General features: G+C 40.4%; 2 long non-coding RNA genes and 5 pseudogenes across 11 annotated transcripts; 4 read left to right on the top strand and 3 right to left on the bottom strand.

The window, feature by feature from the left end:
* Window positions 1–40530: 40530 nt before the first annotated feature.
* On the top strand, window positions 40531–41909 carry LOC306642716 (SREBP regulating gene protein-like; annotated as a pseudogene). The gene has a single exon. The product of its transcript is annotated as an SREBP regulating gene protein-like (transcript).
* Window positions 41910–45268: 3359 nt separating this feature from the next.
* Window positions 45269–83279, bottom strand: LOC306642739. 2 transcript variants are annotated; one of them, XR_013758649.1, is made up of 5 exons: window positions 76109–76536; window positions 74718–74826; window positions 53110–53259; window positions 47464–47564; window positions 45269–45351 (listed from the first exon to the last, which is right to left on the bottom strand). It is a non-coding gene; the product is annotated as an uncharacterized lncRNA (long non-coding RNA). The 2 variants fall into 2 exon arrangements; XR_013758648.1 differs by lacking the exons at window positions 74718–74826; window positions 76109–76536 and adding an exon at window positions 83159–83279.
* LOC306642618 (large ribosomal subunit protein eL8-like) lies at window positions 49077–51884 on the top strand (annotated as a pseudogene). The gene is made up of 2 exons: window positions 49077–49088; window positions 51192–51884. The product of its transcript is annotated as a large ribosomal subunit protein eL8-like (transcript).
* Window positions 54679–58837, bottom strand: LOC306642617 (cardiolipin synthase (CMP-forming)-like; annotated as a pseudogene). The gene is made up of 2 exons: window positions 58784–58837; window positions 54679–57115 (listed from the first exon to the last, which is right to left on the bottom strand). The product of its transcript is annotated as a cardiolipin synthase (CMP-forming)-like (transcript).
* On the top strand, window positions 78291–118748 carry LOC306642702 (olfactory receptor 2T27-like; annotated as a pseudogene). The gene is made up of 2 exons (XR_013766864.1): window positions 78291–79288; window positions 116567–118748. The product of XR_013766864.1 is annotated as an olfactory receptor 2T27-like (transcript).
* Window positions 79321–80545, top strand: LOC306642477 (olfactory receptor 2T27-like; annotated as a pseudogene). Its single transcript has one exon. The product of its transcript is annotated as an olfactory receptor 2T27-like (transcript).
* Window positions 112008–142943, bottom strand: LOC306642741. 4 transcript variants are annotated; one of them, XR_013758651.1, is made up of 5 exons: window positions 142787–142943; window positions 140650–140751; window positions 120437–120555; window positions 113390–113551; window positions 112008–112114 (listed from the first exon to the last, which is right to left on the bottom strand). It is a non-coding gene; the product is annotated as an uncharacterized lncRNA (long non-coding RNA). The 4 variants fall into 4 exon arrangements; XR_013758652.1 differs by lacking the exon at window positions 113390–113551 and having other exon boundaries at window positions 112013–112114; XR_013758653.1 differs by lacking the exon at window positions 112008–112114 and having other exon boundaries at window positions 113081–113551.
* Window positions 142944–144179: the final 1236 nt, after the last annotated feature.

The following is a 144179-nucleotide window of genomic DNA, read 5'->3' as shown; positions in this document are numbered from 1 at the left end:
AAGACTGAAGCTGATTGAAATAGCTCTCAGCTTCCCTTCTCATCAGCACAAGATAGGATGGAATGAGAAATACAGCTAGTTGGAGTTTGGTCTCCATAAAAGAGATGGATGCACTCCCAGGGTGGGGCCATAGCAGAGTCCTATGAGGAGAGTTCCTGTGACTAGGGCTTACATCTAATCAGGGTTTAGGGCCTTTGTTGGGTGGTATCTGCTCTGGAGAGATTAGATCAACACACCCCTATGGGCCAAGAGCTGCCAATTTCTGTCAGCAGTCTGGATCTCAGGAGTCTCCCAATAATTCTATTCATGGGGCAGGGGAGCCAACTCTCCACACACTGTGCTATCCAGGAGCTCAGCCTCCCTGAGACTATTCCCTGAGTGTGTTCACACCCACCTGTTCAAAATCCCATCCCACTCCAGTTGGTCTCATAAGCCTCCAGACTCAGAGGAAGTTGGACTCCTCTTCACCTTTCTGACTTGAATTCCCCTGGGTACAATCTTCTCTGGCCTGTTCCACTCATGTTCTGCTAGGTACATTCTAGGCCACAATTTAAGCACTTTCCAAGACAGTATGGCAATGTGTGCTGTGATCTTCTGGCTACACTGCAGCAGCTGCAGTGTAGCCGCAAGATGGCTCCCCCTTCAACTCTCCACTGCCAGTTGAGAAACACAAAGCACTTTTCAGACACCAGTTCACAGTGCAGTCTCTGGACCCCTAAGTTAAGGTTGCTTTTCTTTTTAAAACATTTATTTTTTCTTTTTAGTGATACATGACAGCAGAATGTATTTCAACATATTACATACATGGAGTGTAACTTCCCATTCTTTGGTTATACATGATGTGGAGTTACACTGTTTGTGTATTCATATATGAACATAGGAAAATTATGTCCAAATCATTCTACTATCTTTCCTATTCTCATACTCCCTCCCTTTTCTTCTTTCTCCTTTGTCTAATCCACTGAAATTCTAAAAGATCATTTCAATAAAGAGTTAGAGACACTGAAAAAAAACAGACAGGAATCCTTGAAATGAAGAAAACAATAAACCAAATTAAGAAATCCATAGATAGCATAATGAATAGAATAGAACACCTGGAAGATAGAACCTCAGACATTGAAGACAAAATATTTAACCTTGAAAACAAAGTTAACCAAACAGAGGAGATCGTAAGAAATCATGAACAGAATCTATAAGAATTATGGGATATCATGAAAAGGCCAAATTTAAGAATTATCGGGATTTAGGAAGGCACAGAGAAACAAACCAAAGGAATGAACAATCTCTTCAATGAAATAATATCAGAAAATTTCCCAAATCTGAAGAATGAAATGAAAAATCAAGTTCAAGAGGCTTATAGGACTCCCAAATACAAAATTACAAAAGACCCACATCAAGGCACATTATAATGACAATACCTAACATAGAAAATAAAGACAGAATTTTAAAGGCTGTGAGAGAAAAGAACCAAATTAAATTCAGAGGGAAACCAATACAGATGTCAGCAGACTTTTCAATCCAGACCCTAAAAGCTAGAAGTGCCTGCAAAACATTTCTCAAACTCTGAAAGAAAATGGATTCCAACCAAGAATCTTATACCCAACAAAAGTTACCTTCAGATTTGACAATGAAATAAAATCCTTCCATGATAAACAAAAGCTAAAATAATTTACAAAAAGAAAGGTGGCACTACAGAACATCCTCAGCAAAATACTCCATGAGGAAGAGATGAAAACAACGATGTAAATTAGCAAAGGGAGGAACTACCCTAAAGGAACAACAAAATAAAGGAGAAAACAAGTGGTGTGAAAAAATAAAAATGAGCCAAATGACTGGGAATACAAATCATATCTTAAAATAACCCTGAATGTTAATGGTCTGAACTCATCAAAGGACATAGACTGGCAGATTGGATTAAAAAGAAAGATCCAACAATTTGCTGCCTGCAAAAGACTCATCTTATAGAAAGAGATACCCACAGACTAAAGGGGAAAGGATGGGAAAAAACATACCATGAACATGGACACAGTGAAAAAGCCAAAGTATCCATCGTCATATCAGATAATGTGGACTTCAAGCCAAAGTTAGTCAGATGGGATAAAAAAGGACATTTCATACTGCTTAATGGAAGCATCAATCAGCAAGATATAACAATCATAAATATCTATGCCCCAAACAGTGGCTCATCCATGTATGTCAAACAAATTCTTCTCAATTCCAGAAACCAAATAGACCATAACACAATTATACTAGGTGATTTTAACACAAATATCTAACCACTGCACAGATCCTCCAAACAAAAATTGAACATAGAAAACATAGATCTCAATAACACAATCAACAATTTAGACTTAATGGACATTTATAGAATATACCATCCAACAAAGAGTGAATACATTTTCTTCTCAGCAGCATTTGGATCCTTCTCCAAAATAGACCACATTTTGTGCCACAAAGCTAATGTTAGCAAATACAAGTAGATAGAGATACTACCTTGTATTCCATTAGATCATAATGGATTGAAATTAGAAATAAATGACAGAGTAAAAAACAGAAAATACTCCAACACCTGGCGATTAAATAATGCACTATTATATGATGAATGGATAACAGAAGACATCAAGAAGGAAATTTAAAAATTCTTAGAGGTAAGTGAGAACAAAGAAACATCATATCAAAATCTCTGGGATGATATGAAAGCAGTACACAGAGGATATTTTATTTCACGGAGTGCATTCAATAAAAGAAGAAAATATCAATAAATAAATGTCCTAACACTACAGCTCAAAGCCCTAGAGGAAGAACAGAGCAACACCAAAAGTAGTAGAAGTCAGGAAATAGTTAAAATCAGAGCTGAAATCAGCAAAATTGAAACAAAAGAAACAATCAAAAAATCGAGAAAATAAATAGTTGGTTCTTTGAAAAATAAACAAAATTGATAAACCCTTACACACACTAACAAAGAGAAGAAGAGAGAAAACTCGAATTACTAAAATTCAGAATGAACAAGGAAATACCACAACAGACATGAGTGAAATACAAAACATAATTAGAAGCTATTTTGAAAATCTATACTCCAACAAAACAGAAAACCTCGACGACATCAAAAGGTTTCTAGGGACATATGAATTACCTAAAGTGAACCAGGAGGACATACACAATTTAAGTAGATCAATTTCAAATAATGAAATAGAAGAAGTCATCAAAAGCCTACCAAGAAAGAAAAGTCCAGGATCAGATGGGTTGTCCATCGAGTTCTACAAAACCTTTAAAGAAGACCTCAGTCCAATACTCCTCAAACTGGAAATCCATATGTAGCAGAATAAAATTAAATTCCTATCTCCCACCCTGCACAAAAATCAACTCAAAATGGATCAAGGACCTTGGAATCAGACCAGAGACCCTGCATCTTATAGAAGAAAAAGTAGGTCCAAATCTTAGGATGTCAGCTTAGGATCAGACTTCCTTAAAAGGGCTCCCATAGCACAAGAAATAAAAGCAATAATCAATAACTGGGACAGATTCAAACTAAAAAGTTTTCTCTCCGCAAAGGAAACTATCAGAAATGTGAATAGAGAGCCTACAGAGTGGGAGAATATCTTTGCCACTCATACTTCAGATAGAGCACTAATTTCCAGAATCTATAAAGAACTCAAAAAACTCTACACCAAGAATACAAATAACCCAATCAACAAATGGGCTAAAGAAATGAACAGACACTTCACAGAAGAAGATCTACAAGCAATCAACAGATATATGAAAAAATATTCAACATCTCTAGTAATAAGAGAAATGCAAATCAAAACTACCCTAAGATACCATCGCTCCCCAATTAGAATGGTGATTATCAAGAATACAAGCAAAAACAGGTGTTGGTGAGGATGTGGGCAAAAAGGTACACGCATACATTGCTGGTGGGGTTGCAAATTAGTGCAGCCACTCTGAAAAGCAGTGTGGAGATTCCTTAGAAAACTTGGAATGGAATCACCATTTGACCCAGTTATCCCACTCCTTGGTCTAGACCCAAAGGACTTAAAATGAGCATACTACAAAGATGCAGCCACATCAGTGTTCATAACTGCTCAATTCACAATAGCCAGACCTTGGAACCAAACTAGTTGCCCTTCAATTGATGAATGGATAAAGAAACTGTGGTATATATATGCAATGGAGTATTACTCAGCTATAAAGAATAGTAAAATTATGGCATTTGTAGGCAAATGGATGAAATTGGAGAATATCATGGTAAGTGAGATAAGCCAATCTCAAAAAACCAAAGGGCAAATGATCTTGCTGATAAGCAGATGATGACACATAATGGGGGGTTGGAGGGGGGCAACAATCAAGGAAGGACGGACTGTATAGAGGAAAAAGAGGGGTGAGAGGGGTGGGGGAAAGGAAAAAAATAACAGAATGAATCAAATCTATTACACTAGGTAAATGTATGATTACACAAACGGTATGCCTCTACTTCATGTACAAACAGAGAAACAAGATGTATCCCATTTGTTTAAAATAAAAATAAATTTAAAAATAATATCATTGCTTCATTTTTCTTCAAATAATTTCTTAATCCCTTTGGTGTTTTCATGTGCACTTTAGCACATTCAATTTTTGCTACTGATTATAGGTGTACTCCTGAAATCCCAGTAGCTGGTGATGCTGAGGCAGGAGAATTACAAGTTCAAAGTCAGCATGTGCAATTTAGTAAGGCCCTCGGCATCTGAGCAAGAACCTGTCTCAAAATAAAAAAAATAAAAAGAGCTGGGGATGTTACTCAGTGGGTACCCCCCCTCAAAAAAAGGAAGAAAAAATTGTTAGAGAATTATTTTCTACTTAAAACCTGATTCCAAATTATTACTGAGCACATACATTTCAAAGTACATATCCAAAAATGATATCTTTGGCCTGCATTCTAGAATGTGTCTTAATGTATATTTCCCAAATAGGTTAATTTGAGGCCTGATAGCACTAGTCTTACCCTCCCAATGAGATTCAACCACAATTTTAATTGAATACTTGACAGATATATTCTTAATACATTTTAATATTTACTGAAGCAGCAACGTAACTATCATTCTAGGATATGAACAAAAAGTTCAGTGTCATCAAAAGTGTTTTCTCTTCAGTGTTCACTAGCATATTTGAAAATACAAAACAAGGAAGATAGGATGCCCTAGACTTTTTTTTTTTTTTGTTCTGTTCTTGTAGCCTATTCTATTTCCTAGGCATATATATATAATGACTCGTCAGATATTTTCTGTCTAAATTCTGTTTCGGTATTATTCTGTTAAAAATGTGCATAGATTCTCTTTATTCACATTGTCTTCAGGGCCAAATTCCACTAAATACTCATATATAAAGTATTTGAATCTTGAAAATCTAGAAATCCAACAATAATTATCTGTTTTATGTGACTCTATTTGGAATTTTATCTAAAACTGTGACAGGTTGACATATTTGACTCCATGGAAATGTTATAGGTCAGGCTAAATGGGCAATGACTAAACAGACTCCATTTTACCTTGAGACTCCATGTTAGGTAGGAAATACTTCTCCCATGGGAACGCCCCTCCTCTGTACCCATCAACAGTTGCTTAGCATGACTTGTTTGGCAATACAAAATGACAAAATGGCAATTCTTGTATAATGAAAAATTGTTCTCTTTTTGATTCCTAGTTTCCTAAATGATGTACCATGTTAATGGTGATGTCAACAGTGATCATTTAGATGTTAGTAACCATTCTTTAGTTTGTACCAAAGTAAGGTCATTTTGACCCACTTCCCCCTCTGCTAATGATTTCAGATCCCATGACGTTAGTTTGTAATTTTAAATCATAGCAACAGACACTTATGATTGATGTACTGAATTATAATATAAAAACCCCTGCAACCCTATGGTTGGGGCTGTTCTCCCAATAGCCATTTTTGGGACATTGTGAGACAGTCAGCCGGCCGGCTTAATAAATACTTAAATTTTGACTTCTCAGTGTTGATCAGTCTGTTCTTAAGTTGTGCCCCATAACAAAACAAGCACATAGTATTCTGCATTTCTTACTTATTCAAAGTTATTTCAGTCATTATTTTTATTACACCCTCATATGGTTTTGTTTCACTCCTTACATAATGTGAACATTTCACATTGATTCTTGTCTTCTGTGAAAGTGTTCCATTGTGATGTTATTACATTTTACTATTGTTTCTGCCAAATGGAGAAAATCTTTTCATTTTCATAGTTTTTTAGCTATTGCTCTGTACACTAGACATTGTCCATGGAACATATTATGAACTCAGTGTGCCAGGATATTTTTATGCAGTGTCTACCCTATTGCCTTTCACATCCTTTTCACATTTTTACTTTTAAATTTTTACTATTGCTGAAAACATGCACTTCACTAAGTTCATGCTTACCAAGCATGTGTGACAATTGCTGACAATCTTTGTGTACACTCTCATTCTTCAGTGGGTTTATATTTATCCTAGAGAACACATAATGTGAATAGACACGTTTTTGAGGTCAAATAAATTAATGAGCACATGTTGATTTTTTTCTCTCCACTTGGGGAGAAATTGTGTACAGCAAGTTTCTAAATCTTTTTACCTGTGGTACTTTTAGAATGGTTCCAGCCAGGGTTTTCAATGAAAGAAACTGGTTTTTAACGTTCAGGTCATAAGACCATGTCCTTGGTTGTACAGAAAATGTATTTGGTTTAATGCATTCTTGAAAAATACTTCCAGTGTTCCCAGAAATTCATCAGTTATGGTTGACAGAGAATCAAATCATTTGAACACATGCTGCTTGTCTGAGACAGTTGCATCTTCTCTGGTGTGGCTTTATTTTACTCTCATGTCTTATTTTCTCCAAAGATGTACTTAATGATAAAAATAATTTTAATTATCTGTGGTTTTGTTTCTGATCCTGATGATGTAAATTTTTTTTTTTCTGACGTCTGAGGAGAAACCATCTGCAGATGGTCCCTGACTTACAATGGTATGACTTTGAATTTTTGGTTGTACAAAAGTGATATTTATTCAGGAGCTATACTTCAAATTTAGAATTTTGATCTTTTCCTGGACTAGTAATAAGTGGTCTGATCCTCTCATGGTGCTGTGAGCCTTGGGTCCCAGGCAGATCTGTGATCCCTCACCAGGGGAAACAAACATTATTCGGAGTGCTGGGTTGCTAAGCTAGAATGTTCAGTGGGTTAGGTTTATTAAATGCATTCTCAGTTTAGGATATTTCCAATTTATGATGGGTTTATGGGGACATTACCCCATGATAAGTTAGAGAATACCTGCCACATTTAGTGTTTTTCTTAGAAATTTTAACATTAAAATATAACAAGTATTTAACAAACCTCTTGATTTTAACAGCGCTTTTTACTGACAAATATTTTATAACAGCAAATTAAACAATTGCAGTACAATAAGACAGATTATTTGTGGATTACTAATTGAAAGTGAAAATTTTTTTCTTAGAGATTTGACTTTTATCTTTTAAAATATTTTATTTGTTCTACTAAGCTATACATGACAAGTGTATTAGAAATGTATTATATTCCATTTATGTATATCAAAGTACATAAATGTATTCTACTGTCATGTATAACTGGTATATTAATAGAACTATTATAGATTTTAATTGGAAGCTCAGTTATTCAATTCTGATATAATAAATAATCTGGATGACAGAAATTTTAATATAAACTATAAACTTTAGTCAGTGCTTGATTAGTATCAATGGTGGATTTAATTTTTTCTAAGATGCTTACTGATTAGTATATCACAGAAAAATAGGTTCTTTACTAAAATAAGAATTATTTAGATAAGTAAGATCAAGGATCTGTGATTATTGACTGATTCCTTTTTCATAAGTTAATGAAGAATCATATTCTACACTATTGGGATAAGTCACTTCTCTGTTGAAAATTGTTAGTGTATACTGATTTTGCTAAGGAAAGATACATTACTGCCATCTCCTGGAAAATTGTCATAATAATTATACAATTGCCTGTCTTTGAAATGGATGAAGATATAATAAAGACCCCAAAATCCACAATAATTAATGTGTCTCTCATGTGAATAATTTCCCTCTTATATGTGTTGTACTTATATAGTGCACAGCCTGAACAAGTGTATATCCTGCTCTTAGTTACCTTTTAGGTCCAATCATAGAGATTTTTCTGGACATTTTCTTTGTTACAGAGACACTCTGGGAAGAAACTTGAGTTTCCCTTTGTCTAACAATAATAGAAGGAATGGAGGTGCTAGGGAAGAATAGAGGAGAAGGAAGGGAGGAAAGAGGGTGTGGGGATAGGAAGAAGAATGAATCAGACATTATTACCATATCTGCCTATGTAACTCTAAGACCGCTGGGACTCTATATCATGTGCAACCAGAAGAATGAGAAATTATACTCCTTCTATGAATTATATATCAAAGTGGATTCTATGGTCATGTATAACTAATTAGAACAAATAAAATATAGTGATTTCAGAGACAATCTGGGGCTTCTCTTAAATAATATCAAGAGAAATAAAACATTTAAAAAAATAAAAAGAAGGAATGGTCAGGTTGCTGCCTAGAGAGCCATTTTGTTACAGTAATGGAAAACTGCTGAATATATGGGCCACTCTGATTTATTTCTTCACCAGAAAATCATGGGAATTTTTTTTTTATTGTAAACAAATGGGATACATGTTGTTTCTCTGTTTGTACATGGCGTAAAGGCATACCATTTGTGTAATCATAAATTTACATAGAACAATGTTGTTTGATTCATTCTGTTATTTTTTCCCTTCCCCCCACCCCTCCTCCCACCCCTCTTTCCCTCTATACAGTACTTCCTTCCTCCATACTTGCCCCCCTCACTAACCCTAACTCTAACCCTAACACTAACCCTTCCCTCCCCCCCATTATGTGTCATCCTCCACTTATTAGCGATATCATTCGTCCTTTGGCTTTTTGAGATTGGCTTATCTCACTTAGCATGATATTCTCCAATTTCATCCATTTGCCTGCAAATACCATAATTTTATCATTCTTTATGGCTGAGTAATATTCCATTGTATATATATACCACAGTTTCTTTATCCACTCATCAATGGAAGGGCATCTAGGTTGGATCCACAGTCTGGCTATTGTGAATTGAGCAACTATGAACATTGATGTGGCTGTATCTCTGTAGTATGCTGATTTTAAGTCCTTTGGGTATAGGCCAAAAAGTGGGATAGCTGGGTCAAATGGAGGGTCCATTCCAAGATTTCTAAGGAATCTCCACACTGCTTTCCAGAGTGGCTGCACTAATTTGCAGCCCCACCAGCAATGTATGAGTGTACCTTTCTTCCCACATCCTCGCCCACACCTGTTGTTGCTCTTATTCTTGATAATCACCATTCTAATTGGGGTGAGATGGAATCTTAGGGTGGTTTTGATTTGCACTTCTCTTATTACTAGAGATGTTGAACATTTTTCCATATGTTTGTTGATTGCTTGTAGAGCTTCTTCTGTGAAGTGTCTATTCATTTCCTTAGCCCATTTGTCGACTGGATTATTTGAATTCTGGGAGTAGAGTTTTTTGAGTTCTTCATAGATTCTGGAGATTAGTGCTCTATCTCAAGTATGGTTGGCAAAGATATTCTCCCACTCTGTAGGCTCTTTCTTCGCATTGCTGATAGTTTCCTTTCGGGAGAGAAAGCTTTTTAGTTTGAATCTATCCCAGTGGTTGATTCTAGCTTTTATTTCTTGTTCTATGGGAGTCCTGTTAAGGAAGTCTGATCCTAGACCAACAAGGTAAAGATTGGACCTACTTTTTCTTCTATAATCTGCAGGGACTCTGGTCTGATTCCGAGGTCCTTAATCCATTTTGAGTTTAGTTTCATGCATGGTGAGAGATATGGGTTTAGTTTCATTCTGTTGCATATGGATTTCCAATTCTCCCAGCACCATTTGTTGAAGAGGCTATCTTTTCTCCATTGCATATTTTTGGCACCTTTGTCTAGTATGAGAAAATTGTATTTATTTGGGTTTGTGTCCGTGTCCTCTATTCTATACCATTGATCTACCTTTCTATTTTGGTACCAATACCAGGCCGTTTTTGTTACTATTGCTTTGTAGTAGAGTTGAAGATCTGGTATTGCAATACCCCCTGTTTCACTCGTCCTGCTAAGGATTGCTTTAGGTATTCTGGGTTTCTTATTCTTCCAGATGAATTTCATAATTGCTTGCTCTATTTCTGTAAGGTACGTCATTGGGATTTTAATTGGAATTGCATTGAATTTGTATAGCACTTTAGGTAGTATGGCCATTTTGACAATATTAATTCTTCCTATCCAAGAACATGGAAGATCTTTCCATCTTCTAAGGTGTTCTTTAATTTCTTTCTTTAGTGTTGTATAGTTCTCATTGTAGAGGTCTTTCACCTCTTTTGTGAGATTGATTCCCAAGTATTTTATTTTTTTCGAGGCTATTGTGAATGGGGTAGTTTTCCTAATTTCTCTTTCTGAAGATTCATCACTTATGTATAAAAATGCGTTGGATTTATGGGCATTGATCTTGTAACCTGCTACTTTACTGAAATCACTTATGAGTTCTAAGAGTTTTCTGGTGGAATTTCCAGGTTCCTCTAAATATATAATCATGTCATCAGCGAACAGGGATAGTTTGAGTTCTTCTTTCCAATTCGTATCCCTTTAATTTCTTTGGTTTGTCTAATTGCTCTGGCCAGAGTCTCAAGAACGATGTTGAATAGAAGTGGTGAAAGAGGGCATCCCTGCCTTGTTCCAGTTTTTAGGGGGAATGCTTTCAGGTTTTCACCATTTAGAATGATATTAGCCATGGGCTTAGCATAAATGGCCTTTACAATGTTAACGAATGTTCCCACTATCCCTATTTTTTCTAGTGTTTTGAGCATGAAGAGGTGCTATATTTTATCAAATGCTTTTTCTGCATCTATTGAAATAATCATGTGATTCTTGACTTTAAGTCTATTAATATGGTGAATTACGTTTATTGATTTCCTGATGTTGAACCAACCTTGCATCCCTGGGATGAAACCCACTTGATCATGGTGTACTATCTTTTTAATATGTTTTTGTATGCGATTTGCTAAAATTTTGTTGAGAATTTTTGTGTCGATGTTCATTAAGGATATTGGTCTGAAATTTTCTTTCCTTGATGAGTCTCTGTCTGGTTTAGGTATCAGTGTGATATTGGCTTCATAGAATGAGTTTGGGAGGGTTCCCTCCTCTTCTATTTTATGGAATACTTTGAGAAGTATTGGAATGAGCTCTTCTTTAAAGGTTTTGTAGAACTCGGCTGAGAACCCATCTGGTCCCGGACTTTTCTTTGTTGGTAGGCTTTTGATGACTTCTTCTCTTTCAGTACTTGAAATTGGTCTATTTAAATTGTGTATGTCCTCCTCATTCAGTTTAGGCAATTCATATGTCTCTAGAAACCTGTTGACGTCTTCGAAATTTTCTATTTTGTTGGAGTATTGATTTTCAAAATAGCTTCTAATTATGTTTTGTATTTCAATCCTGTCTGTTGTGATATTTCCTTGTTCATTCCGAATTTTAGTGATTTGGGTTTTCTCTCGTCTTCTCTTTGTTAGTGTGGCTAAAGGTTTATCAATTTTGTTTATTTTTTCGAAGAACCAACTATTTATTTTGTCAATTTTTTGTATTGTTTCTTTTGTTTCAATTTCATTGATTTCAGCTCTGAGTTTAACTATTCCCTGTCTTCTACTACTTTTGGTGCTGGTCTGTTCTTCTTTTTCTAGGGCTTTGAGCTGTAGTGTTAGGTCGTTTATTTGTTGAGTTTTACTTCTTTTATTAAATGCGCTCCATGAAATAAATTTCCCTCTAAGTACTGCTTTCATAGTGTCCCAGAGATTTTGATATGATGTTTCTTTGTTCTCATTTACCTCTAAGAATTTTTTAATTTCCTTCCTAATATCTTCTGTTATCCATTCATCATATAATAGCATATTGTTTAATCTCCAGATGTTGGAATAGTTTCTGTGTTTTACTCTTTCATTTATTTCTAACTTTAATCCATTATGATCTGATAGAATACATGGTAGGGTCTATCTTCTTGTATTTGCTAACATTAGCTTTGTGGCATAATATATGGTCTATTTTAGAGAAGGATCCATGTGCTGCTGAGAAGAAAGTGTATTCACTCTTGGTTGGATGGTATATTCTATAAATGTCCGTTAAGTCTAAATTATTGATTGTGTTATTGAGATCTATGGTTTCTTTGTTCAATTTTTGTCTGGAAGATCTGTCCAGTGGTGAGAGAGGCGTGTTAAAATCACCTAGTATTATTGTGTTACGGTCTATTTGGTTTCTGAAATTGACAAGGATTTGTTTGACATACATGGATGAGCCACTGTTTGGGGCATAGATGTTTATGATTGTTATATCTTGTTGATTTATGCTCCCCTTAAGCAGTATGAAATGACCTTCTTTATCCCTTCTGACTAACTTTGGCTTCAAGTCCACATTATCTGAAATGAGGATGGATACTCCAGCTTATTTGCTGAGTCCATGTGCATGGTATGTTTTTCCCCATCTTCCACCTTTAGTCTATGGGTATCTTTTTCTATGAGGTGAGTCTCTTGCAGGCAACATATTGTTGGATCTTTCTTTTTAATCCAATCTGTCAGCCTATGTCTTTTGATAGATGAATTCAGGCCATTAACATTCAGGATTATTATTGAGATATGATTTGGTTTCCTGGTCATTTGGTTCTTTTTTTAAATTTTATTTATTTATTTCTTTGACACAACTTGTTTCCTCCTTTATTTGACAATTCCTTTAGGATAATTCCTCCCTTTGCTGATTTGCTTCTTTGTTTTTCATCTCTTCCTCATGGAATATTTTGCTGAGAATGTTCTGCAATTCTGGCTTTCTTTTTGTGAATTCTTTTAGCTTTTGTTTATCATGGAAGGATTTTATTTCATCGTCAAATTTGAAGGTAAGTTTTGCTGGGTATAAGATTCTTGGTTGGCATCCATTTTCTTTCAGGGCTTGAAAAATGTTCCAGGCCCTTCTAGCTTTTAGGGTCTGGATTGAAAAATCTGCTGATATGCGTATTGGTTTCCCCCTGAATATAATTTGGTTCTTTTCTCTCACAGCCTTTAAAATTCTGTCTTTATTTTGTATGTTAGGTATTTTCATTATAATGTGCCTTGGTGTGGGTCTGTTGTAATTTTGTTTATTTGGAGTCCTATAAGCCTCTTGAACTTGATTTTCCATTTCATTCTTCAGATTTGGGAAATTTTCTGATATTATTTCATTGAATAAATTGTTCATTCCTTTGGCTTGTTTCTCTAGGCCTTCCTCAATCCCAATGATTTTTAAATTTGGCCTTTTCATGATATTCCATAGTTCTTGTAGATTCTGTTCATGAGTTCTTACCATCTTCTCTGTTTGTTCAACTTTGTTTTCAAGATTAAATATTTTGTCTTCAATGTCTGAGGTTCTGTCTTCCAGGTGTTCTATCCTATTGGATATGCTCTCTATGGAGTTCTTAATTTGGTTTATTGTTTCCTTCATGTCAAGGATTTCTGTTTGGTTTTTTTCAATATCTCTAACTCTTTATTGAAATGATCTTTTGCTTCCTGTATTTGCTCTTTTAACTGTCGATTGGTGCGATCATCCAATGCTTGCATTTGCTCTTTCATCTCATCATTCAGTGCGTGCATTTGCTCTTTCATCTCATCGTTTGCTTCTCTGATCATTTTAATTATGTACATTCTGAATTCCTTTTCTGTCATTTCTTCTGCCATGCTGTCATTGGGTTTTATTGATGTAACATCTAGATTTGTTTGCAGCATTTTCTTTTCTTGTTTTCTTATATTGTTCAGGTATGAGTGGACCGCTGAGATATTGCAGATTTCCTCTATTGACTTACAATGTCCCTGAAGATTTCTATATATATCCCCCCTTAACCTTCAGTAGGCTGAAGTCTTGGAGGAAATTGATAATGCGGTGCTCCACAAGGAAGCTGCTTCTCTAGGAGTGGTGGCCTTCAGGTGGGGTATAATCCCTGCTAGTGGGCAGAGGTGCCTCCACTTGTTGACCAATGGTCATCCAAAGGGGACCTAGGCTGCGGACTGAGGCAAGGCCTGTTTGGGCCTGAGTCTCTGGTTTTACAGTCCTTGTGGGGAAACCTCACCCGGCGGGGAAGACTCACTCGGTGGGGAGGTGTCGCTGGTCAGTTCCCTCCTAGAGGTTCCCCTCAATTTACAGCTACCGCCTGGGCTGGGCTGCCTTCCTCTGCAATGTTCCCAGGGGCCCAGCCCTACCTCCTGGGCCTGGGAGCCTCACCCTTCGCAGATGAATCTCCTTAGGCTGCCCCTCCTCAGAGAATCTGCCCGCAGGCCTGGAACCTTCGCTCTGCCCTAAGCCAGTCTCTGTGCGGCTCTTCCACCAAGAAGCTTCCTAGGTCCTGGGACCCTGCTCTGCACCTAATCACCTGGCTATGCGGCCCCTCCTCTTAGCAGCCACCTGGGGCCCGTACAATCGCTCTGAGTCCCAGAGACTCGCCACACACCTCTTCCTCCAGACAGCCACCCAGTATTCCTGTGCGGTCACTAGGAGTCCAAGAAACTCACTGCGTGCCTCCTCCTCCCACCAACCACCCATAGCCCTGGGCAATCAATCACTCCGCGTCGAATTGACCCTCCCCGTTCCTCCTCCTTCTCCAGATAAACCCCCGGGTGTTCAGGAGTGGTCACTCTGAGTGGCTCTGAATCCACGTGACCCGCTGCACAGGTCCTCTGGGCAACCGCCCGGAGCTCTGGTGTGGCCACTCAAGACCAAGCGACCCACCACGCTTCTCGTCCAGGCAGTCCCCCTGTGTTCAGGAGCTGTCACTTTAAGTCCAAACAACTCACCACTCGCCTTCTCCCCTGAGCAGCCGCCTGGAGCGCTAATGCAGTCACTGCAAGTCCAAACAACCCCCCGAGCTCCTCCTCCTCCTCCTCCTAGTCCTCCAGGCAGGCCCCGGTGTTCAGAAGTGGTCTGAGTCCAAACGGCTCGCCACGCAGCCCCTCCTCTTGCAACTGCCTGGAGCTCTGGTGTAGTCACTCTGAATCCAAGCGGCCGCACTCCTCTTCCTCCTCCTCGACCTCAGGGCAGACCCCGGTGTTCAGAAGCAGTCGTTCTGAGTCCAAACAGCTCACCGCGGAGCTTCTCCTCTGGCAACCGCCTGTAGCTCTGGTGCAGTCACTCCGAATCCAAGCGGCCACGTTCCTCCTCCTCCTCCTCAGGTCAGATCCCGGTGTTCTGAGTCCACACAGCTCTCCTCGCCACTCCTCCCCTGGGCAGCCGCCGGAGCCCCAGTGGTTGCTCCGAGTCCCAGCGCTGTGCTGAGCGGCCTCCTTTACAGCGCTCCCAGTTGTCCGAGTTCACTGCTCCAGCAGGAGGAGGGGTGTCTTGCCGGCAGCTCTACTTCACAACGTTCCCTGTGTTCCGGGACCACCGTCCCATCCAGGATGTCTTCCCAACGGGTGAGAGTCACCCGGCTGCTTTGAGTTGGTTCCAAGTGTCTCAATATCTCCTCTTTTGAATCCTGAGTCCTGGAGCAACATCCATGGGAAGTTTTGAACCAGAGGGTGCTCATCAAATCTGAAAACATGGATAACATTGTTTCATTATATAGCATAGGATAATAATAAACAATTTTTTATATATTTGACTATTATATTAGTTTTCTACTGCTACTGTAAACAAATTACCATGAACTTAGTGACTTGAGACAACATAAATTTATTATCACACTGTCATGAACGTGAGAACTCCAAAATGGATTTACAGGGCTAAAAGTGTTGGCAGAGTTGTGTTCCCTCTGGAGTCTCCAGGGGAGAATCCATTTCCCTATTTTCCACCTTTTAGAGCCTGCCTTCTTTCTTGGCCTCCTTCCTTGGCCTGTGGCTCCTGTCTCCACCCTCACACCATGTCACTCTCACCTCTGTGTCTGTCATTACACCCCCCCCTCTCTAATGTAGAGCTTTTAACCTATACATAACAATCCCTGTGATAAGGACATCCACTCAGTTCTTCCAGGGATAATTTCAGCATCTCAGGATCCTGTAATCAAATATATCTGCCAAGTCCTCTTTGATATGTAGGATCACAGCGTCCCTGTAGTTTCCAAGGATTATGACATGGACAAGTGGGGGACTGTGATTCTATCAGAGTGCTGCTTTCACATTCAATGGTCCCCACACTTTTAAATAAAATTGGTGCATTAGGGAAACCTAGGCTTGTCCACAGAAGCTGAATTGGCAATAAAATGGTAGCAGAGCTTTTCAGGGTCTGTTGGCTTTTGCTCCTTGAAGTTGCAATTGCAGGGACCCAATGGACACTGAGGGAGGAAAATCCAAGAATAGACAACAGTAACCCACTCCAAGCAGCTGGGCTCCCACTCCATGTGTCTGTTGTCCACAGTCAAGCTGCATATGGGTACTTCCTCAAGAATCAGGAGGTACCTGGTGATTCCTGCCACTCTGGAGATGAAGCTAGCACTCCCTGTAAACCCCAAATGACCAACTGTCTCATTTATGAATTTATTTATATATAGCATCTACTTTTCCTTCCTTTCATTTTCCTTCCCCTTCCTTCCCTTCCCTTCTCTTCCCTTCCCTTCCCTTCCCTTCCCTTCCCTTCCCTTCCCTTCCCTTCCCTTCTCTCAGACACTAGAGATTGAACCCAGGGCCTATTCTTGCTACACACGTATGGTATTACCAGGCTACGCCCTCAGTCCTACACCCCACCTCTAGGATATTTGGCTCCTAATACCCATCAATTGGCCCTACTTCAACAGGCTGCCTTTGGGCAGACCCCAGAGAGCCTGGGAATTTACACACTCCCTGGACAACCTTTGATTCCTGGCCAAGAGAAAGATGGATATGAAACCCAGCTCACCCGCTTGAGCAGAACCTGAGACTCTGGGTCTGGGCTCATGCAGGATTTGCCTCTGTTCCTGCCTGCAAGTCTGTCCCTGGTACCTCACTTGAATATGAAGCATCCTCTCAGAGTCTACCTAGTGAAACCTTAAAGACAACAGGTCAGAACAGACACTTGTGTCTCAGAGAGACAGAGTGGTGCTCGGGCCAGCGAACATGACTGTTGTCTAATGAATGGTACATAATCATGTAACCAGAGCGAGGCTGTCCAGGAGAGCAGAAAGCAAGTCTCATGTGTCATTTCCACTTCCCTAATAAAAGCTTTAAGAAATTTAGAAAGAAGCAGGTGAAACTTATTTTAGCAATATATTTCCTCTAATATCATATATTCAAAATAGCATTGGTTCAAATGAATATTTCATGTTTGATTTTTCTCCTACAAAGTCTTTGAAATCCAGTGTGTTTTTGTACTCATAGCACATCTCACTTCAAACTGACCACATGTCAAGTGTTCAACAGCCACACAGGACTCGTGGCTACTATATGGAACAGTGCAGCTCAAAAGCCTGATTGTGTTAATTAGAAGAGAGTGCATAAAATTTAGAGAGGCAAGAAGGGCTTCCAGGTGCCTCCTTGAGTGCTGCCTGAAGAGGGGTGTGCCTTGGGCACCAGCCTCCCAGGCTCTTCACATCCCACTGGGATGTATAGAGCTACTAGAATCCCTGCTCCTAGCAACCTTCCGATTCCTGATGGGTTTCCTGTTCAGGTGTGCCCCAGGAGAGACTGAGAGGCTGGCCTGATCATGACAGATTCAGGTATAGGTCCCTGCCACTATTTCCATGATAGTGAGTAAACAGCATTTTGGTTTTATATCAGTTTCATTTTTTAAATTAAAAAGTTATTAAACAAATAATAATTATACATATATATGTTTATGGGTTATCATGTGATATTTTGATAAATGTTTACAATATGAAATGATTAATTCAGGCTAATTAACAATTTCTTCATCTCTCATAGATTTTTCTGTGGTGAAAATGTTTAAAATCTATTCTTTTAGCAATTTTGAAATATGTACTAAATTGTTCATTATAGTCACCTTGCCATGCAAGAGATCACTTAGATTTATTTCTCTGACTGAAACTTTGTACCCTTTTATCAGTATCACCCCTTTCTTTGTCCTCCCCCAGTCTCTGGTAAGCAACAAGTGTTTGGTTTTATCCATGGTTCATCTGAGCCTTCTCTTAAGAATTCATCCACAAAGTCAGGCTTCTGATGCTGCATAGAATCAGAATTAGCACAGACAGAAGCTAATCTAAATTATTAAGTATCTTTTCCCTATATAGAAATAAAATCAAAGCACAGTCAGTTCTTCCTCTCTGTAGGCTCTGCAGCCAGCACCTGTCCTAGGAGGGGAGGTATAAGGAGGGTTGCCGCCCATGCTCCTGGGCTAACATGGCTCCTCAACCAGACTTGGATCCTAGTTTGCTCTGCATGCACATTGGCTTATCTAATCTCTGCTGTAGCTTTACAGGCTAATGTCCTGCCTGTCCTTGGCCCTTCAGGATCTGGTCTCTGTTTGGTCCTTCAGCCTTTTCTTTCTTCTTCCCATTCTTACCTCTGAGCCTTTGCATGTGCTAATTCCTTTGCCTGGAAAACTCTTCTCCCTTTCTCCTGCCCCATGACGCCAAGCCTTTTACTTTCTAAGCATAGATATAAAATTATCTAAATTCTTAAGTGGTCTTCGCACTATTAGAAATAAAAGTAGTCAGCTCTTCATACCAGCAGGTTCTGCAGCCATGGATTTAACCAACCAGGGATCCATCTTAAATAGCCAGAAAATATCTTATATGTACTGAACCTGGAATGTTTTCTTCTCCTATTCACTAAATAATGCTGAATAACTATTTACATAGCATTTACATTGTACTAGGGATCATAATGAGATCAAGGCAAAATCCAAATACAGCCTCAAGCTTCACTTGCTTTGTTATTATGCTTTCAGTTGACTTTTAAAAATCACTAGTTCTGGAGGTCTTGCAACTGAGCTATACACTATGGGTCTCCCACTAGCTTTGTTGCAGGTGACATGTGAGCTGTGATCATAGCAGTTGTCTAGGTTATTTTTCAAGGATTTGAAGGCCACTTTTGTTGAAACTATTGCTTCTTCACTTGGACCTCTGCAGGTATTCTATTCTTATTGACTTGGAAGGTTTTAATCTCTATCAGATGAATATTAAAATAAAGGCACAACTGTGAGAGAAATAAGACTTTTTACTGGGACATCCTGCTTGGGCAAAAGGGAGATAAAGCATTGACCAGAACAGTATGAGGCTGGCTCAAAAAAAGGACAAAGGTGTACTGCTTTTAAGGCATCTTTGGGGTAGGCAGGGACCTAGTCTCTTAATGTCATCGACTGTGGAGGGGATCTTAGTTGTGTCTGAGCTCTTCATCATGCTGCTTCCTGTGTCCCATGGCTCATTACTATCTTAATTCTCCACCTAGGGCTGTGCATTTCACTATGCTGATAAGGTCAATTCAAGTGTGGGTCACTTCAGTGATTGTCGTGCCTATGCCTTTGCTCCTCACCACCTGAATTTTGCTTCTTACCATTGGGGAAAGTTCCTAATTGGACTTTGGAGTCAGACAAATCATTGTTCTGCCTCAGCAGGTGTGACTTAATTACCTTGCTTTCCTTGATTCTGGCCTCTTGATATCTCTGCTATTGGTCTTTGAAGGTCACACTGACTATCCAGCCTCCCATATCCTGACATATAATGTTAGTTTAGAGCTTCGAAGACAGGTGCATATTTTAGCTTTAATATGGGGTATGTTTTTCATGGGGGTCCCTAACTGTGTCACCATGGGTGACCTTTACATGCCAGAGGGCCAAAATATCCTCTCTCAGATCATGTCAACACTGCTATTATCTGAACAGGTGTTACACGAAGAGCCATGAAGATTGATTGTGCATACAGAGAACATGGATTTATTTACCTCTGATTACATTTCCCCATGCCACAGACTACTCTTCTTTATTACCTAATTAATATGCCCAAACCAAACTTTCTCCTCAGTGAGGTGATTTTGAGACTTGGGTCTCTTTCTCTGCTTGGCCACCTTTGAAATAAACTCTTCTGCAGAACTCATTTCAGTGATTGGCATATCAGTGGAGGGAACAACAGGCCTGGTTTGATAACAGTAAGTAAACTAGAGATGGTTTAAAGTATATAGAAAGATGTGAACTGGTTATAGAAACATAATGAAGAGAACTTGTGGAAATATTCTTGTTAATTCTGAAACATAGAAAAATCTGTTAGCTGTATCAAGTAGTTTGAAGACCAAAACATGAAACAACAGACTATAGCACACATTGTGAAACACTGATATCAGAGGTCTTTGGGTGGCCAAGCTAATTAGCAGAGGGCAATGGGCTGGAGACCCAGAAGAAATTAGGCCAGGGGAAGCCCTGTTCTGGGAAAGCAAAAACAATGATGAAGAACTAATTACATCCTCTGAATGGGCCATAATTAAGCTGTTAGTACCGCCTTTGGAGCCAGCTTCCCCATCCCTGAGCTGGGATCTGCACAGTGCAGGGGAAACTTTTTCAACAAACTTACAGTGTGACCTGAAGGTTATCTTTTCTAAAAAGAAAATATTTAAAGACCAGGATATAGAAATGAGGTCTCATATTTCCAGAACTATTACCAAACTAAGAGTAATTCTCTTTTAAAAAATAGATATATGTTTCTATGTATCCATCTTTGTATCTATCATCTATCTAATCAGGTGGTTTGTATTGGTTGATTTAGAACTATGACTATCCCACTGTTTCTGCATAAGTTTTGAGGTAGCCATAATGCTTTAGCTAAAGAAGTTTCCTAAGATTTTGAAGAGAACCTCAGGTCCTCCTAGATTATAGGGACATGTGGTTGGGCCTGGGGTCATAACTCAGTGGTAGAGAGCTGCCTTATGCATGCAAGGACCTGGGTTCAATTCCCAGCACACACAGACACACAGACATACATGTGCACGCTCATACACACATGAAGACTTATGATTACCTAGGCAATTTGCAGAGCTCTTATCTCATGACAATCTAAGGAAGAATGAAGTCGAGGAAGTCGGAGACCCTACAAAACCCCTATAAACACTGCACTGTGCCTGAGTGCCCAGGACTACAGTGAACAGTTGCTGAATAAATTAGAAAAAGAGAGATGAAAGGGGACAAAGACATTTTCTCTAGAGAACATGATTTTGGGCTACATCGACTAACAAATGAGTAAGAAAATGAACCAGCAGAACCCTTGGAAAGGGGAGAGAAATTTGATGCTCCAGTGGCCTCAAGGACTCCACCAACCTCTGAGACCTCAGGAACCTCATCTGTAGGTGGGGCTGTGCATTTGAATGGTTTCTGCTCCCCATTGTTTCCTTTATCCTTTAGATACTTTCATTCTTGTTAATCAATGTAAATATTTTTTGTAAACCATATTCAAAATTGCAAATACTCAAATTATACTTTTACGTTTTTGGTTAATGTAACAAATACTTAAAGAGACAATGGTTAAAATGAGAAGGAAGAGTGAGGGAGAGATATATATAAAGGGAAAAATGTAGAGTGAGGAGGAGAGTGAGACAGAGGAGAAAATATAGACAGGGACTAGGAAAGATGTAGAAAGGGAGAAAATGAAGGGTTGGTTTGTCATTTAGAATTTCTGAATTCACTGGCTATACACAAACCAGTATGGTCAGGCATCCAGTCCTCCTGAGCCCTCTGAAGGATTTTGTCTGCATTTCTCTGCTGCTGACTATTTGGGATTCTGATTAGGTTCGTGAATGGAAGGGAGTTATCAATGGGGAGGAAGGGTGAAATCAGAAAGAGATGTGAAAGGCAGGAGGCAGCTGGGAAGTGGGAGGGGACATGGAATAAGGGAATTAGTAGGTTCTGTGAATTTGGGATAAGATGGAAAGAAGTCTCTGGCAGTTGCCTTGAAGTTTGCGACTTCAGGGATATGAATGGGTAAAAGGGTTTCTAGGAAATGTTCCTGGCATGTTTTCTACTTTAAAATCTTCCTTTGGGGGTTAGGCTTATGTTTCTTTTGGATGTGGCATTGTGCAGAGATAGGCATGTTGGTAGATTGCAAACTTTGTAATAGATTATTTCATTCATATTGAAACCCTTTGAAACCTAAGTTTTGCAACTTTCCTATCAAGAAATGAAATCTATGCTTTTTTCCTCTCTTCAATCTGGTCATGGCCATGGGACTTGTCCAATGTGGTGTTGTTACATGTGAGGCAAATAGAGGCTTGGGAAGTAAGTGGACATTGGCATTTGCCCTCTTGCTGCTCATAAAATCTCTGGAACCATCACAATGAAGGAGCCCACCTACCTACTAGATGAGAGTGACATGACCTGGTTTTCCCCATTGACTCTGCTACTTACCAGACATGAATGAGGCCACTAACTGCTGATTGCAAGTATACAAGCAAGTGCCCCTATCATCACATGGAATAGAGACCAGCTGCCTCTGTGAGCTTAACTCAGAATAGGAATCCATGGACTGGTAAAGAAATACATTTTTTTCTTTCGTATTGGGGATTGAACCCAGAAGCACTTAACCACTAGGTTCAACTCCAGTCCTTAAATTTTATTTTGAGACAGTGCTAAGTTGCTTAGGGCCTCACTAAGATGCTGAGGCAGGTTTGAACTTGCATCCCCTGCCTCAGCCTCCTGAGCCACTGGGATTATAGGCATGTGACACTGGTAGTGCCTGTCAGGGTTGTTGTTTTAAGCTACTAAATTCTGGGATGGTTACTTGTGCAGCAAAATATAGCCAAAAGAGGCAGGAAATAGTTTGTTATTATATAATGATGGATCTTTGTTAGTGCTCAACAATTAGTAGCCTATAAAATAGCAGCTGCAGTCAGTTTCCCAGAGAGCTAACACTGGTGCATTTTAGCAATGTGAGTGCCTCTGGAGTTTGTGCTTTGCCACTTGCCTGACGCAGGAATCCCTTGACACCTCTCTGCCTCATGGATTTCTGGGGCAGAGAATCCCCCAGCTTTCATTGGCGGTACATCTCACTCAGAGAGTTTGGGTTAGTGACATGTTCTTTCTTACACTTAACCAAAGGCATTGCAAGTGAGAAAGGTATTTTATTTTTAGAGAAAACTTGGGTCCAGGGGAGATGAGAAGTGAAGGAGAGAGACAATAGTCCTTTACGCTCCTCTCTCTCCTTCCAATGCTCTGTTCTGACTTCTCCCTGAAGACATCTGCTAGGTTCTAAAATGTTACAGCCCATTCCTGTGGGATGACCCAATTACCTGGTTGGGGTGATTCATCTAGCACCTATCAAAGGGTGTAAAGCCTGAGAATCTGGGTTGTTAGGAAGTGCAGAGGGCTGAGGAAGAAAGGACAAAGTCACAGCACAGGACAAGAAAGGGAAGAGGCATTATGCTGCTTGTACAAGATGGGATGCATGTGGTACGTATAAGGGATAGAGTGGTATACAATGTTGGGTGCAGAGGAGGGGTGTCATTCTCAGTGAAACTGTTATGACATGATTTTCTATGTTTAAAGGACAATTTGCACAAGTTTTGTTGTAACAAGGAGTTGACCTGGTAGAGTCCATTACTGTTCTTGAAATCAAATCAAGAGGTTTATCATTCATTCATTCATTCATCAAATACTTTCCAAATACTCAGTCTGGGGGTACAGTAACTAAAATATAAAGAGTATGTGAATTCATGGAGCTTTTCTTCAGAGGGGAAAATGCCAAGTGAACAATTTGTTATATAACATAATTTTGGATGCATCAAGATGGTGAGATGTGTTGTCCTGAAATAAAGGGGTCAGCAAAGGCCTTGTTGAAGAGGTGATGTTTGAACAGAATTGTGAATTTGTGAGGGAAGGAGGCTGTGACTTCTGGAGGAAACCACGCCAGGCAGAGTGGACAGGAAGTGCACAGGCCCTGGGGTCAAAATGCTGGATGGAGGATGCAGTCAGGATATGATGAGGTCTGTTGAGGGCTGGAGCTGGGGAGGAGGTTGGAAACCTGCATATTGTATCTGAGTCTCAGTGTTCTTGTCCATGAACTGGTGATAGCAACCACATATACATACATATAAACATACACAATTTATCACATCATGGATTAACTTAACAACTACTTTTTTAAAAATATTTTTAGTTGTAGATGGATGCAGTAGCTTTATTTTGCTTATTTAGCTTTTTACGTGGTGCTGGGGCTCGAACCCAGTGCCTTGAGTGTTCTAGGTAAGCACTTTACCACTGAACCACAACCCCAGCCCCAACAACTACTTTTTGAGGATCTGTTCTGTGCCGCTCTGTGAGGTACTGAACTGTATTAAGGACTAAGCAGTCTGAGGGGATCCAGGTGCCCCTAACCCACAGTGAAGTTTGAGGATTGGTGACCATTCTATACCTTTATTATTAGTCAGTTGGTGTTTTGGCCTGATGGACCTTATTTCAAGGGCTACAAACAAACCTTCTCCCAAGACAGAAATCCATCTAAGAGGTCTCAATCACCCCTGGAGACTGAAGCCAAGTACTATAGAAACCCAGGAAAATTCCATGCCTGCTTTATCCTCTTCTGGCTACCTGCCATTTAGCTTTTATCATTGTAGGATTTCTTAAGTGTCTTGCCTTTATTTGCTCTGTTCTGACATATCTTATCCTGGGTTCCATTAAACTTTGTGTGTTGATTTAGACTTTGGTTTTGATATATTAATGATTCCATTGAGTCAAAAATCTGCTTCAAATGTGCAGGAATATAAAACTTAGAGTTGTTCTGCCTTAGTCTCCTTAATTCAATGGGTTACAATGGGAGAATTGGGAGTCACATTATTGTTTGGTTCTGTTATTTACAATGACCTCTGGTAAAACCATGTTAAGGAAACCTCGCTTAAAAGGAATATAATTTTATTTTAATTTTTAATGTGGTCAAATACACAAAACATAAAATTTACCATTTTAATCATTTTTATTTATATAGTTCAGTGGCATTAAGAACTTTGACATGGTACAACCATAACTCCTGTTCAATTCTAGAACTTTTTTATTATCCCAAACTCAACCTACTGTGTCCATTAAACAATAACTCTCCCTTCTCCACTTTCTGATTCCCTGAATTTGACTATTCTAGATACCTCATCTCATAGGGGGAGAACCATCTAGTATATGTCCATTTGAATCTGGCTTCTTTTACTTAGCATAATGTCTTCAAGGCCTTTACATATTGCAGCATATCAGAATTTCCTTCCTTTTGAAGATTGAATAACATTCCATTGTATACATGTGCCACATGTTGCCTATCCAATCATCTGTTGATGGACATTTGTGTTGCTTCCACATTTTGCCTATTGTAAATAATGCTGTTATGAGCATAGGGGTTCAAATATCTCTTTCAGACCCTACTTTCAATTATTTTGGGTATTTATCCAGAGGTAGAATTTCTTAATCATGTAATAATTGTAATTTTAATTTTTTGAGGACCCACCATACTGTTTCCATAGGGACTGTGCCATTTTACATTCCCATTCACAGTGCCTAAGACTCCCAATTCTCCATAACTTCACCAGCACTGATTACGTTCTGCATTTTTTTAGTGTCATTCTAATTTATTTGAGGTAGAATCTCTTCATGTGTTTGTTGGTGGTTCATGTATATTCTTTGGAGAAATGCTTACTCAAGTTCTTTGCCTAATAGGGTTAGTTTTTGTTGTTGTTGCAGAAAGTCTTATAAATATTCTGGATATTAATCCCTTATCATATCTATGATTTACAAATATTTCCTCTCTTTATGTGGGATGATTTTTCTTCTGCTTATTGTGTCCTTTGATGCACAGAAGTTTTAAATTTTAATATAACACAGTTCACCTATTTTTTTCTGTGATGCTTGTGTTTTCAGTGTCATGTTAAAAAATAGTTGTTAAGGACCCCGCCTGACCCCAGCACCAAAGACAGGCATCATCCCTTGTCAGTTGCAGTCACGGAGTGAGCTGGCAAGTGAGTCAAGCCACCTGCATTTTGGACGTAGCTGGCAGGCACCCAACAAACTGCCTTGTGGAGATAGGCAGCGGGCAACCAACCCGCCCAAACACCAGGCTCAAGACAGATGTCATCACTGAGCCACCCCACCCGAGCACCACACTGAGGTCTGTTGCCATCGTGGAGCAAGCCAGCAAATGAGCCAGCCTGCCTGTATCACAGAGCTAGCCAGAGGCTTCTTTATAGGCTGGCGCCGGCATTTTGAATTATTTCTGAGGGCGTGGCCATCATCATTGGAAGGGCAGCACCCTTCCTGAGACACCTACAGGAGGCTAGAGGACATTTGACAAGACCCAGGAGTCAAGAAGAGGAGGTATTGAGAGACTCAGGACCAACTCAGAGTAACTGAGTGAGTCTCTCCCACTGGTCAGGCTCCCCAGATGGGGCAGTAGTGCCAAATCACAGGGAATTTCATGGAGTAGAGTGGCCCAGTGAGACTCCCCTGCTGGAGCCAAAAACCCAGTCAGCTGGAAGCATTGCAGAGGAGGGCCACAAAGTGAGAAGCTTTGACGCAGAGTGATGATCTGAGGCCCAGGTGGTAGCTCTGGTCCCCAGGGAACATAGCAGAGGAGGGCCGCAGCAAGGGAGTCCCTCGCAGGGACAGGATCCCCAGCCCAGGCAGTAGGTCATGACCCCTGGAAACATCGCAAGGACGGCTTCCCAGTCCAGGTGGTAGTTCTGGACTGAAGGGAACTTCTTGGAGGAGAGCTGCCCAGCAAAACTTCACCACTGGGTGAGTCTTCCCTGCTGGGTGAGGCTTTCAGACAAGGGCAGTAAAATCAGAGACACAGGCCCAGATCAGACATGCCCCAGTCTACACTCTAGTCGCCTTTTGGCTGACCATCAGTCAACAAGTGGAGGCGCCTCTGCCCACTAACAGGGAATATACCCCACCTGAAGGACACCACCCATAGAAGGCCAGCTTCCTAGTAGAGCACCACATCATCAAGATCATCCAAGACTTCAGGCTACTGAAGGCTAAGAGGTGAGGTATTGGAAATCTACAGATAAAATATTGGTCAATAGAGGAAATCTGCAATATCCCAGAGTTTCACTACTAGAGGGGTAGATACCTGAACAATATGAGAAAACAAGGGAAGAAATGTCCCAAACAAACCTAGATGGTATAGCAATAAAATCCAATAACAGCATGGCAGAAGAAAGGTCAGAAAGGGAAGTCAGAATGTACATAATCAAAACAATCAGGGAAGCAAACAAGGAGATGAAAGAGCAAATGCAGGCATTGAATAATTGCACCAATCAACAGTTAAAAGAGGAAATACAGGAAGAAAAAGATCATTTCAATAAAAAGTTAGATATATTGAAAAAAAACAAACAGAAATCCTTGACATGAAGGAAACAATAAACCAAATTAAATGCTCCATAGAAAGCATAACCAAAAGTGTACAACACCTGGAAGACAGAACCTCAGATATTGAAGACAAAATATTTAATCTTGAAAACAAAGTTGACCAAACAGAGAATATGGTAAGAAATCATGAACAGAATCTATAAGAACTATGGGATATCAATAAAAGGCCAAATTTAAGAATTATTGGGATTGAGGAAGGCTTAGAGAAACAAACCAAAGGAATGAACAATCTATTCAATTAAATAATATCAGAAAATTTCCCAAATCTGAAGAATGAAATGGAAAATCAAGTACAAGAGAGTTATAGGACTCCAAATACACAAAATAACTATAGACCCACACCAAGGCACAATATAATGAAAATACCTAACATACAATATAAAGACAGAATTTTAAAGGCTGCGAGAGAAAAGAACCAAATTGCATTCAGGGGGAAACCAATGAGAATATCAGCAGATTTTTCAATCTGGACCCTAAAAGCTAGAAGGGCCTGGAACAACATTTTTCAAGCTCTAAAAGAAAATGGATGCCAACCAAAAATCTTATACCCAGCAAAACTTACCTTAGGATTTCACGACAAAATAAAACCCTTCCATGATAAACAAAAGCTAAAATAATTTACAAAAAGAAAGACAGCATTACAGAACATTCTCAGCAAAATATTCCAAGAGGAAGAAATGAAAAAAAAAAATGATGTAAATCAACAAAGGGAGGAACTACCCTAAAGGAACAACCAACTAAAGGAGAAATCAAGTTATGTAAAAAAAAAAAAAAAATGAGCCAAATGACCGGGAATACAATAATATCTCAATAATAACCCTGAATGTTAATGGCCTGAACTCATCAATCAAAAGACATAGACTGGCAGATTGGATTAAAAAGAAAGATCCAACAATTTGCTGCCTGCAAGAGACTCATCAAATAGAAAGAGATACCCACAGAGTAAATGGGAAAGGATGGGGAAAATTATACCATAAACATAGACACAGTGAAAAAATCAGGGTATCCATCCTCATATCAGATAATGTGATCCGAAGCCGAAGTTAGTCAGATGGGATAAAAAAGGACATTTCATACTGCTTAATGGAAGCAAAAATCAGCAAGACATAACAATCATAAATATCTATGCCCCAAACAATGGCTCATCCATGTATGTCAAACAAAACCTTCTCAATTCCAGGAATCAAATAGACCACAACACAATAATACTAGGCGATTTTAATACAAATCTCTAACCACTGCACAGATCCTCAAAACAAAAATTGAACAAAGAAAACATAGATCTTAATAACACAATCAATAATTGAGACTTAACAGACATTTATAGAATATACCATCCAACAAAGAGTGCATATGTTTTCTTCTCAGCAGCACATGGATCCTTCTCCAAAATAGACCACATTTTATGCCACAAAGCTAATGTTAGCAAATACAAGAAGATAGAGATACTACCTTGTATTCCATCAGATCATAATGGATTGAAATTAGAAATAAATGACAGAGTGAAAAACAGAAACTACTCCAACACCTGTAGATTAAATAACATGCTGTTATATGATGAATGGATAACAGAAGACATTGGGAAGGAAATTAAAAAATTCTTGAGGTAAATGAGAACAAAGAAACATCATATCAAAATCTCTGGGACACTATGAAAGCAGAACACAGAGGAAATTTTAATTCATGGGTTGCATTCAATAAAAGAAGAAAAAAATCAACAAATAAAAAACTTAACACTACAGTTCAAAGCCCTAGAAGAAGAAGAACAGAGCAACACCAAAAGTAGTAGAAGTCAGGAAATAGTTAAAATTAGAGCTGAAATCAACAAAATTGAAGCAAAAGAAAGAATCAAAAAATTGACAAAATAAATAGTTTGTTCTTTGAAAAATGAACAAAATTGATAAATGCTTAGCCACACTAACAAGGAGAAGAACAGACAAAACCCAAATTACTAAAATTTGGAATGAACAAGGAAATATCACAACAGACATGAGTGAAATACAAAAAATTAGAAGCTATTTTGAAAATCTATACTCCAACAAAATAGAAAATCTCAAAGGCATCAACAGGTTTCTAGAGACATATGAATTACCTAAACTGAACCAGGAGGACATACATTATTTAAATAGATTAATTTCAAGTAATGAAATAGAAGAAGTCATCAAAAGTCTGCCAACAAAGAAAAGTCCGGGACCAGATGGGTTCTCAGCTAAGTTCTACAAAACCTTTAAAAATGAGCTCATTCCAATACTTCTCAAAGTATTCCATAAAATAGAAGAGGAGGGAACCCTCCCAAACTCATTCTATGAAGCCAATATCACACTGATACCTAAACCAGACCGAGACTCAACAAGGAAAGAAAATTTCAGACCAATATCCTTATTGACCATCGACACAAAAATTCTCAACAAAATCTTAGCAAATCACATACAAAAATATATTAAAAAGATAGTGCACCATGATCAAGTGGGTTTCATCCCAGGGATGCAATGTTGGTTCAACATCAGGAAATCAATAAATGTCATTCACCATATCAATAGACTTAAAGTCAAGAATCACATGATTATTGCAATAGATGCAAAAAAAAAAAGCATTTGATAAAATACAGCATTCGTTCATGCTCAAAACACTGGAAAACATGGGGATAGTGGGAACATTCCTTAACATTGTAAAAGCCAACTATGCTAAGCCCATGGCCAATATCATTCTACATGGTGAAAAACTGAAAGCATTCCCCCTAAAAACTGGAACAAGGCAGAGATGCCCTCTTTCTCCACTTCTATTCAACATTGTCCTTGAAACTCTAGCCAGAGCAATTAGACACCAAGGAAATTAAAGGGATATGAATAGGAAAAGAAGAACTCAAAGTATCCCTATTTGCTGATGACATGATTATATATTTAGAGGAACCAGAAAATTCCACCAGAAAACTTTTAGAACTCATAAGTGAATTCAGTAGAGTAGCAGGAAAGAGATTAATGCTCATAAATCCAATGCATTTTTATACATAAGTGATGAATCTTCAGAAAGAGATGTTAGGAAAATTACCCCATTCACAGTAGCTTTGAAAAAAATAAAATACATCAGAATCAATCTAACAAACGAGGTGAAAGACCTCTACAATGAGGACTACAGAACACTAAAGCAAGAAATTAAAGAAAACCTTAGAAGATGGAAAGATCTCTCATGTTTTTGGATAGGCAGAACTAATATTGTCAAAATGGCCATACTACCAAAAGTGCTATACAGATTCAATGCAATTCCAATTAAAATCCCAATGATGTACCTTACACAAATAGAGCAAGCAATCATGAAATTCATTTGGAAGAATAAGAAACCCAGAATAGCTAAAGCAATCCTTAGCAGGAAGAGCGAAGCAGGGCATATAGCAATACCAGACCTTCAACTATACTACAAAGCAATAGTAACAAAAATGGTATGGTATTGGCACCAAAATAGACAGGGAGATCAATGGTACAGAATAGAGGACATGGACACAAACCCAGATGAATACATTTTTCTCATACTAGACAAAGGGGCCAAAAATATGCAATGGAGAAATGATAGCCTCTTCAACAAATGGTGCTGGGAAAACTGGAAATCCATATGCAGCAAAATGAAACTAAACCTCTATCTCTCGCCCTGCACAAAATCCAACTCAAAATGGTACACAAACCTCAGAATCATACCAGAGACCCTTCATCTTACAGAAGAAAATGTAGGTCCAAATCTTCAAAATTCGGTTTAGGTTCAGACTTCCTTAACAGGGCTCCCATAGCGCAAGAAATAAAAGCAAGAATCAATAACTGGGATAGATTCAAACTAAAAAGCTTTCTCTCAGCAAAGGAAACTATCAGAAATGTGAAGAGAGAACATCCAGAGTGGGAGAAAATCTTTGCCACTCATACTTCAGATAGAGCACTAATTTAGATGTTGGAGAGGATATGGGGAAAAAGGCACACTCATACATTGCTGGTGGGGTTGCAAATTAGTGCACTGAAAAGCAGTGTGGAGATTCCTTAGAAAACTTGGAATGGAACCACCATTTGACCCAGCTATCCCACTCCTTGTTCTAGACCTAAAGGTCTTAAAATCTGCATACTACAGAGCTACCGCCACAACAATGTTCATAGCTGCTGAGTTCATAATAGCCAGATTGTGGAACCATCCTAGATGCCCTTCAATTGATGAATGGATAAAAAAGTTGTGGTATATATTTACAATGAAATATTACTCAGCCACAAAGAAGAATAAAATTACAGCATTTGCCAGCAAATAGTTAAAATTGGAGAATATCATGCTAAGTGAGATAAACCAATCTTAAAAAACCAAAGGATGAATGATCTCACTGATAAGCAGATGATGACACATAATGGGGGGTGGGAGGGGGCAAGAATGAAGGAAGGAGGGCCTGTATAGAAGGAAAATAGGGTGTGAGAGGTAAGGGGAAGAAAAAAATGACAGAATGAATCTAAAACTATTACCCTAGGTAAATGTATGATTACACAAATGGTATGCCTCTACTTCATGTACAAAGAGAGAAACAAGGTGTACCCCATTTGTTTACAATAAACATACATTTTAAAAAAGGAAATTGTTCCTATACAGAATTAAGAATAGGCATGAGAAAATACAGTAAAATCAGGCAATTATGAGTAAGGTGAAGATTAATTGATTTTCTAATACTAAAGTTTTAATTTCAGCAGATAATGCAGTTGGGACCCTATTATCCTTAGGGCCATGGTTCCTCCTCAGATTTAGGGAGCACTCTCCATGATTCCAGGAGTGTGGGTCCTTCAGAGCACAATAAGCATGATTAGACTTGAAATCATAGTTTCCTGGTGCTTTAATCATTTCCATACTTCTTGACAAATTATGCAAGGTAAGAACAAATAAAATTAACAGTATAATTATAACTAATAACCCAGCTACATGTGTAGAAAACTATTTAGAACGGTTCAGAGAAGAAATTCCTTCAGCTAAACTGTCCCAAACGTCTTTATTATTAAAAGTAGCCACTTTTGCATGGGCCATGGTCAGAACCTGAGATTGTAATTTTAATACATCTAAAGAGGCATTATGAAAAGGATCTAGTCCCATTATGTGATTGCATAATTTTTCCACTGAACTTCAGTATCATTGTATGGAACCCTAGTAACACAAAATTGGGTAATGTTATAATGACACTGGGGTTTCTAAGCCCATTGTAAATCTTGTACTTGTTCACCTACCCATATAACAGAATCTTTCAATTGTTAAATTTCACCTAAAATTTCCTGATCAATATGTACTTGAGTTTGCCAGGTCTCAGTAAAATTCTTTAGAAATTTTGAAGGAAATGAGCTGTTCGTGCCTGCTGGTGCAATGCCACCACTGCAGTAGATGCAGAGGCGATATCCCAGCCAAGATAACAATGCCAGCTGTCAGTCACCAGTCACCAGATAAAACATTTAGTACAGCCTTTTAGGTGTCGTAGCAACACTTGCATGAATGCTACTGAAGGTGTTTCTTGCCATGGTTCTTTTAATTTTACAGGGAGCCAAGAGGCTACTGGTCTTTTGAGTATCATAACAGTTTGTCCTGAACTTTGCCATGTAGTCTGATCAATGCATTGTTGTAACATGCAGTTTTCACATTTAACATGATATATATTTTGTGAGGCATCATGTCATATTTTAATGGGTCTGGACAATAAAACAGATTTAATACACATGCTGTGAGATAGGATTCCATAAGAAAGGAAATATTGAAATGGGTAACATTTTCAGGATTACAAAATCAAAAATCACCATTCCAAATACCTGAGTTAGAACGATTTTCCAGATACTATTCTAAATTGGCCCAAAGTCCATTCTCAAGGCGGTAGATGATAATTCTCCTTTGGACCAATAAATAGTGGAGTTGAAATATAAAACAACTCTACAGACATGATCTAAGTTGCCCCATGAGATAATCTCCATCCCAAAACTCTAGTTTTGGCATCAATCAGTTCCCTGTGGAGACTCCAGTCTATAACCTGCTTTCCTGCAACAGAAAGATTTTGGGGATGGGATATAACACATTCAGACCACTGTAACAATTCATGGGAAGGATCCCAGTATTCTTGGTAAGAGTAGAGGGGCCTATTGAATGAATAAGTAACCTTAGCTTTCTGCCACACAGGAAAGTCTCTGCCAGTGAGGAAAATAAGCCCGGCCTTTTGATCCTGTTTCTCAGGGACATAAGCTGTAAGTCATGTTTGAGGCCCAGTGTGATGAGAATATGAGTTATTGAGGGAGATGCAAAGTGGGTGTTGGGATTATAACCCTGAATAATTGAACAAAAATTGTTGGGAAGACCTAGTAGTTATCAAAGGACCAGGTGGGAAGGAGGTGGAATTGATGTAAACTGAAGGGGGAACGTCAATCCAGGTTACTGGGTGAGCAATGGCCGGCTGTGAAATGTAGGACCAGTAAGTTTCTGTGCCATTTATCATGCTCACAGTTGTACATATTATGAAGATCAGCATGAGGAATCTATTAGTATGAATAATGACCCATTTTTCTCAATTTTTCCTTGATTATTTCTGTTGCTATCTTAACCTATCCCCATGGCATGGGGTGTGTCTTCCAGATTCAAGGCATTAACTTTTTCACCTACAGGGACAGGGTTCTCATTCAGCCATTTTTGTCTCCACTGTTTTGGATCCAGAGTGGCTGCTTGTGAAGTAAAGACAATATGCAGAAAACCCAGATGAAAGAAATTTGAGTAGGGGTTAAGTCAATAAATGTCCCTTGAAACCAAAGATCCCAAATGAGGTCTAATGCTTGAGGAGAAAGATGAAGGGGGAGTGAATATAATAAATTTAATTCACCTCTGAGTGCTTTAGGAAAATGTGAGAGGGGGCTAGAGAAAAGGACATTAGGAATTTTGAATGTGTGGCTCAGCAGCTTCCTCAGGAGTGGCAGGATGGTGGGTGATGTGGAGTTGGGTGGGGCCTGTAGAAACAGAATGATAAGAGGCAGTATCAGGAACAAGTTTCAAGTTGCTTAGATGGATCCAGGAGGGGTGGTCTTCTAACTTGGCTGTAGTGGGAGTGGTTAAAATTACTTTGAAGGGGCCTGTCTATTTTTCTTTTAAGGTGGCTACAGGTTGGGAAGGGAGGGGTAAACTAAATCTTCTGTGGGAATAGGAGAGGCCCCTGAAGATTGGGACTAGGGAAGATGGATGTATGCATACTTCCAGAGGGCAGCCCTGGGGTGAGCTAGGAGGGGTTTCAGAACATCAGGAGGAAAACTAGGTAATTGAGTTGAATGGTGGGTAGGAGAGGGGTCACCTATAAAGAAGTTCAAAGGGACTGAGCATAAGGGTTTCTTGGGGTAGTGCTTGGATCCAGAGGAGGGCCAAAAGGAGGAGCTTAATCCAATCTAAGTGAGTATCTATAGATAATTTGGTAAAACTTGCCTTCAGTGTTCTATTTATCCTCTCAACTTTTCCTGAAGATTGTGGATGGTAGGAAATGTGGAAGTTTCACTTTATATTTAAAATTTTAGCCAATTCTTGGGTAATAGATGAAGTAAACTTGGGACCATTATCAGACTGGAGGGAGGCAGGCAAGCCAAAGTATGGAATTATTTCCTGGGAAGGTAAGGCTGCAACTGTAGAGGCCCTGATTGTTAGTTGGAAATATTTCAATCCATCCAGTAAAGGTGTCTACCAAGACTAGAAGATATTTTGTCCTTCAGACAGAAGGCATGTGGGTGAAGTCATGTCACCAGTTCATGGTTGGAAGGGCTCCTCTAGCCTGATGTGTAGGAAATGGTGATGGTCTCACATTAGAGTTGGAGTTAGCCTGAGACCAGCTGTGAATGATTGGAATAATTGTTGGTTTGTCCCAACAGGTGGGGGTGGACTGAGGTGCTGTGTACAGTTCAGCAGGGATAGGAAATGGCAATGGAAGTCAGGCAGTAAACAGGAATTCTAATGCAGGGGTCAAGGACAGGTTGGAGGTGGACCAAAGTCAAGGGCAAATCCTGGGGAAGGTACAGGGGCTGTGGTTCCTGGAGGAACTTCAATTCCCCCTTCTCCCAGCATTTGATTTCCCACCAGGTCATCTGGCTTTGTACTTGAGGGGTTGAAGTGACGTAGGATGTCCCGTGAAATGTCCCTGCCTCCCTTTGCTGTTAGTCAGGAGGAGCCTCTGGGCTGTTCTGAGAGCTCCTGGTCTTCAGCTAGCATTTATGAACCTTGGAAAATGGATATCACCATTCCACTTTCAGCAAGGAGCCTGCTGTTCATCGGGTGCCTCTCTGCAGCACAGCAGCATGGTGAGGGCAGGGCTGGGCCTGCAGCAGCCCAGGCCAAGCTCCTGCCAGGTGCTGGGCAGTTGCCTGAAGAATGTGTGAGGTGTGCACTTCTGACCTGATGCTCCTGGAGGGATCTTGGGGGCAGTGGCATGGCCTGGCCTTTGAGCATCCATGTGGGGCATTGCTGGGCCTTTCTCAGCTTACAGCACACAAACCTTCACTGAGGGTGTGGGGCACAACAAACCTGGCCTATAGCCTCAGGGAGAGTTCAGAACAAAACAGCTTTGTTTAAACACATACTTCTTCTGAACGTCATTTATTTCATGTGTTCTCTTTGGAATTAGAATCCAAAAATTGAAGTTTCTAGGTTTTTTAGACAGATTTTTTTTTCTGCTGAGACTTAAGGGCCCAACCAGAACAATTGCAGCGGAAGAAAAGTTTATTTGAGGGCTCACATTTTCAGAGGTCTTAGTCCATAAAAGGTTGACTCTGTTCCTTGGGGCTTAAGGTGAGGCAGAGCATCATGGAAGAAGGGTGTGGCAGAAGGAAGCAGCTCACATGATGATCAGAAAGCAGAAAGAGATCTCCACTTGCCAGATACAAACATATACCCCAAAGCCATGTCCCAATTTCCACCTCCTCCTGCCACACCCTACCACTTCAGTTACCACTCAGTTAATCCCTATAAGGAGAATAATTCAGTGCTTGGGTTAAGACTCTCACAACCCCATCATTTTTCCTCTGAACCGTCTTGCATTGTCTCACACTTGAGCTTTTGGGGAACAACTCACATCCAAACCATAACACTGGCTTTCATTTTTTAGTTTGATATTTTGGTTGAAGATGAATAATTGAATTATCTTTGAATCTGTTAAATCAGGAATTTGTGTTATTACACTCTCAAAGAGCAAAGGATGCCTTTGCAGGGTAGAGAGTCTCATTTTCTTCCCCCTTCCTACTTGGTTAACATCAGATCCAGGACAGAATGGGGATAGTCAGTGTGGCACAGGAACTGAATGACTGGAACTGGAAGCTGAGTGAGACCCTGAGAAGTGGCAGGCATCGCGCTGGGTTAGGCTAGCCCAGAGCTTGCAGTGAACTCCAGAGGGCTGGAAACTGAGGCTGTCGGTAAAACAATGGCAGTAGCAGCAGGCGAGGAATGCCAGCCTCTGACCCTCCAGGTGCAGGGGCGCCTGGCTCTCCTTGCAGTGCTTGACAGAGTTCCACTGAAGGATGATTGCAGAGACTCATCCTAAAAGGATTGCATGCCAGATGTATGCCTCCCTAGCTTGGGTGTTATTCTGTGGAGTTTTCCTAATAATATATTACTCACTTCAGTCTGGGGATCTTGCTAGAGGTGATGGGAATAATTCTATAAATTTCCAGAAAAACATCATGGAGACAAAACACATGTTGAAACCCTGTGATGTTAACCTCACTACAGAAGCATATTTTTATTATGTTAAAAATCAAACACTGCATTTACGCACAGCCAGAACCTGTTGGGCACAGAAATTTATATATAACAATGTTTCCCCAAGTTCTAAGCACAAACCACCTCCCACAGTAGCTACTAGATATGGACCAGTTTATTTTATCAATGGCAAGCCCTGGTACCCCCCTAAAGGCAAGCCCTTAGAGAAGGTAGATATAGATCTCCCCCTGTCTCCTACAGGGTGGTTTAATCCAGATGATGGTTTTGGTTATGTGTGGTGGTAAGGTACAAAAATAAGGTTTCACAACATTCCTTCCTTCCTACAAAGAATAGGTCACCTCTATAATAAACGTTGGCACACAATGCCCTGTTCTGGGAAAAAGTGCTACATAAGACAATGTAACTTATTCAGTAAAAGAAACTTGGCCTCGAGAACCACTGCGACCACTGCCCTCCTATAGTCCTTAACTCAGCAATTTAGATATTAACCAGATGGACCTAGTACAGATGGTCACGTGACATGATTTGTCTATTGCTTTACTGCAAAAATAATAAGAATAGTCTTAGGTCATATAGAGTTTAGATATTAAGGAAATAAACATTGTATTAGCTCATTGACATAGTTAGATATTCTTAAAACAATTGTGATTAGGTAAGGATAATCTGTAAGGTTACTGTTTTCTCATATTCTTTTGGTAAAAATAATTTCTGCCTATGCTTTGGAAACTTCTTTGATTTTATTAATCACAAGTCTGTCATCAAAGCCTGAAGAAAAATGTATATAAACCCAGCCTTCCCCAGAATAAAGTGGGATTGATTGCACCAGAACTAGAGTCTGTGTCTTTCCATCCATTGCAGACGCTGTCTCCCCATGCCCCGTTTACCAGTGTGGAACCCATGGGCTCCTGCTAGGGCTGGACCCTGGCATCCAGGGACCCATTATGCTTTGCAGTTTTATGCACACATGACAGACTTCACACCCCAAGATCAGTGGTTATCACTGCTTGGAAAGGAAGATTTAGAATAGGGGTGGGGATGGGTGGTAAGAAAGTTGCCTGAGATGTGGAGCCTGTGCTTACAGCAAGGAACACTCCCAAGTGTACAGAGGGTACCATTGTGAGAGGTAGCAGAGCTTCAGGGCACATTCTGAGGAGAAGGGACTCAGTCCTGTGTCCTCCTAGCCTTTCTGGGATATGGGTAGACTTGGGGATCAACTAACTCAGCCTGAACTTCACCATAAGTTTTGTAGGCTGCAGATAGGGGACAAAGAGGTCCCACTGGTCTGTGCTTAGTTTATGCACAAGCCATGTGACATAAGGGAATGAAGTTGCTCAACTGCCTGTCATGGAGTCACTATGTGAGGATATACTGAGAGTTGATTCTTTGGAACTATTTGTGGGAAAAGTAGGTGTAACTCACTGGATAAAACACTTGAAAAATGAAGATCACAAGGCATTTTGTTGTTTGTGCCTCTGAACTCTCAGGAAATCCTCAGTCCCTCCTCTTCATGTGGAATAGGAATCCCAGCTCCCAACAAATTTGGGCTCTGGGCAGATGTTCTGAAGTTCCCTTGTGTGCTGAGATGAAGAATGGCGAAGAATAAAGGCACAATTCTCCACCTCAAAACCTATTATTTTAGAATGTTTTATTGTGTGACAGCAGAGTCCACTCAAGGTGACCAGGGTGGGATGGACTGCAGGGGAAGACTCCACAGAGGAGAGGCATTGTATGGAGCTCAGGCTTATCAGTTCCAGATAAGTGTGTTACTTACCTGGCCATAAGTCCCAGGAGGGGAGTATCAGTTTGTTCAGCATTAAGTCCCTGTGCTTCACATACCCTTGGTACACAGCAGGTGTTTATTGAGTATTCATCAGTGGTAGGAAGGTGTTGCTGGACCCTCAGAGTTTTAGAGTTAGGAAAGTTTCAGTAGGGAACAGGTCAGCTGGCAGTGCTGACAGAAGCATCTCAGTTTCAGATCCTGGAACTGTGAAGGACCTTTGAAGATTCATCTAAGCCTCTCTCCTTCCCTCTTTGCACAAAAAAGATGAGGAAATAGCCAGCAAGATGTAGGATCTTGCCAAGTGATGGCCAAGAGCTTGCTGATGGGGAAGAGTCCTGGCCTGCAGTGCATGGGCACAGTGTATATGAACTTACATGCTCTGTTTCAGTCCCCACCTTACATCTGAAAGGACAGAAATGTGCAGATAAGAGACTTGTATGAGGTCCCACATATTTGGTTCAGGGTCATTTCTGTGAATCTCCCCTTGTGAGAGTCAGTGGTGGCAGCCACATGGGGATGGCATGCCCCATGGATTTGAATGAGATATCGGAATCTCATTTAGCCCATTTCATTGCATCTGCAGGACTGTAATTAAGGTATCTAAAAAGGGTCATCTTTCATCCTTGTCTTCGAAGCTGATAGAGAGGGTGACAGAGCTTCTTGGAGTCCTTTATCAACTTTGGATTAAAAACACTCAGTTGAGACGGTGGGCTTGCCAGGAAGGACACTGCCAGGAACTGTTCCTTCTGCTGGCTGGTGTGGCATGCTGGCTTACTCTGAACCTTTCTCAGGAAGGCATAAAAGGGCAGGTGTGAGTTTTTGCCTTCAGGCTGAAGGGTAACGGGTTTGGCCATTTCAAGGACCAAATCAAGGGCATCATGGCAAGTGATTCCAGTAGTGAACACATCTGGGGTTCCTGGGATGGACCTGGTCAGCATACAGCAGAAAGAGAAATGGAGCCTGGGCACTGTTTTAGCTCTACAACCTCTTTGATCTTGGCCTGAAGGGGCCAAACCAGGTAGGCTCTGATTCTTTCTGGCTGAAGAGTCATTGGTAACTGTACATTTTCAAACCTGTTGCCTTTTGTGTAAAATAAAGACACTCATGTTACTCACTGGCTGGGATTGTCACAATATGATATGGGGTGACAGGTGGGAGCAACTGGACCTCCACATGCTGTCCCAAGGTTAATTGGGAGACTCTATTAAGTACCAAAGGAGTCTTGGCTATTGCTTTTAAACAGTTTGGTACTCTCTGACTCACAGGATCTAGCTGTTTGGAGAAATGGGTTACTGGACTTGAATGGGCCCCAATTTTGGGGGTTTAAACCCCTATAGTTAAACCCAGTCTTTTTGCAAATGATTTCTTTTGTACCCATAAGATGGCACGATTGTCTTTGGGTACACTTTCCTCTTGGGCATTCAAGACTAAGAATATAGTCCATTTCTACTGTTAAGGTCAGTCAAGGCTCCTCAGGTGTTACTTTTTAGGATCTTGAATTACATGTGAATTGGTTTTAATTCTTAGTAATTTGAAAGAACACCCAGGAAGAAGGTCAACATTTTTACTTTTTCACATATAATTTTTTTTACTGTGTTTTACATACAAATTATAAAAACACATTTATAAAAACACATACAATTTATAAAAACACATTTATATTTAAGACAAATATATTGTCTTTTATAGATCTTAAGCCCAGAATACTTGAATTTATGATTAGCAATGGATGTTTCAATATTTTTAACTTACAAAATGGGCTGTGGACTGTGGGGCCAGGGTTGCAGCAAGTGGTAGGGCTGCCAGCCATGAAGGGGCCATGCCACTGGGCCTCAGGCTCTGACTTTGCTCTGCTCCCCAGTGTAGCCCCCAATCACCACGAGGATGGTGAACCTGGCTGCCATGGTGTGGTGCTGTCTGCTGCAGAAGAGGTTGGTGCTGACCCTGGTCTTCAGGCTCTGACTGGTTTATGTCCTCAGCAGCTCTTGAAGCAGGAGAACAGGGCAGTGATAGGTCAGAATCTCCTCCAGGCTCAAGAACAAGATCAATCCATTCCATGGAAAGTGTAATTTAACTTGGGCAATAGCAGCCAGCCAAGAATTCAGTGCCAGAACTCCTTTCAAGGGAAACACCTCGTCATGGATGACCAAGGGTATGTCTGTGAAAGGAAGAATCTACTGACCAAGGGCTGCTGTGATGTCAAGCATCCCCAGCACAAAGCAGTACTGCTGCAATAGCTGCCTGGCCAATGGCTGCTGCAGCACCTGCAGTACTACATGTCCTGGGCCAGCAACCCAACAAGCAACTCCTCTTGGAGTACTTCCTCAACAGGGCAGCTGTGGAATTCAAGAGCCTCTTTATGGCTGTGGAAGATCACTTCCAATTGTGCTTGGCTAAGTGCAGGATCTCTTCCCAGAATGTGCAGCATGAGAACCCCTACCAGGACCCTATAGCCAAGTTCTGCTAGGGAGAGAGCCCGCCCAATCTCTTCCCCATGTGATGGCTCTCTGTAGCCTGGGCACTGAGACACTGCCAGAGAATGCACTGCACAGAGTCAGACTTAAGTGTCCAGGTCAATCCAGTGCACGAAGACAAGGTGGTATGGGGATACTCTGACTGTGACCACTCCCTGTGCTGTCCACTGGCTTTACCACCTGGGCTGCACCTGGTATAGCTCTTCTATAAAGCAGACTGGAACCTCTGGCTGGGCCCAGGCAGGAAAGAACTGCAAGCTGAGCTGGGAGTGGTGTTGGCCTTCCTGGGAGATTCTGCCTTAACACCCACACAGCAATATGGAACTTGTGTTTATCAGACACCAGGTGTTCACTTCTATATTGATCTGAGCTCCTCCCTGTAAAATTATTTCTTAGATTCCTTTGGAATAATGGGAAACACATGATGTTGTATGTAGGAAAATGTCTTACCATTCTAGTTGAATATATTCAAGGAAATTTTAAGAACATATTTTAACTTACAAATGACTCAACTCTTTTACCTCTGTCATATAATTTTCAGATTTTAAATTATATGATTAGCTTTACAAATATTTATCTTAATTACATTAATGTATAGTTGGTTGTATATTACCCATGAAAATCAAGATGTCAGTCATTTTCACTTGCTTCTTTGAGAAAAAGAAAGCACTAACAGAGAAAACACTAAGAGTCATCATGCCTGAAATACAGAAAACAATAGACATTGCATTCCTCAAACATCCAACAAAGATAAATACAGCTTTGGCTGGCCAGCCACCCAGGCAAAAATGTGTGCTAACAATTCTGAAAACACCTTTATTTTTAGTACAAGCAGAGATTGAGAAGAAAGGAAATCACTAAAATCTGTAGGTGATCCCTGTCATTGCAAGTGGAGGACTATTTTTAAATTGTTTATAAGAAATGTTTTAAAGTAGGCATGTCAATCACTTGCCATGCCAAACAAGACTCACAGCTCCTTTGATGTGATAACAATCTGGATTTCTGGACCCCTCTGGGCATTTGCTCCCTGTCACTTCATGGAAGAATTATTTTCCAGTAAGAACAAGAGGGGCCAGGTCTTCCCAAGTGGGGACAATCAGGCTATTAACCTTGCCAGTGTGGCCATAGAAGTCTTACTTGCATATTTTTGCAATCTTTCTGTATCTTGACTGGGGGCCATAAAAACCTGCACATAAGGGACTTCTGTCTGTTTTCTTTGTCTTTTGCAGTAGAGATCTAGTTGTTAATGGTGTTAAAACTAGGAGCTCATCCTTCTTGATTATCAAGCACATATGGAGGCCAAGCAGTGTTGCAGAAGTATATTTTTCTTTAGATCACCTAGTTTGAATTTTTTTCCAATTATACATTAGATATCCTAGAAGGAACCCATTGGACTACTGTCAGTGTTCCCTATATCTAAGACTTCTGTAAATTTGGTGTCCCACAATGAGTGGTCCTAGGGAGGGGTCAATCCCTGGAACAAATGTCCGCATAAATAGAGTGGTAACATTCATTCTATGGGCTCTGATAATGGACATGTCACAGGAGGGCAAGAGCAGCCTGTGATACCAGAGATTGGACTCCAGAGGGATCTGTTCAGGGTGTCAGGTTTGAAAGAAATCAATCAAGTTACCCTTTGGGCATGAAAACAATGGTTTTATGGTGTCTTATATTTTAGAGACACTATTAAAATTTTTATTTTCTTGTTTCAAATGAATCTATGTGTTAACTTGTAAATAGTACATTCTAGCTATGATTGTTTGAGATAACAAAAATATAAAATGACCCTGAACAAGAAATTACCTTAGTAAAGGTAGAAGAAAGAGAGAGGAAAACAAAACAAAATGAACAAAACAAAACAAACAAACAAACAAAAAAAAAAAAACAAAAACCAGAGGTGGAGAGCTACTAATAGCTTCTACAATTAACCCTATGATTATAGTCTAAGAATTATTCAGAAACTGTTTACAACAAATGCTGAATTAAATATGCCAAACAAAAAAAATATCAACTTACATATGCAGGGCCAGAAGGAAAGGTGATAAGATGAAATGGATGAGCCTATTGGAGTAAAGAGCCTGGATGACACATGCCAAGTGCAAGGAAATGACAAAAAAGACAGGGCTCCAACTAAGTACTCCTGATCCAGTGGTTCAGCTACAGGAATTCTCTCAATTTCCCAGATGCTGGAATCACAGCAGTAGAGCTGCTGGAAATGACTGCTAGTGGGCTATGAGAGTTTCTCTCAACTCCCCAGAAGCCAGAACCAGGGTCAGGCATCCCTGGATAGCTGCTGAAGAGATGAGAGTTCTCACACATGAAGCAGGTTTTGGTGACCCAACTATAGAAATTTCTTTCACTTCTCCAGAAGCTGTAGCCACTGTGGGTGGACTATTGTAGTTTCAACTTTCAGAAGCCAGAACTGGCTTTCTGACACCTGAGCCACGGATGCTACTTTCAACTCCCCAGAACCTGGAGTCAAATCTCAGTCTCCTTTTAAACCTCTAAAGCACAGAGAAAGCTGCATGGGCCAGAACCAAAGAGGAGAAAGAGAAGATGAGTATATTTCAAGGAAGAGGGGACCTATTTGCTTGTATGGTGAAGAATTCAAATTCATCAGGTGCTATGTGAATGTGCATGGTTCAGAAATTTCCCAGCAAACTGAGAGGGAACAAGTTGGTGAACTGAGCTTCTGCCTCTTGTCCTTGACAGTGAGGGAGGTTAAGTGGGTAAGTAAAGTTTAGGATGCATTGCCAGCAGTGTGCGTAAAACTAGTGTGGACTGGGTAGACCAGAGGCTACCTGTCCCCAGTGACTCTGGAGGAAAGAATTGTGTGGGGGGTGGAAGGAAATAATCACTCATGGGGATCATGTCTAGAGACACTGACCCTGTCATTTTGTCTACCTGCCTGGTCCCTGTCTCACCAGAAGGGACACCAGGTTTACAGCCACCTTGAACCTTCAGTGATTCACTCAAGTCTCCATGAGAAAAACCCGAATGAAGATGTAGGTCTTGAGGGAAGGCCTCTTCTCGTCATCCTCCATAGGGGGAATAAAGAGTAGTGAGAAAGAGGCTGGAATGCGTAGAAGCTGGGAGAAGTATTCTCTACTATGAGAGGCCCTTTATATAGCTCCCCAACCCCCAATAAGGCACTGGCTCCTTGTGACACATTCAACCCCTTTCATTCTGCCTACATTCTGGGTCTGTTTCCCAAGGGAGGAGAGATGACTACCTCCCCAGTTGGAGGGTTAGGGCAAGGGACAAGTGCACACGTGCTCAGAAGACAATCACTCTCATGATTATGAGGGACACCTGGGCCAGAGGCAGGGACCTTCTGCTATCCTTGGCTGTCTCTCCACAGTCTCCATGCTGGACCACCACATAATCTTGGCTCCACCTTCCTCCATCTCCCATAGTCATTGTGTTGAATCACTGTTGCCACCAACCCTTCTTGGGGGTCCCCTGAGTCCCTTAACTGATTCTAAGGGGAGTGTCAGTGGGTCCTGGGAAGTGTTAGTGAGTCTGAGGAAGAGCTCTGCCAGGATATCAGGGAGATATTTCATCATCCCTCTCCAAGTGCTCCTCCCTGCAAAACACAAGCTGACCTAGTAACCTAGGCTGCCATCTGGCTCTGCCACAGTTAGGTCTCCAGAGGTCCCTGCAGACAGATGACAGGGCTGCCTCTGCAGCCCTACCTTTGCTGCCAAGCCTGAGTCTGGAACATACAAGGCCTCTCTTCACCTGGCCTGGCCTTCCCTGGGCAACTTCAGGTTTCCTGTCCAATAGTGGCCTTTGCAATAGCTTCTAGCTTTTTTCTGTTACTAAGAGTGGGGTAGGTCTGGAGGGGACATGCTCACAACCTATGTTGATAGAGATGATGAAGGCTGAGAAAGGCCCTGTGAACACCTACCTCACCCAAATTCATGAGAAAACTGTACTCATCACTGCTGGTTTGCCTACCTCCAGGAACTCATTCTCTGAGATTGGACCAAAAGGCCCAATCTTTGTGGCTCCAGTTTTCCTAGGACAAAGCCGAAAAGAAACAATGAGATAAATTTGGGCCCATCCTATGAAACCAGATTATACATTTTAGGCCTCTTCAAATCCTTTTTAGAAAGGGCTAGGAAAAGAAGGAAGAAATGAACAAAGGAACTAAATAAGTAGCTTAACTCTTTCTGAGAAAAGTTACCTAACACAAACTGTCAGTGGGCCAATACTGGAATGTTTGCCACCCTCATGAGAAGGCTGTGAGATGTCCTTGTGAAGCAGGACACAGGTGGAACTGTTGGACCAAGTGACGTGCACTTGGAAGCCGCATTCCTTAGAGAGGTGTTAAGAGACATTAATGCTCAATATTTTTCACCTCCATGAGGACTGATATTCTGCATAGAAAACCCAATCTTGACTTGGATTAGGGATTGCATATGAAACCACAGTGCAGTCCCTACTCTGAAAACACAGTGTCATGCTCAGAGAGGAGAATCCAGGCAACATTGTGAGAGCCATACCTATTTTTCTATGCTTCCTGTGGACCTGCACAGGCCCCAGTCCACTCTATAAACTCTTCACCTCCTGTGCTTGTCCTGAGAGTAAGTGCCTACTTTGTGCAAGGCTCAGTGCTAAGCTCAGAGGAGCAACATGAGCATGGTCCTGGAACCTCTGCCTCTACACTCTAGCAATGCCTCAGCTTTCTTGCTGGGTCAGGGGATGCTGAATCTTCCCTGTTGGAAACACACTGCTGCCTTCTGGTGGCAGACTTGCTACCACTTCTGAGGTGATTCTCAAACTTGCCTGCTCCAGGCTGTACACACCCAATCTCTGCTGTTACCTCTTTTAACAGGGCCATTTTTTGCAGTCTTTCACCACTCATTGCTTTTTTAGGCCCTGTTCTTCAGATTCCAAATGCCTCTTTGACCCCATCTAGGAAAACTTTGCACCCCATCCTTATTGTCTAAGATCCGATCACATGACTCATTGTCTTGCTGGCTACATCATGGGCTCCAAGTGGGTATATTTGTCTTGATCCACCTCTGAATGTCCACTTTGTGTGTTCCAGGGACAGTGTTGGATACCCAGTGCACAGCATCTGTCAGTTGAGTGAGTATGTGAGGGGTCACAGTCAGCCTCTGAAGGAAATGCTTCTTTCACTGGTCAGTTACACTGTTCAGTGTCCCACAGAAGAGGCTCCTTACTCAAATGGCTGTGACCTCAGGATGGTTTTGCATCCATGTCTGTTTCTCCCACTGCATAGTGAGCTCTGCAAATACCAGCACAGCGCCTGGCAGGAAACAGGCTTAGTGTGTCTGTGGAATTTGTCATGATATCTGCTCCTCTGTATCTCAGCACCTGTCAGGGCATTTGGCACACAGCAGGCAGGCAGTAGACACTGAAGTGAATTGATTAGATGCTTTCCATGCCTGTAGTCACTACACAAATACACACACACACACACGACCATCAGTTAAGCATCTCAGAGTGACAGGCTTTAGAAATGTCACTCATGTTTTCTCTCATACTGCCCTCAAAAGGACAGAAGCCAGATCTTTCTTGATGATCTTTGGACAACATTTGCTTAGGTGACTCTGCCTTACAAAGTATATAAAAATTTGTATATTTTTTGAAAAGATGAGAAAGAGTTCTCATTGCAGAATTCCAACAGTAGTTGTTCTGATTTTAGTTAATTATAAATATTAATTTCCATGACAAAAACTGTGTATTTTAAAGTACTTTTATGCTCAGATTATCAGCTGAAGAATGTTTGATCAGTGTCATATTGAAGTGGTGAGTGATAATTTTGAACTGGCAATAAGTTTTGTAGGTTGTTTACTTGATCAACAAATACCTACTGAGTAGGGAAGAAACCAAAATATCCAGATCTACTAAACAAACACTTATTGAACACTTACAAAGGGCAGGCACTGTGCTAGTAGAAAAATAAAGCCTGGTGACAGAGAAAGACCCCAGACTCAGAGACCTTGGTGGGCAGAGGACACATTTTTGGTTATGAACTGTGTGTCTGAGTGTTCTCAAAGTGACCTGGACAGAGTGGAGAAGGCACAGGGAGGGAAGGGCAGAGCCTTTTACAGATGAACAGCACTCTGTATTAGTTATCTATTTCTATGTGTCAACTTACCTCCCAACCTAGCTGCTTAGGACAAGGTTTCAGTCAGCTGGCTCTGAAGCAGAAAAATCATCACAGTAAAGCATGTTAGAGGACAGCTGCTGAGTTCATGGCTGCCAGGAAGCAGAAAGAGACAGGAAGGAGCAGGGGACAAGAAATACCTTCTAGGACTCACCCCCAGCGAGTCCCACCAACTACCAGTAATTTTTTCATCTGAGGATGGAATCAATCCATTGATGAGAGGGGAGCCTTCATGATTCAATCTCTTTCCAAAAGTCCCACCTCTGAACATTGCTGCACTGGGGACAAGCCTTCAACACAAAAGACTTTGGGGACTTTCCAGATACAAACCACATGTTCTCTGACGCAGGCTCTGAGGGTCAGCAATAGGGGTGTACACCACCCTGGCTGATTTGGCCACAAGGTTTCTCATGAGGCTGCAGTCAACTGAGCCCTCCCTTGAGTGGTGTGGGCAGGTCTCCACTGCCCACTGGCCTCTCCGAAGGGCTGGCTGAGTGTCCTCAAGACATTGTAACTGGTTAAACACAGAGCTAATGACCCAATTGCAGAACGAGGGAGTGGGTCACAGTGTCCTTCATAACCTGATCTGGAAAGTGACATCGTCACTTCTACCATATGCTATATTGTATTGGTCACACTGACCACCTTATTAAAGTGAGGGTGGAGATTACACAAAGGTGACATAGATACCAGGAGATGGGAAACATTGAATCATGTGTCCATCTGGCTATCATACCCTCTGACTGAGGAGAGAAGAAAATGCAGAAAAGCCCAGCATGTGGGATATAGTCACTGCCCCTGTGACAGTAAAAGCTGGGCATATCCCTGGGCAGTGCTTATATACATGACTATAAGATCCTCACCAAGTGGATAACTAATAATTAAGATGAATTACTGACATTTGAATGCCTATTTACTTATTTGTTTTGTTTGAAGAAAAATTTGAAACTTTTGTTATCCTTCCAACTTCAAAAAAGCTTTAACAAAACTTTTTAAAAACATTCTGAAAAAGTTTTATTCCAAGGGAAAAAAGAGAAACAATCAAGAATTCTTTTCTTACCCTTTATCTCATTCCTGTTTGGTAATGGAATGAATTGGCATGGAGAGGAACATTGATATAAGTGAATTTTGAAATGCATAAAAAAGCAAAAGGTTACATTGTTTTTGCCCAGTTTGGCAAAAAAGTAAATGCATATGGCATTAAATAGATTCTGCACAACCCACGTGGTTATGGAATATTTTCCCTTAACATTTGATTACATATGATTTATGGGACTAAAAGATATTTTGTTCTCAGTGTAAGAATTTTTACCCCTAGGTCAGTCTAGCTTTTCACTGTACAGATCTGTGAAATTATTTGTGAGAACTAAATAAAATCTCTATGTTATTGTACTGTTTAATAGTCTGATACAATTGTGTGACACTCACAGGGTGTTTCCCCCTTTATTAGGTTGGCATTTTAGGCCATAAACATTGTAAAGTCATCATCTCACTATATAATCCAATACTGACTGCTTGCACTCCTCCTTATGCTTCTTGGTTTTGTGCTCAATTTCTTGAAATACTATGACCTACTCTTAATTACTTGTGCTGATAAAGGGGTAATGTTAACACAGGTAAGTTAAATCTTGGCAAATGAACCACAGAGTAAAGATGTGTCTTGCAGTGGCCCACTGGAAGCCTTCCCAGCTCTATCCACAGCTAGTAAAGTATTTAAAGCAGAAATGTCTGGAATGGCAAATATGAGCTAACTGCCTGTTGCAGTCCTTTATCTGCCCATACTCCTTGAACACTGAAGGCTCACCCATATATCCTAAGGTCTCTTCCCTAACGTGTTAGAAAACCAATCCTGGGAGAGATGCAGGTATATTCACTGGGTCTGTGACTCACATTTCAAAATTGGCTTCTGTTGAAGAAGTGGCCAAAATATGGATAAAAATGTCTAATATTAGAGGCCTGAAAAATTTGAATTCATAATCCTCATATTTCATTTTTGTCACATACACTTAATAGGCATTGTATCTAAATACATTAGCCTTTTCTATATAAATCTTCTATTAAGTTAGTAATAGAAGTTCTTTGTGAAATATTTAGTCCTGGTTTTGTTATGGGCAAGGCTATATGGACAATGACCAAACAGATTCCATTTTACCCTAAGACTCCATGTCATGTAGGAAATGCTTCTCCCATGAGAGAACTTCACCTCTGTACCCCCAAAGTTGCCTAGCATAGCATGTTTGGCAACACAAAATGGCAATTCTTTTTTTGTTGTTGTTGTTGGATGGTACTGGGGATTGAACCCAGGACCTTGTGCTTCCAAGGCAAACACTCTACCAACTGAGTTGTATCCCCAGTCCACAAAATGGCAGTTCTTATACAATGTAATAATGTTCTCCCTCTGGGGTTCCATTTTTCTTGGGCAGTGTACCCTAACATTAGTTTAAATGCTGGTAACCATTTTCTGATTTTCATAGCAGCAACTACTTATGATTAATGTTCTGACATTAATTTAGTTATGGTATTAGAGGTGTACTCTAACCCTTGGTGGGGGTCAAAAGGTGCAGACTCGCAACCTGCCCCTCTGCCCCAACAGCTGGTGTTTTTGCTTTTAAACTTCTCTGCACTCCTGAAAAGTGAATGTACTGCACATAAAGCATTCTTGTTAACCTAACTAGTGATTTATATTATTTTATTTAATTCTTAAACCTTCAACATGTGACCTTTAAATTGAGCATATTTTCAAATCATTACTTATCTTGTAAATAGTCACTTGAATTATGGCTATAATCCTTTTATAATAATCTGCATAAAAAAGATGAAGCTTACATTTTTATTACTTTGGACTCTTAAACAATCTTCAAATACTATTAAGAGTTTATTTTGAGGGTTGGGGAAGTAACTCAGTGGTAGAATGCTTGCCAAGCATGTACAAGGCCCTGGGTTTAATCCTCAGCACCATCAAAAGAAAAAAAAAGTGTATTGTGTTTTAGAGTCATTTAATGTTCTTAAAATAATGATCATTTTGACTTTGATTTTCATGTAGAAAAGGTTAACACTGGAACTGTTTATAGTAAAAGATTTTATCATGTATCTATCTAAGCAGTGCCCCCATGGTCAGTGAGTCATATTTTACAACTTGAAGAGACTTTCTATAATATAACCATGGAATAAATATACTCCATGATTACTGTTAGTACCTCTGTGTTATGTGATATGATACTGTATATGGAATTATCAACATTTTAAAATTTCAAAGAAACATTGAAAATCTATTGCTCTGAATGAAAGTCTGTCATTCTAATGGATATGTGCTCAAATTTGACCAGTTCAGTTTAAGACAGGGAACAGCAACTTGAAGAAGGAAAAAGGAAGATAGTTTACAATTAATGGGTTAAACTTTGTTATTGTAATTTTAGGGTAATTCTTATTTCTAAATGAAAAATTATATGTTTTTGATACCATGTCTGATTATTATTTTGTTAAAAGCAAAAGTAGTCATGTGATGTGCTAAATATAAATTGTTTTTAAATGTTTAAATCATGCCAAAATATTATGTATGTGCCATCCAGGGTTTATTGTTAATCTTTTACTGAGTACGTGGACTGGGATAAAGGGCTTGTACTGTGCACTTTTTATTAATGAACAAATAGAAAACGTTAGTCATGTACACACACACACACACACACACACACACGGTATAGAACATCTGCGTTGGACAGGACATTTAGCCGCGAAGGGACCTTACCCACTTTGTAAAATGGCCCCACTATATCTGGCTGCAGCAACAAACAGCTATTCTCCATAAGCAGCTGAAAGTGCTTCACAATTAACTAGTTCACTCAGCCCTTTGACCCAAACAGTCACCCAGGTGCTTAAGCTTGCCAACAAGTACAGACCAGAGATGAGCAGAAGAAGCAGAGGCTGTTGGCCTGGGCTGAGAAGAAGGCTGCTGGCAAAGGGGATGTCCCCATGAAGAGACTGTCCTTTAAGCAGAGGTCAATACTGTCGCCACTTTGGTGGAGAACAAGAAGTCTCAGCTGGTGGTGACTGAACATAACATGGATCCAGTCAAGCTGGTTGTCTTCCTGCCTGCCCTGTGTCACAAGATGGGAGTCCCTTTACTGCATCATCAAGGAGAAGGCCAGGCTGGGATGTATGGTTCACTGGGAGACATATATCACGGTTGCCTTCACACAGGGTAACTCAGAAGACAAAGGGGCTCTGGCTAAGCTCGTGGAAGCTATCAGATGACTCCAGACACTCCAATGACATGTGATGAGAGCCTTCACCACTGGGAAGGCAGCATCCTGGGTCCAAAATCCATGGTTCACATTGCCGAGATGGAAAAGGCAAAGGCTAAAGAACTCACATGTATGCTGTTGGGTTTCTGTATGTAAAATGAACAAATTGCCCTTCATGCAGTGGGTGAGGGAAGCTGAGATATTTCCTAATAACTGAATTTTAAATTATTAAGGTTATGCATCATTTGAGTTAGTCGTGTGTTGTATCCTATTGGATGACACACTTGATTAGTAAATTAACAAATAACTGAATTTAACATTTTTCTTTTCAAGTGTGCTTTGATTGTGGTGGGGAACAATAACCTATGGGGTGTTTTTTTCCATTAAGTCCTCAGACTCATGCTGGCCACTTGGTGTTTGCTTGCTTTCATCTGTAAATGAATCTTCCTTCACTTGGTAAGGGAGAATCCACTATTACACAGGGTCCTTCTCCTTTGTGTTGGCTTTGCATCACATCAAATGATCAGATAATTGTAAATTGTGGCGGCAGAAATATTAGACCTCTAAGTAAACAAGGAAGATGAGTTATTTCTCTTCAGATACTATCTACAGTAAGAGAGCTCATCAGAGATGAGAGGCAGTGACGTTGAGGACAGAGTCAGAGTGGAGGTTGTAAAGTGGTGTTTCCTTCCCTTCAGCATCTTCTTATCAGCACAAAGTACATAGTCACAGGAGAAAGTGGTTCAGGTATTATGGGCCCCTCCTTCACCCCATGGAAGGTGGAGAATTCATGTAAATGGAAGGGAAAATATGTTCATTAGCTGTTCATTGTGGTGACCAAAATACCTCACAAGAACACCTTAGAGGAGGAAAAGTTTATTTTGGGTCATGATTTTAGAGGTTTTAGTCCCTGGTCAGTTGACTCCATGGCTCTGGGCCCAAGGTGAGATGGCACATTATGGGAGAAGGGTGTAGCAGAGAAAAGTGCCTTAGCTTATGGCAGCCAGAAAGCAGGGTGGCACAAAATACTAACTCTAAAGGCATCCACCAGTGACCTAATTTCTCCAGCCACACCCTACCCTGTCTACAGTTACCACCCAGTAGAGCAATCTTTTTGAACTATTTATCTATCAAAAGGATTAATCCATGGGTGAGGTTATAACTGTTATAATCTAATCATTTCCCCTCTGAACACTCCTGCATTGCATCACATGAGTTTATTGGGGACACCTCATATACAAATCCTAACAGAAGCCTTTCTTGTATCAGGGTGTCACTTCCCACATAAACCTCCACCTCTGGTTCCCAAGGACAGTACTATCTCAAAGCCCCAGTAAAAGATTTGTTTGATCTTTAGTGGCAATTGCAAATATTTATAAAGTAAAGGTCTGTTTACCTGGGACTTGGGCTCTGCTAGTGCCTCTGGCCACTAAACCATCTTCTACTTCTCACATCATGGCAGTAGCCTCTTGGGGCCTTTGTCTGCTCCAAAGAAAGACGCCCCTTCTGACCAGACAGCCCATGGTGGGAGGTGGAAAGGGCCTTTCTGGGAAGTAAAATTCAAATAATAAATAATTAAAGGATCCCCAGGCAGACTCAGGACTTGGAAGTAAGCAAGATCTAAATGTCACCTGCCACAGCCCTCACCAGACCCCCTCTGCAGGGTCCACTGTGTAGCCATGGCTCAAATCTCTAGTGTTGCTGCCTCCTCAACCCAGCTCACCTATTTCACTGCCACTTGTTTTTCCAGGGAAGGAAAACTATTTGATATTTAGGAGTTCTATATATTTTCTGGATATTAACCCCTTGATCACATATATGATTTGCAAATATTTTCCCTGTTATTTGTGTTGCCTGTTGACTTTGTTGACAGGTTTTGTTTTGTTTTGGTGCCAGGGATTCAACCCAGGGGCCTTTGATTAACTATGTTTTTAACCAGCAAGCTAGGGGAAGGCAGGTTAGGAGAGTACAGAAATGGTCAGCTGCTTTGGGTGTTGATCACTTCAAAGTGGACCTAATTGGACTGGCCCCTGGCCCACCAGCTTCAAGGTCTGGAACTCTTCACCTGCATTGCTGGGAGGCCCATGAGAGAGTCAGCTGAAGAAGTGATGTGACCAGCCTAACTCACAGCAAAGTGAAGCCCCTCTTCACTACATGACACACACTTGCATGCACAGAGCTCCCAAAAACCTTTTTAGAGACTCACCCTTAACAAAGGTAGCCAAGGACCCCCAGACACTTGAGGAAGTCTGCCTTAACCTGAAAGACAGAAACCAGACAAATAAATTTAGTGACTCAGAAAAGACAGGAACTAGAATACAAGTTTTTTAAAATCATATCTTCGGTGTTTCATGAGACAAGAACACGCTACATTTATCTTTCACTAATAGACATTAAAACTGAGAACAGAAATTAAATAGTTGAATGGAAGAGTTAGACAATAAAGTGATGATATCCCAAAATGTACAACAATGACAAAAGATGTAGGAGAAAAATAATAAGAAAATTCAATGATTATTCCAGAGTGTCCAATAAGAAAATAATACACATTTAAGAAATTTAGAGTAGAGAAAATATAGGGGAGAAAATGATAAGAAAATTTAAGATTTAACAGGACTGAAAGTTTCCAGTTGGAAAGGACTCATTCAGTGTTCAAGCCAATAAGTGAAAAAAGGCTCTGGGAAGGCACATGAGCATGAACTTTCAGAAAACAAAGAACAGGCATTGGTTTTGTTTTTGAGTGCTGGGAATAAATCCAGGGACTGCATATCAGTAAATATGCCACCACTGAGCTGCACCACAAATTCAAGAATAGATTTTTAAATCCCTCAAATAAATAACAGGTAACATAAAGGATGTTAAAAAATTAGCAACAACAGATGTTACAAAAACAATGGCACAGTCCTTTAAAATTGAGATGGAAAATAATGTCCAAAGTAAATGCTATCATTTTTTCTAAGCATTATATTCCCTCCAACTTCTAATGTTTCCTTCATCCCCAAGGTGATAATGTTAGGAGGTGAGGACTTTGGAACATGGTTAGGTCATGAGGGTGGAATTTTCTTCTCATAACCCTGGTTCTTTGCAGAAGATACATGATTCACTACTGTTTGTCATAATCCTTAACAACATCCAGCTTTTAAAAGTATTTACAAATGTAGGGATGCCAGGCTAGCTGAGGCATAGGTAAGGTCTGTGGAGTCAAGACCCCCACACTCCAGGAGTTGGGTGGAAGCAGGTTTGTAGTGAGCAGCCTACAAACTCGTTTATTGAGGGAACAGGTATACATTTTATAAGTTTCTTGCCCAATTACAATGTGCCACGGGGGATTAGACCACCAGGCTTCTACTCAGGTTCCCTTGGTAACCCTAGGTCAACTTGGGGCAGTTGTTTACATTCCTAGGTGGTCTGAGTGGAACGCTTCTCTCTGCAGATTTATACACTTGAGACATTAACTGCTGTGAGCAAAGAACTAGGATTTCTCCCAACACTAATCTAATCTGGTCTTTGTTGGTTGTGATTCATCCTCCAGTCCCAGCTTCTTCCTCAACCTTATTTCTCAGCATTCTACAAACTATTCTCCACTCCAGGCATGAAGATTATTTCCCCTACATACACCAAGCTTTCTAGACTACTTACCTCCAAGAAGAAAGGAAGGAAGGAAGACAAGCAAATGCCCCTTTTATCAATTTATTGAAATTTTATCAACTTGCTGAATTTTTTTTTTGTTTTATTTTCAAAGGTAGTTTTTTCCCAGCTTTTATTCTTTTAACATCTTAACAAAAGAAGATTTCCCAAAGTTCAAAAACTATTTGAAAACCATAGTTTCCTATTATTTACATAATATATGAGTACAGGTTCCAATATCATACAAATATTGTGTTAGAAACACAGTTGGAAGGCATGATGTAACTCACTGCTTTTAGATGAAAGGGCTAATGGACTACTTCTCATATTTCAACAGTCTTTGTTACTTGTTATCCTGATATATTAACTATTAGGTGCCTGAGAGGCTGGAAGACTACTGAACATGAGCTTCAACACCTCCTATTTTGTTTGATCTGATTTATTTTCAAAACTTACCATATTTACATCTCTTCACAACTTTGCTTCATTCACAGCTAAGCTAACTTTATTCTCACTGTCCTAAATGATCAAATATTAACCACATGAACTGTTAATGTCTATATAGATTTAAAAATCAAACATAAAAACAAATAGCCAAGTCGTATAAGATATATATTTAATTCTTGGGAGCTCACTATGGCTTTGTAAGCAATCTAGGTTTTAGAGACAGGTGTCAGCACTTCAGTTTCCATGCTCTGAACTATATTTTTAAAAAACATAAAAAAGGACTGACAATACTTGGAGTAATACATCTCTTATAATCAAGAAACCTAAGATTAAGAATTCTAAATTCTAGTTTTATTTTTATTTAAAAATACATGCATATGCCCATGATCAAGCTTATTTTCAATGCATATTACTTCAATTTTGATGACCTGGTTTGTTCTGACAAATCCTTTTAGAAGCTGAACACCAAAATAGGAAAACTCCTGTAGATTTTCACTGGTATTATCACCAATTATGTATATTGCTTCCTTTCTAATGGTGATGGGTGACTCTCATCTGCCTTTTATCACCTGAACAGTTTTCCCCGACGATAATGATAATAACCAAGCTGATGCAGTTGTGTTGAAAGCTGTAAAATACCAAAGCATCTGAAGATAAATGCTATCAACATAATTGAAAATCGGAGCTGCCAAAGAAGCTGACAAGATTAACTGAACTGCCGAGTTTACCTTGCTGACGAAAGTTGTTTTCACCTAGCAGAAGCATAACAAGGATTGAAGTACTTAGCTAGTGTTCGCAGTGTTGGAAGGGTTCAGTGTCTGACATAAAAAACAGCAGCAATCAACATTACATTTCTTGAAATTATCATATAAGTAAGTGGAACAAATCGATTAGCCCAGCTAAAGCAAAAACTCCTAGTACAACATTAAAATCTTCTATAATCAAATATCCCAAAACTGGGTCCAAGACAATTCTTGTCATTGACAACATATTTGGGATTGTCATGGATTTTCATATGTACAGGCTGCGCTCGCTGGGACCCACTCTCCGCCTTGGACCCCCGGAGCTGCGTCTCCTCCTGCCCCAGACCCAGGGGGCCGCCTTGCCCGCCCAGGCGCAATGGGTCCCTGGACCAGCTCTGGACAGTGGCAGGGCAAGCGCGACCAGGCGCAGCAACCAGCCCTCGGCCTGGCAGGTCAGGCAGCAGGGCGCCAGCGGTACCAACCCCTACCCGGGGGCACCCCAGCACCCAGATGGCCGCTCGCAGGGTCCCCTCACGGACCATGCGCCAAGCGTGAGGCGAGGCCACCATGGCCCTGCGGCAGTGCCTCACGGACAGAAGCGGTGAGAGATCAGCAGCCCGGGTCACCAGCCAACCGCTTCTCCATCCAGACCCCGCAATCCTGGGGAAGCATGGCCACTGCTGCCTTCAACCTAGTGTCAAATCCCAGCACGCTCCGCTAGCTGAAAATTTTCAAGACTGAATGATATTTCAATGAAATTTTGGCATTTAGTCAATAATACCATTAGGGATTTGTGTGTGTGTGTGTGTGTGTGTGTGTGTGTGTAAGAGGGAATCAAAAAGGCCCTAATTTATATATCAACTATTGAACTAGTTAAAATTTGTTCCTGCAGAAATCAATTTATATTTTCAACAAAGCCATTCCTTACTTAATACTAAGATATCAAGTCATTCGTATTTTAACAGTTTATTAACCACAAAATTCATCCACAAAGGATGTTCAGTTCCATGGTTTGTAATATATCCAAATAGTTGTGTAAAAACCACACAATTTAATTTTAGGCTTGATTCCATGCATAAACATTTTATATGTATATAATTTAATGTTTTTACTTAATATAATATTCCTTAATATAATAATTTAAATACAGTTCAGTGTATCTTTATTTTTTCTGTTTCATTTTGTCTTTCTGAATGAAGATCTCTGGTTACTACATTTAAAATGCATGTTTGGGCAACTCAAGAAATTAAACTGGTTTAAATAAGTAACACATCAACCAAATATCTGTAATTGTTATAAAAATTGAAACAATATTTTGGTCTATATAATTAAATATTGCACCATCAGCTAAGGTACAGCCCTCTGGTCTACCACCAAGTACATACACACACACACATACACAGACACAACTACACATATTTTTATACTTATTATAAGACTAAGAACTGTAGAATATATCCTCTATGCAGTATGTAAAGCAACTACCAAACAAGAACAAATAATGCAGACAATGTTCCATAACACAATAATGCACAATGTCTGTGGACACTCTGGGTTCTGTCAGATATTTTGAATAGAAAAGCTGCCTGCTTGTCTACAGACACTCCCAGAGAGAACACTCACTGCTTCATTTGATCAGGAGGATCCCAATTCTCACAGAAATCTCTATAGGAAACGGGCAGGAAAAGCCAAATTTTTCTGAAAGTTGTTGACAGATGCAGTGCACATATTAGTCAACTTGACTCAGAGATTTTTAAAAAACAAAACAGGGGTTGCATGATGGGAAGTCCATGAGACGAATGAGGACAGGAGCCCTTGGGGTGTGCCGAGGATGGTGGGGAAGGACAGCAGTGCCATCGGGGCAAGTGGAGTGGACATTTGCTGACAGAGGGAAGGAGGTCTGTGTGACATCGGGGAGAGTCCCAAGGTGGGTCCTAGGAGGCAGCTATTGGGGGGCCACCAGAAGACATAGGACTTCACTTCCTGCCACCAAGGGTCTCAGGAGAGATAGGCATAAAGGCCTCTGATGAGGAAGCAGAGAGCAAGGTGGGTGCTCAATGCTGGGTACCCAGGGTCATTCCAGCAGTGCTCCGGTAGGCTGCACAGCTGCTCCATCAATACTGGGACAGAGTATTTACAGACTTAATTGTTCACCACCAAAACAGCAGCCTGGTCGCCCCTCTTCAGTTAATCAGCAGTAACTGATCACGAGGGCTTGACCAGAGAAGCGAGGCTGTTCTTGGCAGAGCTGACCTGGAATGCCCTGCATTCTGAGAGTTGGACAGCCAGGGAGGCAGTGGTGACCATGGTGCTCAGCTGGTCATAGGGAACAGCTGATGTTGTGAACTTGCTGGAGAGAGATGATCCCAAGTTTAAACCTACCTTAGTCCTTCAGAAGGACTTGAGGTAAACTGCTTCCCATGTGGGGGGTCAGAGAAAAGGAAGGTTGGTCATGGTCTGAGCCCTTCTCATGATCCTGCCACCTCTTACAGGAAAGCTGCTCTCTCTGCACAAGCATTGCTTAGGCTGTTTGAGGGAGTGAGGGGAGCTCCTGCTTCAGTGGTCCAGGGTATAAATCAGGGTGCACAGGTTTTCAGGGGTATCTGGTGCCAGGGAAGCGACTACTTTCCTGATCCTAGGAGTGGAACTCTGGCACATCACTCATTTTCTCTAAATGTCAGTGTCCTCCACTGATGTGGTTGAACATGTCCCCCAAAGACTCATGGGATGGAGCCTTGGTCCCTAGCATGGCAGTGCTGAGGTGGAGGGCCTTGCAAGACCTGGGGCCCACTGCTGGCTCCTTACGACACAGGGCGCCACCCTGCAAGTGGGTAGATAATGGGCTTACAGAGCCAGGTGCTTCCCACAGGAGAGGTTTGGTGTACAGTGAGGCCCCCTTGCCACAGTATGCACCTCTCTGTGTGTGGATGGCTCCCTTTCTGATTCTCTTCCATGTGGTGAGACCATCTGTTGCCAGAGGGCAAACAGATGAGGCTGCCTGATACTGGGTTTCGAGACAAAAAAAAAAAAGACTTAAATTAACATTTTTCTCTGCAAAGCATCCAGATTCAGACTCAGGTATTTTATTATAGTCCCTCTTCTTTGAAACCCTGCTTTTTCCCATCAAGGCTGCCTGGAGTGTTTAAGAGTACCAAAGGCTGGTGCAGATAGTTCTGAGGGTGGTCTGGACCTCAGAGCATTTTCCTCCCTCTAACTGCAGATGCCCTCAAGAAAATCAGAAAACTGTATTCTGGAACCAAAGGCTGTCTGAAGTCTCACTCCATGTAAGTCCTGGGGAGTTACTGCCTGCTGTCATCTGGAGGACCACCATGAGGCCAGTCAGCTGTGGGAACCAGGATATGGAGCTCACTACAGAAACACGCCTGCCAAGTCACAAGCCTGGTCACGTGCCCCATGTCCCCAGAGTCAGCGCGGTGTTATACATAGGTGCTGGGAGCCAGTGTGCCTCAGTGGGTGTGTGTGGTAATCCTCCAGGTACCTAGCACAATTCTCAGTAGCAACTTCCACAATAAAAATCAGAACACATTCCCTCCCTGCATGGACTGGGGCCAGCATCATCCCAGCAGTATGTGGTAGGCTTTTTTATCTGCTGTGCCCACTCCACGACTGGATAGACCGTGACAGAGAAGAGTGATGCAGGCTGAGGCAAGCTGTTGAGTGAAAGAGCCAGATGTGTGCCTGTGCCCGAAGTCCAGAGTAGATGCTCTAAACTAGAACCTGGAGTTGACATTCAGTCAATATGTCAGGGGAATTCAGCATTGCCAGATCTGCTTGGAATGTCCCAGGCTAGAGATGGCCCAAACACTACCCCATCTGAGAGTTTCAGAGGTCTCGTAACCCAAGGCAGCTCATGCACATAGGTCTGTGGACATTGCAAAGTACTAGTGTGAAAAGACATTTGAAACCCATGTGCTTCTGGTCAGATCACATACTCTGAGGCTGGGAGACACCACTTAGGAAGAATTTTCAGCTGGTGGAAGTCTGACATAGTTCGGCCTCTCCAGCACACCACAAATCACCAAATCCCAGTAAGAACTGGGGAGATGCTTCTTGTATTCTGGACATTTAGATGTGAGCCATATTAGCTACACACTACAGACAGGACTCCTAAGACTACTAAGACTAAGGCTAAGACTAAGAAGACTGAACTGTTCACTTGACTACTAGCCTGGGGTCTGTCACATTGGTTGCAACACACCCTCAAAGGTGTTGCAGAGAGCCTCCGTGTTCAAGAGTGTCTCTCCTTATGACTCACTCCCTTTGTGCTGGTTGGCAAGTGCACGCAGAGGAAACTGACTCACTCAACAACTTCACACACAAGACTGAGAATAGAACAAGAGTTCATTATTTCTCATTTTCAGCAATTTCAAGTTTTTGGCTAAGGAGGGGTCTATCTAAGAGGAGGTAAGACTCTCCATGACCCTCACAGTGCTAGATGAAGAGTTTGTGGCAGGGAAGGAAGAGGCTCAGTGCTACTGCAGCATCACCCCTTCTCACCAGGCTAGTCCTGATGCCGAGCCAAGCAGACCCCAAGACCACAGAGCCACAGACTTAGCTCCTCAGACAACCAAGCACCACTTCAATGGACACATCTCTGGTCAACTCACATAGGCCCTGTGCAGGATGCATCAGTGAAGGGAAGTTCCTTCTCTACAGGACAAATCCTGTGACAGTTGGTTTGGAATGTCCTGAGCTCTGAGCCACTTGGGAGACAAGGGGACCCAGGTCCCCAAGTGTGGTCACCTGGTCTCCCAAACACACTGAGAGACCACTGACAGTGTGAAGATGGTGGGAATGGAAGGTCGCAGGCTTTCCCTTTTCAAAGATCCTCTGAGCACTTCCTTGGTAGGAAACTGTATCAGGTTTGGTGTTTGATTGAAGTCAGAGCCAAAGGAAGGATTTGTGATTTGGGACCTGCTTGCCCTTACCTCCTCCACAGCATGTCTTCCCATGAAGTTTGGGCAGGAGGATTTGAGAAAGGGCATGAGGGGGTCCTAGGGCCAGGGGTCAGGATGTGATCTGGAGGCCTCAGTTACTCAGGAGCCTTGTCCTCAGGGTACTGAACACATCCACCCTTCAAGGGCCATCACTCAACTGAGCTGCAATTCTGCAAGTCAATCATTATCTGTCAAAGTCAATACCCTCAGGAGAAAAACAGGAAGGCACAGCCCTTCCCCAGGTCACCTCACTGGACTGCTGTCAAATCTCAGGGAATGAAGTCTGATGTTCTACATAAGCTGTGAAGCATTAGACTTGGGTAAAGACTGAAAAGCAAACTCCATTCTCCACCTCCCTGGAGCTGTCCATGCCTGCCTCTTGGTTCAAAACTCCCAAAGGTCTCCCTCAGTCCTTTTACACTTGCTGAACAGGTAGAGTGCCTCTGAAGTATCTGTTCTTTCTCTTAAGGCATCTCCTGCACTTGGTTAGTTTTGGTCATACAAATTCAACCTAATTTGTGTAAGCAGTCAACAGTCAAAATGTAACACAGAAGTAGGGAAAGATCCTTAGTCTCCATTGCAGAATTGACACCTCTTCTCTCCTCTCACTACCTCTATTTGGGCAGTGATTTAAATGATGAGAAAGGACTCTGGGAAATGTAGTGAGTTAATTTACTGGGACACTGATTCTACTTTCCCTTCCCACTTCTGAACTGCATGCCTAGACCCCAGGCACGGAGCTGTCCCCTAGCCCTCTGATAAGTCTCTGCCTGCTGAGGCAAACTGCATGTCACCCCAAGGACATGGACTGCTATTATAGCACTTTTCTCTGCCATTTTCTGTGACCACTCTTAAACCTAGACATGGGTCCAGTCCCCTGGTTGTGGGGTGTACTCAGGGGACCTACAGGGTGAGGCATGCACACATCGTAATGGGCCTTCCATCATGGAATCTGAGGAGAGAATTGTGGGAGGCCTTAGGTCACAGGCTCAGTCACTGGTTTGCCAGTGAATATCTAGAAGTGCCTTCTGTATTGGAATGACATGACCAGGAAGCTTCCCTGAATTGTTATACCCCAGCCCTGGTGCCCTCCTCCTGTGCCTCTGTCCTCCCCTGCTATCACCCATCTCCCTCCCCTGACCTGCCAGGCTGCCAGCCCTCCACCTGCTTCCCAGGGCAAGCCCACCCTTTCTGCCCCACTACTTTCCCTGCTCTCCCTAATAAGATCCCACCCCAACACCCTGCCTTGACGGGCTCCCTGCCCAGCTTTTCCCCTCCTACTCCCAGACCACCCACTCACCACCGCCCTGTTCATCTGGGTCTCCTTTCCTGTCACTCCTCCCTTCACCCCCTTTCCTCCTCCTAGTCCTCCTTTCTAGTTCCCCATTCTCCAGTCCCACCTACAATCCAGCCTCCCCAGCCAGGCAGCCTGGTGGACAAACCTCACCCAGAGGAGACCGTCTCCTTACTATGGGTGCAGGTCACAGTCCCTGGGACTGTCTTCCCAGGAGCCTGAGCAGGTGGACACAGGGAACACAGGGGGATGGTGCCCCGATACTCAACCTGAAGCATTTTTGAGGTCAGTTCCAAGACCCCTGGTTCCACAACCAGATCCTGTTTGTCCTACTACTGTCTGTGCTTTCCCTTCATTATATCTTAGTAATTTGGCAGAAATAGCTTCAGCATTTCCAGAGAGTCAGTTACTCCCCTGTCTTGCTGATCAGCCAGCTGCAGGAGCCTGCAGGAGCAGCAGGCACTGAGGCAAGGAGCCCTGGAACAGCTGGCTGCACCCAGAAACCTGCAGAAGCATCCACACAACCAATGTGTTCAAACTGTGTGTCCCTGACCTAAACACTCCTGGGACACCAAGTGTCACAAATGCATGAGTGGACCAAGGAAAAAGGTCTGCAGTGGGGAGAATTCAGGCTTTAGAGTCAGGGAGAGGTGCTCACTGGGTCAGGGGACTTCTCTCTGGGCAAGACCACTTTGGTCTCTTTTAAAGTGAACTCTTTTATATAAGGCATCCAGTGGGGTGAATCCAGAAACAGGAAGTGGAGAGCTGGTGGCCAGGGACTGGAGGAGGGGTCAGGGAGAGCAGCACAGGGGTTTGAAGCAGCTCTGGATATGTGCTTCACAGGGTGTTAACACAGCATCACTCAACTGTGTGCTAAGGAAGGGCCAAGATGGGAAATTTCCTTCCATGTGTATCTTACCACAGTTAAAAATCTGAAGTCCCAGGTACTTCAATAGGGAAAGGGTGGTTATATAATCACACAGGATAGAACATTGAACGTTTTCTTTCTTTTTTTTTCTTTTGTGTGTGTGTGTGTGTATGTGTGTGTGTGTGTGTGTGTGTGTGTGTGTGTGTGCACGTGTGTATGTGTGTTTACCACAGGTTGAATTCAGGGGCACTCAGCCACATCCCTCGCCCTTTTTATTTTCCATTTTGAGACAGGGCCTTGCCATGTTGCTGAGGCTGGCTTTGAACTTAATGATCCTCCTGCCTCAGCCTCCCAAACCACTGGAATTATAGGTAAGCACCACCCCACTTAGCTATGAGTGGCTTTGAATAATTTTGCTTTTGAAGTAATTACATTTTGCAGGGTTTTTAGGTCTTGTTTCTGTTTATATTTTGGTTTCATTTTTCATACACTAAAGGGTATTTAGGCTTTTAACATTGTGCACTGAGAGGGAGGTGTGAGGAAAGGGAACCCAGTGAGGACAGCCAACCCAGGGGAGGGTGGGTGACTTAGCCAAGCACCACTGAGCTCAGGCTTCTCCACCAACCCCTCCTCCCTAGTTGACAGCCGGCCCCTGGTGCAGTGAGCTGTGGGAAGATTGCTCCCTGCACCTTAGGGTGTCTCCTGCAATCAGCACATGCAACACAAAGGAGGAGTGTGGGGCCCAGACAGGCCTGCCCTGCTCAGTCCCTTCCAGGTCTCAAGGATAGAATGCTGTGTCTGAGGTCTGCTAGCACTCAGCATCTGTCCATCACACACTAGGACAGTGTCGTCAAGAGGTACAGGTAGCAAAGTAGGAAGCAAGTCCTCCTAATTAGGTCCAGGTGTTGTGGGAATGTCAAAGGTAAATGAACTGGGGTTTCAGAGTGATGTGCTTGGGGCAGAGGACATGAATGACGTGCTCCATAGGCCCCAATGTGGGGACCCCTGTCCTTGGAAGGACCTCACTGTTCAGACAGAGCATGCAACCTCAGCACAGGGACCCCTGGGAAGCAAGTCTCAGTGGGAACCTCTCAGCCTCATGTCCACAGGTAACATTTACTGAAATTATATCCTCACATGGGGTATTTATCCACACACACACTCACTCTGGCAGTTCTGAGGATGGAATGAAAAGGTATGTGAGTTACTCTTAGTGCAGCTTCTATAAGGTGAATGAGGTGAAGTGCTCACTGTCCCTTGGCTCCCTGTGACTGTGTCACCACACTCACCGTTTCATTCAGCAATCGTGGTGAACACCTAGTATGTGTGGATGCTGTTCTGGGACAGACATGGCACCGCCCCCCAGATGTCCCTAGCACCCCAGCACAGAGGCCCTGCTGACTTCTGGCAGCTGGACTTGGTTGCCTGCCTGCATCAGAAGGAAGAGAAGATGATATAGAAAGAGAAATGAACTTAATTGCAAATTGACTATAATCGTGAAAGCAGCTATGTCTCCTCCATTAGCCCTGCAGGATTGTATAATTTACAGAACAAAAGCCAGGAAGTCAGCTTTCCATATGTAGCCTTAGCCCAGTGCACTAGCCAGAGATGTGCTGCAATCTGGCTTCCTTGGGCTCATGGGGTGGGGTTGAGGGGCCACTTCTTAGTTTCCATTTTCCCTGAAGGAAGCTGGGATGGACAAAAAGCAGTTACCAGGAAATGAGAGGGAAAAAAATGGGGGTCATGGGCAAAGGTGCCCATGACCTAGGACTTCTCATGGGGAGAACCCAAAGTCATGTCTTCCACGTGGGCAGCAGGCAGGGCAGAGTCCCAGCTCCATGAAGGTGATGCACCTTGCTCTCATGACCCTCTAAGTGCTGGCATCACAGTTTCACAAGCAGCATTAAGCAGGAGAGCCTTGTGGCCACTCGTCTGAGAGGCCTGATTGAGTCCCAGGTCTTTCCCGTCCTGCCCAGCCTCTAGTGCCCCTGCCTCCTCCTCTCAGGTCAACCTGGAGTGCCAGGACCACAGGCTGAACCACTTCAGGGTCTACAAGGACATTACTCTGTACAAGGCCAAACTGTGGCTCCTGGGGGAGAAGGATCACCACAAGTAGTGCTCCGTGGTGAAGTTAGCCTTTGCACTGAGTGCCGGAGTGTGCACTGTCCAGAGAAATAAACATGGTTTTGCTAAGAAACAAACTTGTAGCAAACCTTAGTTTACAGATCACAATCAGCTTTATTTACAATGCTAGGCTAGGCAGCCATCTGGAACAAGAATGGCTCAGAAGGCCCTGCTCCACCTCCTGGGTGGTGGTGTTTCCTGCCAGGGAGGGCAGTGCCCACAGGAAAGGGAAGTGAGGCCCGAGGCAGCTGCTTGGGTTCAGTTGCTGCCCATTTGATTTGAACATGGGTGGAATTGTGGCTACTGGGATAGTGGCCTGGTGGATAATTATCCCAGTTCCTGTTCTGAGAGGTGCTCCAGAGAAGGGATGTAATGATTTCTGCTTGCTGCTCAGGAACAGGACAGGGCTCAGAACTTCCAGGCACCGCCCCAGGGGTCTGATCCTCTCATTGCTGCCACTAGGATGTTCCAGCAGATCTTGCCTCAGTCTTGAAGGAGAATGAGATAGGTCAGGAAAGTAGGACTAATAAACCTGGCATTACAGGTTTCTGATGAGTTCTCCTTAGATAATTAATAACTCTGCAGAGCAAGCTAAAGGGATAGAGGAGACATATTCGACTAGAAGGCCAAGATGCCCAGTCTCATCCTGCTTCCAGTCACCCATCAGTTGTTTGTTGGCCTAAGGACCAGTGCCTTGAGCACACACAGCTTCTTAAAGTCTCTGTCACTCCACTGAGTTGCAGATCTGAGCCTAGCTCTGTGCTCTTAATCCTTGCTCTGTGTGTTGGGGTCCCACAGCAATTCAGATTCACTCAGAGCGAGTCAAGTACCTTATTCCATCTTCCAAAAGGCTGGGTTTGGATTAGCTCACCTGGCAACCTGCTCCCTACAGCACAACCTCCCGACAGCCCTGACATTTCTCAGTGCCATTTGTCACAAATGCTCAGCCCTTGGCCTCTTCTGAGGGTGCTATCTGTACCTGTGATGAGGACCCAGGACAAGTACACATATTGCAAATCACTACTCCACCTGTTCACATTCTTTCACCAATAACATTGTGATTAACAACCAAACATACATTCATGATTTGTGACTAACACCAATACCATTTGACATTTACATGGATGTGCCAAAAACCATGCTAAGGGCTAGATATATATTCTCAGATCATCCTCATAACAATTCAGAGAAGTTCAAATTTTTAACATCTGCTAAAATGAAGCAAAGAGAGGTTAGATACATTCTCAAGTTCACAGAAGTGCAGAGCTGAGACTCACACCCAGGCAATGGACTCCAAATCCCTCACTTTTACCCCACCATGCAATCCTGCCTGGAAAAGCTGCAGAAAATCATGCATCTTAACACGGACATTGCAGATACCATCCCAAGTAAGTGTTTTGCAATGCTGATGGCCTCCTAATTACAGGAAATGCAGATCACATGTGAAGTGAATTCTTTTTTTTTCATTGTAAACAAATGGAATACATGTTGCTTCTCTGTACATGGCATAAAGGCATACCATTTGTGTAATCATAAATTTACATAGAGTAATGTTGTTTGATTCATTCTGTTATTTTTCCCTTCCCCCCACCCCTCCCACCCCTCTTTTCCCTCTATACACTGCTTCCTTCCTCCATACTTGCCCCCCTCCCTAACCCTAACTCTAACCCTAACACTAACGCTTCCCTCCCCCCATTATGTGTCATCATCCACTTATTAGCAATATCATTCGTCCTTTGGCTTTTTGAGATTGGCTTATCTCACTTAGCATGATATTCTCCAATTTCATCCATTTGCCTGCAAATGCCATAATTTTATCATTCTTTATGGCTGAGTAATATTCCATTGTATATATATACCACAGTTTCTTTATCCATTCATCAATTGAAGGGCATCTAGGTTGGTTCCACAGTCTGGCTATTGTGAATTGAGCAGCTATGAACATTGATGTGGCTGTATCTCTGTAGTATGCTGATTTTAAGTTCTTTGGGTATAGGCCAAGGTGTGGGATAGCTGGGTCAAATGGAGGGTCCATTCCAAGTTTTCTAAGGAATCTCCACACTGCTTTCCAGAGTGGCTGCACTAATTTGCAGCCCCACCAGCAATGTATGAGTGTACCTTTTTCCCCACATCCTCACCAACACCTGTTGTTGATTGTATTCTTGATAATCGCCATTCTAATTGGGGTGAGATGGTATCTTAGGGTGGTTTTGATTTGCATTTCTCTTATTACTAGAGATGTTGAACATTTTTCCATGTGTTTGTTGATTGCTTGTAGATCTTCTTCTGTGAAGTGTCTATTAATTTCCTTAGCCCATTTGTCGACTGGATTATTTGAATTCTTGGAGAAGAGTTTTTTGAGTTCTTTATAGATTCTGGAGATTAGTGATCTATCTGAAGTGTGATTGGCAAAGATATTCTTCCACTCTATAGGCTCTTTCTTCGCATTGCTGATAGTTTCCCTTGCTGAGAGAAAGCTTTTTAGTTTGAATCTATCCCAGTTATTGATTCTTGCTTTTATTTCTTGTGCTATGGGAGTCCTGTTAAGGAAATCTGGTCCTAAGCAGACATGTTGAAGATTTGGACCTACTTTTTCTTCTATAATCTGCAGGGTCTCTGGTCTGATTCCGAGGTCCATAATCCATTTTGAGTTTAGTTTCGTGCATGGTGAGAGATATGGGTTTAGTTTCATTCTGTTGCATATGAATTTCCAATTATCCCAGCACCATTTGTTGAAGAGGCTATCATTTCTCCATTGTATATTTTTGGCCCCTTTGTCTAGTATGAGAAAATTGTATTTATTTGGGTTTGTGTCCATGTCCTCTATTCTGTACCATTGATCTACATTTCTATTTTGGTACCAATACCATGCCGTTTTTGTTACTATTGCTTTGTAGTAGAGTTGAAGATCTGGTATTGCAATACCCCCTGTTTCACTCTTCCTGCTAAGGATTGCTTTAGCTATTCGTGGTTTCTTATTCTTCCAGATGAATTTCATAATTGCTTGCTCTATTTCTGTAAGGTATGTCATTGGGATTTTAATTGGAATTGCATTGAATTTGTATAGCACTTTAGGTAGTATGGCCATTTTGACAATATTAATTCTTCCTATCCAAGAAGATGGAAGATCTTTCCATCTTCTAAGGTGTTCGTTAATTTCTTTCTTTAGTGTTGTATAGTTCTCATTGTAGAGGTCTTTCACCTCTTTTGTGAGATTGATTCCCAAGTATTTTATTTTTTTCGAGGCTATTGTGAATGGGGTAGTTTTCCTAATTTCTCTTTCTGAAGATTCATCACTTATGTATAAAAATGCGTTGGATTTATGGGCATTGATCTTGTAACCTGCTACTTTACTGAATTCACTTATGAGTTTTAAGAGTTTTCTGGTGGAATTTCCAGGTTCCTCTAAATATATAATCATGTCATCAGCGAACAGGGATAGTTTGAGTTCTTCTTTTCCAATTCGTATCCCTTTAATTTCTTTGGTTTGTCTCATTGCTCTGGCCAGAGTCTCAAGAATGATGTTGAATAGAAGTGGTGAAAGAGGGCATCCCTGCCTTGTTCCAGTTTTTAGGGGGAATGCTTTCAGTTTTTCACCATTTAGAATGATATTAGCCATGGGCTTAGCATAAATGGCCTTTACCATGTTAAGGAATGTTCCCACTATCCCTATGTTTTCTAGTGTTTTGAGCATGAAGGGGTGCTGTATTTTATCAAATGCTTTTTCTGCATCTATTGAAATAATCATGTGATTCTTGACTTTAAGTCTATTGATATGGTGAATGACATTTATTGATTTCCTGATGTTGAACCAACCTTGCATCCCTGGGATGAAACCCACTTGATCATAGTGCACTATCTTTTTAATATGTTTTTGCATGCGATTTGCTAAAATTTTGTTGAGAATTTTTGCGTCAATGTTCATTAAGGATATTGGTCTGAAATTTTCTTTCCTTGATGAGTCTCTGTCTAGTTTAGGTATCCGTGTGATATTGGCTTCATAGAATGAGTTTGGGAGGGTTCCTTCCTCTTCTATTTTATGGAATACTTTGAGAAGTATTGGAATGAGCTCTTCTTTAAAGGTTTTGTAGAACTCGGCTGAGAACCCATCTGGTCCCGGACTTTTCTTTGTTGGTAGGCTTTTGATGACTTCTTCTATTTCAGTACTTGAAATTGGTCTATTTAAATTGTGTATGTCCTCCTCGTCCAGTTCAGGCAATTCATATGTCTCTAGAAACCTGTTGATGTCTTCGACATTTTCTATTTTGTTGGAGTATAGATTTTCGAAATAGCTTCTAATTATGTTTTGTATTTCAGTCCTGTCTGTTGTGATATTTCCTTGTTCATTCCGAATTTTAGTGATTTGGGTTTTCTCTCGTCTTCTCTTTGTTAGTGTGGCTAAAGGTTTACCAATTTTGTTTATTTTTTCGAAGAACCAACTATTTATTTTGTCAATTTTTTGTATTGTTTCTTTTGTTTCAATTTCATTGATTTCAGTTCTGAGTTTAACTATTTCCTGTCTTCTACTACTTTTGGTGCTGGTCTGTTCTTCTTTTTCTAGGGCTTTGAACTGTACTGTTAGGTCGTTTATTTGTTGAGTTTTACTTCTTTTATTAAATGCGCTCCATGAAATAAATTTCCCTCTAAGTACTGCTTTCATAGTGTCCCAGAGATTTTGATATGATGTTTCTTTGTTCTCACTTACCTCTAAGAATTCTTTAATTTCCTTCCTAATATCTTCTGTTATCCATTCATCATATAATAGCATATTGTTTAATCTCCAGCTGTTGGAATAGTTTCTGTGTTTTACTCTTTCATTTATTTCTAACTTCAATCCATTATGATCTGATAGAATACATGGTAGTGTCTCTATCTTCTTGTATTTTCTAACATTAGCTTTGTAGCATAATATATGGTCTATTTTAGAGAAGGATCCATGTGCTGCTGAGAAGAAAGTGTATTCGCTCTTGGTTGGATGGTATATTCTATAAATGTCTGTTAAGTCTAAATTATTGATTGAGTTATTGAGATCTATGGTTTCTGTGTTCAATTTTTGTCTGGAAGATCTGTCCAGTGGTGAAGAGGCGTGTTAAAATCACCTAGTATTATTGTGTTATGTTCCTTTGGTTTCTGAAATTGAGAAGGATTTGTTTGACATACATGGATGAGCCACTGTTTGGGGCATAGATGTTTATGATTGTTATATCTTGCTGATTTATGCTTCCCTTAAGCAGTATGAAATGACCTTCTTTATCCCTTCTGACTACCTTTGGCTTGAAGTCCACATTGTCTGAAATGAGGATGGATACTCCAGCTTTTTTGCTGAGTCCATGTGCATGGTATGTTTTTCCCCATCCTTTCACCTTTAGTCTATGGGTATCTTTTACTATGAGGTGAGCCTCTTGCAGGCAACATATTGTTGGATCTTTCTTTTTAATCCAATCTGCCAGTCTATGTCTTTTGATTGATGAATTCAGGCCATTAACATTCAGGGTTATTATTGAGATATGGCTTGGTTTCCCGGTCATTTGGTTCATTTTTTAAATTTTATTTATTTATTTGTTTGACACAACTTGTTTCCTCCTTTATTTGACAATTCCTTTAGGATAATTCCTCCCTTTGCTGATTTGCTTCTCTGTTTTTCATCTCTTCCTCATGGAATATTTTGCTGAGAATGTTCTGCAATGCTGGCTTTCTTTTTGTAAATTCTTTTAGCTTTTGTTTATCATGGAAGGATTTTATTTCATCGTCAAATTTGAAGGTAAGTTTTGCTGGGTATAAGATCCTTGGTTGGTATCCATTATCTTTCAGGGCTTGAAAAATGTTGTTCCAGGCCCTTCTAGCTTTTAGGGTCCAGATTGAAAAATCTGCTGATATCCGTATTGGTTTCCCCCTGAATGTAATTTGGTTCTTTTCTCTCACAGCCTTTAAAATTCTGTCTTTATTTTGTATGTTAGGCATTTTCATTATAATGTGCCTTGGTGTGGGTTTGTTGTAATTTTGTGTATTTGGAGTCCTATATGCCTCTTGAACTTGATTTTCCATTTCATTCTTCAGATTTGGGAAATTTTCTGATATTATTTCATTGAATAGGTTGTTCATTCCTTTGGCTTGTTTCTCTAGGCCTTCCTCAATCCCAATAATTCTTAAATTTGGCCTTTTCATGATATCCCATAGTTCTTGTAGATTCTGTACATGATTTCTTACCATCTTCTCTGTTTGTTCAACTTTGTTTTCAAAGTTAAATATTTTGTCTTCAATGTCTGAGGTTCGGTCTTCCAGGTGTTCTATCCTACTGGATATGCTTTCTATGGAGTTCTTAATTCGGTTTATTGTTTCCTTCATGTCAAGGATTTCTGTTTGGTTTTTTTTCAATATCTCTAACTCTTTATTGAAATGATCTTTTGCTTCCTGTATTTGCTCTTTTAACTGTCGATTGGTGCGATCATTCAATGCTTGCATTTGCTCTTTCATCTCATCATTCAGTGCGTGCATTTGCTCTCTTATCTCATCTTTTGCTTCCTTGATCATTTTAATTATGTACATTCTGAACTCCTTTTCTGTCATTTCTTCTGCCATGCTGTCATTGTGTTTTATTGATGTAACATCTATATTTGTTTGCAGCATTTTCTTTCCTTGTTTTCTCATATTGTTCAGGTATCAGTGGACCGCTGAGATATTGCAGATTTCCTCTATTGACTTACAATGTCCCTGAAGATTTCTATATATATCCCCCCTTAGCCTTCAGTAGGCTGAAGTCTTGGAGGAAGTTGATAATGCGGTGTTCCACAAGGAAGCTGCCTGTCTAGGGATAGTGGCCTTCAGGTCGGGAATATTCCCTGCTAGTGGGCAGAGGTGCCTCTACTTGTTGACCTATGGTATCCAAAGGGGAACTAGGCTGCGGGCTGAGGCAAGGCCTGTTTGGGCTGTGTCTCTGGTTTTACCGTCCTAGTGGGGAAACCTCACCAGGCAGGGAAGACTCACCTGGTGGGGAGGTCTCACTGGTCAGTTCCCTCCTAGAGGTTCCCCTCAAATTACAGCTATCGCCTGGGCTGGGCTGCCTTCCTCTGCAACGTTCTCAGGGGCCTGGCCCCACCTCCTGTTCCTGGGAGCCTCACCCTTCGCAGATGAATCTCCTTAGGCTGCCCCTCCTCAGAGAATCTGCCCACAGTCCTGGAACCTTCGCTCCGCCCCTAAGCATGTCTCTGTGCAGCTCTTCCACCAAGAAGCCTCCTAGATCCTGGGACCCTGCTCTGCACCTAATCGCCTGGCTATGCGGCCCCTCCTCTGAGCAGCCCCCTGGGGACCCGTACAATCGCTCTCAGTCCCAGAGACCCGCCACATGCCTCTTCCTCCAGACAGCCGCCCAGTACTCTGATGCAGTCACTAGGAGTCCAAGCAACTCACTGCGTGCCTCCTCCTCCCACCAACCACCTGTTGCCCAGGGCAATCAATAACTCCGAGTTGAAATGACCCTCCCTGCTCCTCCTCCTCCTCCATGTAACCCCCCGGGTGTTCAGGAGCAGTCGCTCTGAGTGGCTCTGAATCCACGTGACCCACTGCACATGTCCTCTGGGCAACCGCCTGGAGCTCTGGTGTGGCCACTCGAGACCAAGTGACCCACCCCGCTTCTCCTCCAGTCAGCCCCTCTGTGTTCAGGAGCGGTCGCTTTAAGTCCAAACAACTCACCAATCGCCTCCTCCTCTGAGCAGCCGCCTGGAGCTCTAATGCAGTCACTGCAAGTCCAAACGACCCGCCGCGCTCCTCCTCCTTCTCCTCCTACTCCTCTGGGCAGGCTTCGGTGTTCAGAAGTGGTCTGAGTCCAAACAGCTCGCCGCGCAGTTTCTCCTCTGCCAACCGCCTGTAGCTCTGGTGCAGTCACTCCGAATCCAAGCGGCCATGCTCCTCTTCCTCCTCCTCAGGGCAGGTCCCGGTGTTCTGAGTCCACACACAGCTCTTCTTGCCGCTCCTCCCCTGGGCAGCCACCGGAGCCACAGTGGTTGCTCCGAGTCCCAGCACTGTGCTGAGCGGCCTCCTCTACAACGCTCCCAGTTGTCTGAGTTCACTGCTCCAGCGGGGGAGGGGCGTCTCGCCGGCAGCTCTACTTCACAAAGTTCCCTGCATTCCTGAACTACCGCCCCGTCCGGGACGCCTCCCCAACAGGAGAGACTCACCCGGCTGCTTTGAGTTGGTCCCAAGTCTCTCAATATATCCTCTTTTGAATCCTGAGTCCTGGAGCAACATGAAATGCAGCCACCCTCTAGGCTGCCATCTTGAAACCTGTGAAGTGAATTCTTAAGCGATGAAATGAAGTATCTTTGACAAGGCAGTACTGCCTTCAGAAGTTTGGATTTTCCTTGAAGAGAAGAATGCATATAGATTGGGAATGTGATCAAGGAAAGAAAACTTACAAAGCATTGCTACAAAAAAAAAAGTCAAGGAGAAAAAGTAATTTAGTTTGAATTTCAGGGACACACAACCCAAATTAAATGGGGGGGGCAATTTAATCATAACTCCATGAAAATTGAAAGGTTACATTTTTCTTAATTAAAAGCAAAGTAGGGTGTAAAAGCTTGTCACATTTATGTGGGCTTTGTAATTGTAGTCTAGAGACAAAGACGTCCACAGGATGAGTATTCTGATATCATGTTCCTTCCAGATGGGACCACCCATCCACGAGCATAATGCAAGCTCTCCTATTTAAACCCCTTGGTTTCTTTGTGTTTTGCATTCTACATACTGTAGCTGCTATTAACCTCTTCTGCAAGATGGCTATTGGGCATTTAAGACTCAGGCTGTTCTGCCTCTAGGTCATCAATTTGTTTGCCCATGCCTGTCTGTTTTAAAGGGTCTATGAGACCACCCCATACCCTTATGCCAACAAGACATAACTCCATGCTCAAGTTACTGAACCTTCACTCTGACTACAAGACCACTCCCTACCTGCAGTGTCTCCCCCTTCCTCTCTCCTCTCTGCTCTGCTTCACTTCATAGCATGGCAAGTCTTCAGTTTGGAAGGTCTATGTGTTCTGCCTCTCATTGCTCACATTTACTAGATGAGAAGAAAAGTTAAACAAATCACATGTGCTAGTTTTAAGATTCTTCTCTGAACAGTACGTACTTGATCTTCAGTTTGGGTCATCAGATTTGAGGAAGCTTCATTGTAAGGTAAATAACTTTGAGAACTCTATATCCATCAATCTCAGACTGCTTTTATAAATATGAGACTTGACTTAGTGGAAAATTGATTAAAACCAGGGAAGCACTTGGTAATACTGATGTTGATGTTGCCTTGTTCCATATCCTAATTATAGGTGTTTTATGAATCAGTGTGACTTGTAAATTTTACCTTCTGACCTCATTTCTTGTGTCAGCTGAATGAGGGACTCACTTATATACTGTGTACATCAGAATGTAGATGATTTTCTGCTCAGGAAAACCTCACCAGATTTATATCAGTGTGAAGACTCAAGAAAGTTTTTGTCATTAGAACAATGTGCTCAATTGTATAATTTTAAAATGTTTATAGGAACAAGGGTTTGTCTGATTTGTCTACACTCTTCCAACTCCTTGAGTCATTCATGTTCCTAAAAAGGTTTAGTTATAAAATCCTCCATATCTGACTCCAGGGAATTACCACACCTTACTTTCATATCTGATACTCAGGGGGCAGAGGGTGCCAGATCTGTGAGAGACTTGCCAGACATCCAGAAACTTATGAATGATGGGGGTGAATTTTTCTGACCCCCGCTCTGTTTAAGGTTCACAGGATTACAGGCCAAAAACCATGGGAAAGCAGGCATCCAGGAGAGAAGACGGGGAAGACCTCAGCTCTAGGTTTCTTGAGACTTCACTGTGAAGGTAGCCGCAACCTTGTTCTCACTTCAGAATGAAGGATGGTTCCTTCACAATTCCTTCTCCATTCTAAAGATTCCCAAATGACATTTTTTCTAAGATGTCTTTTGTCAAAAAATTAAAAGTATACTTTATATAAAAATGCTGGAAGAAAAATCATGCATAGGATTATAGGCTGCAGGAGGGTCACTGTTCACTCTGCTTCCCAGGAAATGTCAGCTGTCCTCACATCCTGTCTTCCCGCACTCTCACACACCTTCTGAGTTAGAAGGTCACCAAGGATTGAATCAATTCTCAACAGAGAGAAGTTTTTTTCACAGGAAAATGACAATATCCAAAAGAGGAAAGTCAATGAAACCCAGCTCCTTGCTATTGGATCTGCCACTATTGCAGAGGAGAGATGAGGAGAGCTGGGGAGAGATGCCAGCAGGTGGCTGTCACTGCTGGTGCACATTGCCTAAAACCAACCTAAAACTCACCTGTGTCTTGGAACCCACGTCTCCTACCCAATTTCCCACATTCATAGTGAGTGAGAAGTGACTTCTCATGATGGCATGTTCCACGTTCACAGAGAGATGGGCTGCACCTCAGGGACAGGAGGTTCCCGTATGTCACTCACTTGAACTCTTGCTCTGGCAGAACTAGAAGTTAAGTCTCATTGGCATGATCTTAAAAGACAAATATATTATATCCTTGGCCTTACAGAGAACTCAGAGATTCATAGTTCTCAAGGAAGACCAAATAAATTCTCAAGGTTTTAAAATATTGCATATTTTTAAAAGTATGACAGCTGAATTAAAATAGAATATTGCATATCAATCAAATATCTATATGGGGAATAACTTTCCCAAGAAAACACAGTGAAAAGTGACAAAATAAATGTTTTAACTACTTAAATATTTAGAACTTCTCTGACCTAAAATCAAATTAAGTCAAAATAAAAGCAATGGTTTGGATAAAGTAGTTACAAAAAAAATTACTTAAAAGAATGCTCTTATCCTATAAAGTAGAGCATGCCAATTTTGAGAAATCTGTAACATATAAGAGGCCAAATGTCATGAACAATGAAATCCAAAAGTAAACAACAGAAAAAATATATGTGTGAAAATATGCTCGAGTTTCTTAATCAGAAACAAAAATCATATTAATGAACATTTAGATGTTCTTGCTAAGTGCTGGGCAAGCACGAAGCCCTGAGTGTGCTCTGTGGTTGGCCAACATCACTGGTCATCAGCTCTTCTAGAAATTTGGTGATGGGCTTCTAAAGTCCAATAACCCACCTTCCATGACTTACCCAGAGGAGCAACCTCATGATACAACCTCATGATACAGTGTCTCATAAGCAAACTTAGAAGCAATGTGCTTGTCTAACAACCAAGTATTATGAACAGACACTGCACATCTACACAGAAAAGTTATCTTAACTACATATCAGACTGAAAGTATGCTAAAGTTTTAAATTATGCATAGGGGTGTAGTGCAGTGGTAGAGTGCTTGGATAGCATTTCAATCTATAGCACCACCATAAATAAATAATGGAATGGAATAGAATAGCATGAGTTATGAATAGACAGAACAATTTTTATACAGGGGCATGGAGTATTCCAGGTGATTCCTTCCTTTTTTCTTATTTTCCATATATTCCTCAGTGCTATTATACTCCTTTGTAATTGCTTAAATGCAGGAAATGAGACAACACTGACAGAGAGAAAGGAAGATGCTCTTAAAATCTGAGGAACTATGGAGTTCTCAATCTCCCTTCCCTTTGTGAGCAAGGTTGGGAAGTGGGAAGTCTACAGGGTCTCGTTAGCAAGTTCAGCTCCAGGAATGTTCATGGTCAGGGCTGGGGACAATGCCCTGATAGGAAGGGCATCTCTCTCTCTCTCTCTCTCTCTCTCTCTCTCTCCCCATCATTTGGATTGCTGCTGAGTGTTTGCCTTTAATTTTCCCTGAGGTTTAGCACAGTGGGGAGAAAGAAGACAAAATTAGAATGGGGCAGACATCAGGAAAACATCTAGAGAGGAGCTCTGCTGGGAAGCTGCAATCATCTCAGGAGTGAGGAAGCTGGACAGTGCACATGGAGTGGTCTTCTCGGTAGAGCAAGCTGAGGTTCACTTTCCATGATTGACATCCATTCTTGGTGTCTGTGGCAAAGTGTACAAATGGTCCTAGTTGGACCTCATGTGTGCAGCCCTGGGTTCCAGCTTGCATTGCCACTTCCCTGTCCTCTCCCTGTCCTGCCCTCTTCTTTTTCTCTTGTGCACCAGCCAGAGAGAAGTCAAAACCCTGGAGATTCTGCTCAAAGCCATTCTTGAAGGATACCCAGGCCACACACACTGTAAGGGCTCTTCATGTCTCTCCTCTCTGTGCTCTGTGCAAGAAGAGACCAGATCTGGCACACTCTTTTAGGTTCACTCAGAACCTAAAGGTTTGACTTACCCAGGGTGAAGTGTTGATGAACTAACTGGTTTCATTCATGTTTAAGTCATGACACTCTCTGTCCACATTGGCTCCATGAAAACCAGCCTAGAGCAGTTAGACTGACCTGCTCCCACAGAGCCCTGTGCCCTGAGGAGTTTCTGACTCTCCTTAAGCCTCACTTTTTTCCTCTGTGGCACGGATAGAAAGTTCTCCAGTATTTTATGAGGTGTGGGGGAAAATAATTTAATATTTGTGAGTCACCAGACCTCTGTAATTACTGTAGAGTTATAGCACATCTTCAGTTTTAAAGTAATGTTTCAGGTGTTCAACAGCATCATGGGACTTCTGGACACCAGGTTGCACAATGTAGGTCTCTATGATGTCAAAATAAACTGACCAAGTGACACATAGTGTTCACATATTTGGTAAAATATTATTTAACTGAAATGGCTGTATGTGAATGATCTAAATTCAAATTTAAGAATCAGGTACCTTGGGAGATAATAACTTCTAATATTATATAAATCAGTTTACTTTTCCATTTTTTTGTATTAAAAACTTACAAATTAATTATTGCATTTATTCACTTCATCAGATTAGTAAGTTGTGTGTTAATAATCCATAGATTTCTGTGGGAAAAAAGTAAGATAAAAGTCCCTGATCCTAAATATTACTTCCCTCTTGGCAGTTTTTTTGCTGCTGATTTCTGGATTTCTCCTCACAGTTGAGAGCTCTGTGGTTCACATTTCAGCAGAGGGTCTTTGCCTTGAAATACCAAATGCCTGATAAACATGTTAAGCATCAAATTTCACAGTGTGCAAACATTCAAGAATGGTGCACATTAGGTGAGGTCATCGTGGTGGTCTCCCTGTAGGCAGACCATGTGCTCTTGACATGTGGTTTTGACTCTGCAGTGTGAGGACCAGAGCTTGGTACAAGGGGAGGCCAGAGCCACTCTCTGCCTAACCATCCACTCTACCCTAATCAACAGGATGGCTCCTCTCCAGGCTAGGGCTGTGCTTGAGAGAGAGAGAGAGAGAGAGATGAATGTCCTTAAACAAAAGGAGGTGGACTTGCTGCATCAAGACCTTTAAGTTAGCAAGGCAAGGTCATGTCCTGTCCTTGAGTGGATGATGCTGTGGTGGGGTGTGAAACCTGCTCAGGCTGTTCTTCCAAGCTTCATGAGCTCAGAACCACAAGCCTTAATCTGTTGAAGAGCCACATCGTGATGCTATAAAGTCAATCAGGGCATTTTCCAGCTTTGTGTCCCTCCTCTTTTGTGCAACCTGCAACACTGTGGAGTGGGGCACTGTCTTCCTGTACTCTGACTTTGTCTTCTTGGGATTGTTCAGTGGCAGCCACTTCCCCTGACTTCTCTTTGCCCTCATTCTCCTTGTCTTTGTGATCTCCATAGCCAGCAACACCACCATGAGCCTACTCATCTGCATGGACCGCCCCCCATTCCACACCCCCATGTAGTTCCTACTCAGTCAGCTCTCCCTCATGAACTTCCTGTACACCTCCATCATTGTGCCCAAGATGCTGCTGGACCAGGCAAAGAACCAGAAGGCCATCTCCTTTGCAGTATGCACCACTTCCCAACACTTCCTCTACCTGACCTTAGCAGGGACAGAGTTCTTCCTCCCAGGACTCTTGTCCTATGACCACTTTGTAGCCATCTGCAACCCTCGCACTACCCTGTCCTGATGAACCACAGCATCTGCCTGCTGTTCCTGGTGGAAGCCTACCTGGGTGGGTCTGCAGATGGTTTCCTGCTCATCCCAGTTACCATGCAGTTCCCCTTATGCACCTCTCAGGAAATAGACCTCTTTTCTGTGAGGTCACTGCCCTCCTGAAGCTCTCCCGCAGGGACATGTCAGCCTAAGAGCCAGCCATGTATGTTTGCTGCATCCTGATGCTCCTCATCCCCTTCTCTGTCATCTTGGCCTCATATACCAGGATTCTCATTGCTGTTTACAGGATGAGTGAGGCAGAGGGGTGATGCAAGTCAGTGGTCACCTGCTTCTCTCAAATGGTGGTGTTCAGCCTCTTCTATGGGGCTGCCAATTACGTGGACATGCTGCCCCACTCTTAACACAACCTGAGCAGGACAAAGCTATGTCCACCTTCTACACCATCCTTATGCCCATGCTCAACCCACTCATCTACAGTCTCAAGAATAAGGATGTCACAGGAGCCCTGCAGAGGGCTCTAGGGAAGTGTTTGTCCTTGGGAAAGGTAACCACTTTCTAAAGAAATTGCATTTGCTGCTAACCCTAACCCTCAGCAGTGCCTGGGGCTCCCTGTTGACTGGGATGCCTTCTTAGGCCTGGAGGACTCTGTTTTCTATAGGTGTGATGAAGTTTTCAGATTGGAGTTTCGGGAAGTCCCTGGTTTCCTAAAATTTGACCCAGAAGGGGACTTTCAAGGGCTCATCTTGCAGAAAATTTTCATTAATTTGAAACTCAAATTTGCAGACTTTGTCTTCCCTCAAAGGGTCCCTCGCTGCTTATTATTGAATGAGACAGGCAGCAAGGGTTTATAGTAGTGTTTTATTTTTCAGTTAAAATTAAGTCAAAGTTTACTTTTTGATTTCTGCTTGCCTATTTCTTGATTATTCTGATTATCAATGAGATCAACCAATCTTTAAAAGATTCTAGAACTTGGATCTGTCCCTGTTCTCTCTGTATTATCTTGGGAATTCCAGGGCCAAAATAATCAGATGGGGTGTCAAAACAGTAATATCAGTGAGTAACCTGTCACAAACAAACAAACAAAAAGACTATTTTAAAGGTAGTTGAAAGTATCTGATTCAAATGTTTTGTAATTTCCACAAGTCATGCTGGGTTGAGGCCTTCCCTCCAGGAATACCATCCACATTTCAGTGATAGTAATTTTCATTTCCCCTCTGATGCAGATACCATGAGAGTTTTGGGATGCTAACTCTGCTGGAGAACTGTAGTTTCCTCCACCTTTGATTCTGACTTGAAACCAATTTGTCAGTTAGCCAGCATTAGAGGCACCCAGGTCTTCAGAGACAAGGAAGAGTACCTCCCTGGGGAAAATTAACCTGAAAACAGCTAAAGGCAAATGGATGTTTCTGCAAAAAATCCAGCCTCTCCTTTCCTTCTGAGAGCAGCCAGAAAAGTTAAGTCTTACTTACCTCTTGCCTGCACCGTTGCAGTGGCTTCCTAACTGTTTCCTCTACCACTTTCCAGTTGTATGCTTGTCTCACAGTGAGCTCCTTAATGCATGCCAGGTCCCTGTCATGTTCTTATTTGAAAACCTAGCAAGTCTCCCTACAGATCACATAACCACCGGAAGGACTGTGAGATTCAACCTGTGCAATGTAACTAGTATGCTGTAAGTGCCTAATAAGGCTACTACTGATGACTCTGGTTCTAATGCTAAAGCCTGAGGTATGACAGGGACACATTTACTCACTGTGTTCTTTCAGTACTAGGGGGGTAGTTGTTCTTTTGGTGTTGAGGTTAAATGCAAAGCCTTCCACATGCTAAGCATGCACTGTACCGTTGAGCTACACCCACCTCCACCCCTGGTGTATGTTTTATTCTTGCCCCTCTGTTAATTAAAAAAAAAAGCAAATATCTTCTTTTGGTGGTGCTCCTCAGAGGAACTGTGGAATTTAAAATTCCTCACCTCAGAAATCAGAGCACATAAGCTCTATCAAATGTGATTGAAAGGATAAGGATACTTATTTTAGAGATGACAGTCTTGGATACGAATAGTGTAGCAGAAAAAAGGAATTTCAATGTGCGATTTGTGACTCTATTTTTGACATGTATTAATTTATAAAATCTCTAGTACAATTCCCAGAGTCTTACTGCAATACCCAAGTGGTGATGATTAAAGGATGATTTTACAATAGAGAATTATTTTAAAATTTAGAAAACAAGGTTAGAAATATCTTTTCAACTAGCTTAGTGAAAAATAATTACATCTCATTTTACTCTGTCAGAAAGTCAATGTCTCCTCTTATTTTTCACTTTCATTTCATTTTTTTGTAGTGCTGGAGATCAAAACAAGGGCTTCGCAGGTGTGCTAGACAATCGCTGTACCACTGAGCTACACCCCAGCCCAATGTGTACTCGTAAAGCAAATAGTTTTATTGAAAATTTTTAACTAAATGGTTTTGGGGGGGGTGGTCACAGAGGCTCTTCTTTCTTGACTGATTTTTATCCAAATGTCTTTCATATTAAATGTGGTGGCTCCCACCACTTCAGAGTTACTCAGACTGCTTGTCAGGAAAGTCTTAGCATCAGCCTTGACATTCAGCTAGAGTCAATATGTATGAAGAGATGATCTAAACTAAGCCAAAGAGCAGAGTTCTGGCACAGTGAAAGTTTCCATGACAAGATCACTCAACCATAGAGACAGAGGAAGGGACAGCCTGCCTCGGGAACACTGAATGAACTCACCAATCAAGACAGATACATCATCTTATTTAGTCCTTGGGTGGAACGCCTCAGTTTTTTGAATGCACTCTTAGAAACTGCAATTCATCTCTTAACGTGCAAAGGGGTTGGGAGCTACAGGTAGCTGCAGGGGACAAAGGAAATTTGAATTCCTGAGGCAAGTCACAGTACAGGAGGAGTCCAATGCAATTCACAAGGTCTTTACAAATTTAAACCCAGCCACTTTCCTGTGAGTTATTTTATGATTTAAAAACTATTGTGGACTGTAACTGTGGTTTAGAGGTAGAGCACTCACCTAGTATGTGTGAGGCACTGGTTTTAATTCTCAGCACCACATAAAAACATAAAGATATTGTTTCCATCTACAGTTAAAAATATATTTTTTAAAAAATATTGTATGTTTACCTAGATTTATTTGCAAAGGAAAAATTTGTATCATTATAATAAATGGAAAGCTAGCAACAACAACATTAGACAAAGATAACAGAAAAAAAAGTAGATTCAATTAAAAACAAAACAGCAGTATCAAATTCCAATCCTGGAAGCACCACTGGGTTTTGCAGGGTGAAAGAGATGGAAAAGATTACAGACCCAAACCAAGGCTCACTGATGAATCCCCAGATAACTGGGGAGGGGATCTCTTCTCTCACTACAGGTGAGCGCTGCCCATACCTCATGAGGAGATCTCCTCCTTTCCATCACCTGCCATGTCCATTATCGGTTACTGCATCTCACTTGGGGAAAACTGCATCCTCCATCCACCTCTGCTCATGACACGGGGCTGAAGGCACCATAGAACCAGAAGACATGAATTTAAATATCAGCTCTGACCAATTTATAACTGTGGTCATGGGAATTACTGCATTTGTCTTTCAGTTTTTGTGATAGGATATGTAATAATTAAATGATCCAACAGGAGTGCTTTCTATGTTAAAACTAATGAATAAACATCAGTGAAAAGACATGTAGAGTTAGTACACATAGACACAGAACTGTAATGTTATTATAGTAGCATAACATGTACATTCATGGAAATGCACAGAGAATTAGTCACAAATATTTACATCCTTCCTAGACTATAAGCTACAAAAGGGGAGGAGCTTGACCTCTCTGCACATAGCACCCTTAGCACCTGGCATCGACCTGATCATATGGGGAACAGCTGTCACTATTAGTGAATAAATAACTGGGATTTATATATGTAAGACATATATATATACACATATATATATTTAAATGTATAAATCAGAAGAATCATTCATCATAAATGCATTTAAATTTAATATTTTTGATCTTGCTTCTGAAAAAAATTTAAGTACTCATACTCATCTAGTTTTAAATAAATTACCATCAAGTTTGAGCCACCAATACAAAAAGGTACTTTTTACATGGGTGGCAATGTACTCATAATTTTAAAAATTCCTCCAATGTTCTACAGTACAGGTTTTTCTTTCTCTTCAGAATCGCAATTTGCTGAAAGGATAACAATTAGTTAAAGTGAACCAAGGTCAGATGCTAAAAGGAAGTAGCCAAAGTTGTATTTAGAATCTGCTGCTGTTTTTTAAAAAGTGAAGAGTTGGCCCTAATTCAAGTTTCTAGATATTAGATTAAAATATTGGGGCACAGTGTTCAATTTTTTTATTTAACTACAAGGTTTGAGATTAAACTAAAACTATGATGCTTCATATTATTAAAAGTACCATCTTAGAACATTTAATAAAAACAACAGATAACTTTAATAATAGCACAAGTACAGCTGACTTGCTGTGTTCCAAATACAGTGATAAGTGTTTTACCTAAAATTTCTCCAAGAGGTCAGCTTCACTGATATGAATCCTACTCTCTCTCATTATAGCTTAAGTTCATGAAAAGAGACCCAGTATATTTTAAATTAATGTTAATGAATAGCTATTAGTACCAGTGAGTTAAGACATCATGTTTTAACTAACAACTCTAAAAAATTTAAATTACACCAAATGATAACTTTCAATTTTTAAGTAAATACAGATTAATAGGAAGTTGTGAAGACAATATGGAGAGGTCTCATGTATTTCTCACCAAAGGACAATATAAAAACCAGGAAATTGAAACTGTCACAACCTCTGTGTAACTCTATGCTGTTTTATGTCATGTTTGTTGTAGCTGACACCCCAAGCAAATACATTGTCCATTACCACAAAGAAATTCCTTGTGAAATCTCTTCATAGTCACCTAACCACTCATAATTCCCAGCATCCACAAGTCTACTCTTCATCTCTATAATTTCTATAACATTTCTAGAATGTTCTCTAGATGGAATCATGAAGTATTTGCCCTTTTCCCACAGGACAGTGACCTTTAGATCTATCCAAGTTATTGTATGTATCAATAGTTCATTCCTTTTCATGACTAAGTAAATATACCGTGGTTGGATATATACCAGTTGTTTTACCCATTTCCACACTGAAGAACAATTGAACTGTTTCCACATTTTGACTATTACAAGAACATTATTACAGATATTAATTTATAAGGCTTTGTGGAGATGGAAGTTTTCATTTCTCTGGGATAAATGCCCAGAGGTGATTCTGCAGGGTCACATGGTAAATCTGTTTAATTTTTTAAAACTGCCAAACTGTTTTCTAGACTGACTGTACCATTTTACATTTTCACCATCAGTTTTTTGACAGATGCAGTTCTCCATATCCTCATCAGCATTTGGTATTGACCCTATTTTCATTTTAGCTATTTGATATGTGTACGATGATACCTCATTAATTTGTGTTTTTACAGTGGTGTATCATGTTGATGATCTTCTCCTGTGTTTATTTTCCACCCATGCAGCCTCTTTGGTGAATCATCTTTCATGTCTTTGCCTTTTTATAATTGGATTGATATTTTTCATAAAGTTTTGTGAGTTCTTTTTATTGTCAGGATACAAGTCCTTTGTCAGATGTGTAGGTTACCATTTTTCCCCCAACATGCAGCTTTGTTTTTTTCATTATTTTAATGGTATCTTTCACAGAGCAAAAGTTTTACATTTTGATGAAGTCCGATTTCCTGATTTTTTTCCTTTTAGGGTGTGCTTTGTGTGTGATGTCTAAGATTCCCCAAGCCTTAGATCCCAAAAGAATAATTTTTATTTGGTTAAAAACACTACAAAATTCTGTACAGTCTGATAATTAGATCTAAATTTAATAGTAATTAACATTGAACACTCAATATTGAATCAATAATGGGAATGACTGTATCAATACTTAGTATGTTAGGAGAACCTTCCTTAAACACATCTGTGAACACCACTCAGACTCTCCTAGATGACCCTTATGTGCCCTTCTTTCCCTATTCCCCTCTAACTGAATGATTGGGACCTGACACCCATTTCCCAGGTTTCTGAATGCTTCCTGCATCTCTTGAGAAAGGATGGAGTTGCTGAAAAGGCTGAGGCCAAAGTGATCGCTGATTCTCAATTTATTACTCAGCCAAGCTTCCTGGACAGGCCGAAGTAGTGACAGCCTGCTGCTCAGCTACTCTCTCATCTCAGACACTTACTGCTTAAGAGTCACTGGCTGGTGCCATTATGAGAACATTTTCCAGAATATATGATCTTAGAAAAGGGGGATTTTGCAACCCTGCTAAAGAGTTTATCAAGTCAAGCACACTTTCAAAGAGGCAGTTAAAAAAACCACTTCATAAAAGAAGTAAATGCCATGGCTTATGTCCATAGATACATCTCTGGTGGAAAAATAGGTCAAGAAGAAAAGATAATATTTCAACAGGAGAGTTTGGGATGATGGGGTTATGCAGATTAATACATTGGCACCAGTGGTGAGCCCCTTCTAGGTCCTGCACCCACACATGCGAGGGTTAGATTCCGAATTCACAAGGACACGTGTGTCATGACCATTTCTTATTTTCAGCAGCTGGATAACATTTTTCATGTCCCCAAGAACTTTGAACAAACTGCTAAGTAATTACATTCCGACAAAATGTATAATGCCACCAGGTCTTTCATTTATTTATTATTTTATTTTTTATTTTGCCTCTGCTCTCACTGACAATGGGAGCAATCCCTCAATCAGAAGTGAAGTGTGGGCTGGGGTTGTAGTTCAGTGGTAGAGCACTTGCCTAGCATGTGTGAGGCGCTGGGTTTGATCCTCAGCACCACATAAAAATAAACAAAATAAGGCAGTGTGTCCATTTACAACTAAAACATCTAAAAAGAAGTTAAGGGTGAGGTTTAACAACTTTATGTATAATTTAGTTTTCTGCATTATACTTCTTCACTTTTTGTTTTGTATGAGTTTAGGAAAGTACAGCAGTTTGTCAGGTCTATGAAGACATCAAATATTTACACCTGTTTCAGCTCTCCCTTTTTCCCTACAACTTCTTTCATTAGAACTGTGCACTCAAGTTAAGTTAGCTGTTGTAAAATATTATAAAAGTTCATCATGGGAGACAGGAGAGGCTATTGTAGTTTACACTGCTTCCCAAATTAAAAACTTTTAGGAAACCTTGGTTGTTGCACACATGTTGTCTTTATAAAGAAGCCAAGCAGCTCTTTTTTCATTATATCCACTTGAGATTCATTTAGGCAGTTTCTTAGATTAGTGGGGTATGTACTGAAGAAACAGCTTTAGGGGGTTTACCTAAATAAGCTAAAGAAACTGTGTGGCCACACATTCAGAATGCTGAAATGAAGAAAAAATTATATCCCATAAAACCAAAATCCCATTTTGTAGATGTGCTGATATCCATACCCATTTCCATATCCATGTCCCTCCATCCTACTTCTCCCTCAACTCACCTGGATTTAAGAGCATAATGATGTATTGATTTTTCCATTAAATCATTGTCATTGAAGTCTTTCAAAGTACTTACTGTGCTATAAACAAAAATATTTTTTTAGTTTTCTGCCAGAGTAAGCACCAAAAAGTATTTTTAAAGGTGACTTTTTTATTAGCATTCCTATGACAATCAGTGCAATATTTCACTATGAAAAGAGAACTCTAAACACAAAAAAATCACACATGCACAAAAGCTAAAAAGCTTTAAAGAATCTTGACCACTTTAAACTTTGCCTTTACCCTAGAAGATTTTAGTTTGATTCTTAAAGTTTGTACAATTGTGAGACTGACTTAAAGAAATATTTTCATCTACATATTAAGCACTGGCAAGAAATTGCAGCATCTCATCTCCACTATACCTTGACCTGAGGCACATATGCACTGCTTAATGTAAACAAAGTATACAATGGTTTAAGTGCAATATGACTTTTCTTTGATTCACAATGCCAAAGGAAAAAATATGCATAGATCTTGCATGGCCTTCCTCTACAATACCTCTTCAGTACCAAACAGAGCAAATCTATGCTGAAGTCTGAGAGTCAATGCTTTCAAATAAAGTGAAAGTCATACAAACGAAACAAACTCAACTAGGTCACTGAACATGATAAAAGTTCTCATATTAACATCCTACAGTCAATTTTTTAATTCCCAACATTTTTACCATTTCTTTATATTTGGGGAAAATTAAGAATAAAAATTGATTAAATCTTGGCAAATCTCTAAACATTATGTTTCCTATTCCTGTTACTCACAATTAGAGGAAAATGTCATGCTTCCTCCTGCTATCTGACATACCTAGATGCCTGGCTCTTACCATTTCTCTGTTTCCACTACCCCTACAGGTGCTATAAGCCCAAAGTACAAGGGAGATGGGGAGGAAGATTCTACTTCCAGGCTGTACCCAAAGTATGTCATTAGCCTAGAGTTAGCTGTTCTGAGTTTAAGTCCCATCATCCCTCACAAGTTGGAGACATGGAAACCAAACTCTCTAAGCCTCAGTTTTCCTCAGGTACATACTGAGTGGGGCTGTAGTGAGTCTTCAAAGAAGAAAATACATGGCTTAGCTTAACACAGTGCCTGGACCATGCCTGATGCTCAACAATGCTAGTTACTATGATGATAAATACGTTGGTTACCCTCACCAGCACTATGAAGAAATCTACTACATTGTATAAACATTTTTTAAAATGAAGAGATTTTAAAACTGGTTGTTAAACTTCTGCATAACTGGCTGGTATTAATATATCACAAGAAGGTTCTACAAGGAGCTCCCTGTCCAAAATGGTCAACTGCCAATGCCTACTGATGTTAAGCACAGGAAATAGACACTTGTGAATTCCACACCAAAGGTAAAAGTTCTTCTACTTTGGAAAATATGCAGCCAAATTCACAATACTCAAGAGATAGATAGCAAATGTTAAATAGAAGTACATAAACAGAGGCTAAGATTCCACCACAATTGCTCTGATTTGCTGTGATCATTTGGAGAAAGAAGACATCATGGAGGGGCTGAAGGATTGCATGGTCAAGGCTTCAATGAGTAGGAAGGTCTTGAGCTGGTCTTAGGAGAATTGAGGAGAAGAACTAGGAAAGATGAAAGGGGAAAAGAAATGGGCTCCATGCAGAGGCAGGGGATTCCAGCAACAAAGACAGGGGCATGGAATGAGGGGAAAGTAAGAAGATGTCTGACCTAAGTGAGAGATAGTTCATCACAGAACAAGGGGATCCAAGGAGAAGTGGGGACAGAGCTCACCAATCTGGGGCCATAAACACCCAGTGCTCTAGGCATTGTGAGCTCCTAAGCACAGGGAAGTGAATACTATCTCAATGAGACTCCAAAATGGTCATGGTACAATAATGGAATCAATCAGATGTTGGTGCAATTTCTCTGGAGGTGATTTTAAAATGAAGAGACCAGTTCTGGACCTCAGCAAAAAGATCTATGTTTATCTTTATGCATACACACAGATGTGCACACATAATGTCATTGTCATGATGGCCCCTCAATTCCCTTTCATAGATAAGGAATTGGAGGTTTGGAGATGTAAACGAGAAGGGAAAGGGAAACCAAAGGCAACCATAGTGGAGTGTAACCTTTGGCAGCAGAAGGACCCTCTCCTGGAAATGTCTTGAAATGTTCAGACTTTCTGATCTCATTCATGCCTCAGTTGCACAATAGAATAATTCCTTTACTTGTCTGCCAAGCTCTGCACAAAGGAGAGGCTCTTGGAACCACTGAAGTGTTTTACATTTTCATTACTACCCTCCTCATAAATCAAGTAGACATAAGTGAAAGAGGGATTGCTTATTGATTTTTTATTACATATTTAATCAACATTTTTAAATGTAGTGCTAATTTTTATGCACTTTATTACTACACCTCCCAATTGCCAAATGCAGAAGAAACACATTTTGCACCATGACTGCAGGTTAGAAGGAGAATCACACATGTCCCATAAATGACCACTCCCCTAGTGATCCTGCATCCTGTGATGCCTAGAATGACATCCAATGTCAATCAAATCCCTCCTTGATTAATTATGTTATGCAAGTTCTTGACAATGATATTGGAGGAACATTCCCCGGGGACAGAAAAAACTCTTGACTCTCACCTGCCCTCATTCAAAGTTCTTGAGCTTTGCTTAACAGGGTTCTGGTACTTATAATAGTGCCTGTGTTATGTCTCTGAAGCTCTGAATATCTGATAGTACTTTTGAGAGCCCTTGATGGAAAAGAGGTTTGAGGTCTAATTATTTAACAAATGCTTAGGAGGATGTCAGTCTGAAAAATGGTCTTCCAAGAGCAACACCTGCACAACTCAGGCACTAATTAAATCAATTCTGACATAATGGCCAGTTCACAAGAATCATGACAGCTACTACTCAAGCAATTTGGGAGGGAAAACTATTGGAAAGAGTCACATGGGAAAAGCACTGAAAAATTCAATCATTTATTTTATGGGAACACTGAAGTCAAATATAGACTTAAAAAAAACACACTAAAGTTATCAGACCAATGCAGTAGTCATAGCTAAAACTCAATACACATAAATATAAAAGTTTTATTTTAGAATATATCCACTTCCATGTTCAGTGGGCCTACCCAGAAACACTTTAAAATGGTTAGGAGGTCAATAATATTTTTAGATCTGTGCCAACCTATAAACAAGAAATCCACCATGGAAATAAAACATCAAAATCCTAAACAAAGTAAAAGCCACCAAAAACTACATGAAATATTTACTTTCCACCACAAAGGATGAAAAAGCATGGAAAAGAATAATTCTAGTAAGTCAGTTCTAACTACAGGCATAAGCACCAACCCACTCATTGCTCTTTGAGCACAGTGACAATGGTTTGAGCATATGGGAGCAGGTTAGCTGCCATTCTTTGCAGAAGAGCTGCAGGATGCAGATGAAACATTATTATCTGCCTCTTCCAGCCTGCACTGCGCATTTGCAGGGAAAATGAGCAAATTCTATGGTATTTTGGCAAGAACTGTTCCATTAGCTTCTGATTATGTATCCAGCTTCATGTCTCTTCCTTTCTGGTCATGTTGCTTCTAAATACTGGCTATCTGGAATTGCAAATTAACTATTGTTTTGTGGTGCTGGGATTGAACCCAGGGCCTTTGTGCATGTTAGGTAAGCACTCTACCAACCAAGCTATATTGCCAGCCACATTAGAAGTAACTCTTAAAAGGACACATATACCCTCTGTGTACCTGATGAATTCCCCCAACCTCTGCTGACTAGGAGGATGTTTCCACAGAGAAGATCTTGTTTATAAGTTAGAGGTTTGAGACAAAGTTCTGAACGTTCTGTAATGGAAGGAGGAGAAGGAAGAGCAGCTGCATAGGGAGGTGCTACAGGCCTGGCTGTAGTCCAGGCTGTAGGCAGTGGTAAAAGAGGAAAAGAGGAGGCAACTGAGCAGAGGAGTGAGAATGTAGAACCCCTGTCTTTCAGAATCACTGTATTCATAGAGGACAACCTAGCTGGCCAGAGGCTCACAAAAATAATCAAATTCTAGAGAGATCCATGTAATACAGGGAAATCAAACAGATGTCCACCCCATTTTATACGTACATGGGCCAAGTAGCCCAAACTGGAAGATGAACACATACAAAGGGGTCTGCCATCAGATGAGGGAATCAACAACCCCTACTGCTAGAAAGCATCTCTGATAATGGGAGCAACAGGTGATGGGTATCTGCATGTGACTACGGTTATTAGTAACCAACAGCATAAGGCAGAAAGGACCATGTTCAAGAGAAACAAGGCCACCAATCGTATTGGCCTGTACTCTTGGAGCTGTGTGGAAACCAGAAAGAAGAAAAGATTTTGGGATGTAAGAAAGACACAATTTCTGATGGTTTTCCTAAGTACTTCTGTGAGAGAGAATGAGAGGGGTGGTCTGGGGAAAGAGACCAAGATTTTTTGACCTTTCAAAACCTAGTATTAATTGAATTAATTTTAGATTTTTAAACTTAATTGTGTGTGTTAACATTTCTATAGTGACTAGTAAAAGAAAATAGAGTACATAATCTACTCCAAATTCAGTAGAGAGACAAACAGAATGAGAAAAACAAAACTCAGCCAGTAACTAGGTTAGGTGGAGGGAGAAGTATAATAAAACACAGAGCAGACACAACATGTAATAGGGTGATGGAAATGTATTCAAATATGTCAGGAATCACCACAAACTGTACTGTAAGACTCCATTGAAATACCAGTCCAGTTACAGTAGCCCCCCCCCCCCCCACCTCTTTACTGTGGTTTTCGTTTCTGCAGTTTTCAATTATCAGCAGTCATCTGGAGTCTGGAAACATTAAATGGAAAATTTCAGAAAGAGATCACACTCACCTAAATTTTATTACAGGCAATTGTTAAAATTGTTATACTTCATTATGTCATTGTTATTAATCCTTTACTGTATCTAATTTATAAAATAAATTGTATACATAAGTATGTATGTATAGATAAGTAGTTATGCATAGGGTTAGGTACTCTGTGGTTTCAGGCATCCCCTTGGGTTCTTGGAATAGCTACATAGATGAAGAGGAACAACTCTATACACTATGTATTAGAGAAACAAGTTATAGCGAGGTTGAAAAAAAAATCAAGAGAAATAATAATTAGAAGGCAATTGGAACAGTTATATTGAAATTAGACAAAATAGAAAAGAAAAACTTTACAAAAGACAGTGTTATCAACTATTCAATGACAAAATATTCAATTCATCAGAAGAAATAATTCTAAACTTGTATTTAACTAACAATTTAGATTCAAAATATATGACTTAAGCCAGCCCCTTTAGGAACTGGTAGATTAAACACACAAAAGTCAGTAAATATACAGAAAATTTACACAAAATATGTAAGAAAACTGAGCATGTAAAAAGTTCTAAATAGTGTCCATGTATTTAAAAAATTTTTCTATGATTATAATTCAGTTAAGCTGGAAATAATAGACAAAAAGACAAAAAAGTCCTTCCCATGTTTCTAAACCACCCATAAGTCAAAGAACAGACCATAAAAAAATTTAATGATAATAGAAATACTGTTTGTCTAAACTCTTTGGGTGTAGGATAACTGCTTACAGAAAAAAATTGATACACATAAATACATATGTTAGAAAAATGATGACTGAAAATTAGTGTTTAGCACTGCATTTAAACATAGGAAATATAAAAGAAAATTAATAAGAGCAGAAGAAATAAAATAAATTTCTAAAAATGAGAGATTTCACTCCATTTATATATGATCTAACAAAATGCATAAATGCATTCTACAGTAATGTACAAATAAATAGAAACAAAAAATAAAAAATAAAGTAACAAAGATAATGTCTATAAAACTGACAAACTAATAATAGTAATATTTAAGAAAAAGAAGTCACAATTAAATGATATTAATGATTACCAAGGGGAGAAAGGAACATGAATACTGACAAATTAAGAAGACCAGAAGAGTATTAACAAATCCATGCTTTTAAATAAAAAAGACAATATACAGATTCCTATGAAAATATTAACTGTGAATATAAACTCAAGAAAACTAGAAATCAAGAATAGTACTGAAAAATTAGTAATGAATACATTAGCAAAAGGAAAATACCACATCTAGTTAGTTCTACAAGTGTCTTCTGCATAAATTCTTTTAGGAGAATAGAAAAAATATAGAATGCAATTTCATTCATTTTAAAAATCAAATATTTTTATTCTAAAACTGGAAAGTGAAATATGAGAATGGTAATAGTTATTGTTTAGATATTAGGTGTTCCCCAAAAGCTCATGTGTGAGACAATGCAAGACTATTCAGAGGAGAACTGATTGATTATGAGAGCCTTAAACCAATCAATGAATTAACCCCTAATGATGAATTAACTGGGTGGTAACTGTAGGCAGGTGGAATGTGGATGAGGAGGTGGGTCATTGGGGGTATATATTTTGTTGAGCTGAACCTAGTCTCTCTTCTTCCTGATCATCATGTGAGCCGCCTCCCTCTGCCATAATGTTCTGCCTCACCTCCAGTCCTGAGAAATGCTGTCTATGGACTAAGAACTCTGAAACTGCAAGTCCCCAAATAAACTTATCCTCCTCTAAAATTTTCCTTGTCAGGTCTTTAGTCACAGCACCAAACTTGACTAAAACAATAATGAACAGACTAGACCCATAAATGAACTTGAATAAAAATCATTGGTAAACTGCATTTGGCAATGCTTTATGTAGATCATGATCATTAAAATATATATTTTTTTCTCTGTATGAATAATTAACCCACCATGCTGAAATATTAAAGAGGATAAAATAAATAATTATATTGTATCTTAATAAATGCTGAAAAAGAATTCTATAAAACACAATATCTATCCATGGTGAAAAGTGTGAATAAATCAGGAATGGAAGGGAATTGCCTTACCCTAATTATAACTGACAGTTAATCATTTAAAGCCTTTCCTTCCTTAAAATCAGGACCTAGTCAAGGATGCTTGTTAACCTAAGTATTTGGGGATGGGTTTGGTGCTGGGAAGTTCCTGCTATCCCCAGTGGAACCCATGTTTGTCTCTGAAAAGAATAAGTGTCTGAGATTGGAGCTACAGATTACATGAAAGCCCTGAAGTGTCATTTACAGTGGTATCTACATAAATTACCATGGCTGACTCTCCAGGGAGGGTGGGCTCATGTCCTGCATTCCCTCACACTGACCCAAATGTCCAGAAGCCATTCCTCAGGGTGGAGGGAAAAAGACATAAAAGTTGGTCACATTTTCATTGGCCATCCTGGAGGTTACAGGCTGATTCTTTCCCTCCCCCATCTGTGTCTGACCTTTCTAAATGTTAACAATGGAAGAAATTGGAAGCAGCTTCAATTACAAACCCAGAGTACCAGGACAATGTATCATCTTAGTTATGAATCTTAGAACCACTTACAGTATTGGCTCTTGGGAACTACTGGTTCTTAATCCACAACTGTTGTTTTCAAGAAGTTGAAGGGAGGCATTTCTAGGACTGTTCCAATAAGCCTGAGAGCCTTTGGGAGAGATTATCTTGGAAATTTTGACAAAGACTAAATGACTTGACTATATATACCTCACTTTAATTTTTTAAAGTGTCAAAATAATGTGAGTGAAGAGTCCAAGTTTGTAGAGACTGATAAAATCATATGAGACAGATAGTGACAGCTAGTGTGATATCCTAGACTTGCAGAGCTACAGTGACCCATAGGCACACCCTGCTTTCCACTTGTCATGGTGTTTCTGGATCCTGTTTTTATTTTAGGGGAGGGGGCTTAGCTATGTAATGAACTCTGCTTTTTATCATTTGCAGAGCATTTCCTCAACAAGCTCTTACAAATATGCACCATGTACTTATTTATTATGAGAACACTAAAGTATACTAAAATGTCTTTTAGTTTCATCCCAAACTGTTATTTTCTTATGCTTGTAATACTTACCTGCATTGGGTTTCATCTACTTAATTAAATTAATATTCAGTTCTTTCCACCTGTTAGATAGTACAGAGACTAGGAAGAAGTGGTTTTTTGTTGTTGTTGTTGTTGTTTTTACCCATATCTCATGGGCTCTTTTGTGTTGTCCTCAGCTATATGTTCAGTTCTTACATTTGTTTATTTTTACTTACTAAGTGTTTTCTGTCCAGTATTAACACATTTTTTGCTCAGTAAGACATGGTAACAGCTCTTTCCAATTACCAGTGTCCAGTTAAAATCCTTGCCCTTAACAACATTGGAAAATGTTACAGGAAATTTTAGGGTTTACAGCTGGCTATTGTTCACTTATTCATTCATCATCACAGGTGTCTTTAGATCACCAATTGTACTCAAGTCTTTGTGCTAGGACTGTGACAAATGTTGTCTAGAAATGTCCAGGGTACTCTACAAACCTATGTCAGGAGGGACTCTCTGCACGGGAACCAGGTGTGTCTTCCTGAGAATGTGATATGGAATATGAGACCTGAAAGAGAAGTCAGAAATGATATGCCAGGGTGCCCATCAGGTTCATTAATGAATGGAAAGGTGCTGCAGGTTCATTAGGTAGAAAAGCAACTTATAGAAAAGTCTAAAGATACATAAGTAGTGGTCATCTTAGTTAATAAAATTGAAAACTCTCATGGGAGGTTTGGCCAGCACTCAGCAGCATTAATTAGATTTATGGGCTTAATGTTGAGGGTGACTATTTTCTAGGCTAAACAGTATGGAAAATGTATGTAAATGTAATAGGAAATGCAGAAGGATCACACAATGAGTTTCATAATTTTGTTTCTGAATATCATTCAGTACCTCCAACCTAATTGTGTGCAATGAATGTTTATTGAATTGAACCTCATCCTTTTCTTCTAGGCAGAAATAATTATCACCTGAAAAGTTTTACAGACACGAAGATGCAGACCCAAAACCTGTGTTAACTAGTCAGACATGTCAGGAACAGAATTTTGAATTTATATTCTTATTCCTAAATAAAAGTTACATACCATGACCCTTCCATAGAGTACAGAGGCATAAAAGAATACCCTGGCATTATCCTAGAATCAACCATTTATTTATTTATTTATTTTAATGAGAAGAGATATTCAGAAAGATTACTTCAAATAAGACTTGGCCACAGTTCAGACTCCTTCAGGAAGGTCACTGTCGTGCCTCCTTGGAACACTTCTCTAGCATCTCATCCCTTAGGGTCAATAAGAACAGATCCCCTTTATCCTTTTCATCCATCTCCACCATCAGTCATTGCATTGGTCCATACTTGTGTCTTTCTCAGATCTCTAAACCATGCCCCACACTGGCTGAAGGAGCTTTTACTTTCCTGTTTCACAATCCATCCCAGCCTCATTGCCCTTAACATAAATCCAACTTCTCTTTAACATGCAAAGCCTCCAGCATCTAGGCACTTTTGGGGGCAGCTCCCCAAGCCATCCCCCAGCTTGAAACTATATATTTTTGTCCTACCTTAGCCTATGGGGCTATGTTCCAAGCTCCCCCATGGATACCTGAAACCATGTATAACATTGAACTATCTCTATGAAGTTATTTTTCCCTATACATACATATCTATGGTAAAATTTAATTTATAAATGAAGTACAGTAAGATATTAATAATAATAATTAATAACATAGAACAATTATAACAATATACCTTAATAAAATTGCCAGCATTATTATTATTATTATTCTCAGATATTGCAACTGTTGATCTGATAACTAAGACAGTTTCTAGGAGACTAATGGTTGGGTAGCATATACAGTATGGTCACACTGGACAAAGAAGGTTCACATCCTGGGTGGGTTGGTAAAACATTTTATCCACCATACTACTCAGAACAACATATAATTTGAAACTTACAAATTGCTTATTTCTGGAATTTTTCATTTAATAATTTTGTACTGCAGGTAAATGAAATCACAGAAAGTGAAACTGTAAAGGTTAATAGGAGAGCAAATAAGGAGGCAAGCACACAGATTGGCATACAGCAAGAAGTCTTCCATGGGAAAGCCAGTTCCATTTTTATTACCTACTCCAGGGTTATATCAAGCTACATTAGGTTACATTAGTACAGTTAGTTTTGTGCATGTGCAGTTCATATAACTTGCTTGCTTCTCACAGTCCACTAGTACCAAATGATTTTATAATAAGATAATGTCTCCAGGCCTCAAGGACAGAGGAGTTGCAGAGTGTTTCTCAGTGATTCAATCAGAAGGCTTTATTGTCCTGAAGAGTGTGCTCACTCAAGGACTTACGCTTCTCTGTACTTTGACATGGCCTGAACATCTACATGAATTAACACACTGCTCAGTGATGTCAGCCCCACTGAGTCCTCAGCCCCTTTAGGACAAGGACTGTCCTCTGTGATTTTATTTCTGTATTTCCAATCCTGGTTCTCTGCCAAAACCTCAATAAGTACTTTTTGTTTGTTTTTATGCTTCATAAAGACAATAAAAGTCTAGAAGTCTATTTAATGGGGAAAATAGTACTTGATTTGCACATGGGGTAGATCACTGAGGCTGAGACCCAGTAGATGGGCCCCTGTGGATTCCAGATAGAAAGTAGATTGTTTTCAAGTGAATACTCCCCATCTTCTTCCAAGTCAGGGGCTTTTGGTTGGGAGGCAGCTGATTTGACTGCTCAACAGTATTATCTCTTCAGTTCTCTCCAAATGTCCCTGGCTTCATTTATAGAAAGTGAAGCCCAGTCTCTCAGATGAAACAGTTTATACAACTTAATGTCTTAGAAATATGCCATCACACTTTCAAAGAATACTTTGGGCTTGTGTTCTTACCCTGTCTTTGACTAATTGTGTGACCCTAGTTCACCCTGAAAACTCTCTGAGTCTGATTATTTGTAAAATTTTGCATCAAATATGCATCCTTTTCCTATCACAGTATGGTCAGGAAGATTAATACAGGTGGAAATTCTTTGCAAGCTGAGGTTGTAAGAAAGTAAAACTATATTAATCATGTTTTTCCTACAAAACATGTTGACTAGATTACGGATCAGTCTCTTTTCCTTCCTTTTATGAATATGCTTAGAATTTCTAAACATTGCCTGTTGCCATTACTATTGTTCATCATTCTGTGAAATCATCAGACTTGTAGGAGACCTGTTGTTCCATCCAAACATCCTGGTCATAAGAGGAGCATTATTGGTTGGAGAAGTTACAAACTACAGCTCTTTTCAGCAAAGGAAGGTGCAAAGATGTTAAGAAGCATATAAAATGCAACCACAGCATGGAGTTGGATAAGCCTGGGTTCAGGTTTTGCCTCTTATTTGCCTGTGACCTTGGGGCTATTTGTGTAACATTTTGAGATTCATTCTCCTCATCAGTTAGAGGCAAGGAATAATATCCAAGGGAAAGGACAGCAGGAGAATGATTGACATGTACACAGCCAGGACATCCTGTAACAGCTGGAGTCTGTTCAGTCTTAGTGTGAATGCTATCCTGGCTAGTAATGATAGGTGTAAAGTATAGATAACATGGTAAGCCCTTTATCTTGCACACATCTTGGGACACCTTCTTGGTCCTGGTATTATATTCCTGAATCTCAATTATGTTCTTCTGAGCAGATTGTGATAGATAAGTAAAAAGTATGATAATAAAAATGAATCCTAATTGTTACTTGGGGTGAGGAGGCAGGGCATGCCAGGCTTCTGTTTTCTCTTTTATGAAGTGATTTTTAGTCATCCAGAGCAGCCTTCCTTGTTACATGCCAATTGCAGTACTTAGGCAGTTGAAGGAACTGAGGTTGGAGCAGGTTAAGAGACAAGCCCACTCTCACCCCAAAGCCATAAACTTTCTGAGTAACACTAAACTCTGAACTCAGATTCACAGGCCTCATGACTCACAGGCCCCCATCTCCTCCTCCAAACTGGATCCTTCTCTTCTCTGGTTCTCTGTTGTTCCCTTTCCCCTTGGTCAGGATACTTCTTCCCTGCTGGTTCTTTTGAAACCAATGTGGTCACACCATCTTTGCAGACAAGGACTCTGCTTGTCTTTACTCTTTACTCTTTTTCCTAATATTTAGGAAACACACTGGAACTTTGTGTTTAGATTATGATGAAGGGAATCCTTGGGGTTTATCCTTGTGGCTTAATTCTTAGGAGCAGTATTTTCTTTGTGTTATTATTTAAGTTATATTTGTTTCAAGTCAAGTACCATCAAAACCTCCTCAGTGTTTAGGCACTAATTTTGAGAACTTAGGTTAGACAAAATTGTTTTAGAGAATTGGATTATTTTAATTAAACTTTTCAGTCCTTCATTGTTGGCATTGATCTTCCTTTTCCTTTGGCCATTTTTAATTGTCCTCAGAGTCAAGAAAAAAAGTACCAGTTCTTCTGAGATGATTTTAAGTAGATTTTTAGCTAGTGCTTTTAGTTATTGAAGAAATGTGCCCATCGGAGCATCTTAAACCATTTGACCTAAATGCCTTCTGTCTCACTTCTGAATCCTTGCTAAAATGTTCTAACCCTTGGTGAAATTGTTTCAGGAAAGGAACTCTTGACTTTCCGCCTAGTAATTTTCTTTTTGCATTGAGATATACATAGTCACAAAGATTGAAATTCCATTAATGATAAAACTTTAGTTTTTACATTTGGCATTACCTTATTGATTTATTATTACTATGGCTGAGTTTCTCCAGTGTGTGTTAACAGAAAGTGCTAATTCCCCTGACCACCTCATCTTCCTCCCCTGCTTTTAGGTAAGTTTTATGTATTAAAAAAGTAAGACTCTGAATTCATTTACTGCCAGGAAACAAAGATCATTTTTATTAATGTTGCTCCTTGGATGACAGTGTCAGTCATCTCTTTGAAATTCATTTTGGGAAGGAAGTTTCTTCCTCAAGCACCCTTAGAAAGAAGCTGTAAAAAAATGGCAGAGGAAATATAATAATAGAGCATTTATAATAAGGTTAGAATATTTATACGAGTCACAGTCCCTGGGACTGTCTTCCCAGGATCCTGAGCAGGTGGACACAGGGAACACAGTGGGGTGGTGCCCCAAAACTCAAGCTGGAGCATTTCTGTGGTCAGTTTTCCAGATCCCTGGTTCCAGAACCAGATCCTGCTTGTCCTACAACTATATGTGTTTCCCTTCATTCTGTCTTAGTAGATTGGCAGAAAGAGCTTCAGCATGTCCAGAGAGTCAGTTACTCCCCTGTCTTGCTGATCAGCCAGCTGCAGGAGCCTGCAGGAGCAGCAGGCACTGAGGCAAGGAGCCCTGGAACAGCTGGCTGCACCCAGAAACCTGCAGAAGCATCCACACAACCAATGTGTTCAAACTGTGTGTCCCTGACCTAAACACTCCTGGGACACCAAGTGTCACAAATGCATGAGTGGACCAAGGAAAAAGGTCTGCAGTGGGGAGAATTCAGGCTTTAGAGTCAGGGAGAGGTGCTCACTGGGTCAGGGGACTTCTCTCTGGGCAAGACCACTTTGGTCTCTTTTAAAGTGAACTCTTTTATATAAGGCATCCAGTGGGGTGAATCCAGAAACAGGAAGTGGAGAGCTGGTGGCCAGGGACTGGAGGAGGGGTCAGGGAGAGCAGCACAGGGGTTTGAAGCAGCTCTGGATATGTGCTTCACAGGGTGTTAACACAGCATCACTCAACTGTGTGCTAAGGAAGGGCCAAGATGGGAAATTTCCTTCCATGTGTATCTTACCACAGTTAAAAATCTGAAGTCCCAGGTACTTCAATAGGGAAAGGGTGGTTATATAATCCACAGGATAGAACATTGAACGTTTTCTTTCTTTTTTTTTCTTTTGTGTGTGTGTGTGTGTGTGTGTGTGTGTGTGTGTGTGTGTGTGTGTGCACGTGTGTATGTGTGTTTACCACAGGTTGAATTCAGGGGCACTCAGCCACATCCCTCGCCCTTTTTATTTTCCATTTTGAGACAGGGCCTTGCCATGTTGCTGAGGCTGGCTTTGAACTTAATGATCCTCCTGCCTCAGCCTCCCAAACCACTGGAATATAGGTAAGCACCACCCCACTTAGCTATGAGTGGCTTTGAATAATTTTGCTTTTGAAGTAATTACATTTTGCAGGGTTTTTAGGTCTTGTTTCTGTTTATATTTTGGTTTCATTTTTCATACACTAAAGGGTATTTAGGCTTTTAACATTGTGCACTGAGAGGGAGGTGTGAGGAAAGGGAACCCAGTGAGGACAGCCAACCCAGGGGAGGGTGGGTGACTTAGCCAAGCACCACTGAGCTCAGGCTTCTCCACCAACCCCTCCTCCCTAGTTGACAGCCGGCCCCTGGTGCAGTGAGCTGTGGGAAGATTGCTCCCTGCACCTTAGGGTGTCTCCTGCAATCAGCACATGCAACACAAAGGAGGAGTGTGGGGCCCAGACAGGCCTGCCCTGCTCAGTCCCTTCCAGGTCTCAAGGATAGAATGCTGTGTCTGAGGTCTGCTAGCACTCAGCATCTGTCCATCACACACTAGGACAGTGTCGTCAAGAGGTACAGGTAGCAAAGTAGGAAGCAAGTCCTCCTAATTAGGTCCAGGTGTTGTGGGAATGTCAAAGGTAAATGAACTGGGGTTTCAGAGTGATGTGCTTGGGGCAGAGGACATGAATGACGTGCTCCATAGGCCCCAATGTGGGGACCCCTGTCCTTGGAAGGACCTCACTGTTCAGACAGAGCATGCAACCTCAGCACAGGGACCCCTGGGAAGCAAGTCTCAGTGGGAACCTCTCAGCCTCATGTCCACAGGTAACATTTACTGAAATTATATCCTCACATGGGGTATTTATCCACACACACACTCACTCTGGCAGTTCTGAGGATGGAATGAAAAGGTATGTGAGTTACTCTTAGTGCAGCTTCTATAAGGTGAATGAGGTGAAGTGCTCACTGTCCCTTGGCTCCCTGTGACTGTGTCACCACACTCACCGTTTCATTCAGCAATCGTGGTGAACACCTAGTGTGGATGCTGTTCTGGGACAGACATGGCACCGCCCCCCAGATGTCCCTAGCACCCCAGCACGAGGCCCTGCTGACTTCTGGCAGCTGGATTGGTTGCCTGCCTGCATCAGAAGGAAGAGAAGATGATATAGAAAGAGAAATGAACTTAATTGCAAATTGACTATAATCGTGAAAGCAGCTATGTCTCCTCCATTAGCCCTGCAGGATGTATAATTTACAGAACAAAAGCCAGGAAGTCAGCTTTCCATATGTAGCCTTTAGCCCAGTGCACTTAGCCAGAGATTGTGCTGCAATCGGCTTCCTTGGGCTCATGGGGTGGGTTGAGGGGCCACTTCTTAGTTTCCATTTTCCCTGAAGGAAGCTGGGATGGACAAAAAGCAGTTACCAGGAAATGAGAGGGAAAAAAATGGGGGTCATGGGCAAAGGTGCCCATGACCCTAGGACTTCTCATGGGGAGAACCCAAAGTCATGTCTTCCACGTGGGCAGCAGGCAGGGCAGAGTCCCAGCTCCCATGAAGGTGATGCACCTTGCTCTCATGACCCTCTAAGTGCTGGCATCACAGTTTCACAAGCAGCATTAAGAGGAGAGCCTTGTGGCCACTCGTCTGAGAGGCCTGATTGAGTCCCAGGTCTTTCCCGTCCTGCCCAGCCTCTAGTGCCCCTGCCTCCTCCTCTCAGGTCAACCTGGAGTGCCAGGACCACAGGCTGAACCACTTCAGGGTCTACAAGGACATTACTCTGTACAAGGCCAAACTGTGGCTCCTGGGGGAGAAGGATCACCACAAGTAGTGCTCCGTGGTGAAGTTAGCCTTTGCCACTGAGTGCCGGAGTGTGCACTGTCCAGAGAAATAAACATGGTTTTGCTAAGAAACAAACTTGTAGCAAACCTTAGTTTACAGATCACAATCAGCTTTATTTACAATGCTAGGCTAGGCAGCCATCTGGAACAAGAATGGCTCAGAAGGCCCTGCCTCCACCTCCTGGGTGGTGGTGTTTCCTGCCAGGGAGGGCAGTGCCCACAGGAAAGGGAAGTGAGGCCCGAGGCAGCTGCTTGGTTCAGTTGCTGCCCATTTGATTTGAACATGGGTGGAATTGTGGCTACTGGGATAGTGGCCTGGTGGATAATTATCCCAGTTCCTGTTCTGAGAGGTGCTCCAGAGAAGGGATGTAATGATTTCTGCTTGCTGCTCAGGAACAGGACAGGGCTCAGAACTTCCAGGCACCGCCCCAGGGGTCTGATCCTCTCATTGCTGCCACTAGGATGTTCCAGCAGATCTTGCCTCAGTCTTGAAGGAGAATGAGATAGGTCAGGAAAGTAGGACTAATAAACCTGGCATTACAGGTTTCTGATGAGTTCTCCTTAGATAATTAATAACTCTGCAGAGCAAGCTAAAGGGATAGAGGAGACATATTCGACTAGAAGGCCAAGATGCCCAGTCTCATCCTGCTTCCAGTCACCCATCAGTTGTTTGTTGGCCTAAGGACCAGTGCCTTGAGCACACACAGCTTCTTAAAGTCTCTGTCACTCCACTGAGTTGCAGATCTGAGCCTAGCTCTGTGCTCTTAATCCTTGCTCTGTGTGTTGGGGTCCCACAGCAATTCAGATTCACTCAGAGCGAGTCAAGTACCTTATTCCATCTTCCAAAAGGCTGGGTTGGATTAGCTTCACCTGGCAACCTGCTCCCTACAGCACAACCTCCCGCCAGCCCTGACATTTCTCAGTGCCATTGTCACAAATGCTCAGCCCTTGGCCTCTTCTGAGGGTGCTATCTGTACCTGTGATGAGGACCCAGGACAGTACACATATTGCAAATCACTACTCCACCTGTTCACATTCTTTCACCAATAACATTGTGATTAACAACCAAACATACATTCATGATTTGTGACTAACACCAATACCATTGACATTTACATGGATGTGCCAAAAACCATGCTAAGGGCTAGATATATATTCTCAGATCATCCTCATAACAATTCAGAGAAGTTCAAATTTTAACCATCTGCTAAAATGAAGCAAAGAGAGGTTAGATACATTCTCAAGTTCACAGAAGTGCAGAGCTGAGACTCACACCCAGGCAATGGACTCCAAATCCCTCACTTTTACCCCACCATGCAATCCTGCCTGGAAAAGCTGCAGAAAATCATGCATCTTAACACGGACATTGCAGATACCATCCCAAGTAAGTGTTTTGCAATGCTGATGGCCTCCTAATTACAGGAAATGCAGATCACATGTGAAGTGAATTCTTTTTTTTTCATTGTAAACAAATGGAATACATGTTGCTTCTCTGTACATGGCATAAAGGCATACCATTTGTGTAATCATAAATTTACATAGAGTAATGTTGTTTGATTCATTCTGTTATTTTTCCCTTCCCCCCACCCCTCCCACCCCTCTTTTCCCTCTATACACTGCTTCCTTCCTCCATACTTGCCCCCCCTCCCTAACCCTAACTCTAACCCTAACACTAACGCTTCCCTCCCCCCATTATGTGTCATCATCCACTTATTAGCAATATCATTCGTCCCTTTGGCTTTTGAAGATGGCTTATCTCACTTAGCATGGATATTCTCCAATTTCATCCATTTGCCTGCAAATGCCATAATTTTTATCATTCTTTATGGCTGAGTAATATTCCATGTATATATATACCACAGTTTCTTTATCCCACTCATCAATTGAAGGGCATCAGGTTGGTTCCACAGTCTGGCTATTGTGAATTGAGCAGCTATGAACATTGATGTGGCTGTTATCTCTGTAGTATGCTGATTTTTAAGTCTTGGGTATAGCCAAGGGTGGGATAGGCTGGGTCAAATGGAGGGTCCATTCCAAGTTTTATAAGGAATCTCCACACTGCTTTCCAGAGTGGCTGCACTAATTTGCAGCCCCACCAGCAATGTATGAGTGTACCTTTTCTCCCACATCCTCGCCAAGACCTGTGTTGCTGTATTCTTGATATCGCCATTTAATTGGGGTGAGAGGGAATCTTAGGTGGTTTTGATTTGCATTTCTCTTATACTAGAGATGTTGAACATTTTTCCATGTGTTTGTTGATTGCTTGTAGATCTTCTTCTGTGAAGTGTCTATTAATTTCCTTAGCCCATTTGTCGACTGGATTATTTGAATTCTTGGAGAAGAGTTTTTTGAGTTCTTTATAGATTCTGGAGATTAGTGATCTATCTGAAGTGTGATTGGCAAAGATATTCTTCCACTCTATAGGCTCTTTCTTCGCATTGCTGATAGTTTCCCTTGCTGAGAGAAAGCTTTTTAGTTTGAATCTATCCCAGTTATTGATTCTTGCTTTTATTTCTTGTGCTATGGGAGTCCTGTTAAGGAAATCTGGTCCTAAGCAGACATGTTGAAGATTTGGACCTACTTTTTCTTCTATAATCTGCAGGGTCTCTGGTCTGATTCCGAGGTCCATAATCCATTTTGAGTTAGTTTCGTGCATGGTGAGAGATATGGGTTTAGTTTCATTCTGTTGCATATGAATTTCCAATTATCCCAGCACCATTTGTTGAAGAGGCTATCTTTTCTCCATTGTCATATTTTTGGCCCCTTTGTCTACGTATTGAGAAAATTGTATTTATTTGGGTTTGTGTCCGTGTCCTCTATTCTGTACCATTGATCTACCTTTCTATTTTGGTACCAATACCATGCCGTTTTTGTTACTATTGCTTTGTCGTAGAGTTGAAGATTCGGTATTGCAATACCCCCTGTTTCACTCTTCCTGCTAAGGATTGCTTTAGCTATTCTGGGTTCTTATTCTTCCAGATGAATTTCATAATGCTTGCTCTATTTCTGTAAGGTACGTCATTGGATTTTAATTGGAATTGCATTGAATTTGTATAGCACTTTAGGTAGTATGGCCATTTTGCCCAATATTAATTCTTCCTATCCAAGAACATGGAAGATCTTTCCATCTTCTAAGGTGTTCTTAATTTCTTTCTTTAGTGTTTGTATAGTTCTCATTGTAGAGGTCTTTCACCCTCTTTTGTGAGATTGATTCCCAAGTATTTTATTTTTTTTCGAGGCTATTGTGAATGGGGTAGTTCTCCTAATTTCTCTTTCTGAAGATTCATCACTTAGTTAAAAATGCGTTGGATTTAATGGGCATTGATCTTGTAACCTGCCTACTTTACTGAATTCACTTATGAGTCTAAGAGTTTTTCTGGTGGAATTTCCAGGTTCCCTCAATATATCATCATGTCATCAGCGAAAAGGGATAGTTTTGAGTTCTTCTTTTCCAATTCGTATCCCTTAATTTCTTTGGTTTGTCTAATTGCTCTGGCAGAGTCTCAAGAACGATGTTGAATAGAAGTGGTGAAAGAGGGCATCCCTGCCTGTTCCAGTTTTTTAGGGGGAATGCTTTCAGTTTTTCACCATTTAGAAGAACTAGTAGCCATGGGCTTAGCATAAATGGCCTTTACATGTTAAGGAAGTTCCCCACTATCCCTATTTTTTCTAGTGTTTCTGAGCATGAAGGGGTGCTGTCTTTTATCAAATGCTTTTTTCTGGCATCTATTGAAATAATCATGTGGATTCTTTGACTACTTTAAGTCTATTACTATTGGTGAATTACAGTTTATTGATTTCTGATGTTGAACCAACCTTGCATCCCTGGATGAAACCCACTTGATCATTTATGCCTGCACTATTTCTTTTTAATATGGTTTTGCTATGGCGCTTTGCTAATTTTGGTTAGAATTTTTGCGTCAATGTTCATAAGGATATTGGTCTGTAATTTTCTTCCTTGCTGAGTCTCTGTATAGGTTTAGGTATCCGATTGTGATATTGGACTTCATAGAATGAGTTTGGCGAGGTTTCCCTTCCTCTTCTATTTTTATGGAATACTTTGAGAAGTATTGGACTGAGCTCTTCTTTAAAGGTTTTGTAGAACCTCGGACTGAGAACCCCATCTGGTCCCGGGACTTTTCTGTGTTGGTAGGCTTTTTTGATGACTTCTTCTATTTCAGTACTTGGAATTGCGTCTATTTAAATTGTTAGTTCTCCTCCTCGTTCCCGTTCAGGGCAATTCATATGTCTCTAGAAACCAGTTGATGTCTTCGAAATTTTCTATTCTGTTGGAGTATAGATTTTCAAAATAGCTTCTAATTATGTTTTGTATTTCAATCCTGTCTGTGGTGATATTCCTCTGTTCATTCCGAATTTTAGTGATTTGGGTTTTCTCTCGTCTTCTCTTTGTTAGTGTGGCTAAGGTTTACAATTTGTTTATTTTTTCGAAGAACCAAACTATTATTTGTCAATTTTTTTGTATTGTTTCCTTTTGTTTCAATTTCATTGATTTCAGCTCTGAGTTTAACTATTTCCTGTCTTCTACTCTTTTGGTGCTGGTTCTGTTTTTCTTTTCTAGGCTTTTGAGCTGTAGCGTCTAGGTCGTTTATTTGTTGAGTTTTTACTTCTTTTATTAAATGCGCTCCATGAAATAAATTTCCCCTCTAAGTACTGCTTTCATAGTGTCCCAGGAGATTTGATAGATGTTTCTTGTTCTCATTTACCTGTAAGAATTCTTTAATTCCTTCCTAATATCTTCTGTTATCCATTCATCATATAATAGCATATTGTTAATCTCCAGCTGTTGGACTAGTTTCTGTGTTTTACTCTTTCATTTATTTCTAACTTCAATCCATTATGATCTGATAGAATACATGGTAGTGTCTCTATCTTCTTGTATTTGCTAACATTAGCTTTGTAGCAAATATATGGTCTATTTAGAGAAGGATCATGTGATGCTGAGAAGAAAGTGTATTCGCTCTTGGTTGGATGGTATATTCTATAAATGTCCTGTTAAGTCTAAATTATTGATTGATGTTTATTGAGATCTATGGTTTCTTGTTCAATTTTTGTCTGGAAGAATCTGTCAGTGGTGAGAGAGGGCGTGTTAAATCCCCTAGTATTATTGTGTTATGGTCCTATTTGGTTTCTGAAATTGAGAAGGATTTGTTTGACATACATGGGATGAGCCACTGTTTGGGGCATAGATGTTTATGATTGTATATCTTGCTGATTTATGCTTCCCTTAAGCAGTATTGAAATGACCTTCTTTATCCCTTCTGACTACCTTTGGCTTGAAGTCCACATTATCTGAAATGAGGATGGATACTCCAGCTTTTTTGCTGAGTCCATGTGCATGGTATGTTTTTTCCCCATCCTTTCACCTTTAGTCTATGGGTATCTTTTTCTATGAGGTGAGCTCTTGCAGGCAACATATTGTGGATCTTTCTTTTTAATCCAATCTGCCAGTCTATGTCTTTTGATTGATGAATTCAGGCCATAACATTCAGGGTTATTATTGAGATATGCTTTGGTTTCCCGGTCATTGGTTCATTTTTAAATTTTATTTATTTATTTGTTTGACACAACTTGTTTCCTCCTTTATTTGACAATTCCTTTAGGATAATTCCTCCCTTTTGCTGATTTGCTTCTCTGTTTTTCATCTCTTTCCTCATGGAATATTTTGCTGAGAATGTTCTGTAATGCTGGCTTTCTTTTTGTAAATTCTTTTAGCTTTTGTTTATCATGGAAGGATTTTATTTCATCGTCAAATTTTGAAGGTAAGTTTATGCTGGGTATAAGATCCTGGTTGGTATCCATTATCTTTCCAGGGCTTGAAAAATGTTGTTCCAGGCCCTTCTAGCTTTTAGGGTCCAGATTGAAAAATCTGCTGATATCCGTATTGGTTTCCCCCTGAATGTAATTTGGTTCTTTTCTCTCACAGCCTTTAAAATTCTGTCTTTATTTTGTATGTTAGGCATTTTCATTATAATGTGCCTTGGTGGGTTTGTTGTAATTTTGTGTATTTGGAGTCCTATATGCCTCTTGAACTTGATTTTCCATTTCATTCTTCAGATTTGGGAAATTTTCTGATATTATTTCATTGAATAGGTTGTTCATTCCTTTGGCTTGTTTCTCTAGGCCTTCCTCAATCCCAATAATTCTTAAATTTGGCCTTTTCATGATATCCCCTAGTTCTTGTAGATTCTGTACATGATTTCTTACCATCTTCTCTGTTTGTTCAACTTTGTTTTTCAAAGTTAAATATTTTGTCTTCAATGTCTGAGGTTCGGTCTTCCAGGTGTTCTATCCTACTGGATATGCTTTCTATGGAGTTCTTAATTCGGTTTATTGTTTCCTTTCATGTCAAGGATTTTGTTTGGTTTTTTTTTCAATATCTCTAACTCTTTATTGAAATGATCTTTGCTTCCTGTATTTGCTCTTTTAACTGTCGATTGGTGCTATCATTCAATTCTTGCATTTGCTCTTTCATCTCATCATTCAGTGCGTGCATTTGCTCTCTTATCTCATCGTTTGCTTCCTTGATCATTTTAATTATGTACATTCTGAACTCCTTTTCTGTCATTTCTTCTGCCATGCTGTCATTGTGTTTTATTGATGTAACATCTATATTTGTTTGCAGCATTTTCTTTCCTTGTTTTCTCATATTGTGTCAGTATCGTGGACCCGCTGAGATATTGCAGATTCCTCTATTGACTTACAATGTCCCTGAAGATTCTATATATATACCCCCCTTAGCCTTCAGTAGGCTGAAGTCTGGAGGAGTTGATAATGCGGTGTTCCACAAGGAAGCTGCCTGTCTAGGGATAGTGGCCTTCAGGTCGGAATATTCCCTGCTAGTGGGCAGAGGTGCCTCTACTTGTTGACCTATGGTATCCAAAGGGGAACTAGGCTGCGGGGCTGAGGCAAGGCCTGTTTGGGCTGTGTCTCTGGTTTTACCGTCCAGTGGGGAAACCTCACAGGCAGGGAAGACTCACCTGGTGGGGGGAGGTCTCACTGGTCAGTTTCCCCCTCCTAGAGGTTCCCCTCAAATTAACAGCTATCGCCTGGGCTGGGCTGCCTTCCTCTGCAACGTTCTCAGGGGCCTGGCCCCACCTCCTGTTTCCTGGGAGCCTCACCCTTCGCAGATGAATCTCCTTAGGCTGCCCTCCTCAGAGAATCTGCCCACAGTCCTGGAACCTTCGCTCCGCCCCCTAAGCATGTCTCTGTGCAGCTCTTCCACCAAGAAGCCTCCTAGATCCTGGGACCCTGCTCTGCACCTAATCGCCCTGGCTCTGCGGCCCCTCCTCTGAGCAGCCCCTGGGGGACCCCGTACAATCGCTCTCAGTCCCAGAGGACCCGCCACAGGCCCTCCTCCTCCAGACAGCCGCCCAGTACTCTGATGCATTCACTAGGAGTCCAAGCAACTCACTGCGTGCCTCCTCCTCCCCACCACCACCTGTTGCCCAGGGCAATCAATAAATCCGAGTTGAAATGACCCTCCCTGCTCCTCCCTCCTCCTCCATGAACCCCCCCGGGTGTTCAGGAGCAGTCGCTCTGAGTGGCTCTGAATCACGTGACCCACTGCACATGTCCTCTGGGCAAACCGCCTGGAGCTCTGGTGTGGCCATCGAGACCAAGTGACCCACCCCGCTTCTCCTCCAGTCAGCCCCTCTGTGTTCAGGAGCGGTCGCTTTAAGTCCAAACACTCACCAATCGCTCCTCCTACTGAGCAGCGCCTGGAGCTCTAATGCAGTCACTGCAAGTCCAAACGACCGCCGCGCTCCTCCTCCTTCTCCTCCTACTCCTCTGGGCAGGCTTCGGTGTTCAGAAGTGGTCTGAGTCCAAACAGCTCGCCGCCGCAGTTTCTCCTCTGCCAACCGCCTGTAGCTCTGGTGCAGTCACTCCGAATCCAAGCGGCCATGCTCCTCTTCCTCCTCCTCAGGGCAGGTCCCGGTGTTCTGAGTCCCACACAGCTCTTCTTGCCGCTCCTCCCCTGGGCAGCCACCGGAGCCACAGTGGTTGCTCCGAGTCCCAGCACTGTGCTGAGCGGCCTCCTCTACAACGCTCCCAGTTGTCTGAGTTCACTGCTCCAGCGGGGGAGGGGCGTCTCGCCGGCAGCTCTACTTCACAAAGTTCCCTGCATTCCTGAACTACCGCCCCGTCCGGGACGCCTCCCCAACAGGAGAGACTCACCCGGCTGCTTTGAGTTGGTCCCAAGTCTCTCAATATATCCTCTTTTGAATCCTGATTCCTGGAGCAACATGAAATGCAGCCACCCTCTAGGCTGCCATCTTGAAACCTGTGAAGTGAATTCTTAAGCGATGAAATGAAGTATCTTTGACAAGGCAGTACTGCCTTCAGAAGTTTGGATTTTCCTTGAAGAGAAGAATGCATATAGATTGGGAATGTGATCAAGGAAAGAAAACTTACAAAGCATTGCTACAAAAAAAAAGTCAAGGAGAAAAAAGTAATTTAGTTTGAATTTCAGGGACACACAACCCAAATTAAATGGGGGGGGCAATTTAATCATAACTCCATGAAAATTGAAAGGTTACATTTTTCTTAATTAAAAGCAAAGTAGGGTGTAAAGCTTGTCACATTTATGTGGGCTTTGTAATTGTAGTCTAGAGACAAGACGTCCACAGGATGAGTATTCTGATATCATGTTCCTTCCAGATGGGACCACCCATCCACGAGCATAATGCAAGCTCTCCTATTTAAACCCCTTGGTTTCTTTGTGTTTGCATTCTACATACTGTAAGCTGCTATTAACCTCTTCTGCAAGATGGCTATTGGGCATTTAAGACTCAGGCTGTTCTGCCTCTAGGTCATCAATTTGTTTTGCCCATGCCTGTCTGTTTTAAAGGGTCTATGAGACCACCCCATACCCTTATGCCAACAAGACATAACTCCATGCTCAAGTTAACTGACCTTCACTCTGACTACAAGACCACTCCTACCTGCAGTGTCTCCCCCTTCCTCCTCTCCTCTCTGCTCTGCTTCACTTCATAGCATGGCAAGTCTTCAGTTTGGAAGGTCTATGTGTTCTGCCTCTCATTGCTCACATTTACTAGATGAGAAGAAAAGTTAAACAAATCACATGTGCTAGTTTTAAGATTCTTCTCTGAACAGTAGTACTTGATCTTCAGTTTGGGTCATCAGATTTGAGGAAGCTTCATTGTAAGGTAAATAACTTTGAGAACTCTATATCCATCAATCTCAGACTGCTTTTATAAATATGAGACTTGACTTAGTGGAAAATTGATTAAAACCAGGGAAGCACTTGGTAATACTGATGTTGATGTTGCCTTGTTCCATATCCTAATTATAGGTGTTTATGAATCAGTGTGACTTGTAAATTTTACCTTCTGACCTCATTTCTTGGTCAGCTGAATGAGGGGACTCACTTATATACTGTGTACATCAGAATGTAGATGATTTTCTGCTCAGAAAACCTCACCAGATTTATATCAGTGTGAAGACTCAAGAAAGTTTTTGTCATTAGAACAATGTGCTCAATTGTATAATTTTAAAATGTTTATAGGAACAAGGGTTTGTCTGATTGTCTACACTCTTCCAACTCCTTGAGTCATTCATGTTCCTAAAAAGGTTTAGTTATAAAATCCTCCATATCTGACTCCAGGGAATTACCACACCTTACTTTCATATCTGATACTCAGGGGGCAGAGGGTGCCAGATCTGTGAGAGACTTGCCAGACATCCAGAAACTTATGAATGATGGGGGTGAATTTTTCTGACCCCCGCTCTGTTTAAGGTTCACAGGATTACAGGCCAAAACCATGGGAAAGCAGGCATCCAGGAGAGAAGACGGGGAAGACCTCAGCTCTAGGTTTCTTGAGACTTCACTGTGAAGGTAGCCGCAACCTTGTTCTCACTTCAGAATGAAGGATGGTCCTTCACAATTCCTTCTCCATTCTAAGATTCCCAAATGACATTTTTTCTAAGATGTCTTTTGTCAAAAAATTAAAAGTATACTTTATATAAAAATGCTGGAAGAAAAATCATGCATAGGATTATAGGCTGCAGGAGGGTCACTGTTCACTCTGCTTCCCAGGAAATGTCAGCTGTCCTCACATCCTGTCTTCCCGCACTCTCACACACCTTCTGAGTTAGAAGGTCACCAAGGATTGAATCAATTCTCAACAGAGAGAAGTTTTTTTCACAGGAAAATGACAATATCCAAAGAGGAAAGTCAATGAAAACCCAGCTCCTTGCTATTGGATCTGCCACTATTGCAGAGGAGAGATGAGGAGAGCTGGGGAGAGATGCCAGCAGGTGGCTGTCACTGCTGGTGCACATTGCCTAAAACCAACCTAAAACTCACCTGTGTCTTGGAACCCACGTCTCCTACCCAATTTCCCACATTCATAGTGAGTGAGAAGTGACTTCTCATGATGGCATGTTCCACGTTCACAGAGAGATGGGCTGCACCTCAGGGACAGGAGGTTCCCGTATGTCACTCACTTGAACTCTTGCTCTGGCAGAACTAGAAGTTAAGTCTCATTGGCATGATCTTAAAAGACAAATATATTATATCCTTGGCCTTACAGAGAACTCAGAGATTCATAGTTCTCAAGGAAGACCAAATAAATTCTCAAGGTTTTAAAATATTGCATATTTTTAAAAGTATGACAGCTGAATTAAAATAGAATATTGCATATCAATCAAATATCTATATGGGGAATAACTTTCCCAAGAAACACAGTGAAAAGTGACAAAATAAATGTTTTAACTACTTAAATATTTAGAACTTCTCTGACCTAAAATCAAATTAAGTCAAAATAAAAGCAATGGTTTGGATAAAGTAGTTACAAAAAAAATTACTTAAAAGAATGCTCTTATCCTATAAAGTAGAGCATGCCAATTTTGAGAAATCTGTAACATATAAGAGGCCAAATGTCATGAACAATGAAATCCAAAAGTAAACAACAGAAAAAATATATGTGTGAAAATATGCTCGAGTTTCTTAATCAGAAACAAAAATCATATTAATGAACATTTAGATGTTCTTGCTAAGTGCTGGGCAAGCACGAAGCCCTGAGTGTGCTCTGTGGTTGGCCAACATCACTGGTCATCAGCTCTTCTAGAAATTTGGTGATGGGCTTCTAAAGTCCAATAACCCACCTTCCATGACTTACCCAGAGGAGCAACCTCATGATACAACCTCATGATACAGTGTCTCATAAGCAAACTTAGAAGCAATGTGCTTGTCTAACAACCAAGTATTATGAACAGACACTGCACATCTACACAGAAAAGTTATCTTAACTACATATCAGACTGAAGTATGCTAAAGTTTTAAATTATGCATAGGGGTGTAGTGCAGTGGTAGAGTGCTTGGATAGCATTTCAATCTATAGCACCACCATAAATAAATAATGGAATGGAATAGAATAGCATGAGTTATGAATAGACAGAACAATTTTTATACAGGGGCATGGAGTATTCCAGGTGATTCCTTCCTTTTTTCTTATTTCCATATATTCCTCAGTGCTATTATACTCCTTTGTAATTGCTTAAATGCAGGAAATGAGACAACACTGACAGAGAGAAAGGAAGATGCTCTTAAATCTGAGGAACTATGGAGTTCTCAATCTCCCTTCCCTTTGTGAGCAAGGTTGGGAAGTGGGAAGTCTACAGGGTCTCGTTAGCAAGTTCAGCTCCAGGAATGTTCATGGTCAGGGCTGGGGACAATGCCCTGATAGGAAGGGCATCTCTCTCTCTCTCTCTCTCTCTCTCTCTCTCTCTCCCCATCATTTGGATTGCTGCTGAGTGTTTGCCTTTAATTTTCCCTGAGGTTTAGCACAGTGGGGAGAAGAAGACAAAATTAGAATGGGGCAGACATCAGGAAAACATCTAGAGAGGAGCTCTGCTGGGAAGCTGCAATCATCTCAGGAGTGAGGAAGCTGGACAGTGCACATGGAGTGGTCTTCTCGGTAGAGCAAGCTGAGGTTCACTTTCCATGATTGACATCCATTCTTGGTGTCTGTGGCAAAGTGTACAAATGGTCCTAGTTGGACCTCATGTGTGCAGCCCTGGGTTCCAGCTTGCATTGCCACTTCCCTGTCCTCTCCCTGTCCTGCCCTCTTCTTTTTCTCTTGTGCACCAGCCAGAGAGAAGTCAAAACCCTGGAGATTCTGCTCAAAGCCATTCTTGAAGGATACCCAGGCCACACACACTGTAAGGGCTCTTCATGTCTCTCCTCTCTGTGCTCTGTGCAAGAAGAGACCAGATCTGGCACACTCTTTTAGGTTCACTCAGAACCTAAAGGTTTGACTTACCCAGGGTGAAGTGTTGATGAACTAACTGGTTTCATTCATGTTTAAGTCATGACACTCTCTGTCCACATTGGCTCCATGAAAACCAGCCTAGAGCAGTTAGACTGACCTGCTCCCACAGAGCCCTGTGCCCTGAGGAGTTTCTGACTCTCCTTAAGCCTCACTTTTTTCCTCTGTGGCACGGATAGAAAGTTCTCCAGTATTTTATGAGGTGTGGGGGAAAATAATTTAATATTTGTGAGTCACCAGACCTCTGTAATTACTGTAGAGTTATAGCACATCTTCAGTTTTAAAGTAATGTTTCAGGTGTTCAACAGCATCATGGGACTTCTGGACACCAGGTTGCACAATGTAGGTCTCTATGATGTCAAAATAAACTGACCAAGTGACACATAGTGTTCACATATTTGGTAAAATATTATTTAACTGAAATGGCTGTATGTGAATGATCTAAATTCAAATTTAAGAATCAGGTACCTTGGGAGATAATAACTTCTAATATTATATAAATCAGTTTACTTTTCCATTTTTTTGTATTAAAAACTTACAAATTAATTATTGCATTTATTCACTTCATCAGATTAGTAAGTTGTGTGTTAATAATCCATAGATTTCTGTGGGAAAAAAGTAAGATAAAAGTCCCTGATCCTAAATATTACTTCCCTCTTGGCAGTTTTTTTGCTGCTGATTCTGGATTTCTCCTCACAGTTGAGAGCTCTGTGGTTCACATTTCAGCAGAGGGTCTTTGCCTTGAAATACCAAATGCCTGATAAACATGTTAAGCATCAAATTTCACAGTGTGCAAACATTCAAGAATGGTGCACATTAGGTGAGGTCATCGTGGTGGTCTCCCTGTAGGCAGACCATGTGCTCTTGACATGTGGTTTTGACTCTGCAGTGTGAGGACCAGAGCTTGGTACAAGGGGAGGCCAGAGCCACTCTCTGCCTAACCATCCACTCTACCCTAATCAACAGGATGGCTCCTCTCCAGGCTAGGGCTGTGCTTGAGAGAGAGAGAGAGAGAGAGATGAATGTCCTTAAACAAAAGGAGGTGGACTTGCTGCATCAAGACCTTTAAGTTAGCAAGGCAAGGTCATGTCCTGTCCTTGAGTGGATGATGCTGTGGTGGGGTGTGAAACCTGCTCAGGCTGTTCTTCCAAGCTTCATGAGCTCAGAACCACAAGCCTTAATCTGTTGAAGAGCCACATCGTGATGCTATAAAGTCAATCAGGCATTTTCCAGCTTTGTGTCCCTCCTCTTTTGTGCAACCTGCAACACTGTGGAGTGGGGCACTGTCTTCCTGTACTCTGACTTTGTCTTCTTGGGATTGTTCAGTGGCAGCCACTTCCCCTGACTTCTCTTTGCCCTCATTCTCCTTGTCTTTGTGATCTCCATAGCCAGCAACACCACCATGAGCCTACTCATCTGCATGGACCGCCCCCATTCCACACCCCCATGTAGTTCCTACTCAGTCAGCTCTCCCTCATGAACTTCCTGTACACCTCCATCATTGTGCCCAAGATGCTGCTGGACCAGGCAAAGAACCAGAAGGCCATCTCCTTTGCAGTATGCACCACTTCCCAACACTTCCTCTACCTGACCTTAGCAGGGACAGAGTTCTTCCTCCCAGGACTCTTGTCCTATGACCACTTTGTAGCCATCTGCAACCCTCGCACTACCCTGTCCTGATGAACCACAGCATCTGCCTGCTGTTCCTGGTGGAAGCCTACCTGGGTGGGTCTGCAGATGGTTTCCTGCTCATCCCAGTTACCATGCAGTTCCCCTTATGCACCTCTCAGGAAATAGACCTCTTTTTCTGTGAGGTCACTGCCCTCCTGAAGCTCTCCCGCAGGGACATGTCAGCCTAAGAGCCAGCCATGTATGTTTGCTGCATCCTGATGCTCCTCATCCCCTTCTCTGTCATCTTGGCCTCATATACCAGGATTCTCATTGCTGTTTACAGGATGAGTGAGGCAGAGGGGTGATGCAAGTCAGTGGTCACCTGCTTCTCTCAAATGGTGGTGTTCAGCCTCTTCTATGGGGCTGCCAATTACGTGGACATGCTGCCCCACTCTTAACACAACCTGAGCAGGACAAAGCTATGTCCACCTTCTACACCATCCTTATGCCCATGCTCAACCCACTCATCTACAGTCTCAAGAATAAGGATGTCACAGGAGCCCTGCAGAGGGCTCTAGGGAAGTGTTTGTCCTTGGGAAAGGTAACCACTTTCTAAAGAAATTGCATTTGCTGCTAACCCTAACCCTCAGCAGTGCCTGGGGCTCCCTGTTGACTGGGATGCCTTCTTAGGCCTGGAGGACTCTGTTTTCTATAGGTGTGATGAAGTTTTCAGATTGGAGTTTCGGGAAGTCCCTGGTTTCCTAAAATTTGACCCAGAAGGGGACTTTCAAGGGCTCATCTTGCAGAAAATTTTCATTAATTTGAAACTCAAATTTGCAGACTTTGTCTTCCCTCAAAGGGTCCTCGCTGCTTATTATTGAATGAGAACAGGCAGCAAGGGTTTTATAGTAGTGTTTTTATTTTTCAGTTAAAATTAAGTCAAAGTTTACTTTTTTGATTTCTGCTTGCCTATTTCTTGATTATTCTGATTATCAATGAGATCAACCAATCTTTAAAAGATTCTAGAACTTGGATCTGTCCCTGTTCTCTCTGTATTATCTTGGGAATTCCAGGGCCAAAATAATCAGATGGGGTGTCAAAACAGTAATATCAGTGAGTAACCTGTCACAAACAAACAAACAAAAAGACTATTTTAAAGGTAGTTGAAAGTATCTGATTCAAATGTTTTGTAATTTCCACAAGTCATGCTGGGTTGAGGCCTTCCCTCCAGGAATACCATCCACATTTCAGTGATAGTAATTTTCATTTCCCCTCTGATGCAGATACCATGAGAGTTTGGGATGCTAACTCTGCTGGAGAACTGTAGTTTCCTCCACCTTTGATTCTGACTTGAAACCAATTTGTCAGTTAGCCAGCATTAGAGGCACCCAGGTCTTCAGAGACAAGGAAGAGTACCTCCCTGGGGAAAATTAACCTGAAAACAGCTAAAGGCAAATGGATGTTTCTGCAAAAAATCCAGCCTCTCCTTTCCTTCTGAGAGCAGCCAGAAAAGTTAAGTCTTACTTACCTCTTGCCTGCACCGTTGCAGTGGCTTCCTAACTGTTTCCTCTACCACTTTCCAGTTGTATGCTTGTCTCACAGTGAGCTCCTTAATGCATGCCAGGTCCCCTGTCATGTTCTTATTTGAAAACCTAGCAAGTCTCCCTACAGATCACATAACCACCGGAAGGACTGTGAGATTCAACCTGTGCAATGTAACTAGTATGCTGTAAGTGCCTAATAAAGGCTACTACTGATGACTCTGGTTCTAATGCTAAAGCCTGAGGTATGACAGGACACATTTACTCACTGTGTTCTTTCAGTACTAGGGGGTAGTTGTTCTTTTGGTGTTGAGGTTAAATGCAAAGCCTTCCACATGCTAAGCATGCACTGTACCGTTGAGCTACACCCACCTCCACCCCTGGTGTATGTTTTATTCTTGCCCCTCTGTTAATTAAAAAAAAAGCAAATATCTTCTTTTGGTGGTGCTCCTCAGAGAACTGTGGAATTTAAAATTCCTCACCTCAGAAATCAGAGCACATAAGCTCTATCAAATGTGATTGAAAGGATAAGGATACTTATTTAGAGATGACAGTCTTGGATACGAATAGTGTAGCAGAAAAAGGAATTTCAATGTGCGATTTGTGACTCTATTTTTGACATGTATTAATTTATAAAATCTCTAGTACAATTCCCAGAGTCTTACTGCAATACCCAAGTGGTGATGATTAAAGGATGATTTTACAATAGAGAATTATTTTAAAATTTAGAAAACAAGGTTAGAAATATCTTTTCAACTAGCTTAGTGAAAAATAATTACATCTCATTTTACTCTGTCAGAAAGTCCAATGTCTCCTCTTATTTTTCACTTTCATTTCATTTTTTTGTAGTGCTGGAGATCAAAACAAGGGCTTCGCAGGTGTGCTAGACAATCGCTGTACCACTGAGCTACACCCCAGCCCAATGTGTACTCGTAAAAGCAAATAGTTTTATTGAAAATTTTTAACTAAATGGTTTTGGGGGGGGTGGTCACAGAGGCTCTTCTTTCTTGACTGATTTTTATCCAAATGTTCTTTCATATTAAATGTGGTGGCTCCCACCACTTCAGAGTTACTCAGACTGCTTGTCAGGAAAGTCTTAGCATCAGCCTTGACATTCAGCTAGAGTCAATATGTATGAAGAGATGATTCTAAACTAAGCCAAAGAGCAGAGTTCTGGCACAGTGAAAGTTTCCATGACAAGATCACTCAACCATAGAGACAGAGGAAGGGACAGCCTGCCTCGGGAACACTGAATGAACTCACCAATCAAGACAGATACATCATCTTATTTTAGTCCTTGGGTGGAACGCCTCAGTTTTTTGAATGCACTCTTTAGAAACTGCAATTCATCTCTTAACGTGCAAAGGGGTTGGGAGCTACAGGTAGCTGCAGGGACAAAGGAAATTTGAATTCCTGAGGCAAGTCACAGTGACAGGAGGAGTCCAATGCAATTCACAAGGTCTTTACAAATTTAACCCAGCCACTTTCCTGTGAGTTATTTTATGATTTAAAAACTATTGTGGACTGTAACTGTGGTTTAGAGGTAGAGCACTCACCTAGTATGTGTGAGGCACTGGTTTTAATTCTCAGCACCACATAAAAACATAAAGATATTGTTTCCATCTACAGTTAAAAAATATATTTTTTAAAAAATATTGTATGTTTACCTAGATTTATTTGCAAAGGAAAATTTGTATCATTATAATAAATGGAAAGCTAGCAACAACAACATTAGACAAAGATAACAGAAAAAAAAGTAGATTCAATAAAAACAAAACAGCAGTATCAAATTCCAATCCTGGAAGCACCACTGGGTTTTGCAGGGTGAAAGAGATGGAAAAGATTACAGACCCAAACCAAGGCTCACTGATGAATCCCCAGATAACTGGGGAGGGGATCTCTTCTCTCACTACAGGTGAGCGCTGCCCATACCTCATGAGGAGATCTCCTCCTTTCCATCACCTGCCATGTCCATTATCGGTTACTGCATCTCACTTGGGGAAAACTGCATCCTCCATCCACCTCTGCTCATGACACGGGGCTGAAGGCACCTAGAACCAGAAGACATGAATTTAAATATCAGCTCTGACCAATTTATAACTGTGGTCATGGGGAATTTACTGCATTTGTCTTTCAGTTTTTGTGATAGGATATGTAATAATTAAATGATCCAACAGGAGTGCTTTCTATGTTAAAACTAATGAATAAACATCAGTGAAAAGACATGTAGAGTTAGTACACATAGACACAGAACTGTAATGTTATTATAGTAGCATAACATGTACATTCATGGAAATGCACAGAGAATTAGTCACAAATATTTACATCCTTCCTAGACTATAAGCTACAAAAGGGGAGGAGCTTGACCTCTCTGCACATAGCACCCTTAGCACCTGGCATCGACCTGATCATATGGGGAACAGCTGTCACTATTAGTGAATAAATAACTGGGATTTATATATGTAAGACATATATATATACACATATATATATTTAAATGTATAAATCAGAAGAATCATTCATCATAAATGCATTTAAATTTAATATTTTTGATCTTGCTTCTGAAAAAAATTTAAGTACTCATACTCATCTAGTTTTAAATAAATTACCATCAAGTTTGAGCCACCAATACAAAAAAGGTACTTTTTACATGGGTGGCAATGTACTCATAATTTTAAAAATTCCTCCAATGTTCTACAGTACAGGTTTTTCTTTCTCTTCAGAATCGCAATTTGCTGAAAGGATAACAATTAGTTAAAGTGAACCAAGGTCAGATGCTAAAAGGAAGTAGCCAAAGTTGTATTTAGAATCTGCTGCTGTTTTTTAAAAAGTGAAGAGTTGGCCCTAATTCAAGTTTCTAGATATTAGATTAAAATATTGGGGCACAGTGTTCAATTTTTTATTTAACTACAAGGTTTGAGATTAAACTAAAACTATGATGCTTCATATTATTAAAAGTACCATCTTAGAACATTTAATAAAAACAACAGATAACTTTAATAATAGCACAAGTACAGCTGACTTGCTGTGTTCCAAATACAGTGATAAGTGTTTTACCTAAAATTTCTCCAAGAGGTCAGCTTCACTGATATGAATCCTACTCTCTCTCATTATAGCTTAAGTTCATGAAAAGAGACCCCAGTATATTTTAAAATTAATGTTAATGAATAGCTATTAGTACCAGTGAGTTAAGACATCATGTTTTAACTAACAACTCTAAAAAATTTAAATTACACCAAATGATAACTTTCAATTTTTAAGTAAATACAGATTAATAGGAAGTTGTGAAGACAATATGGAGAGGTCTCATGTATTTCTCACCAAAGGACAATATAAAAACCAGGAAATTGAAACTGTCACAACCTCTGTGTAACTCTATGCTGTTTTATGTCATGTTTGTGTAGCTGACACCCCAAGCAAATACATTGTCCATTACCACAAAGAAATTCCTTGTGAAATCTCTTCATAGTCACCTAACCACTCATAATTCCCAGCATCCACAAGTCTACTCTTCATCTCTATAATTTCTATAACATTTCTAGAATGTTCTCTAGATGGAATCATGAAGTATTTGCCCTTTTCCCACAGGACAGTGACCTTTAGATCTATCCAAGTTATTGTATGTATCAATAGTTCATTCCTTTTCATGACTAAGTAAATATACCGTGGTTGGATATATACCAGTTTGTTTACCCATTTCCACACTGAAGAACAATTGAACTGTTTCCACATTTTGACTATTACAAGAACATTATTACAGATATTAATTTATAAGGCTTTGTGGAGATGGAAGTTTTCATTTCTCTGGGATAAATGCCCAGAGGTGATTCTGCAGGGTCACATGGTAAATCTGTTTAATTTTTTAAAACTGCCAAACTGTTTTCTAGACTGACTGTACCATTTTACATTTTCACCATCAGTTTTTGACAGATGCAGTTTCTCCATATCCTCATCAGCATTTGGTATTGACCCTATTTTTCATTTTAGCTATTTTGATATGTGTACGATGATACCTCATTAATTTGTGTTTTTACAGTGGTGTATCATGTTGATGATCTTCTCCTGTGTTTATTTTCCACCCATGCAGCCTCTTTGGTGAATCATCTTTCATGTCTTTGCCTTTTTATAATTGGATTGATATTTTTCATAAAGTTTTGTGAGTTCTTTTTATTGTCAGGATACAAGTCCTTTGTCAGATGTGTAGGTTACCATTTTTCCCCCAACATGCAGCTTTGTTTTTTTCATTATTTTAATGGTATCTTTCACAGAGCAAAAGTTTTACATTTTGATGAAGTCCGATTTCCTGATTTTTTTCCTTTTAGGGTGTGCTTTGGTGTGATGTCTAAGATTCCCCAAGCCTTAGATCCCAAAAGAATAATTTTTATTTGGTTAAAAACACTACAAAATTCTGTACAGTCTGATAATTAGATCTAAATTTAATAGTAATTAACATTGAACACTCAATATTGAATCAATAATGGGAATGACTGTATCAATACTTAGTATGTTAGGAGAACCTTCCTTAAACACATCTGTGAACACCACTCAGACTCTCCTAGATGACCCTTATGTGCCCTTCTTTCCCTATTCCCCCTCTAACTGAATGATTGGGACCTGACACCCATTTCCCAGGTTTCTGAATGCTTCCTGCATCTCTTGAGAAAGGATGGAGTTGCTGAAAAGGCTGAGGCCAAAGTGATCGCTGATTCTCAATTTATTACTCAGCCAAGCTTCCTGGACAGGCCGAAGTAGTGACAGCCTTGCTGCTCAGCTACTCTCTCATCTCAGACACTTACTGCTTAAGAGTCACTGGCTGGTGCCATTATGAGAACATTTTCCAGAATATATGATCTTAGAAAAGGGGGATTTTGCAACCCTGCTAAAGAGTTTATCAAGTCAAGCACACTTTCAAAGAGGCAGTTAAAAAAACCACTTCATAAAAGAAGTAAATGCCATGGCTTATGTCCATAGATACATCTCTGGTGGAAAAATAGGTCAAGAAGAAAAGTAAATATTTCAACAGGAGAGTTTGGGGATGATGGGGTTATGCAGATTAATACATTGGCACCAGTGGTGAGCCCCTTCTAGGTCCTGCACCCACACATGCGAGGGTTAGATTCCGAATTCACAAGGACACTGTGTGTCATGACCATTTCTTATTTTCAGCAGCTGGATAACATTTTTCATGTCCCCAAGAACTTTGAACAAACTGCTAAGTAATTACATTCCGACCAAAATGTATAATGCCACCAGGTCTTTCATTTATTTATTTATTTATTTTTTATTTTGCCTCTGCTCTCACTGACAATGGGAGCAATCCCTCAATCAGAAGTGAAGTGTGGGCTGGGGTTGTAGTTCAGTGGTAGAGCACTTGCCTAGCATGTGTGAGGCGCTGGGTTTGATCCTCAGCACCACATAAAAATAAACAAAATAAAGGCAGTGTGTCCATTTACAACTAAAAACATCTAAAAAGAAGTTAAGGGTGAGGTTTAACAACTTTATGTATAATTTAGTTTTCTGCATTATACTTCTTCACTTTTTGTTTTGTATGAGTTTAGGAAAGTACAGCAGTTTGTCAGGTCTATGAAGACATCAAATATTTACACCTGTTTCAGCTCTCCCTTTTTCCCTACAACTTCTTTCATTAGAACTGTGCACTCAAGTTAAGTTAGCTGTTGTAAAATATTATAAAAGTTCATCATGGGAGACAGGAGAGGCTATTGTAGTTTACACTGCTTCCCAAATTAAAAACTTTTAGGAAACCTTGGTTGTTGCACACATGTTGTCTTTATAAAGAAGCCAAGCAGCTCTTTTTTCATTATATCCACTTGAGATTCATTTAGGCAGTTTCTTAGATTAGTGGGGTATGTACTGAAGAAACAGCTTTAGGGGGTTTACCTAAATAAGCTAAAGAAACTGTGTGCCACACATTCAGAATGCTGAAATGAAGAAAAATTATATCCCATAAAACCAAAATCCCATTTTGTAGATGTGCTGATATCCATACCCATTTCCATATCCATGTCCCTCCATCCTACTTCTCCCTCAACTCACCTGGATTTAAGAGCATAATGATGTATTGATTTTTCCATTAAATCATTGTCATTGAAGTCTTTCAAAGTACTTAACTGTGCTATAAACAAAAAATATTTTTTAGTTTTCTGCCAGAGTAAGCACCAAAAAGTATTTTTAAAGGGTGACTTTTTTATTAGCATTCCTATGACAATCAGTGCAATATTTCACTATGAAAAGAGAACTCTAAACACAAAAAAATCACACATGCACAAAAGCTAAAAAGCTTTAAAGAATCTTGACCACTTTAAACTTTGCCTTTACCCTAGAAGATTTTAGTTTGATTCTTAAAGTTTGTACAATTGTGAGACTGACTTAAAGAAATATTTTCATCTACATATTAAGCACTGGCAAGAAATTGCAGCATCTCATCTCCACTATACCTTGACCTGAGCACATATGCACTGCTTAATGTAAACAAAGTATTACAATGGTTTAAGTGCAATATGACTTTTCTTTGATTCACAATGCCAAAGGAAAAATATGCATAGATCTTGCATGGCCTTCCTCTACAATACCTCTTCAGTACCAAACAGAGCAAATCTATGCTGAAGTCTGAGAGTCAATGCTTTCAAATAAAGTGAAAGTCATACAAACGAAACAAACTCAACTAGGTCACTGAACATGATAAAAGTTCTCATATTAACATCCTACAGTCAATTTTTTAATTCCCAACATTTTTACCATTTCTTTATATTTGGGGAAAATTAAGAATAAAAATGATTAAATCTTGGCAAATCTCTAAACATTATGTTTCCTATTCCTGTTACTCACAATTAGGAGGAAAATGTCATGCTTCCTCCTGCTATCTGACATACCTAGATGCCTGGCTCTTACCATTTCTCTGTTTCCACTACCCCTACAGGTGCTATAAGCCCAAAGTACAAGGGAGATGGGGAGGAAGATTCTACTTCCAGGCTGTACCCAAAGTATGTCATTAGCCTTAGAGTTAGCTGTTCTGAGTTTAAGTCCCATCATCCCTCACAAGTTGGAGACATGGAAACCAAACTCTCTAAGCCTCAGTTTCCTCAGGTACATACTGAGTGGGGCTGTAGTGAGTCTTCAAAGAGAAAATACATGGATTAGCTTAACACAGTGCCTGGACCATGCCTGATGCTCAACAATGCTAGTTACTATGATGATAAATACGTTGGTTACCCTCACCAGCACTATGAAGAAATCTACTACATTGTATAAACATTTTTAAAATGAAGAGATTTTAACTGGTTGTTAAACTTCTGCATAACTGGCTGGTATTAATATATCACAAGAAGGTTCTACAAGGAGCTCCCTGTCCAAAATGGTCAACTGCCAATGCCTACTGATGTTAAGCACAGGAATAGACACTGTGAATTCCACACCAAAGGTAAAAGTTCTTCTACTTGGAAAATATGCAGCCAATTCACAATACTCAAGAGATAGATAGCAAATGTTACATAGAAGTACATAAACAGAGGCTAGATTCCACCACAATTGCTCTGATTTGCTGTGATCATTTGGAGAAAGAAGACATCATGGAGGGGCTGAAGGATTGCATGGTCAAGGCTTCAATGAGTAGGAAGGTCTTGAGCTGGTCTTAGGAGAATTGAGGAGAAGAACTAGGAAAGATGAAAGGGAAAAGAAATGGGCTCCATGCAGAGGCAGGGGATTCCAGCAACAAAGACAGGGGCATGGAATGAGGGAAAGTAAGAAGATGTCTGACCTAAGTGAGAGATAGTTCATCACAGAACAAGGGGATCCAAGGAGAAGTGGGACAGAGCTCACCAATCTGGGGCCATAAACACCCAGTGCTCTAGGCATTGTGAGCTCCTAAGCACAGGGAAGTGAATACTATCTCAATGAGACTCCAAAATGGTCATGGTACAATAATGGAATCAATCAGATGTTGGTGCAATTTCTCTGGAGGTGATTTTAAAATGAAGAGACCAGTTCTGGACCTCAGCAAAAAGATCTATGTTTATCTTTATGCATACACACAGATGTGCACACATAATGTCATTGTCATGATGGCCCCTCAATTCCCTTTCATAGATAAGGAATTGGAGGTTTGGAGATGTAAACGAGAAGGGAAAGGGAAACCAAAGGCAACCATAGTGGAGTGTACCTTTGGCAGCAGAAGGACCTCTCCTGGAAATGTCTTGAAATGTTCAGACTTTCTGATCTCATTCATGCCTCAGTTGCACAATAGAATAATTCCTTTACTTGTCTGCCAAGCTCTGCACAAAGGAGAGGCTCTTGGAACCACTGAAGTGTTTACATTTTCATTACTACCCTCCTCATAAATCAAGTAGACATAAGTGAAAGAGGGATGCTTTGATTTTTTATTACATATTTAATCAACATTTTTAAATGTAGTGCTAATTTTTATGCACTTTATTACTACACCTCCCAATTGCCAAATGCAGAAGAAACACATTTTGCACCATGACTGCAGGTTAGAAGGAGAATCACACATGTCCCATAAATGACACTCCCCTAGTGATCCTGCATCCTGTGATGCTAGAATGACATCCAATGTCAATCAAAATCCCTCCTTGATTAATTATGTTATGCAAGTTCTTGACAATGATATTGGAGGAACATTCCCCGGGGACAGAAAACTCTTGACTCTCACCTGCCCTCATTCAAAGTTCTTGAGCTTTGCTTAACAGGGTTCTGGTACTTATAATAGTGCCTGTGTTATGTCTCTGAAGCTCTGAATATCTGATAGTACTTTTGAGAGCCCTTGATGGAAAAGAGGTTTGAGGTCTAATTATTTAACAAATGCTTAGGAGGATGTCAGTCTGAAAAATGGTCTTCCAAGAGCAACACCTGCACAACTCAGGCACTAATTAAATCATTCTGACATAATGGCCAGTTCACAAGAATCATGACAGCTACTACTCAAGCAATTTGGGAGGGAAAACTATTGGAAAGAGTCACATGGGAAAAGCACTGAAAAATTCAATCATTTATTTTATGGGAACACTGAAGTCAAATATAGACTTAAAAAAAAAACACTAAAGTTATCAGACCAATGCAGTAGTCATAGCTAAAACTCAAACACATAAATATAAAAGTTTTTATTTTAGAATATATCCACTTCCATGTTCAGAGTGGCCTACCCAGAACACTTTAAAATGGTTAGGAGGTCAATAATATTTTGAGATCTGTGCCAACCTATAAACAAGAAATCCACCATGGAAATAAAACATCAAAATCCTAAACAAAGTAAAAGCCACCAAAAACTACATGAAATATTTACTTTCCACCAACAAAGGATGAAAAAGCATGGAAAAGAATAATTCTAGTTAGTCAGTTCTAACTACAGGCATAAGCACCAAACCCACTCATTGCTCTTGAGCACAGTGACAATGGTTTTGAGCATATGGGAGCAGGTTAGCTGCCATTCTTTGCAGAAGAGCTGCAGGATGCAGATGAAAACATTATTATACTGCCTCTTCCAGCCTGCACTGCCATTTGCAGGAAAAATGAGCAAATTCTATGGTAATTTTTGGCAAAGAACTGTTCCATTAGCTTCTGATTATGTATCCAGCTTCATTGTCTCTTCCTTTCTGGTCATGTTGCTTCTAAATACTGGCTATCTGGAATTGCAAATGTAACTATTGTTTTGTGGTGCTGGGGATTGAACCCAGGGCCTTGTGCATGTTAGGTAAGCACTCTACCAACCAAGCTATATTGCCAGCCACATTAAAGTAACTCTTAAAAGACACATATACCCTCTGTGTACCTGATGAATTCCCCCAACCTCTGATGACTAGGAGGATGTTTCCACAGAGAAGATCTTGTTTATAAGTTAGAGGTTTGAGACAAAGTTCTGAACGTTCTGTAATGGAAGGAGGAGAAGGAAGAGCAGCTGCATAGGGAGGTGCACAGGCCTGGCTGTAGTCCAGGCTGTAGGGCAGTGGTAAAAGAGGAAAAGAGGAGGCAACTGAGCAGAGGGAGTGGAATGTAGACCCCTGTCTTTCAGAATCACTGTAATTCATAGAGGACAACCTAGCTGGCCAGAGGCTCACAAAAATAATCAAATTCTAGAGAGATCCATGTAATACAGGGAAATCAAACAGATGTCCACCCCATTTTATACGTACATGGGCCAAGTAGCCAAACTGGAAGATGAACACATACAAAGGGGTCTGCCATCAGATGAGGGAAATCAACAACCCCTACTGCTAGAAAGCATCTCTGATAATGGGAGCAACAGGTGATGGTATCTGCATGTGACTACGGTTATTAGTAACCAACAGCATAAGGCAGAAAGGACCATGTTCAAGAGAAACAAGGCCACCAATCGTATTGGCCTGTACTCTTGGAGCTGTGTGGAAACCAGAAAGAAGAAAAGATTTTGGGATGTAAGAAAGACACAATTTCTGATGGTTTCCTAAGTACTTCTGTGAGAGAGAATGAGAGGGGTGGTCTGGGGAAAGAGACCAAGATTTTTTGACCTTTCAAAACCTAGTATTAAATTGAATTAATTTTAGATTTTTAAACTTAATTGTGTGTGTTAACATTTCTATAGTGACTAGTAAAAGAAAATAGAGTACATAATCTCCAAATCAGTAGAGAGACAAACAGAATGAGAAAAACAAAACTCAGCCAGTAACTAGGTTAGGTGGAGGGAGAAGTATAATAAAACACAGAGCAGACACAACATGTAATAGGGTGATGGAAATGTATTCAAATATGTCAGGAATCACCACAAACTGTACTGTAAGACTCCATTGAAATACCAGTCCAGTTACAGTAGCCCCCCCCCCCCCCCACCTCTTTACTGTGGTTTTCGTTTCTGCAGTTTCAATTATCAGCAGTCATCTGGAGTCTGGAAACATTAAATGGAAAATTTCAGAAAGAGATCACACTCACCTAAATTTTATTACAGGCAATTGTTAAAATTGTTATACTTCATTATGTCATTGTTATTAATCCTTTACTGTATCTAATTTATAAAATAAATTGTATACATAAGTATGTATGTATAGATAAAGTAGTTATGCATAGGGTTAGGTACTCTGTGGTTTCAGGCATCCCCTTGGGTTCTTGGAATAGCTACATAGATGAAGAGGAACAACTCTATACACTATGTATTAGAGAAACAAGTTATAGCGAGGTTGAAAAAAAATCAAGAGAAATAATAATTAGAAGGCAATTGGAACAGTTATATTGAAATTAGACAAAATAGAAAAGAAAAACTTTACAAAAGACAGTGTTATCACTATTCAATGACAAAATATTCAATTCATTCAGAAGAAATAATTCTAAACTTGTATTTAACTAACAATTTAGATTCAAAATATATGACTTAAGCCAGCCCCTTTAGGAACTGGTAGATTAAACACACAAAAGTCAGTAAATATACAGAAAATTTACACAAAATATGTAAGAAAACTGAGCATGTAAAAAGTTCTAAATAGTGTCCATGTATTTAAAAATTTTTCTATGATTATAATTCAGTTAAGCTGGAAATAATAGACAAAAAGACAAAAAAGTCCTTCCCATGTTTCTAAACCACCCATAAGTCAAAGAACAGACCATAAAAAAATTTAATGATAATAGAAATACTGTTTGTCTAAACTCTTTGGGTGTAGGATAACTGCTTACAGAAAAAAATTGATACACATAAATACATATGTTAGAAAAATGATGACTGAAAATTAGTGTTTAGCACTGCATTTAAACATAGGAAATATAAAAGAAAATTAATAAAGAGCAGAAATAAAATAAATTTCTAAAAATGAGAGATTTCACTCCATTTATATATGATCTAACAAAATGCATAAATGCATTCTACAGTAATGTACAAATAAATAGAACAAAAAATAAAAAATAAAGTAACAAAGATAATGTCTAATAAAACTGACAAACTAATAATAGTAATATTTAAGGAAAAAGAAGTCACAATTAAATGATATTAATGATTACCAAGGGGAAAAGGAACATGAATACTGACAAATTAAGAAGACCAGAAGAGTATTAACAAATCCATGCTTTTAAATAAAAAAGACAATATACAGATTCCTATGAAAATATTAACTGTGAATATAAACTCAAGAAAAACTAGAAATCAAGAATAGTACTGAAAAAATTAGTAATGAATACATTAGCAAAAGGAAAATACCACATCTAGTTAGTTCTACAAGTGTCTTCTTGCATAAATTCTTTTAGGAGAATAGAAAAAATATAGAATGCAATTTCATTCATTTTAAAAATCAAATATTTTTATTCTAAAACTGGAAAGTGAAAATATGAGAATGGTAATAGTTATTGTTTAGATATTAGGTGTTCCCCAAAAGCTCATGTGTGAGACAATGCAAGACTATTCAGAGGAGAACTGATTTGATTATGAGAGCCTTAAACCAATCAATGAATTAACCCCCTAATGATGATTAACTGGGTGGTAACTGTAGGCAGGTGGAATGTGGATGAGGAGGTGGGTCATTGGGGGTATATATTTGTTGAGCTGAACCTAGTCTCTCTCTTCTTCCTGATCATCATGTGAGCCGCCTCCCTCTGCCATAATGTTCTGCCTCACCTCCAGTCCTGAGAAATGCTGTCTATGGACTAAGAACTCTGAAACTGCAAGTCCCCAAATAAACTTATCCTCCTCTAAAATTTTCCTTGTCAGGTCTTTAGTCACAGCACCAAACTTGACTAAAACAATAATGAACAGACTAGACCCATAAATGAACTTGAATAAAAATCATTGGTAAACTGCATTTGGCAATGCTTTATGTAGATCATGATCATTAAAATATATATATTTTTTTCTCTGTATGAATAATTAACCCACCATGCTGAAATATTAAAGAGGATAAAATAAATAATTATATTGTATCTTAATAAATGCTGAAAAAGAATTCTATAAAACACAATATCTATCCATGGTGAAAAGTGTGAATAAATCAGGAATGGAAGGGAATTGCCTTACCCTAATTATAACTGACAGTTAATCATTTAAAGCCTTTCCTTCCTTAAAATCAGGACCTAGTCAAGGATGCTTGTTAACCTAAGTATTTGGGGATGGGTTTGGTGCTGGGAAGTTCCTGCTATCCCCAGTGGAACCCATGTTTGTCTCTGAAAAGAATAAGTGTCTGAGATTGGAGCTACAGATTACATGAAAGCCCTGAAGTGTCATTTACAGTGGTATCTACATAAATTACCATGGCTGACTCTCCAGGGAGGGTGGGCTCATGTCCTGCATTCCCCTCACACTGACCCAAATGTCCAGAAGCCATTCCTCAGGGTGGAGGGAAAAAGACATAAAAGTTGGTCACATTTTCATTGGCCATCCTGGAGGTTACAGGCTGATTCTTCCCCCATGTGTCTGACCTTTTCTAAATGTTAACAATGGAAGAAATTGGAAGCAGCTTCAATTACAAACCCAGAGTACCAGGACAATGTATCATCTTAGTTATGAATCTTAGAACCACTTACAGTATTGGCTCTTGGGAACTACTGGTTCTTAATCCACAACTGTTGTTTTCAAGAAGTTGAAGGGAGGCATTTCTAGGACTGTTCCAATAAGCCTGAGAGCCTTTGGGAGAGATTATCTTGGAAATTTTGACAAAGACTAAATGACTTGACTATATATACCTCACTTTAATTTTTTAAAGTGTCAAAATATATGTGAGTGAAGAGTCCAAGTTTGTAGAGACTGATAAAATCATATGAGACAGATAGTGACAGCTAGTGTGATATCCTAGACTTGCAGAGCTACAGTGACCCATAGGCACACCCTGCTTTCCACTTGTCATGGTGTTTCTGGATCCTGTTTTTATTTTAGGGGAGGGGGCTTAGCTATGTAATGAACTCTGCTTTTTATCATTTGCAGAGCATTTCCTCAACAAGCTCTTACAAATATATGCACCATGTACTTATTTATTATGAGAACACTAAAGTATACTAAAATGTCTTTTAGTTTCATCCCAAACTGTTATTTTCTTATGCTTGTAATACTTACCTGCATTGGGTTTCATCTACTTAATTAAATTAATATTCAGTTCTTCCACCTGTTAGATAGTACAGAGACTAGGAAGAAGTGGTTTTTTGTTGTTGTTGTTGTTGTTTTTACCCATATCTCATGGGCTCTTTTGTGTTGTCCTCAGCTATATGTTCAGTTCTTACATTTGTTTATTTTTACTTACTAAGTGTTTTCTGTCCAGTATTAACACATTTTTTGCTCAGTAAGACATGGTAACAGCTCTTTCCAATTACCAGTGTCCAGTTAAAATCCTTGCCCTTAACAACATTGGAAAATGTTACAGGAAATTTTAGGGTTTACAGCTGGCTATTGTTCACTTATTCATTCATCAACAGGTGTCTTTAGATCACCAATTGTACTCAAGTCTTTGTGCTAGGACTGTGACAAATGTTGTCTAGAAATGTCCAGGGTACTCTACAAACCTATGTCAGGAGGGACTCTCTGCACGGGAACCAGGTGTGTCTTCCTGAGAATGTGATATGGAATATGAGACCTGAAAGAGAAGTCAGAAATGATATGCCAGGGTGCCCATCAGGTTCATTAATGAATGGAAAGGTGCTGCAGGTTCATTAGGTAGAAAAGCAACTTATAGAAAAGTCTAAAGATACATAAGTAGTGGTCATCTTAGTTAATAAAATTGAAAACTCTCATGGGAGGTTTGGCCAGCACTCAGCAGCATTAATTAGATTTATGGGCTTAATGTTGAGGGTGACTATTTTCTAGGCTAAACAGTATGGAAAATGTATGTAAATGTAATAGGAAATGCAGAAGGATCACACAATGAGTTTCATAATTTTGTTTCTGAATATCATTCAGTACCTCCAACCTAATTGTGTGCAATGAATGTTTATTGAATTGAACCTCATCCTTTTCTTCTAGGCAGAAATAATTATCACCTGAAAAGTTTTACAGACACGAAGATGCAGACCCAAAACCTGTGTTAACTAGTCAGACATGTCAGGAACAGAATTTTGAATTTATATTCTTATTCCTAAATAAAAGTTACATACCATGACCCTTCCATAGAGTACAGAGGCATAAAAGAATACCCTGGCATTATCCTAGAATCAACCATTTATTTATTTATTTATTTTAATGAGAAGAGATATTCAGAAAGATTACTTCAAATAAGACTTGGCCACAGTTCAGACTCCTTCAGGAAGGTCACTGTCGTGCCTCCTTGGAACACTTCTCTAGCATCTCATCCCTTAGGGTCAATAAGAACAGATCCCCTTTATCCTTTTCATCCATCTCCACCATCAGTCATTGCATTGGTCCATACTTGTGTCTTTCTCAGATCTCTAAACCATGCCCCACACTGGCTGAAGGAGCTTTTACTTTCCTGTTTCACAATCCATCCCAGCCTCATTGCCCTTAACATAAATCCAGACTTCTTTTAACATGCAAAGCCTCCAGCATCTAGGCACTTTTGGGGGCAGCTCCCCACAAGCCATCCCCCAGCTTGAAACTATATATTTTTGTCCTACCTTAGCCTATGGGGCTATGTTCCAAGCTCCCCCATGGATACCTGAAACCATGTATAACATTGAACTATCTCTATGAAGTTATTTTTCCCTATACATACATATCTATGGTAAAATTTAATTTATAAATGAAGTACAGTAAGATATTAATAATAATAATTAATAACATAGAACAATTATAACAATATACCTTAATAAAATTGCCAGCATTATTATTATTATTATTCTCAGATATTGCAACTGTTGATCTGATAACTAAGACAGTTTCTAGGAGACTAATGGTTGGGTAGCATATACAGTATGGTCACACTGGACAAAGAAGGTTCACATCCTGGGTGGGTTGGTAAAACATTTTATCCACCATACTACTCAGAACAACATATAATTTGAAACTTACAAATTGCTTATTTCTGGAATTTTTCATTTAATAATTTTGTACTGCAGGTAAATGAAATCACAGAAAGTGAAACTGTAAAGGTTAATAGGAGAGCAAATAAGGAGGCAAGCACACAGATTGGCATACAGCAAGAAGTCTTCCATGGGAAAGCCAGTTCCATTTTTATTACCTACTCCAGGGTTATATCAAGCTACATTAGGTTACATTAGTACAGTTAGTTTTGTGCATGTGCAGTTCATATAACTTGCTTGCTTCTCACAGTCCACTAGTACCAAATGATTTTATAATAAGATAATGTCTCCAGGCCTCAAGGACAGAGGAGTTGCAGAGTGTTTCTCAGTGATTCAATCAGAAGGCTTTATTGTCCTGAAGAGTGTGCTCACTCAAGGACTTACGCTTCTCTGTACTTTGACATGGCCTGAACATCTACATGAATTAACACACTGCTCAGTGATGTCAGCCCCACTGAGTCCTCAGCCCCTTTAGGACAAGGACTGTCCTCTGTGATTTTATTTCTGTATTTCCAATCCTGGTTCTCTGCCAAAACCTCAATAAGTACTTTTTGTTTGTTTTTATGCTTCATAAAGACAATAAAAGTCTAGAAGTCTATTTAATGGGGAAAATAGTACTTGATTTGCACATGGGGTAGATCACTGAGGCTGAGACCCAGTAGATGGGCCCCTGTGGATTCCAGATAGAAAGTAGATTGTTTTCAAGTGAATACTCCCCATCTTCTTCCAAGTCAGGGGCTTTTGGTTGGGAGGCAGCTGATTTGACTGCTCAACAGTATTATCTCTTCAGTTCTCTCCAAATGTCCCTGGCTTCATTTATAGAAAGTGAAGCCCAGTCTCTCAGATGAAACAGTTTATACAACTTAATGTCTTAGAAATATGCCATCACACTTTCAAAGAATACTTTGGGCTTGTGTTCTTACCCTGTCTTTGACTAATTGTGTGACCCTAGTTCACCCTGAAAACTCTCTGAGTCTGATTATTTGTAAAATTTTGCATCAAGTATGCATCCTTTTCCTATCACAGTATGGTCAGGAAGATTAATACAGGTGGAAATTCTTTGCAAGCTGAGGTTGTAAGAAAGTAAAACTATATTAATCATGTTTTTCCTACAAAACATGTTGACTAGATTACGGATCAGTCTCTTTTCCTTCCTTTTATGAATATGCTTAGAATTTCTAAACATTGCCTGTTGCCATTACTATTGTTCATTCATTCTGTGAAATCATCAGACTTGTAGGAGACCTGTTGTTCCATCCAAACATCCTGGTCATAAGAGGAGCATTATTGGTTGGAGAAGTTACAAACTACAGCTCTTTTCAGCAAAGGAAGGTGCAAAGATGTTAAGAAGCATATAAAAATGCAACCACAGCATGGAGTTGGATAAGCCTGGGTTCAGGTTTTGCCTCTTATTTGCCTGTGACCTTGGGGCTATTTGTGTAACATTTTGAGATTCATTCTCCTCATCAGTTAGAGGCAAGGAATAATATCCAAGGGAAAGGACAGCAGGAGAATGATTGACATGTACACAGCCAGGACATCCTGTAACAGCTGGAGTCTGTTCAGTCTTAGTGTGAATGCTATCCTGGCTAGTAATGATAGGTGTAAAGTATAGATAACATGGTAAGCCCTTTATCTTGCACACATCTTGGGACACCTTCTTGGTCCTGGTATTATATTCCTGAATCTCAATTATGTTCTTCTGAGCAGATTGTGATAGATAAGTAAAAAGTATGATAATAAAAATGAATCCTAATTGTTACTTGGGGTGAGGAGGCAGGGCATGCCAGGCTTCTGTTTTCTCTTTTATGAAGTGATTTTTAGTCATCCAGAGCAGCCTTCCTTGTTACATGCCAATTGCAGTACTTAGGCAGTTGAAGGAACTGAGGTTGGAGCAGGTTAAGAGACAAGCCCACTCTCACCCCAAAGCCATAAACTTTCTGAGTAACACTAAACTCTGAACTCAGATTCACAGGCCTCATGACTCACAGGCCCCCATCTCCTCCTCCAAACTGGATCCTTCTCTTCTCTGGTTCTCTGTTGTTCCCTTTCCCCTTGGTCAGGATACTTCTTCCCTGCTGGTTCTTTTGAAACCAATGTGGTCACACCATCTTTGCAGACAAGGACTCTGCTTGTCTTTACTCTTTACTCTTTTTCCTAATATTTAGGAAACACACTGGAACTTTGTGTTTAGATTATGATGAAGGGAATCCTTGGGGTTTATCCTTGTGGCTTAATTCTTAGGAGCAGTATTTTCTTTGTGTTATTATTTAAGTTATATTTGTTTCAAGTCAAGTACCATCAAAACCTCCTCAGTGTTTAGGCACTAATTTTGAGAACTTAGGTTAGACAAAATTGTTTTAGAGAATTGGATTATTTTAATTAAACTTTTCAGTCCTTCATTGTTGGCATTGATCTTCCTTTTCCTTTGGCCATTTTTAATTGTCCTCAGAGGATCAAGAAAAAAAGTACCAGTTCTTCTGAGATGATTTTAAGTAGATTTTTAGCTAGTGCTTTTTAGTTATTGAAGAAATGTGCCCCATCGGAGCATCTTAAACCATTTGACCTAAATGCCTTCTGTCTCACTTCTGAATCCTTGCTAAAATGTTCTAACCCTTGGTGAAATTGTTTCAGGAAAGGAACTCTTGACTTTCCGCCTAGTAATTTTCTTTTTGCATTGAGATATACATAGTCACAAAGATTGAAATTCCATTTAATGATAAAACTTTAGTTTTTACATTTGGCATTACCTTGATTTATTATTACTATGGCTGAGTTTCTCCAGTGTGTGTTAACAGAAAGTGCTAATTCCCCTGACCACCTCATCTTCCTCCACCTGCTTTTAGGTAAGTTTTATTGTATTAAAAAAGTAAGACTCTGAATTCATTTACTGCCAGGAAACAAAGATCATTTTTATTAATGTTGCTCCTTGGATGACAGTGTCAGTCATCTCTTTGAAAATTCATTTTGGGAAGGAAGTTTCTTCCTCAAGCACCCTTAGAAAGAAGCTGTAAAAAAATGGCAGAGGAAATATAATAATAGAGCATTTATAATAAGGTTAGAATATTTATACGAGAAAACTTAATTTAACTTAAACTCCATTTCAAACTTGCCTTTGTGAATGAAAATATGCTGCATTACTTTCCTTCCCCTATTTCTCAAAATTTCTTTCTTTTTTTTTTTTTTCCTTCACAGTCTCCTCTGAAGGGTTCTAAGCATTAGATCAGAGCTCCAGTCTTATTACCAGACCTTCCTGGCCCGGCACACTGGTGAGCCCAGGTCCCTCCCATACTGGGGTCAGCAGCTCAGGCCACCTGAGGGAGAAGTGGGATGAGAGTCTGCCTGGAAGCCCAATATTAATTTTGGGTCCAAATTCTTCCACCCCCATCCTCAGCCCCAAATCAGTGAAACACTAATATCATATTTTGAGTTGTCCTTCATAATGAAAACTGATATGCAATGAAATACCAAAATTGAGGAATTATGGATCTTGCAAACTGAGGAGTGATTACAGAGGTAGAAAGAGTAGTTACAAATTGTCCTACAACCATTTAGAGAAAGGAACAGACACGAAGACCATCCAAGACCATCAAGCTTATTTACCTACATACCCTAAATACTTCCATGCCTGTATTTCACCTCAGGCCCATAGGTAGCTTTGGGAGGCAGGACTGTTCTTTAAGGAGCTGGACAGTATGGAAATTGAGGGAGGAAAATGCTTAAACTCTTAGGATTACTCAGGGTAAGTTAGGGTGGGGGACTCTCAGGGAATGTCTCCAGCAGGGCCCAGCCATTACCTTCCATCTGCTGTGCTACTGACAAAGGGCTCTTGCAAGTGATTGAAGTGAAGGGGCATTTGTTAGAAATCTGAATCTGAAGGCACTAGCTTTTGTTTGTTGCTATGATGTTTGGGTTTTCTGTGTTTTGAGATAAGCATCTTGCTATGGTTGCCCAAGCTGATCTTGAACTCCTGGACTCCAGCAATCCTCCTGCCTCAGCCTCCTGAGTTGCTGGGAATGTGCCTATGCTTCATGGTGCCCTCCTATGTTGTGTTTTGTTTTCAATTTGAGAACACTGGTGACATGTGCAATACAGAATCAGCCTCCAGGTGCCATCAGCATGTGACAGAAATTGGGCACTAGGTCCCAACCAGATGCCCTCAGTGGAGATTTTGATGTAGATTGTCGCTCCCTGTGAGTCCTGTAACTTTGTATTTGTACACACCCTTCCCAGCTCCTTGTCACAACTGTTCTTCATTGGTCTGAGCTATTTCTAACACCCTTCCAATGGGCTCCTCAAGGACAGAGGCAGCCTGTGCCTGATTATTTCCTGTGCCTGACACAAGGCCTGATATGTGATGGATACCTTGGAAATACAGAATGGAAAAAACAAGAAGAAAATTATTTTATTCTCATTTATCGATCTCATATTTGCCCCATCTTATACTGGGAGTCATACAGTAAAAAGAGCTTGGAAGACCCTCCATGGCAGCTGATGATTCATTGGTATCTCTGGCACCTGGCACCTCTGGATGGTAACTCTCACTTCAGTGTTCCCTCAGTGGCATTCCTATTGGGTGCACCTGTTTCTTTGATGGTCACATCTGTTTTCTATCTCACCTGAAGTGCAGCAGTAAAGCTTTTCTGCAATGGATGGAAAGCAAGCACACAAGAACAAAGATACAAGTTGATACATAATGAGGAGTGGGATAACTGGGTCAAATGGTGATTCCATTCCTAGTTTTATGAGGAATTTCCATAATGCTTTCCAGGGTGGTTGCACCAATTTGCAGTCCCACCAGTCATGTATGAGTGTAACCTACTCCCCACATCCTTGCCAACATTTATTGTTACTTGTATTCTTGATAATTGCCATTCTGACTACAATGAGGTATAATCAGACAAAGGGAAATGAAGGGAAGGAAGAGCAGATAGGATAGGAAAGACAGTGGATTGAGTCTGAAATAATTTTCCTATGTACGTATATAAATACACCATAGTGAATGAATCTTAAACCGTCATTGTACATCCATTTAAGAATGGGGTCCTAACTAGACTAACATACATTCCATGCTTGCACAATTATATCAAAATGATGTATAACTAAAAAGAACTGAAAAAACAATACAAGATGAATATCCCATAGCCAAAACATTTATCACCCAAAACAGTTCAGGTTTTGTTACTTAGGGGATATTTGTATAGCCTTTGCCAGTTGAGCATCCCTAACCCCAAAATTCAAAATATTCTACAATCCAGAACTTTCTGAAAAGATTCTTGGATTAAGGATGTCCTCAATCTTTATTTGTTTTGGTTTTGATTATATTCTATTTCTGTTTTATTCCAATCACTAGGGCTTTTAAAGGGAACATATGTTCATATTAGTAACCGATCTTGAACTGTAATTTCTATAAATGTGTTTGTTGTGAATATATATGATTCAATTATGACAAAAAGGTGAAATATGAAGTGCAAAGGAAAATGTCTTCATTGTCCAAAGCAGAAGAAATCCCCCTTAAAGATGTCCTATCAAGGATTAATTTACTTAAAATGTGGTGCCTGTTGTGAAGATTAATGACAGGTGGCCTTTTGCAAAGCTTCTCATCCTGAGTCTCATATGCTGGATTTTTTTTTTTATTCTAAACCTCCATAACTAAAGGATTTTTTTCATCCTACCCTTTTTCCACAATATGGGACTGTATCTGAGTTCATATTTCTCATCCAACATTTTTAGCTGTAATTAATATTTTATTATAGCAGATTTTATCACTAACTAGTGGAGCAGCAGAGTATTAAACTGCATGCTTGCATGTGCACACATGCGCGCGCGCGCACACACACACACACACACACACACACACACCCAGAGCAATAGTAACTTATTGATGCCAGGAAAGCTCTTTGTTATGAGATAGGACTGAGAGAACATAAAACATGCTTGTGGTGGCCTGATAGTCTTCCACAGGAATTTATGGCCAGTCCTAAGATCACAACAGGACAAAGAGAAAGTTGCTAACACAGACTTCAACCCCACAGGTCTGTTCATGCTGGCAGTGTGCTACCAATGTCTGTGTAACACTAGTTACCAGTCTTCATTCATAATTTAATGACCATGGCAATGTTAGGTCAGCTGCTCTCAGCACCAATGCTTCACGCAGAACTCTAAGGGATGCTAGCCACAATGACAGTATGTTGAATTCTCACCTGATTTTAAACTGTTGATGTACTTCTTAAAACTTAGTTAAATCTTACCAGGTTGTTTGGTGTATTTGGCATTATTTCAGTAAGTGTTGATTTAGGAAAGGGCTACACCTGAACAAAAAACAGGGGAAGCAGAAATTGTATGGTTACATGGTGATATACTTTATTTATATGTTTATTTTACATGTAATTCACATCTTGATTTCCTCACATCTACAAATTAGTCTTCAGAAAAATTATCAATACTCATTTCTCTTCTTTTTAATACATTATAGGTCCTTTTTAAAATTATTTATTACATATCTTTTAAAAACTCTTTATGTTAATTATCTTTAAATAACTCCTGAGGCTGGGTAATTGTTCAGTGGTAGAGTGCCTACCTAGCACGTGTGAGGCACTGGGTTCAATTCTCAGCACCACATAGAAATAAATGAATAAAGGTAATGTATACATCTACAACTATTTAAAAAAATAAAAAATAAAAACTCCTATATTATTGTTGTTGTTATTGCTATTATCCAATTGTAAGGAAATAATTTATGAGATGCTGGCTTGGTAAAGATTTTAGAATTAAGACTTGAGAAAAATACAGGCTTTGGGATTAGATCTAGGCTCAGATCCCAATCTCAGCTTGCTCTGTTCATGTGACCTAGGGTAAATGAAGTTGTTTCCTTGTTAGTATATAAGTACAAAATTGTTGTAAGGAGTAGAAATAACACAAGAAAAAGTGCCTAGCTCATAAAAAGTACCTAAAATAATTTTGTCATTACTTAAGACAATATAACAGTGTAATGAGCACAAAATTTGGCATCAAATCCCTGCCTAGACTCACTTTTACTGATAACTTTATCAAAAACCCTCTCTGAGTTTGCTTCTTTTTGTGTTATATGGGCACAACAGCTATATTATCTAGCTGAAAGTATTAGAGCATCTAATGAGGTACAGTAAAGTGCATTGTGAATTATAAAAATGTATCACAATTTAATTACCAATGTATTTTACTGTGTTTTTCATGGACATCTTTAAAAAAATTGCTATCTTCTTTCTTTCCTTATTGCATATCACCTTATCTTGAGGGTTCAATATCATACTTGTCTGTGATTATCTTTTCCGTTTTTAGTTACCTAGCCAAAGACTGCTGGTTTTTTCTTTTCTTCTTTTCTTTTTATAAAAAAACAGATTTTAAGTTGTTTATTGTGGTAAGATAAACAAGAAATTAAGCATTTTGACCAAATTTAAGTGTCCAATTTAGTGGCATTAGTACATTTGCACTGCTATGTAACCATCACCATCCATCTCTAGGATTTTTAAATTACCCCTTAAGCACTCCCTATTACCTGATGATTGCTACTTTTCCCCCTATTTCTTCTCTGTTTTGTCACTTCACTCATTTTAGCAGCAAAAAGTTCATTTCTTCTCCTACTATTACATTAACAAAGTATATTTCCAAAATAAATCATTCTAATTTGGTCTCAGTTCATAAGTTTAATTTACATTTTAATTACATGAACTTACAATTAAACCTCAATAATCTTTTGAGTCTATAAAAGGCTGCAATCATCCAGGCAGTGATCATTATTCACATTCACACTTAGGGGTAAGACTGCAGAATTATCTTTTCCTTAGTTCCCTGAATTCTTACTGCATATCAGTGTAGAGAACAAGGTATAGTGTGCGTCTCACTTTCTTCTTTAGGGACATGTATGGGAGTAAGAGCAAAACTTGCTTCGCTTTTGGGGCAGTCCTTTTTCCATAGCACAACTCCAAACTGAGCATTGCTGTTGCTTGGGTTCTCCTTGGCCACGCCTCTCCCCGGTAAAAGTGGCAAAGGAAGAAATTGCAAAGGGACGCGATTTTGCAAGGAAGGGATCGTTCTACCCAGAATGCGGTACAGCACAGCCGATTTTCTAATCGGCGACAGGGACTGTATTCCTTTTTGGCCGAGAACTACATGCAAATTTAATTGATTCCAGGTTAAAAAATATTAATAAATACTACGTATATTGATCTACAATCTTAGGCTTCCGGTTTGCCATTTCATTCTCTTCACCCGCCCTGTGACGAGTGTTCCTTTCATTTTAGAAAAGCGGAAAGAGTTCTCCACGAGCTACAGGGCCCATCGAGTGACAGGGCTTGATACACATATCCGCAGCGAGTCATCACGCCGAACTTCAAGCTTTGGGCAAGACAGCGGTCTGGCAGTACCGGCCACAACTTCCCTAGTCCGGAGTTTCCCCAGATAACCCACCTGCCTTGGACTCTCAGGCAGCGTTACCTTCCATTGCGGCCATCTGAGCAGCAAAGGCCGCCCTTCATCCGCTTTCCCCAAACCAACTTCCTTGGGCCAGTTACTTTACCTCCCTACAACCCAATTTCAGTATCTTTAAAATATAGTATAGTTGTTGAGAGGATTAAATAAGCTGATGATCAGAAAAGGTCTTCTAAGGCACTTGGTTATTATTACTGTAGTTGTTGACATTATATAGAGTGGAAAATATAAAGCACTTAGAACAGTTTCTATCCAGTGTTTGGCAGCTAACTATTAACTACAGTTTTTGTTGTTGATGTTGTTTTGGGGGGTGTGGGGCATGGAAATTGAACCCAGGGAAGTTCTACTACTGATCTACATCCCCATCCCTTTTTTGAGACAGGGTCTTGCTAAGTTGCCAAGGCTAGCCTCAAACTTGCAGTCGTTCTGCCTCAGTCTCCATCATCATTGGGATTCGCATGTACACCACACACCCAGGAACTCTAGTATTTTTTTAGAAACCCATTTGTTCATGGATAGGTTGGGCTAGGGTGGTCAACTTTACAATAATGGGTTGCCTGAAGGGTAAACAGTGCCCTAAGACACAGCTAGTTGGAGGCTGCCTAGGCCTGTAGAAACAATTCAGCTCTATTGTTAAGGTCATAAATTAGTCCCAACTGCAGAAGAATCCCTTTTAGAGTACCCAGCACTCAGCTTCCCATCTGTCCATTGCAATCACTATTTTTTGAATGGAGAAAGCACGTGCAGAATTACTTAGTGGGCATATCAGTATATGGTATAAAGCATTATGATTTACAAAGCAGAACACATTACCCATATATCTACAATATGAAATCCATTTCACATTTGACTCAAATAGACATCAATAAAAATTTTTTGTATTAAAATTCCAACATGTAAAGTCCTATAAAATAGCCTAACAATTTTTTCTTTTTTAAATCAAGTTTTATATTTTGATAAAATAGCTATGCCTTTTTTCTTTCCTTTTATTTTTTATTTTCATTATTTTTTATTTTTTGAGACAGGACTCTCTGTATTGCTCAGGCTACTCCTAGGCTCAAGTGACCCTCATGGTTAGCACAAAAAGACCAAGCAGGATGCAAACCTCATGTGTCATCTCAGCTCTTTATTCAGGGGGATGAAATGGTTCCTGTGGACCCACTCTCCTGGTGGAAAATGAGCCACTGAACAAAGAAAGGGACTGGGTTCATATAGGTTCCTTTGAGGGGTGATCTAGTGAACATATGTCAGTTTTATTTAGACA

This window comes from Sciurus vulgaris, assembly GCF_902686455.1.
Source record: "Sciurus vulgaris genome assembly, chromosome: 13".
In the NCBI taxonomy this organism is placed as follows: Eukaryota; Metazoa; Chordata; class Mammalia; order Rodentia; family Sciuridae; genus Sciurus; species Sciurus vulgaris.
This window is presented reverse-complemented; position numbering and strand designations above follow the sequence as displayed.